General features: G+C 44.0%; 3 protein-coding genes and 1 long non-coding RNA gene across 20 annotated transcripts; 3 read left to right on the top strand and 1 right to left on the bottom strand.

The window, feature by feature from the left end:
• The first annotated feature begins 2,294 nt into the window (after nucleotides 1-2,294).
• On the top strand, nucleotides 2,295-23,346 carry TMEM263 (transmembrane protein 263). Of its 8 annotated transcripts, none has more exons than XR_011809515.1 (6): nucleotides 2,295-2,515; nucleotides 6,138-6,195; nucleotides 6,697-9,114; nucleotides 11,407-11,471; nucleotides 12,520-12,639; nucleotides 20,614-20,752. XR_011809515.1 is itself a non-coding variant. In XM_072038315.1 (6 exons), the coding sequence occupies exons 5-6, from the start codon at nucleotides 16,311-16,313 to the stop codon at nucleotides 20,898-20,900; spliced, it is 351 nt and encodes a 116-aa protein (XP_071894416.1). In that variant the 5' UTR covers nucleotides 8,862-9,110; nucleotides 10,266-10,419; nucleotides 11,407-11,471; nucleotides 12,520-12,639; nucleotides 16,305-16,310; the 3' UTR covers nucleotides 20,901-23,346. The 8 variants fall into 8 exon arrangements, 7 of the variants coding, with proteins under 7 accessions (XP_071894416.1, XP_071894419.1, XP_071894414.1 ...); XM_072038315.1 differs by lacking the exons at nucleotides 2,295-2,515; nucleotides 6,138-6,195 and adding exons at nucleotides 10,266-10,419; nucleotides 16,305-16,374 and having other exon boundaries at nucleotides 8,862-9,110; nucleotides 20,614-23,346; XM_072038318.1 differs by lacking the exons at nucleotides 2,295-2,515; nucleotides 6,138-6,195 and adding exons at nucleotides 10,266-10,419; nucleotides 16,305-16,374 and having other exon boundaries at nucleotides 8,862-9,114; nucleotides 12,523-12,639; nucleotides 20,614-23,346.
• A 1,472-nt stretch (nucleotides 23,347-24,818) lies between these two features.
• Nucleotides 24,819-30,394, bottom strand: MTERF2 (mitochondrial transcription termination factor 2). 9 transcript variants are annotated; one of them, XM_038185550.2, is made up of 4 exons: nucleotides 30,225-30,377; nucleotides 29,897-30,003; nucleotides 27,625-27,786; nucleotides 24,819-26,702 (listed from the first exon to the last, which is right to left on the bottom strand). In XM_038185550.2, the coding sequence occupies exons 3-4, from the start codon at nucleotides 27,674-27,676 to the stop codon at nucleotides 25,495-25,497; spliced, it is 1,260 nt and encodes a 419-aa protein (XP_038041478.2). In that variant the 5' UTR covers nucleotides 27,677-27,786; nucleotides 29,897-30,003; nucleotides 30,225-30,377; the 3' UTR covers nucleotides 24,819-25,494. The 9 variants fall into 9 exon arrangements, 7 of the variants coding, with proteins under 7 accessions (XP_038041478.2, XP_038041476.2, XP_027305622.3 ...); XM_038185548.2 differs by having other exon boundaries at nucleotides 30,174-30,364; XM_038185562.2 differs by having other exon boundaries at nucleotides 24,973-26,702; nucleotides 27,477-27,786; nucleotides 30,174-30,363.
• Nucleotides 30,395-32,436: 2,042 nt separating this feature from the next.
• Nucleotides 32,437-70,196, top strand: CRY1 (cryptochrome circadian regulator 1). The gene is made up of 14 exons (XM_027449814.3): nucleotides 32,437-32,838; nucleotides 52,740-52,848; nucleotides 56,394-56,536; nucleotides 57,789-57,973; nucleotides 59,289-59,377; nucleotides 59,973-60,113; nucleotides 60,219-60,530; nucleotides 62,870-63,021; nucleotides 63,127-63,329; nucleotides 64,080-64,181; nucleotides 66,023-66,118; nucleotides 67,261-67,332; nucleotides 67,429-67,536; nucleotides 69,539-70,196. The coding sequence occupies exons 1-13, from the start codon at nucleotides 32,681-32,683 to the stop codon at nucleotides 67,530-67,532; spliced, it is 1,866 nt and encodes a 621-aa protein (XP_027305615.1). The 5' UTR covers nucleotides 32,437-32,680; the 3' UTR covers nucleotides 67,533-67,536; nucleotides 69,539-70,196.
• A 3,379-nt stretch (nucleotides 70,197-73,575) lies between these two features.
• Nucleotides 73,576-115,650, top strand: LOC106014553 (uncharacterized). 2 transcript variants are annotated; one of them, XR_011809518.1, is made up of 17 exons: nucleotides 73,576-73,880; nucleotides 79,570-79,788; nucleotides 80,267-80,479; nucleotides 85,752-85,813; nucleotides 86,749-86,944; nucleotides 87,390-87,505; nucleotides 94,685-94,867; nucleotides 94,977-99,299; nucleotides 99,826-99,922; nucleotides 100,229-100,433; nucleotides 101,539-101,620; nucleotides 106,621-106,955; nucleotides 107,261-107,326; nucleotides 107,759-107,867; nucleotides 108,873-108,997; nucleotides 109,442-115,168; nucleotides 115,262-115,650. It is a non-coding gene; the product is annotated as an uncharacterized lncRNA (long non-coding RNA). The 2 variants fall into 2 exon arrangements; XR_011809519.1 differs by lacking the exons at nucleotides 73,576-73,880; nucleotides 79,570-79,788; nucleotides 80,267-80,479; ... (1 more) ...; nucleotides 86,749-86,944; nucleotides 87,390-87,505 and adding an exon at nucleotides 88,572-92,714 and having other exon boundaries at nucleotides 99,826-100,433.
• Nucleotides 115,651-116,097: the final 447 nt, after the last annotated feature.

Raw genomic sequence — 116,097 nt, 5'->3', positions numbered from 1 at the left:
GGACTGGAGTAGCGGCCGGAGCTGAAACTGGAGCGACTGCAGGAACTGGGACTGGAGCGGCTGCAGGAGCTGGAGCTGGAGCGGCTGCAGGAACTGGAGCTGGAGCGGCTGCAGGAGCTGGAGCTGGAGCGGCTGCAGGAGCTGGAGCTGGAGCGGCTGCAGGAGCTGGAGCTGGAGCGGCTGCAGGAGCTGGAACTGGAGCGGCTGCAGGAGCTGGAACTGGAGCGGCTGCAGGAGCTGGGACTGGAGCGGCTGCAGGAGCTGGAACTGGAGCGGCTGCAGGAGCTGGAGCTGGGGCAGCTGCAGGAACCGGATCTGGAGCGGCTGCAGGAGCTGGGACTGGAGCGGCTGCAGGAGCTGGGACTGGAGCGGCTGCAGGAACCGGATCTGGAGCGGCTGCAGGAGCTGGGACTGGAGCGGCTGCAGGAGCTGGGACTGGAGCGGCTGCAGGAACCGGATCTGGAGCGGCTGCAGGAACTGGGACTGGAGCGGCTGCAGGAACCGGATCTGGAGCGGCTGCCGAGTCCACCGTAGGGGTCACAGTGGCCGTTGGATCTGTCACAGGGCTTGGAGTGGCCGCAGGGTCTGTCACTAAGTTGATAGCAGTATCAATGGCAGCTCGATAGGCATGAGCCAGGCCCCAGCACGTTACAATGATTTGTGTTACTTTAGAACTGCCAGAATCATGACACCTTTTTTTCAAGCATTCTGCCAGTTTTTGAGGATTTTGCCATTGTTCAGGGGTGAATTTCCAACACACTGGGGGTGCCAACTGCTCTAGATGCCTGCCCATATCCGCCCATACTCCCTGCCACCCACAACTATCCTGCCCCCGGGCAGATCTCCAGAAGAGCTTCCCAAGTAGTTGTTTAACTTTAAGCAGAACCTGAAGTGCATTCATGAGGCAGAACAACAAGACTATGGTACTCTGAGTATTCCAGAAATATTCAATATCTTGGAGAGCTATTGTGACAAGCTCAGGGGATAAGAGGGTGGTGAAGGAGGAAGGCAGAGTGACCCAGGAGGATACAGGGGTGGTGAAGGAGAAAGGGAGAGTAAGCAAGTAAGGAAAAATATCCTCCCCTTTCCCCTCCACAGATTGACTCCTTAATGGAAAAAAACAATAGGTATAATTGCTAATAGTTTCCAAGATACAGTTTCCAAAGTACAGAGTCGACGATGTTACTGAATACAAATAACAAGTTAGAGTCATGACCACATATTTCATCGTCTCATAAGCCATTGCTACAACACACAGCACCATAATGATCTGAAACCAGGGCCCGGAGAGGATAAACAACACGACAGAGAGTAAATACGGAAAATAATGTACTATAATACTCAATTTGGAAAACAGGCGCAGCAAAGTTGAGATTAAAGCAATCAGCATTATGACAAGTGACTATTAAGCAGGTCTAATCCTTACACCAATTTTAGTTTAACACACTCTGGTCAGATCTGCCGTTATCTCAACCTTTCGGGCCCCACGTTGGGCGCCAAAAAGGCTGTTGTGGTTTAACCCGGCCGGCAGCTAAACACCACGCAGCCGTTCGCTCACCCTCCCCCCTCCCTCTCCGGGACGGGGGAGAGAAATGGAAAGTGAAGCCCGTGAGTTGAGATAAAGACAGTTTAATAAGACAGGAAAATAATAATAACAAAATAATAATAAAATAATAACAATAATAATACAATGATGATAATAGGAAAGTAATAATAGTATGTACAAACAAGTGATGCACAATGCAATTGCTCACCACTCGCTGACCGATGCCCAGCCTAACCCCGAGCAGTCCGGCCCCTTCCCCCCCAGCTAGCCACCCCTATATATTGTTTAGCATGACGTCAGATGGTATGGAATACCCCTTTGGCTAGTTTGGGTCACCTGTCCTGGGTCTGTCCCCTCCCAGCTCTTACTGCACCCCCAGCCTGCCCGTTGGCAGGACAGAGCAAAAGGCTGAGATGTCCTTGGCTTAGTATAAGCACTGCTCTGCAACAATTAAAGCATCGGGGTGTTATCAGCACTCTTCTCATCCTAAGCCAAAACACAGCATTCCACCAGCTACTAGGAAGAAAATTAATTCTGTGCTAACTGAAACCAGGACACTGAGACACGGCTTTTGTGATCCTGGAGTCCAAAATACCTGCAGTACTGCGAGGACACAGCCTGACAGAGCAGTGGTTTCATAGCCAAGGGCATTCCCTAAGGTGTGGGATGAAGGCAGCTGAGGATGTGAAGTCTTCTGGGAGAGGATTTAAAACAAAGTTAGTGCAGCTGACACCCTCATCTGTGAGTGCACCCTGTGGTTAACTATCCTGGCAAGTGCACCTGGGAGAAACCAGATCCCTTTTTTTTTTCTTTTCAGGGCAACAAACTGGCTTGCTCCAGAAGGATCCTACAGTGGAGAAGATGCCCAGGAGGGCCTGGGGGTGAAACAGGGCAACCCAATTGGGCATAGAGGAATCATGCCTGCACAGGAGCACGTACAGCTTGTATGGACTACAGGGATCAACCTCTGTGAGTACACCATGGGGTTAAAAGCACAAAGAACGACAGCAGAAGTCTGTGAGGAAACATTAGGCTACACGTGGAGAGAGGGCCCCTTATCTCAGCAGTGCAAGCCCCAGCCTTACAATATTTGACATGGGCCTCCAGATTCAGAGGATATAAAAATACCAAATGTTGAGTGGGTTTAACTTGCCTTTACTTGCCTTCTGTCTCCTGAGCTGTTAGGATCTATAGACAACCCTTTTCCCTCCACAACACTGCTCCAGACACGTGGTATGATGTCAGTGCTGGCCAGCGGAAACGATTTTATCTGTATAGAGACGGGACTGATTTGGGTGCTTTTACTTAGAAATATTAGGGCATGTTTAGAAAGTATGCTTGAAGTTTATAAAGAAAATCATCGTATTTTCATTTTATAATTAGTGAGTAGTCAGAACTTTCCCCTTTTATGTTAGCTACTATGTAGCTAACGATGAGAAGCAGTTAATGACAGGTCAGTGATAGGATACGACTAATGAAGGGAGAAGGACTGCAGAGCTGCAAAGTTTCTGAGTGCACTGGGTGGCAGACAAAGACTCTGTAAATCCTGGGGGCTGCGGTCAGTCCCTGACACTTTGTCTCTGACACCCCTTCATAGTCCCTCCCTGCCCCTGCTCCCCATGGGGTCCCTCCCACAGGATGCCATCCTTCCTGAACTGAGCCTGGGGGGCTGCCCACAGGCAGCATCTCTCCAAGCACCGCTCCCACACGGCTCCGCACCATGGGGTCCATCCCCCAGGAGCAAACTGCTCCAGCACGGGTCCCCCACGGGTGAGCAGCAGCTCCCCCCAGACCCCCTGCTCCTGCGTGGGCTCCTCTCCACGGGCTGCAGCTCCGGCCCGGGGCCTGCTCCTGCGGAGGCTCTCCATGGGCCGCAGCCTCCTCCAGGCCACATCCACCTGCTCCATGTGGGCTCCTCCACGGGCTGCAGCGTGGAGATCTGCAGCACCACAAGAATCTCCGTATCACCCATGGCTGACCCTCGCAAAGCCCCAGCTCCCACCGCACAAGCACAGGGTGACCACATACGCCACCTCCTGCACCCAAGCACTGTCTGCTTCACAGGATGTCAGAGCTGTACTGGGATGTCCCCTAAGGAAGGACAGCAATCCCATCAGTTCTTTCCAGTAAAGGAGTTCTGCATCTCCTACAAACTGTTAACTGCATTACAGGAGAGAATCAGTGCTATGAAATACAAGGGATGCATTGTACTGTCCTCATCATCGCTGTTATTTATACTTCTGTTGAAGAGAAAAAGGCATTGAAGAAAGTGTGGGGTTTGATCAGAAAATGGGGAAAAGGAAGGAAACTGTATTCCACACGGAGAAGAAGAATACAAAACCACTGTGCAGAATTTAGATCTAATCATGTATGAGACTGCATTTGACAGTGTTCACAGGTATGGTTCCAGGAATTTATGAAACCAAGGGACTTCCTTTACTTTTGAGTGTTTCTTTCATTTCAGCACACCAGCTATATGCATGGAGCACTCAAGCAGAGATCAGACACAGAAATCCATAGGGTTGTACAGTGTTCACTTCTTAGCAGGGCCAATATTACCTTATTTCTTATTCGAGGTATGTGGCTTGTAGTTCAAAATTGAAATATTTTTGAGTACTCCCATGCTTGGTGTGTGTGTTTTGTTTGCTTGGTTGTTTTTTGATAGGAATAAACAAAACAACAACAGGTCTCTGGTGTGTTGCTACTGCAATACGCACACCTTGAAGACCAGTGGCAATCAGCGTTGTCTTTCCTGATTAATAGTTAGTGATAACCAGACCATTTACTAGACTTTCAGACAAATCACTGAGTTGTCCACCTCTGTAAAGAACGACCAGACCATGAAGTCACTTGCTTATCAGTGGTAATTAAATAGCTGTAACAAACTGCGGAGACACCCACCTGATCTTCCACGTGCTTGGGTGTCTCATCAGTCCACTGGGATGAATAAGGAAGCAGAACAGGGAGTAAATGTTTAATTAGACTGACAGAAGGTACATGCTGAGCTCTGCACAGACTCCTTGAGAGACAAAAGCAAGAAAAAAAGGTGCTCGGTGCCCTTGCAGGCCTGGGTTTTGTCTTTGCTTCATTTGTAACCTCAAAAGCATGGAAGGCACTCTTGCTGTGTGGGTCTGTAAATCTGGTAACGTTAATGTTTTATTTCATAACAAGAATGGATGCATGCTGGAGAGAGACTTGACAAGCTGACTTCGTGCTTAGCACAGCTTGTTATTTTAAATGTCAGTATTTTGGGAGAGGTTCCCGTGCCAGCAATTTCCTTAGAGGCTCGAAGGTACGAAAGTGGGCGAGCACACACCCAATCCTTAACTCAGACAGCCTTCCGCCTTTATAAAACACAGCAAAAAGCTTATGCATACACACTAATAAGTAGAGCACACAGCTGGGAAACAGCAAGAAAGAGGTCTTATTTAAAACAGGATTAAAAAAAAAAAAAAGTTGTCACAGAAGAGTTGCTGCACGGCTGTGCAGCACACCACACCTAGGAGACTAAACAGCAATGTCACCATCTCGACTTATTTATTCAAGGCAGGGACCTGACCTTTCCAGGCTCATTTGTTTCAGCAAACTTTGCTCATGCTACTCATGACTGCTCATATTCATAAGAGTTGCAAGATTGAAACACCAAATAATTGCTGATAATGTAAAAAATGTGCGATAGGAGGAACAATACTGTTTCCTATTATAATTTTTTTCCTTAAGAGCATAAATTAATTTGTACTTTGAGAAATTACTTCAATTACTTTGATTGTTTTCCTATCAAAGGTACACTTCTAAATTGCCCACTGTGCTTCCATAGATATGAAGCTTTTCTGTGATCTTTGCAAGAAATCTTAATGAACAGATTAAACAGGGTACTATAGTTCTATTAACTGCTATTGAAATTATTTTGTTCCAGGTTTGCCAATGTCCTCCCAAGCATTCTCTCAGTTATACAGAGGAAATGCCACCCTGCAGGTTGAGCAACAGACACAGATTGCTTCAGTCTTGATTGTGTGGCTTCAGTCTTGTCACTTAACCCCAAAATGACACCGTGCCCTGACCTATGAAATGAGACAATTAAATCAATTCACCTTTGTAAACAGTAGGGCACCATAATAGCAGGTTAAATAGCAGTATGTAAATTTAAAATATTAATTAAGTTGACACCAAGCACCAAGTAATCAACTTGAAACAAGCTCATTAAAAGCTCTGTGCTGGAACTAGTTGTTTAATGGCTCAATAATGAGCTGACTGTATGATCTGCAAAATCGTGGTTCTTGATAATTTTTGAAGTATATAATCATATTGTGATAATAGCTTGAACTTGAGTCTACATGTAACAAAAAAAGATACCTCCAAACAGTTTGTCACCTCAGATTCAGAAATGCACTCTTGCTTATTCCCAATTTGTATTAGTATAAAGCTGGAGTCAGATGTGTTATAAAAAGCAATGAGAAGACTTAGGCTTTTATGTTGGTACCCAGCACTGTAGTGGTACTTCAGTATTATGTGTGAGCTGTTACTTTCTGGGCCATCACCAAAACTGTACAAGCAGTGCGTATCTCTGACTTTCTGTCCCTACACATTGCAGTCACCTGGTACTCGTGGCAGACAGTTTCCTTTTCTACGAGACAAAGATGCATCTGCAGGTAAGACATCACACTTAAGTAAGCATGTCTCCTCATATGAAATGAGGGCATTATATATGTTTGAGTGGTGTGTGCTGGTCTTTAGTCCAATCTGTTTCTGTTTGTAAGACAGTGTTGGCTCCTGGCATCACCATTCCCACTGTAACAATTCTTGGATATTCATTGGACCTTCATTCCTCCCTTCCTTCCTTCCATCCATCATAAATCCATCCATACCTATGTTATCTACTCAGGGAACTCATTTTTAAACCTAAAGGTAGATTTATATTTCTAGTCTGCAAAAAGCACAATTCTTGCCTAATCCTTCTCTACACCACAGGCAGGGATCTGCGATAGGGATGTATTCACATCCGTGGCAAACAAATTAGGAACTGGCACCCCATACAGTCCATCTTTGGCCTTCACATATGGCTACTATAGTTGACTGTCTCTAGATGAATCAAAACAGCAGAGGCTGAATCTCATGTGCTTTTTTCTTGTCCTCCTCATTCTGCTCTCCAGCTCAGCAAACAGTCCACCCGGAGTTTGCTAGCCAGACAAATGCCTATGGACATCGCCAGAACTAAAAGACTGACACTCTCTCCACACCTTTGACTTTCCACATTGGCTACCAACAAGTGGAAAAAATGAAACTGCTGGGCACCACCATGAGGCCTAGAAGCTCAGGAAATGTAGTTCCCATTTTAAATTAGCTCTGTACTGAAAGAGAATGATTCTTTCAGGACCGTTTCCTACATCTGCATTGAATCCAGCACAGTGAAATACCAAGCCTGGCTGTAGCTCCCTGCAGACACTTCAGCAGTAGAAGTAACCATAATCATAATAATGAGATGCAAAATGTATATATTTTGACCTTCCTTCATTATTTTTTTTTCTGCATCTGTAATCATGGTGCATTCCTAAAAACCTATAATCTAAGTGAAGAAACCACTCCTCCATGCGGGAAAGACTGAATGTTGCAATTGTTTTTTCCATTTTAAAATAGCTAAGAAGCTGCTTATGTACTATTTCTAGTGAAAGAAGGCTATTTATTTAAAGACCAAATAATACTAAAAAAAGTCATTACTTGAATATATTAGCTGCAGACAATCTTTGAGAGGATTTAGGAAGTTCAACGCATGAAAAAAGAAATGAGAGGAAAAGAGTCACAGTGATGACACCTCTCCAGCCAAAACCTTTTCCTCGGCTTAGATGTTGGTGTAGAAAGTCACAGGGATGCTGCCCGTGTGCTTCCTCTCTTGCAGAGACCTCAGTCTGAAGTGATGGGTGTCAGTTACAGCACCTGCCCGTGAGCCCCCGCTGCCAGCGGCTGCGGTCTGATGGGGAAGTTCACGCCGTCTGCTTGCTCGGCAAAATGCTTCATCTGCTCAAGCTCTTCTGTTCCACCCTCCGTCTGTCAAAATTTGAGGAAGAGATTTTAATCTCCGCAGTCCCTTTCATTTTCAGTTACTAGCAGGCAAAATATAGTTAGATGCTTCATGCTGTAAGGTTTATGGGTGATTTAACTTTTATTACAGAGAAGATATTTGAGCGGCGACACTTTCTCCTGCCACCAGGAAGGCGAAGAGACAGGCCTGCGTTTGAAGCACAGCACCCACAGATAGCACTGCACACACCTGGGCCTTAAGGCAAGGGGTGAGCAGCAGCAGTGAGAAAATCCCCTCCAATGGAGGAACAAAAGGACAAAAGGTGGCAGGCATCCGTCTGTTCCTGCCAGGGAGGTAAACACTGCGTGAGCTTGGAGCTGCTGACCTGCCTCTCAGGTGGAAATCAAGATCATGGGATAGGACTTGGCTGTGTGTGTATGTGTGTGTGTGTGACACCTTCAAAGGACACCAGTGATCTACACATCCTCTGTGCCTCGACCATACTGAGAGACCCAAGGAACAGCCCAGGCCTGCAGCCCCGTTTTCACTTGCTTTCTGCTGTTCTCACACCTTCACCTGCTCTGTGCTGAAATATAGACCAAGGTCTGTGTTCTTTCAGTGGGCTGGGAGTGCTGAGTGCCCCCCAGGTGGGTCACATTGGTACTCCTCCAGCAGTCCAATGAAGTCTGATGAGGTGTATGCCCGTAGACGGCTGATCCTTTCCAGCTCCATCTCATGCCTGCGATGCAACCCTCTGTGCTAAGCCAGAGGTAAAGCAGCAAAGCCAGGAGAGAGTCTGGAAAAGGCCTCTTTACACGGATCTCTATGAAAATAGAGATCTGTGCTCCTCGCTATTTTCTGTTCATGAGCAGAGTCCACGCGGGATGTTATGATTTAGGGTCAGAGGATTACCCTCCACAGGTGCTGCTCTGCGGAGGCGGGTGCAAGAGAAGGGGGCAGCCAGGCATAAAGCGGGGCAGAGGAAGCAGGGGGGCGATTTGACTCCACAAGTCAAGCATCGTAAAGCATTTCTCGGCGTGCTTGGTGTTGCTGTGCTTCTGAGCTCCTAAACTCAACCATCAGAGTACCCAAACTGGGGAGGTTGGGTACCCTCCCTTGGCCACACCACACCCCCTTGTCTAACGAACTAGAAAGTGGCCATTCGTCGCCAAAACACCCTTGGAGAAGGAAAATGGTGGTGGTGTTGGTGAGGAAGCACCACCAGACCACCCTCCCCCCCCACCCCCGGTTCCCCTCACACGGCCATTTTGGCCGGGCGCACCGGGGGCGACCTCCCCGCGCCTCGGTGGTCCCGGGGCCGCTCCAAAGGGCCCGGACCCTCCAATAGGGGAGTGCTTAAACCGGGGGGGAACCGGGCAGCACCGAGCCGTGCCGGGATCGCTACCGGTGGCGCCTGCGCGGCCCCCTGGTCGCTGAGGGGCCGCGCCGGGCGCTGGGGCGGGGTCTGCGGCTGCCGCCGGGGCGGGCGCCACGTCGACAGCGGGGAACGGCGCCGGGGGAAAGGCAGCGGCAGAGCCGGGCCCGTGGGTGGGTGAGTGAGGGACGGAGCTGGGGGTAGCGGGGCTGTGGGGGTGTGGGGAGGCCTCGGCGGCCACGCAGGGTCGAGGAGAGCCGGGGCTGCCCGGAGCCGGCTGCCCCCCGTGTCCCCCTTCAGTGTGTCCCGGTCCTCGGGGGCTGCTGGTGGTGGTTGGGGACCGCCCGGTGTGGGGTGGTGGAGAGAAACGGGGGAGAGGTGGTTGGGTTTGTAGGGTTTGGGGTTGCTTTTTGGGTTGTTTTTAGGGCCGCCAGGCGCGGCTGCCTTCACCCAGCCCCGGGCGTTTACGTGGTGCGGCCTGAAAATATGGGTCCAAAGTGAGTCTGAGCGGTGTGTGTGTGTGCACATTGGCTCAGTGAATCCTGCCTGGACTTTTATTTATTTATTTATTTATTTATTTATTTATAAAGCTCTGTGGAACGGTGTTTGGGTAGTGCTGGTGTTGCCCCGCCAGCCCAGAGATCAATCCCAAAGGGTGGTCCTCGCCTGGCAGCGAGCAGGTCGCGATGTCACGTTTCCAGCAGGCAGACGAGAAACCCTGGGGGAAAACGCTCATTATTCTTCATTAGTGAGAAGTTTCAGTGGCCGCTCTGTTGCTGGCTGTGGGGCAGTGTCCGACCCCAGCTCCTAGGGCAGGGCGCTGAGCTTGTGGGGTGTGAAAGCCCCCCGAGGAGCGGGGACATTTGTGGGGCTGAGCTGGCAGGAGGGCGGCTGCTGCTGGGCCTTGCCCTCTCTGGAGCTGCTCCCCTGCCTTGCTGTAACGTCCTGGGCAGAGTGAAGGTGGTGTGGTTTCATTTCCACCAGTGATGCCTTCTTTTTTTGGCTTTAATTGCGTGGGGGTTTGTATATTGGTCTTTTTTTTTTCTTGGTTCACACCTAGAAACTTCTGATGAACTTGCCCTCATTTTTCCCTGAAAACTGTGTCTTGCTCCTTTGAAATCGGCGTGCTCAGTTTCAAGCCCCTCTTGCTTTGTATTTAGAGCTGAGTTTTGAAACTTGGCTTTTAAACAGAAGGCTTGTTGAAATGTCAGCTATGTTCTTGGGTTTTAACTACACGCTTTCTACAAGCCTGGATTTGTTGTTTTTTTTTTGTTTGTTTGTTTGTTTTTTTTACTCCAGTGCTGTTAGCATCAACTTTCTTCTTTCAGAAACTCAGTCAAGTGTCTCCTTTGCATGAAATAGCTGAAAAACACATTTCCACGAAGGCTGTGCTCTGAGGGTTGCGTCTGAGAGAGCTAACAGCACTTAGCCCTCTGGCTCGTGACATGTTACAAGCACTCCTGCAGGGCGTAAAGCAAGCAGGCAAGTAGTCCGGGGATCACTTGTGCTGCCTGAAGCAGTACCCCAAAGAGCAGTCACTGGTGGGATCACCTTTGTGGCTTTGTGCTTATTTCCCTGTTTAATTTGGAGATCAGAACACGGTTACTCTGTCCAAAATGCGTTTCTTAAAGTATCATCCCTCGAACAAGTTTCTTCGTGTGTGGGGGATACATCAGGCTTGCTTTTAAGTCTACTGCAGCCGGTGAAAGGGGGACAGGGAGCTGCACGCGTGGCGAGGACTGGTGTGTTTCCTTCCAGCTCTGTAGCTCAGCCCTCTGACCGCCCAAGTTGGTGGGCAGAAGGAAGCTGCTTATTCTGCGGTGGACAAAGACGAGGTAGCTGACGTGAACTTGTGCCAGGGGGGTAGATCCAGCGCTGCTTCGGCCGCCTTCTGGAGCGGCGCGGTGCTGCCAAGCTGAATTGGCCTCGTCCTTGGGTAGTTTCGTTGCTGCCCACAAATATCTGAGTGGTGGCATTGAAACAAGCCAGCTCTCACTGGCTGCTGCTCGGGCTGGGTTTGCTGAGCTGAAACAGTAGGGCTTTTTGTGCGGGAGTTCAGAGAGGCAGCACGAGCATCATCTGAAGTTGGGGAAGCTGCACGCGCGTCCGTAGCGGTTAGAGCCCGCTGCTTAGCTGGAGGCTAACGTTTTATACCAGTCGCTGTCCAAGAACCGCGGGCTCGTTAAGGAGAGGTTGCGTCCTGACATCGCCCAATTGCCACATGGTGTAGTAATCCTCGTGATAGCTCACGGATTAAGTAGAATCATCGCTGTTGCTCAGGAACGCAGAAGAAAAACCAATGTGTTGGTGAGATAAATCTCACACAGTTCTGGCTTCTTAAAGCCGTGCTGAGTCTGCTTCTCCCTGCTGCGGGGCTGTGGGTGTGTGGTTCCCACCGTATACACGTGGCAGGATCATGGCAGTAGCACTGTTACGTGAAATGTCATTAATCTACTCCCGTTCTTGCAGGTGTATGCAGAGTGTCTTTGGGGTAGAAGCTGACCAGGCGTCTCCTTCACAAAGGAATATATTTGGTGAGAAATTTTTGTTTGTAACAGCTTGGATGTGAATGTATGCGTGGCTCTGACTTCACCTCTGGAACTTCATAGAGCTTTCATTCAGGGCCCACTAACAGCGTCAGCTCTCAAATTAAAATTTTCTTCTAAACCACTTCTTCCTTTATGGCCATGTAAAAGTCTAAAACTTACAGATATTTCATATTCTGGCAGTATGGAAATAGGGGTTTTCTTCTTCAAAACCAATTGAAAAAGTAAGTTCCAGTTCTTCTACTACGAAGGTTGATACATATTTCCGTGTATTAAAACATGATAAATGATCCCTTACCTCTTGAATGAATAGTACATTCATGAGCGTGGAGGGAAAGAAGCAGAAGGTAGTTTATACATCTTCTTGTTCAAAATCTCCCTTAAGACCTGCGTTTATTTCTACTGCTTCACTAAGAAAACACAAAGCTTATTTACTTACCTGCACAAATGACAAAGGAGACTGGAAAGTGCCACTGGTAGACCAGATGTGTGCTGCCTGATCGTCCATATGAGTTCTGCCAGAACTCAAGGAGATCTAACTCCCTGATTCTGTGTGATCACTGAGTGTGTGTGTGAAATGAAGCATGAGTCTTTTGTCCCGGTGACAGGAGACATTGAATTTGAGATCACAGGATGAAAATACCAAAGAGATCTATTTTGATTGCTTCTCCCCCATCCTTTTTTTTTTTTCTTTTTACCAGTCTTAGCAAAATTTGAAGAAAGTTCTGAAAAATGTATCATAAAAATTCTAAAGTTCAGCTTTGCCTTGTTGCATGTGCTTGCAATACTGCTAATTTTGCTGTTGTATTCTGTGTCTCTGCATGATTCAGCGTACAGGGAACTTTGAATCTGTAGCTTCTGATCTAAGCTCCCAGGGTGCTTTAATCAATGCCATGTATGAATGACCTAATTCTACCCACAAAACCTTATCCTTGCGCCTCCAGATTAGTGCCTTAGGTGTTGGCTGAGAGTTTTAATCTCTTCTGTGTCTCATGAATTTTGTTTTTTCTTTTTTTTTGTGGGGACACACCTTCAGCAGGCAGAGTGAGAAGGAACCTCCCTGAGGATACACTACAGTCTGGTGACAGAGGACTCCCTTGCAAGGTGGGACGTACGAGCCTGGATCTTACTAGACCAAGGAGGCGCTGAATTGTAGGTGAGTGCTTTCACTAGGGTGATGCTATGTAAAAGATTTTAAAAACAAAACAAAACAAAAAGACAGTTTACTAACTCCAATTTTTAAAGAAAAGACACATTCATGCCTTCTTCTTCTGAAGATTACATGGAGTCTTTTGCCACCACGAAGTTATTCCATATCCTTGACCTCCATTCAATAGAAATATGTTAAATCTCTGGACAGGAGCCAGGTTTAGGACATGGTCCTGTGCTCAGAATTTCCTGTTCACCAGATAAGCTACACACTGTAGCACACCGGATTTTGTGTCACATTTCGGAGGCTCGTAAGTCTCCTGACACACAAAACTAGATACAACAATGTGCTCAAACTGTAACCTAGATATCTTAAAATTTCATGCTCAAGCCCTTTGTTGGAGGTAGGTCTTGGTTCTGCGTTTCACTGAAGAGCTATAGAAAAACAAAATGGCTTGTGATTGTGCTTTGTGAGCTCTCCTCCGTGCCAAGTTCTGTTTTGGGTCAAGCTGTACGCCTTTTCTGACAGTGATTTGATTCTGTTTTCCCTACGCTGGGGCAGTAGGACAGCTGTGAAACTCCTCACAAGTTCATTAGGTACACCTCTTGCAGCATCACTGGAGTGCTTCCAGGCACCCACAGAACCATGCATCACATAAAAGCTTTCGACTTTCTGGCCTCAAGATGCCTGTCGGCTCTCTTCTCTGTAGGGTGAAATCAGTCCCATCAAGAGTGCCTTGTTTTTCATTAGCTGCTTTGTTCAGACCAGTGAAGTTCTCTGCTGACTTCTGGGGTCTTAAAACAGCAGTTACTGTAGAGCACCATAGTCCATATAGTTTTACGAGAGTGAAGTATTTCTGTGGTTTAAAAGGAGTTGTAATTGTAATAGGTAGTTAGAAGGTGAGTGATACATTGGGTAAAAATCTGGTGTACCTTTTAAAAAGTAGCTTGTGCTCAGAATTTCCATAACCTTGACCTTCTGGGGAAGGTAGCAAGGGGAGGGAATGCGTCATTGTTTTTATGTAGTGCTGCAATTTTTCACTTTTTTTTTTTTTCTTCTCTAATACTTTGCCACTAAACCAGAAGCTCTGCTGTGAAGGTCTCCTGCCAACACGCTGCTTTCCTCATTTATCTTTGCTAGGAGCTGCACGTAAATCAGACAGTCGCCTAACCTGGATTACAGGGAGCTACGAAGCAGGTTTTCTGTTTGCCAGATTTACTCTAGTTCTTCCCATTGGACAGGGCTTGTCTTTATTAAATACTTGGATACAATGCCTGGCACAATAGATCCTTGATACTTCATTGGGGCCGTATCTCCTGTCAGTGCTGTTGTGCCTAGTACTTCCCTAGTAGTGGAACATACGAAGCCTTACGCAGAGTCTTGGAACACTTCCTACCATTTTGCCATATTCAAAACTAATTTCCATCTGTCCTCTAAACTTGTTTATAATCCCAGTATCTTATCTGTGCCTGTGAAATTATTTTTTTTTCTGAGGCTCTTAGGAAGAATTCTTGACAGAACCTTTGGGGAGTTCAAGCAATGAATTTCATCTGGGGTTATTTTGGGAGCTGCATGCGGGCTAGGTATAGGGGATTTAAATGCATTGTAGAGGTTGTTCTTCATAACGACTAATTATTCTCTGTCCTAATTCATTTGGGTCTCCCTTGAGTCTTTACAATTATTTTTGTCACTTTTCCTGTGTTTGAAGTAAGGCATGGTAGGTTGTAATCTTTCTTTTTTTTTAAGGATTTTTTCTTAATGCAGCAAATTAAAATCTCCTTCCTAATGCTGTAATCATCTTAATGATCAAAATGACCACCTGCTGAGTAGCAGCACAGTTGACTTAGTTGTGCACAGAAGTTCTGATTGAAATGTCAGGCCTGTCAGTTTCTTGCAGTTTCTGCCTTATGTTTCTTACAGTGCTTGCTATGTTTGTTTTGAGATACAAAAACATCCATTTGTCTTACCTCAGTGAAGACGAAATCCTCCTATATGTCCCAGCTCGCAATAATAATGAGAATGAATGCAAAGGAATCGCTTGGCACCGAATCTGGTCCTTTCACAGAGCCCTGGACTGCCTCTGTTTCTCCCTGGGATCTGTCAGGCTCTTAATTTTTTTAACAAGGAATTTTATAACTGCTACATTTTCCAATTGCCTCTTAGCCGTCGTGTATTTAGTCTTCCATAATGATGTGCTGTTAAGCACTTCCCTATTTCTCAGCTTCCACGTTTGCATTTCAGGCTTTTGAAAGGTGTTTGGCCTTGCCATAAAATTAGCCATGGTGGTGGTAGATGTTCTTGCTTGCTTTCCTGTTCAGCTTCTTGTGTATCTAGAGATATGTAGAGTCATAAACTGATGCCCTTAGTGCTGGTTGCGAGGACTTCTTAATATTCAATTTCGGCTTTCTTCTCATCCAAAGATCTATCACTCATCGTGTGGGTGCCGGTTCTTACTGTGATGTTTTGACTTTGTAATTACATTGTGAGGGTTTTAGCTGCTGTTTCCCAGGTGAGTCTTCCTACCCTTGAGTTCTGCTTCTGCCTCCTCATCCCTCTTCCAGATCTCAGCCCCTGCTTCCTTCTCACCCACCTGAACTGCGGAGAGGTCTGGGCATGGCAGGAGGGGCTGGAGTTCTTCTTGTGGTGATCAGTGAGTCCAGGAGGAAATTGAGCGATATAAAGGCCTTGTGCTTGCTCAGGGAGAAGGGAAATAAGAAAGTCAGTGGTGAGGCAGGAAAATTGAAGGATGCTGAGTGGCACAACGCAGCTTGTTTTTTTCTTTCCCCTTTTCCTAACCTCAGTACCTGCTGAGGAGGGAAAACAGGGTTGGCAGGAAGGCTCAGGGGAGGAGGTAGGTCTTGGGGCTGAGGCATGCATTGGTGGGGGAGGTCCTGCACCAGGCATTGCTTTCTTCCCCACAGGAGAGGGAGATGCAGTGAGCAGCGCTGCTGATTTGAGCTTTCTCTTGTGCTTCCCCTTCCCTTTGGGGACTGCTGTGCTAGAACTGCTCTAGGAAACAGCTTTTGGTGTTTTTTCAGTAAATAACAATAATAAAAACCTACCTGTTTCTGAAATGTTTTCATTGGAAAGTTTGTGCATAGCTGAAATACTCCAGTTCCGCTGCTATCGCTGCGTTGTGTAGGCAGTACCGTTACAAGATAACTAGCGTGCTTTTATTGCATTTACTTCAACTCTTTTTTTTCTGGCATTTATTCAAATTCTCCTGCAAGGACTTGTTTCTCTAAGCTACTGCTTTCTAGGTCTGAACAGATCATACAGGCATGCTGTTGTTTTTCTAGCGTTTGCCAGTACGATCGCTAACCTTTTATTTTGTAGTACGTAAGCACAGGCTATCGCATGGCGGTGGCTGTTTTGTTTTCATGCTGTTTTCGCCTGATCACTTCTTAGGTTTGAGATGTGCTTAGCATAGGGTGACCGCTCCCTCCAGGCCTGCTGACCCGATAGGGGCATCGACTCCTCAACTATTGAGTCTGGTAGAATTGTGCAACAGCACAGTCTGATGATAAAAAGTGCAGTAATTGGGCAACAGATGCTAGCTTCTAGTAAGGAAAAATAAGTTCTTATTCTTGAACTACATGAATTTTAGATTCAGGGGTTACATTATTGCTTTGGCAGAAGAGATGTACAGAATATGTGAATTTATCTTTTAGGCAATAATGAATCAAACGGACAAAAATCAACAGGAAGTCCCATCCTACCTTCATGATGAACCACCAGAAGGTATGTACTAGTTTCCATAATACCATGTAAGTTTACAGAAATTCACCTAAAGTGCAATTATTTGAAAGAAAACAACACCCTGCAACCTAAACTCTCTAACTTTTAAGTAACGGTAAATAACCCAGCCCTGGGATAGGATGGGCCTGCAGTTCTTGTTCCCTTCTGCATTATCCTGATAGAAAGCCACTGAATACAATTTAATTAATAATTATACTGATAAATTACAGAGAAGGTGGGCAGATAACTGTAATTTGCAGATAAGTTTCAAGAGATGTGAACTGGTCTGTTGAGCATTTGTTTCTGCTGCCCATATGTGAGATGAAAAGAGCCCAGCTTCACTCTTGGGTGCCTTGCTGAGTTCACAGTACTTGTGACTTTGAAACAAGATGTGCTTGCTGCTACTTCTGCAGAGTTTTTTTCCATAATAAAATTAATTGTGGTTCTAACTGTTGACTTAATCTCGTGTTTCTGTGAAAACAAAGGAACGCTTGACTTTGTTAATGCAGTGGCATCTTGGTCCCATGAACCAAATGAATTTTACATCAGTTATTAGATCTGAAGAGGAAATGAAGTTGTGAATTAGCAATATTCCCATCCAGGCTGCGGACCAGCTGCACTGTGAGGAATGCTGTTTGCATAGCGTGGCTGGGAGCATACTAGATCAAAAACTGTTCTTGGCACAGAAGTTGTCTGGATTTTGTCTTCTTGTACTTTAAGACCAAATGTATCGGGTGTAGAGGTCAGCAAGTCCTGATTCCTCTCGTTTCATTACTCTTCAATTTATAATGGTAATTTAAAGCTCTGTTTGCAGGGTATTCTTTCTCCAGCTTTTATGTGTCATTTAACAGAACAATTTACTTCACTTGAACAACAGTATTGTCCACTCGCTGCAGCGGACTGGGTTCAAGTGGAATAGCTTGCTATTTTCTTAACGACTACTAGATGGGAAGCGCAAGTACAAGGAGATGAGAGGAAAGGGAGAAATAGTTCTTGGTAGCACAGTTCTTAAGCCCTACTATACATGAACTTGTTACAGGGTAATGTTGTTAGAAGAAAATTCTCCTTTTTAAGTCCTTAAGGGGTTGTCAGGATCCTAGAAGCATTTCTGAAAACAAATGCCAGGTTGGAACCTGTGCCCTAGTATGTGTTAACATTTTAGTTTAAGTTCATAGTGTTTTTTTTTTCCTTTTTTTCTTCCCCCTTAAAGATTGAGTTGTGTTTTTAACACATTGAACCTCGCACATACAATTTTGACAGTGGCCTGGTTGGTAAATCATGACCAATTCTTCCATCAGGAAGATGCTGAAGGGATTTTTTTTTTTTTAATCTTTCTAGAATATTGAGTAGTTTCTCCAGATTCAGAACGTAACAGCAGGGCTCTGTCATCACTCACCAGTGCAGGGTTTTGTTTAAAATTTGTGAGTAACTAAGACTTGCTTTCTTCTGCACAGTTTCTTATTTCAATATGAAAATAATCAATTTGGGTATGTAGTTTAAACAGATGGAGAAGGCTGCTGTAGTTAGGAGGAAGAGTGGAATGAAATACAACTCATCTTGATAGAACCACCATCATTGAGAGCTTTCTTTTCCTTTTGCTTCAGCCTTATGGGCAGTCTTCAAGCCCTTTGAGTCCGGTAAAATATTGGAATACCCTAAAGCGTCTGTATTTTAGATGTCACGTGAGGCTGTCATATGTGATATGCTTACAACATTGCAAAAAGATGGCCAGTTGTGGCTGGAAGGCTACCAGAGCGATGCTGGCAAGAAGATTGGCTCTGATCTGGCTGCCAAAGAAAATTCTTAGAGTAAAGGCTCCATTCCAACACCAATTTGCTGTTTTGGTTTGCCTTTTTTTTTTTTTTTTTTTTTGTAAAGATGAAAATATTTCCAGGTTGTCCAAATGACCCTTGACCAGCTTGGTGCCCAAAGACTTTAAGGAAACGAGTATATAGAAGCTTTTCTGCTCTTACTTTCTATGAGTAATGCTTTTCTCATGTTTTACTTTCTTTACTTTTGTGGTCTGTGCTCAAACTGTGGTTCGCTGTCAGTCTCTTTCAGTGGGAAGCTGGTTTCAAGGTACTGTGGCAGAGCCAGCCCCGAACAAGGAATTTGTGTCATTTTCTCCCTAGATCTAGCAACATGCTGTCTTTAGCTTTTTCATACTGATAGGAACGTGGAGACCAGGAATGTATATTCTAGAACAGAAATTGACCACCAATTAAAAAAACAAAACAAAACAAAAAAACTTTTTAAAGGTCTTTTGTATGCAAATGTTAATTCCAATCTCTACTTGCTCGTGTTGGCAGTGCATTTGTGCTGGAGATGTTCAGGCTGAGGGCTACAGGTGTAGAATGAACCAGCAAGGCTATTTATTGCCTGGCTTTAAGTAAAAGGCTGTAATTTTCCTAGTTTCCAGAACCCTTTTTGTTATTCGTACAGATTTCTTAAGAGAGACTAGTATAAGATGGAAGCATTTTTAGTATCTTTGCTTCCTTGAGTGGAACTGTTGCTCTTTAATGACTTTTTTTTCGATATTTAAAAAGTTCTCTCATTTGGACAGCATCTGCTGTTTGAGTTATTTTGGTGGCACACTTAGGAACTCTGATTTCAGCGTTTTTAAAAATAAATTCTGAGTCCTGGGTCACTTGTAGTGTTAACCACAAAGTCATTGCATATCCATGGGAAGCTGTTCACCCCTTAGTTTCCATCTTGTAGTATGTGAGTGCTGGGAGTTGACTCGTGGAAACTCTTCTCAGTGGAAGTTGTCAACAATCAGGAGAGCCTAAGAAGGCGTCATGGGAGACAGAGACATCTTCTGCTGGCTCTCCTATGGCACGTCACAATATGGAGTGAATATGTTGACAGGGGCTGTATAAAGGTCTTTGGATCTAGATCTGATTTTTTTTTTGTATTTTTTGTCTAACCCCTCTAGATTTGTTGTCTTCTTTCAAGCATGTTCTTTCTGCTGCAGACTCCTTCCCCTCTTTTTTTAGTGACTGCTTCTTCCTTAGCTCTGTTCACTGTGGTTCCATTTGCTCTTTCCTTGGCTCCCCCTGCTGTTTTTCCTTAAGAAAGGGAAACATATCCACTAAATCCCATCTATTACCTCCAGGCAGGTAGAAATTACAATAAATTCAGTGACTCTTAACGTTCTTGTTAACTAGCTGTCTCTTGACATTGTTGCTCTGAAACTTGTTTTAAGATAGTATGTGGGATTGGTGAGGAATTAACCAGGCAGGAGCTGAGATGTGCTTACCTATCCAACATGGTTGCAAAGACTGGAGATTTCTCAAGGTTTGCACCAAAAATACTTTGCAGACAAACATGTGTCAGGGCTAAGCTGGTTTATGGGTGTAGTAGGTAATAGATTTTTGTGTGCTTGTGTTAACATACTGCTCATGCAAAACAAACAGCTTCAGAAGCCCTGTTGCTTTCAAGATTAGTTGGAGTTTATGCAGTAGTGGCATGTGGGGTTACAGTCCTAGCTCATTTTAGAGACAAGGTGTGTGTATCTGCAGGGTTTTGAGGCCTACAGTTAAAAACATGGGCTACTTTACTAAACTAGAGGACTAAATTGCTAGTTCTGGGAGTCTTCCTATTACTCTAATATTTTTTGTTAGTTTGAAGCTAAGAAATTTTACCACAAATGTGGAATATGAATCAATATACGGCATACAGCAAAGAACCATGCAAATACAGGTTAAACGTAACATTAAAAAGGAAAAACAGATTTAGACGGTCAACAACGTGCAGAAATCCTATGGCTTGAGTTTTGGTTTTGTGTGTCATTGGGATTTCTGTTGGGAGCTCATCAATACTGCTATTGGGGACAATTTTTTGCATGTAATGAGCTAATTAGAAGTTACTTGGCTGGTTGACTTCTTTTTTCACCTTACCTTTCTGAACTACTGAAAACACCTTTTAGGAAGAAAACTAGGTTTGTGTAGATGTTGAAGAAAGGAAACGATACTGTGAGGGCTTTGCATCAGTTTTGTCCTCGTACTGCTTTTGACTCCTGATGGCTCTTCTGTTCGTAACCTTCTTTGCCTCCTTTGTGCCTCCTGCATGCAACCCCTGTAAATACTTCTTCAAAACAATCATTAGTAAGGAGAGAAACAGCTTTCTCTCAAGGTGAGCTCTTTTCAAAGAATAGCTTTTTTTTTTTTTTTAATTAATAACTCCTCTGAAAATGCTTTCATCACAGCGCTGTGATTGACTCGATGTTGTTTCCTCCCCCAGGTGCGCTGAAGGACCACCCGCAGCAGCAGCCAGGCATGCTTTCCCGTGTGACTGGTGGCATCTTCAGTGTCACGAAGGGAGCTGTTGGTGCCACGATTGGGGGCGTTGCTTGGATTGGAGGGAAGAGCTTGGAAATTACCAAAACAGCGGTCACGTCTGTGCCTTCCATGGGAGTAGGGCTAGTCAAAGGGAGCGTTTCTGCTGTGGCTGGAGGTGTTACGGCTGTAGGATCTGCTGTTGCAAGTAAAGTGCCTTTAACGGGAAAGAAAAAGGATAAGTCTGACTAAAGCCAGAACTGAGAGACATACTTGATTCTCCAGAATATTACATCGGCAGCGTTAAAATCTGCTGAGATTTGGACCATGAGAAGCCATGCGTCTTAGACACTCCATCTTCTACAGAGCTGTGCAAGTAACTTAATTTCATCTGACAAGGACAGAAGCAGCTTGGGTAGCACAGTGTCTGAAGATTTGTTAGAGCGTAGATTCAAGCTTTGTATCTGGTGAAATGTTAACACTTGGTAACTATAGAAGTGAGTACGTGTATCTGAAGGGATTATACATATTTGAATATTCACTTACTGTAAGTCTTGCAGTTTTGGACTAAAATGTGAACATAGAAACTTACCTTGGTGATGTCTGCCGGACCATCTGTTTGATGAGGTGCCGTTTACTGTCCTCAGTGGCATCCACATCCTCCTGCTAAGGATCCTTGAGCTGTGTAATGGCATTATTGGATGTGCCTAAATAGTTACAAAACTGTGTCTGTAGGAAGCCTGGAAACTATCAATGCGTTCTGCCAGAGCGAACTGGCAGCAAACAGAACTGGAGGTGTGCAGAAATTGGAAACGAGTGGGAGATAGGAGGTGACAAAGTTTGTAACGTGGTAGAAGGGATCATAAAAACTAACTTAATGCCTTATTCGAAACAAAAAAAAAAGTCTCTTTACTAGGTGAAGCTGTGTAAGCTGTGTCCTGTTGTTTCTGTACAGTTCACAGAACAAGCTTTAGAGACTCTGACTCCTAGTATCTGAAACTTTTAGTCAGTTTTTACTGAATACAAGACTGCAAAATCTCAGGTGTATTTAATGATATGCATCTATTTCCTGCAAGTGCAAACTTGCTTCTGATCAACTTCTTAAAGACACTAGAAAAAATGAGGGCTTCATGGAAACTGGGCAGGTGTTTGTGGTCATCTAGCACAACTCTGTAACTTGAAAGCAATTACTTGGTGTAGCTGGGAACCACTGAAGAACTAGCGAAACTGTTTCGGCTCCGTGGTGTGCCAGGTTAGTTCCTTGCTCTGTTTAAACAAATGCAAGAATTTTTCACTACATCTTTGTCTCACACTTTGCATTTTGATTTTGAGGAAATGCAATATTTTTATTTAAAAAGAAACCAAAAACAGGCATATGAGGCCTTAAAAAAAAAAAAAATTATATATATATCATCCAAGTAAACTGTATATTGACAGATTCCAAACTTTGACACACCTCAAACGAGAACATCTGTAGGTCCTCTGCAGTATGTGAGGCAAAATGCACTCCTAAGACACAGCTTGAGGTTGCCTTAAAGTAGAAGCTGTTGGTAATTTTTGTTTTTTGTTGTTTTTTTTTCCCCACGTGCTGACTTTGCAAATAAGTAACTTCTTTGGAAGCCTGTAATAGAAGGCTGTGAACATTGTGTATGCAGTATTTTCTTAATCTCATGTTCCTACAAAAAAAAACACACTTCTAAGCATGTAAAAGCTTACTTTTTCAGTGGCTATGGCTGTACAAGAAGGATATATAGGGAGACCTTTTAGAAATTAAAAGAAAATCAAAATACATCACGTGTCTAAAACTCGCTCCTATATTTATGGGTGTTGAAAGTAAACTGCAAATTATGGTACAGTAGTAGCCCAGTCTCTCTGAGCCATTGGTACTTCAACTGCAGTCTGGAACAACTTTATTTGGTGTCATTAATTGCTGGTTATGTTGGTGGCATGGTATTACCACACATAATGACATGGGGAGGTGGGGACAGCAAACCCAGCAGGTAGAATTCTCTGTTCCTGTTGTTAATTGCACCAGCTGCTTAGCTCCAATCTGCTGGAAGCGTGTATGGAGGTAAGTCTATGCAATAAATGCAATATTTAACTATTTTTATACTCAAAAGCTAGCAGTGCAGCGCCCAGTTTGGTTTAAAGATCCCAGTTAGCTACAGAAACGAGCTGGCTTGGCCACAAGAAGCAATCAAACTGCAGCAAGAGATTTAATGTGGTCTGCTCCCCCTGGTTTCTGATGCAGACGTACCCCAGAGTGCTACCAGTGAGCTCCGTGAGCCAGCTGTTTGGGACCACAGTGAGATTTGTGACACTCTACCAAACCTTTCCCAATCATTTTCTGAGGACACAAATGTTGAACTGGTCATACCCTTTTTTTTTTTTTTATGGCATTCTTTAACTTTTATGCTATGAAAGTTGCTGCAAAATGAGTGTGGTCTGAGATGAGCAATGTTAGAGCTGTAAAAAGCTGCCAGCACTTCATTATGTTTTGTTCTTAGCATATCCTGTAGTTATTACTTCTGAATCTTGTAAGTGAAATGCTTTAACGTGGCACATGCTTTGAGTTTTGGAAAAGAGCTTTGTCCTATATTCTGCGTATTTCCCACTTGTTTATGAAAGTCACCTCCTAAAGAACTTGTTCTGATTCTGTCCTGGCACTTGTGAAACATTAAATTCTTGCTGTTTCAGACTTTTTGAAAGCTTCCTTAGTTACTTTGTGGAGAAAGGCAGATCAGTAAAGGCTTAGGTGTGACTCTCCATGCTGTATCATGGCCTAGGGAACCCGGATCTAAATAGCACTGAGCAGCTCTTGGCAAAAACCTCACGTTGCTGTGAGGTTTCTGTGGTGTCTGCGCAGACACAACGCAAAATCCTCTTCACTGCTTGTTTTTTTTTCTCTTGGGAACTAAAGGTTGGGGAGACCCAATTTTAAGATGATAGGAAGTAGAATGGAATGTGGAACCTTATTTAAAAATAATAATTAAAAAAAATTTAAGAACTTATTTTCCTGGCCCCCCATTTCAAAAGGGGAAGTGTTTATGAAGACTACTTGTATGCCTGACTGCTCATTCTATAGCAAAAGGCTGGGCTGTGGGCTTCTATGTGCAAATATTAAATGGTATAAACATATTCACTGTAACAGCCAGAGATTAGGAAGAGGATTTCAGTGCTGTGGTAGTCTCTAAGAAAATGTTTTGGTAACTGGGACTTACCAGAGGCTTCATTATAAATGCATCTGGGAAGAGGCAAAGGGTTATGAATGAAGGATTGAATGAATTTGGGTCTGCTGGTATGGAAAAAAGAGTCTTTCTCTTCCTGCTTTCGTTTCGAAAGGGGAAGGGCGGGGGAATTGAACCATTTGGAAGGGAGAATAAGTTTGGGATAACTCAGGCTGTGGCTCTGTTAAGGAAATATGTCACTTTCCTGTTTTCTCCACTGCCACTGGAAGTACTTGAGATGTTGGGAATAAGCTGTAGCAGGAATTTTAAAAAACAGATACCTGTAGAAATGCTGAGACTTGTTTTTATGGAAAACATTCTCTTACGTCTTGGCCTCCTTCTCATCCCTAAATCACCGATCATTTCTGGGCTTCATCATTACAGTAGATTGCATTACGAGTGCCTTCAGAGAGCTGAAATGCCCCCTTGTGTCTGCGGGGAAGGAAGCTTTCGGCTTCAAATACTGTGCTCTTTGTCCTTCGGTGCTCAGCTTTGACAGTCCTAACGTGACAAAGGCAGTGACCATGATTTTAATACGGCAGCCCTCCCAGCTTCCTCTTATAAAACGATCCTTATAAAAGGAGCTTGTAAAACTCTTTTGGAAGAGTCAGCAGAGAGGTGGCTCATCCAGCCAGATGTTTCCAGCCCTCCCCGAGCTCGTGGCCGTATGAAATCCTCGTCTTTTGCAGCCCACCCTCCGAATACGTAACTCAATACCCGCTTTCCTCTGCAATTCAAAACTCCTCTTCGAGAAGGGAACACCCCTGGCCACGCTGCCAAAACGCCTGCTGAAAAATGACCTTGGGCAATGGCCCAGGGGTGTGTGTGCCTGATTTATGCCCTGCTGTCAGGGGGGAGCAGGTATGGAATAGCTGCTTAGGGCAGCTTGTGGGGTGTTTTGGTGGTGGTGGTTTTTTTTGAGACTTAAAATCACTCATCCTAATTATACCGAGAGGATCTTTAATGGGGCTACGCTTTCATACTATTATCCACAGACCACACATGAAAAGATATAAAAATTCCCCAAGAACTTAAATGCTGTCAGATAGGTACTATTTTAAAAGCCAGCACTCGTCAACAATTATCATCCAGTGATATCTGAGAAGTTGTCGCCCATATATTTAGAAACTGCGGCAGCTGTTTGCAGAGCTGATGGTCATTTTTAATCACCAGTGGTTTACAGGCTGGAGTTTCGTTACACCCATGTAACAGTGGGGCTTCTTCCTTTCCCCAAGCATTTGGGGCCCATCTGAGTCTCTCCCTAACCCCTACCCCAGGCTGGAGTGTGTGGTGATGGCACTAAAAAGCCAAGGATGCTCATGGCCAGTTAGATGAGGAAACGCAACAGAACCAAAAAGCCATGAGATGCTCCCTGGGGGATAAATGAGTCTTTATGTACGTGATGAATCAACCTTTCCCACAGCCAGCTTCTACGATACTACCTGGAAGTATTAGAAGGCTACAATTGTACAATGAAGTTGTGCATGTAAAACCCACACCTGGACAAAGCACAGCTACGACTACAGTCTGGTGAAGATGACTTTTGTTTCAGCTCTTATCAGAGAACCCAGACCTCTTTAATCATTTTCTTCTGCATAACTTAAAATACAGCATTCAAATTAGTCTTGAGTGTTTAGAGGAGCAACAGGATTAAACATTGGTCTCTCCTTCTTTGACTGTATCTTGCCGTAATTGACTTCAAAATCTTTCTTAGTGCCGTTTAAGCTTTCTAGGCTTCCGCTCTTTACATTATATCCCAAAGCAGAGAGTTTTTTAATTCTGTACTGGACAATTTGCGTTGTCAGCTCCAGCACCATTGGTGTCTCTCTAATCTGCGCGATAGAAATTCCTTCCTTCAGCAGTCCTCCGAGTCTTTCTTCCAGAATTGGAACAGAATAGTAGAGAAGGGCCGGGCATTTCAGCACTAGTTCTTTTAATTCTTGATCACTGCACTTAAAGACGTTTTTGGAAAAAAGCATGCTCTTCTGCATAGTGGTCGGAGTAAGCTGAAAAATAAAACCTTTAAGTTTAGACAGCAGCTGTAGTACTTCTTGGTCACTGAAATCACTCTTCTGGAGAAATTCCAAGTTCTCTTGGATTGCAGTGGAGGTATTTAATAAAATAAATGGATTCTGGCTCAGTAACTTCAGTATCCAGACCTTCATGTTGGCATCAGAACCTCCTAAACTTAGATAATTTCTCTGTAATGTCTCTATCACTTTTTTATTTTTTTCAACAGGACTGCAGAAAATATTGGGTGCGCTTGTTAAGAACCGGGTGATTATATTATTCTTAAGTCCTAGCTCTTGAAAGAACAGAATGTTTGCTTTCTGGTTCTCGTGATACCCAGTAGTGAAAAAAGACTCTGGAAACTGCTCTATTAATTTAATCAACTGTTTTTCATTCTGGCACACTAATTGCCATAGAGCTCTCTGAGCGTTTATCTCTGCAGGACTACGGAGAATTGCCTCTGGGCAACGTTCTAAAATATTGGCTACGGCGGGCTCATCTGCTCCCATTTCTTGTAAGATGCCAGCAACTTCCTGAACGTAGGCCACCTCCTGGAGAAGGACCCACTCCTTCAGCCTGCGTATTTTCTTAACGTCAACCGACAACCTGTAGAGACTCTCAATGGTCTTCTTATTTTCCTCTCTCGATTTCGTATCGGCTGTATACGTGGAATGTGTTAAGAAGCTTCTGTTTGGTGCTTCAGTCCGTGAGGACAAAACCTTCAGTCCGGGGTTACAGTACTGAGACCTCGCCAGCAGGAGTGTGAATGTATCTCTTGCACCACGAGCGACTCCTCTCAACATTGTGGAATGCAGCCCTGTGCAGAGAGAGAAACAATTCTTTGAAAACACATTTAAGGCACAAATTATACCTTGTAATGTTCTCGGAGTCATTGATATTTAGACTGAGCTGGCATAAAATCACTCTCAACGGTATCTTTTGTTATTCACACAAAACTCAGCGTTCATGCTATAAGGAAGTGGGGGGAAAAAAGACTTCTTAAAGGTTAATGTTCTGACTGATGCCTCACTGGAACAGTAACTTGCAGATGCAACAGACCTGATACGGGGGCAGCGCTCCGTCCATGTAAATGCTTGCCTGCTTGTCACACCAGAACCAAACTGTCAGCCACTTCCTGCAGCTGACGGTGTCATTACGTTACAGCTCACTTGTACTGCATTAGAAGAATGTTTTATGCAATTTAATTTGACAGTAATTCCACTAAATGAATAGTAATAAGAAAAAACAGCTTAAACACCTTTCTTAGCTCGTCTGAATGTATTTGCTTAACTGCTCAGGCATTGTTTAGAGCATGATTTGTTCCTCCGTGTGTCAGAGACCTCCCTGGTGCTCCTTCAGCAGCAGTTCACAGCATAGCTGCTTTATAAAATCATTCTCCTTGCAATTAAGGCAAAAAAAAATCATCAAAACCATTTGTGTATGTGTGTTTCTCACTAGCTGAGTCTGTTAATTGGGGCTGAATAATCAAACTGGTATTCTGGGGGAGGAAGCAAGTACAGCACATCATCTTCAGGCCTTCCCTTGCCTCTTCCAGTCCCTACTTTGCTACAGCTGCCCGCCGCACGGACACCTTTCTGTCTTCAGGTAATTTCTGTCACTGCCACTGTGTGGCTGAGCTGGGGTCCAAACACCCAGAATGGGGTAGCTGTGGAGAACCTGATCCCCCAGCTCCGCTCGGTCTGAATGCCAGGTGCCACGAATAGCACGTGCAGTGCCACCTGCTCCGCGACGGCCAGAGGAGCTGCTGCAGCAGTCACGCAGAGATGTCATCAAGCGTATCTTTAACTTCCTAGGTGGCGGTTTTGTAACAACCTTCTGGAAGCACCATGTGGAAGCGAGAACTGCTGGTCTCTGAAATGCTTGCGCTGCTTAAAACCACTCTAAGTTAAAAAAAAAAAATAAATGAGCAGAGATACAATTACTTTGTGCGTTTGGCAATCCTATTTATATAGCTGCTTTCTCCCACAGCACAGTGTGCTTCAAAAAGTACCCATGTGAGCATTAAGTAAGACTTATTTTTTTAAGAGAGGAAAGACTGTTATCATCATCCACTCTAAACTCTTGCATAACATATGGTAAGAAGCCTGTTGCAGGAACAGCTCTATGAGACCCCTAGAACCTCATTTATAGCTCGTCTTTCAAGAAAAATACGTGGTTTGTTTCGAGAACCTAAGTGGTAGAGCCTCCACCGAGTTCCCAAGTAGCGTTAAATATTTTCCAGCAGTAAAATACTTTTTCTCAAGAAAATGTATTTGCTTTTAAGTTGATGATTTTCAGTTTCTAAATCCATTCTTATTATGTTACAGCATCGTACACTAACAGATTAAGACTTACAAAAATAATTTACTACGTGCAAGCTTACATTAATAACAAAATGCTGTGGTTTTTTGCTTTTGTAGCTTGGTTTTTAGTGTTGTTTCAAACCTCTGAGGCAAAATCTGATGGTCCAATGAAGCATTATGTGCCGTAACTGCAGTGCTAATAATTTTATCTTCGTAAACTTGGTGACTGGAGAAGTGCTGTCCAGTGAGCTCTAGCACTGAACAAGTGATTTTCACAAGTAGCTGTGTAAGGGCTCTGAGTGGAGGTAAGCTGCAAACTTTTCCTGTGCTGTTTTTTGTATCCTGAAAAAGTGGCTGCTTCACAGGGACTGAAAACTACAGCCTCTCCTCCATAGGAAGAGGCGCACCTGTCTGTGCTTGTGAATTGTGAGTAGGTCTACAGAATTCAATGGGTCCAGCCAAATCAGACCCTGAAGGATCAGGACTTTCTTCATTGCTTCAGCTCAACTGGAAACTGCCAGCGAAATACAGTATTGTTAAAATTGTTGGGGGTGTCAGATGATGCTTCCAAAGTACCAACTGGAAGAGTAACAATGATTTTTATTTCAATGTGTAATCCCGCTATTAAATAAAATTGCCTTGTGAGTAATGCAGTCGCTTAAAATATAGTCATTTTACCAATTAGTTACAGAGCTCTTTAAAAAAAACAAGGCCAAAATCTGACATAGTAAATTGTGCTTTTCTAAAACCTGACATGGAAATTATTAACTTTGCTTAAAAGAAGCTTTATATTGTCTGAAACTGTTTGACATCACAGTCTTTTTTTTTCTTGGTGCTAGCGAGGATCTTCCACGCACAAACACTGAATATGGTAAAAGGAAGAAAACGTTATTTGCTAAACGACCTTTGACCGGGATACTCAGAAGCCCTTCTAAAACATCAAGCAAATTATCGCATATTAAAACAAGATGAATGGATTTTAATGTTATGGTGTACTACAGGAACAGAGAAGATGCTTAGGAGTTATGATTCAGTGTCTAAAATGCATTTCAGAGACTGTAAATGATAATATCACATTTCCTGGCTATTTAACCTGCTCCAAGAGTTCAGAGTTCTCTCAAAGCTCATGCTGACTGCTGTTCCTGTTGAATGCAGGAACCTGTTGCAACATTTTAGATACTGATATTGCTGTGGGGATTTCAAATCATTTGATTTAAAAAAACAAACAAAAAAAAAAAAACAAAAAACAGCCCAGATCAGTGTTTGCTCTCACTGCCAGCAGCACCCCCTTATCAGCAGGTGTCACCTCAGCAGTGAGGAAGTGAACAAATGTGTGCCTGGAAGTTATCACCAGTCCCACTGGCAGCAAACTGTACCCACAGAGTGAAGCAGTACTGTGATTTTCGTTATTTAGTGGGACTCATGCATGTATCTTCTTCTATAGGAAAGGTCTACTTCGAATCAGCTGGGTAATTTACCATTCATTTCACTCAGAAATGTGGGTATATTTTTAAAGAAAAAAACTCTTGTCCATGCTGTATTTTTTCACAATTTTTTTCCACTGAGGGCACAGTGTAACTACTCCTGCATGCTGGTCAGTACCCTGCTCCTTACAGCAAACCGCAGCCAGATTTTAGTAGGTTTGTTGTAAGAAACCACTACATGCTTAGCTTGCCCTTTGCCTTGAGCAGGAAGAATCAGTATCTACCTAGAGGAGCGCAGCGCAGGCTGGATTTGAGCAGCTCGTGAAGAAGGCTGGTTCAGCAGCAGGTAGAGAAACGCTCTGTAGAAGCGGCTCTATTTCATTTTCCACACCTGCTGACAGAAGGAAAGGTTACAAAACCACGCGAGCCCAAGGCCGAGCTTTCCAAAACAGCTACAGAAGAAGCGAGGCGGCCCCGGCAGCTCCACGCAGGGGGCTCCCCCACACGGCTCCATGCCCGCAGCGAGCTCCCCACACACGCAACCCCCTTCCCCGGCCTCACCACGGCCCCACACGGCCGGCAGGGCCCCGGCCCCGCCGCTCATCGCCTCACCGGCCTCCCTCCGCCTCTCTCCGGGCCCTGCCGCCGGGCGGGGCGAGCCGCAGCCGGGGCCGGGCGTACCCGGCAGCCCCGCCGCCATGGCGGCCGCCTCCACAGCCCCGGGGACCCCTCGCGCGGTCCCCGCCGCCATTTCAGGGCCGCGGGGGGGTCCCTGGCATGGAGAATCGCCTCAGGTTAAAATTGGCTTCGTTAGGGTTAGGGGTGTTTAGAGGGGAAGCGCTAGGAAGCGTCTGCATTTGAACAGCTTTCAAGAGAGAATGAGTACAGTAAATGTGGAAAAAAAAATCAAATTCCTTTGAAAATTTGATCGTTTTGGAGTGTTATTACGGTGTCAAAGCAATCAGCGTTTGAAATTTAGGATACTTGAGTGCCTGTGCTCTGATGGGAAGCAAGTGATCCTATTGACTGGCACCCTGCACCGTTAGCATACACATACACCATGCAGGAATCGGCCCTCCTGCTTCCCATAGCGAGGTGTTAATCTCCGCTATTCCACCTATTAGAGGAATTCTATTAGTATTTGTTTATTAGATTTATTACTCTGCTATTCTGTTAGCCTGCTCATAGTCTAAGGACTACTTTACTTTTAGTTTTTCTACTCTTTTTGAAAGCAGCACACTGAAAGATCTCTTCAGGATCAAATCCTAGTGAGAGGCAACATCGATGTGATCACGGGGGTTTCTTTTATCTCTGTATTTTCTTCCATATGATCACTGCACCTATTACAGAATACAATAGTACATGTGAATATGCAGTTGTTGGATTAATAGGAGTTTGCTGGTGGTGCTTTGAAGCGAAATGAGCTGTGATGGTGAGAATCAGCATCCTCTAAGTGTTTTAAGCTGTATCTGCATCAGTTCTCAACTAAACTTAGAGTAATAAGTCATGTGTAGACACATGAATAACTTCCAGAGTAGACTGGTATTCCTAGGCATATTAGCATTTTTTTAAAACTAACTTGAGAACTGCATGTTCATGTCCTTCAGACAGGAAAAACCATTACTTTTCTTTCTGGAAGTGCTTCATTGTCAAATACACTTTCAATTCTCTGATCTAAGCATGAAATAAAACTGCTGCAGAAAGAAACTGCTCTACAAACCCAGTTCACGGTTTGTTTCCTACCTAATTTGGCCTCTTCTTGCAGATAACTAGTGATAGGACTGGGGGGAATGGCCTCAAGTTGTGCCAGGGGAGGTTCAGGTGGGAAATGAGGAGACATTTCTCCTCAGAAAGAGCGGTCAAGCACTGGGAGGGGTTGCCCAGGGAGGTGGTGGAGTCACCGTCCCTGGGGGTGGTCAAGGGAAGGTTGGATGTGGTGCTTGGGGACATGGGTTAGTGGGCGACACTGGTGATAGGGGGATGGTTGGACCAGATGATCTTGGAGGGCTTTTCTGACCCTTAATGATTGTAATTGTGGTTTCAAGAACAGTCCGTGCTTGTGAGTATGAATGACAGAAAGGCATACAGTGATGTTAAGAACAGGGGCCATAAAAAGCACTTTTAATTTTTAACATGATATATTTCATACTCAACTCTTCACATTTGATTCTCATAATTTCACACCTTCACGTTATCTTTTTTTTCCCTTCTAACCCCTCCCCACCCTCTTGAATTTTGCGACCACGGTCTGGGCTAAATTAGTTACCCTAATTAGTTAATCAAGCAACTTCTACCACTCTGACCCTATTTTCTCTTCCTACTAACTCGGAGAGCCTCATTCCCTGGCGGTTCGACATTTTAACTAACGTTTTGCCTAACGTATCCTTCACCTTCCTCACACCCGACCCAACGTGGAAGCCCTGCTCGGCGCCGAGCGGCGCTTTGGCACGGGGGGGCACGCCAGCTGCTATTCAGCCCACAGGGCGATGCTTTATACGTTTATTTATGCGTTTATTTATTTATACGTTTATTTATCCGTTTATTTCTCCGGTTACGAAACCCGGGGCCGGCTGAGGGGCGGTCCCGGGGGCTGCCGGGGGGAGGGGGGGGCACTGAGGGAGCCCCGGGGCCGGGCCGTGACGCAGCCGCTTACATAAACCAAGCCCCGCCCCGTGCGCGCTGAGGCGAGGGGGGGGGAAGCACCGCGCATGCGCAGAGCCCCCGCTCCCCTCCCTCCCGCTCTCCCGCGGCGGCAAACACACTTCAGAAACGTGAGGGCCGGCGGTCACGTGGGGGCGGCGGCAGCCAATGGGCGGCGCGGGGCGGGGCTGGGGCGGCGGCGGCGGCGCACGGGCAGCGGGCGGCGGCTGGCACGAGGAGAGCGCGCGCGCGGCCGCCGCCTCCCGCTCCCGCGTCCCCGCTCCCGCGCGGGAGATGCGGCCCCGCCGGGCGGCCGCCTCCGCTGGGTCCTAGAGCCCGCCTCCCCCGGGACCCTTCCCCGGTGGCCGGGCCATGAGCTCCCGCTGAGCGCCCTCCCGCCCCCCCCCGCCCCGCCGCCCCGGGTCGGGATGGGGGTGAACGCCGTGCACTGGTTCCGCAAGGGGCTGCGGCTCCACGATAACCCGGCGCTGCGGGAGTGCGTGCGGGGAGCCGACACGGTGCGCTGCGTCTACATCCTGGACCCCTGGTTCGCCGGCTCGTCCAACGTGGGCATCAACAGGTGGCGGTGAGTGCCCCGGGGAGACCCCCGTGGGGGTGGCCGGGACCGTATGGGGCAGGCACCGCACCGCCCGGCTGCAGGGTCGGGGTTCCCGTGGCTCTGCTGCCCCTCGGGATCCTTTTTGCCAGGTTTTAGGATCCTCGCTGTCAGGTTTGTGACCCCCCCCCCCCCTCCCAGGGCATCGCTGTACCGGCACGCTGACATCCCCTTGGGTGCTTCTTTGCACCTCCGCTTCTGCTCGCGGTCATGTTTCTGCCCTTCAGAACAGAAATGTTGCAAATTTCAAAAGTTCAGCTTGATGGTTATTCCCTTCTCACCAATAAGACTCATGCAACCAAACAATTTTAAGCTTCCTCCCATACCTGAGGTCCACGATGCACAATTCTTCTGTAGCAACCTTTTATTTTTTAGGTTGTCTTGACAGCAACAATTTGTTTAGAATAACAAGTCCTAAAACTTCAGAGGTCTTTGTGGACAAACTGCTTAAGTTTTAAAAGAATGCAGGCAACTGGAGCAAGCCTAAGCGCTAAGGAAATCGCACGTCTTAAGGATATTTCAGAGGTTTCTGGTGCGTTTTGCAGTGGAAACGCTAACTGGTACTAGACCATTTTTGGTTATATGCTCTGAGCGAGTGAACGATGGACAAATGTGAACTTTGATCCTAGCAAGAGGAAGTTCGTGTCTTCAGTGCTACAACCCCGGTTCTTCAGTGACGACTTGGTGTGATCTCCAGCCAGTGCAATCCTTGAGTGCATTTCTGTCAAATGTTTCATGTGCTTTTGCTGGTTTGTTTACTTTAGTGTAGTTCTTGGTGTTCTCGAAGACGGTCCCAGCACTGCGTTATGCATCTGAAGAACACCATCTTCTTTAGCTGTTGGTTAGAAGGGGTGGGGTTTTTTGGTGGAGTTTTTCTGGTTTTGGCTGTTTGGGTTTTTTTTAGAAGAGGGGCATTTCTCTTTCAGCCCTCTTTATTTGTCCCACCTCCCTGCCACCACTTCTCTCCCTGTATAAATAGAGTTCTCCAGAGGAGGGTAAATTACAACTGTGCTATCCAAAGCACTTCAAACAATCTCCAGGGACCTGAATGCCTTAAGGCACTTGCCGCACATGGATTTGAGTAGAAAATATCATTGCTTTCATAGCCCAGTTTTGTGAGATCATCAATTCCTTCATGTTTAAAAAAAAAATCTTAACTTTTATAGAATAACTGGCTCCTGCAGATTTTTGTTAGTGATTTTATTAAATCTTATCCCTTAAATCCCTTATTAAATTAACAGTTAGTAGTTTGGACTGAATCCATTTTAGGTTCCATTTTAGGTTTTAATGAGCTATTTTTAACCAGCGGTAATACACACACGTTCGTAGTATGCAAGCTCAAGGCTTACAGTGCACTTTTTGGGTTGACTGTCTCATTCAGCACTTGTAATTGATGATCAAACGCTATCTTCTTGCTCACTGGATGACTGTGAGCAAGATACTTGCATACATGCCTGTATGGCAGGGTGGTGAATTGGTTAAAAACATGTACTTTTTGAGATTAAGAGCAGAAGCTCCTCAGCATTTGGGACATGAGTCAAATTTGATCTTCTACCGGAGTTTACCGTGATCTTTCCTTAGTTTGAGTGGGTTTACACTGAGAGTTTATGTTCTGCCGAGTTTGTGGTTCCAGTGACCTGGGAAAAACTCATGTCTGTCGGAGTTCAAAGTATGACTAACAGAATGAATGTGAGAAAAGTGGTGTGAGGATACTAAAACCAGGAGGCTTACCTTGCTAAAAGCAGTGCTGTACCTCTGCGGAGCCACCAATTACGATTCATTTTAAAAATGTGCTTTAAGTCTGGCAAATAGCAACCTTTAATACATAGGTGTTTTCTGATGAACTTTTCTCTTTAAACAGTCATGTAACGCTCATGAGCTAATATTTTTGTGTAATTGTGCTATTGAGCAAGTCTAATTACCAAGCAGTCACATGGCCTTACTGACCTCCTTTCTGCTGGCATTCAGCCTACCTGCTCTAAAATCACGAATGCTACGTAACAAACGCGAGGGCCTTCCTCAGCTTGTTTCATCTTTCTGCCTCTGTTCTGTTTCTTATTGTTCCTTCTCTCAAGCCCTTAAATGAAGGTGACATGCTTTTTCTATAGAATGAGTTTTCCAGTATCATAAAGGATTGCGTGAGAGAATTTGCTCAGTAAAAGTAAGTTGTGATGGAGAAACATGGAGGGGAGATGCTAAATAGAAAATTGCTCATAATTTGTCATTTTCCATTACATTTTTGGCACCAGAAGCATCATGCATCTAACTGTGTCTACAGAATAGGCAAAGAATGTAACTTGCATTCTCTAACAAGTAACCATTACATACTTAAGAAAAAATGTCTGTGAGTACATGTGAAGAGTTCTTCGTATTAAGGAGAACGGGATCTCATGTGAACAGTGTCATGTAGGGGAGGGTTTCCTTTATCCCTGGTTTTAGTACAGAATGGCATTTGATCATAATATATAAAAAGAAATGCAAACATTCCATTAGTTGCTGGATAAGGATTTACTTTGGCTAATTATTTACTTTTTTTAGTTTGTTTTCTTGAGTCTGCATGTATGTTTTTGATACGCCAGTTAAAAGGTTGGCATGCAGCAATGGATTTATCCCGATGGGTAATCTAATCTCTCCAATCCTTGATTTTTCCTTTTTAAATTATTCCTGAAGAGAAGAACTTACATTGCTAAAACGGGAGAAGTAAAATTCATTTCATACCTGGTAGGCTTCCATGAAGATATTGATGTGTTCAACATCCTGCATTTCTGGTCGTTGCTGCTGTTATGGCAGGCAGTTCTGGTGATTTAGGAGATGTGACGCTTGTACCTCAAAGTATAATTAAAACTAAAGACTTGAACAACAGAAAGCATCATCCCCTGCCAAAAAAAAAAAAAAAAAGTTTAATTTCCAGGGCAATCACTACAATTCATGGAAATGGAAGCTTGCTTTAAAAATTTAATACTTGGGTATCCTTCTGAGACATCAGCCAAGTTTTACTATTCTGTGCATCTCGTTTTGAAGATGTGCTTATACTTTCAAGTCACATAGGTCGTGGTTTGCCATATAGAGTTCTGTTTGATGTGGGATTGCTGAAGCAAGTTTGTCAGTGGAATTATTTTTGAGTGATTTCAGCATTAAACAATACTGTCTTTGTAATTGAGGCAGGCAAAATTCGTGTATTATACTTTGTTAGGTTTGGTGACAAATGCTTGGTGTGGAAAAGGGAAGGCACCAAAATAGTTTTGATGGATATACCTGCTAAAACTTTTAGAGAGCATCCGAAGGATGGCTACAAAGGTGGTGAAGGGTCTGAAGGGCAAGATGTATGAGAAGGAGCTGAGGTTCCTTGGTTTGTTCAGCCCCGAGCAGAGCAGGCTGAGGGGAGGCCTCATGGCGGCCTGCAGCTCCCTCATGAGGGGAGCGGAGGGGCAGGCGCTGAGCTCTGCTCTCTGGGGACAGCGACAGGGAAAGGCATGGAGCTGGGACAGGGGAGGGTCAGGCTGGGGGTTAGGGAAAGGCTCTGCAGCCAGAGGGTGGTCGGGCACTGGGACAGGCTCCGCAGGGCAGGGGTCAGGGCACCGAGCCTGCCAGAGGTCAAGAAGTGTTTGGGCAGCGCTCTCAGACACATGGGCTGATTTTCGGGCAGTGCTCTTTGAAGCCAGGAGTTAGAGCCAACAGTCCTTGTGGATCTCTCCCAACATGGGATATTCTGTGATTTTATGAGCATCCCTTCAGTTTCATGTTGTAACGCTCAGGGTGAAAATCTCCTCAATTTATGAAATGTTCAATATCAAGCCAATCACCTAAAGCATTCGCAGAGACGACAAGGCTCATGGTTCTTCAGATATGAAGCTAGACGTGCAGCAGGTTGGGGAGAAACATTAGTCTCACATATGTTCTCTAGGTACTTTGGGGTTTCTTTTATGGGGTAGGTCATCTGTGCTGAGCTCTGAATGCGTAGCAGGTCCTCGAGCGAGCCCGTGTTTCTGTGCCCTGTTGCAGACATACCTGTCGTGCCTGTCAGTGACTTGCGTCAACCCCAGTTCAGTGTGCAACTGGGAGAACTTTTGTCCCGCCAGCCCTCTAAATTAAGGATAATTAATCTGTAAATTTCTAAGTCTGTTATTGAAGAGCAGTAACTTACTTTCAGAGGTCACTTATTTAGGTTAGACTTTTATGGTACATACTGTTAGGTATAGGATGCTGGAGGGCTTCCCCAGTCTAAGTAGCCCACCTGAAAGCCTCATCTACCCTAAAAGTGCCCGAAGTTTGGTGATTCCCTCTGTCATTCTTGGTGTTTTACGATCTTGTCCTGTGATTTGCAAAGTACGTCACTGAGCCACGCTGACGTATGTACTCGCAGCGTTAATCCCGCACTGTTGATGAAAGGGCTGGGTCCACCCTCTCGTGATACCACGAGCACACAGCCCTGTGGCAAGCCAGGTTAGCTCGGCTTGTCCAGAAGGGATGAATCACGGGTTTTGGTGGGATTAGGTTATGCCACGAAAAGGTGGTGGTGGTAGTGGTGAAGGGGCAGGAGGGGAAGGCAGCAGGGTGACTTGGCTCTGGGCTGACGTGACCGGGTAACTGTAGCTTGCCCTGTTGGCGTGTGGAGTAACCACTGGGTGTTTTCTGGCGGGTGATTATTGGTTTCTAATGTGGTTTCTCCATTTGTTGACACCCTTTGAAGTTTTATGGTCAAATAAGTGTTGGCCTTTTTACTGTGTTAGGGAAAGGCCTGATTTATTTTTTTATCGTACTGTCAGAAGGTGAGAAATAACTCTGCTGGCTGAGAAATTACGCTATGCTTGCTGGTTTTCCTTGGTGAAAGGCTTTTATTTCCAGATTCTGTAATGTGTGTGCTATTAAACCGGGCAACAAGTCTGTACTGGCCGGCCAGGGGAGAGCAGGTGGTGCTGTAGACCAAATCTTATATAAAGTGCTCGGTGCAGTGTTTTTTTCCAGGTAGCAGTTGTTACAGGGCAGAACAGTTCCAGTCAGCGCTTACACAATTTGCTTGCTGACCGCAAGAAGGATCTTGAAGGAATCCAATTCCTCAGGTAAAGAAGTTGTGAGGTTTTACAGACCTGGTTTTACACCATGACTCTCCAGGTTTGAGGACCGCAAGAAAAGGTCTGGGTAAAATGTTCGAGGTGTGTGAGAGGAGCGTGTGGACTTTGGGACTGAGGCTGAGGGACAAGTGTCTAGAAGAAAGTCCATAGGCTTACTTCTCTCCCTTCTCTTAGGACCAGAAATGTGTTTTCGTTTTATTTTACAGAAATAACAATAAACCACATTCTTTATTTGAGTGGGGGAAGTAATCTGTCTGCAGCTGGTGCTGTTACCTCCTCTGGTGACAAAAGGGAGGTGGTGACAAACCCCATTGGTAGTTAATGTGAAAACAGCTTTTTTAAGGCAGTCAAGAACACTGATTTTTTTTTTAATTGATCAATACACGGCAGTATCAGTGAATTCTGCATCAGTTCTTGAAAGCAATTTTCTAATCTTTTTGGTCATTTTTATGTAAGAAAGTGTGTTTTCCTCCAGTTTGTGAAAACCTCTTAATTCCTCCAAACGGCAGATACTCTTGAAACATTTCATTATGCAAATGTTGCAGACAAAGCTGTTTGGTATCGTTCTGCCATCTGAACTGTTTGGTTTATAATCTACAAAATGGAAGCGTTTTATTTTCAAGGAAAGTGGTTCTTTTCCATAGCCTCTCAATTCCTGGCAGGCTTTCAGGTCAGTTATATAACAAGTGATATGAGGAAGGTCAAGCTGCCAGTGAAGTCAGCCATTTTTTTCCCTGTAGAAGTTGCACTCAAGTCTGTGATGCATTAATCTGGTATTGAAGGAAACCCCTCACTTTAGGGCATTTTGTTACCTTCCCATAGTGAAATAAAAAGGCAAACGACAGCTTGATTGTGTAAGTAACACGGGAGTATATGGCTTTGTGTTTTGTAGGCTTAGTATGTTGCACATCATGTTTTAGCAGATTTAACAGCAGTGCCTGTGGTTACATCCAGGGAAGGATTTGATTAGTGGGGCAGGAACTTTATGGTATTTTGCTGCAGTACACTTAGGTTTTCACAACTCTAATTTAAATGTGGAGCAAGGTTAGTTTATTTGTTTCTACGTACTTATGGCTTTCAAGTTCTTTGCAATCTAGGACAACAGGTGAACTATAATTGCAGTGTTCTTCTAACCCCGAAGCCTCCATATATTTTTCAGGTCACCTTTAAGCAGTTGCTTCCACTACTTTGGAGTTCAATGTGCATGTGAATGTTGCCTTTTACAGGGATAAAAGTTTAGTGGGTGAAGGATTGCGTGGAAAGGTCTGGGGAAAATAGGGCAATATTGCAGTCTTCTCTTTTGAGTGTGTAAATGGAGGCACACATCAAAAATCTACATGTATATCTGTATTTTTGGAGCAGTTATAAATCTAGGGGGATACTGATTACTAATGGTGAGATGTTAAAAATCAACACTGTGGCTTTGTTAGTGTAGGCAATAGCTGAGCTGCAATGAACCTAGCTTCTTAAAATAAGCACTTTTTTCTTGAACTGTGTACTGGGATTCTTTTTTTTAGTTGTGTTAGTATTCAAAGGGTCTGAAAGGCTATACTGGCTCTATTGAGTAGGAAATAAGGATTTCATAATCTGGCTTCAGAAAGGAATTCAGGTGTCAAAACTGTTGGACGTTAATCTCTTGAAAAGTGCTAACACAACAGGTTTGCTGCAATAGAGTGGAGCCTGGTCAGAGTGCCAGAGACGGAAGGGATTTCTTCAGGTGAACATTGATCCAGACAGTAACTGTGCTGTAAGTCTAATTCTTGAGATAACAAGCGTGTGATGTCGTTTGCATTTGAGCTTTTGCATTATGCGTTGCTTCCTCCTGTGACATAACTGAAGTAACTTTCTGGGCCTCCTGTGGAAACTTTTTTTTTTTTTGCCCTTGTGGTCCTTGATGGGTAGGAGAGCATTGCCTTTCCTGTTCAGTCATGCATCTGTAACACGTGTTTGTAGGTTAGGCTCTTGCACAGCTACAAAAAGTGAAAGCTGCAAAATTCTTACGCCATGAGTTTAAAATGAAAACAAGAAACATTGGGGGGGAAAAAAAATCTTTTTAAGCTCAAACAACGAAGCTATGAAGTATGAATTCAGGTTGTTACTGATTCTTCAGTGATGGAGATGAAATATCTATGGCATGAGCTACTTAGGAACAACTCCTGTCATGAAAACTTAGATTTTTCCATCTGCTATCTTTATCATGTTTGCATTTTAAAAGCTTTGTTAGTACATTTATTGTGATTTGCTCTTTTTCTAGGACATGTGGCATGCTTTATGTCCAGATTAGCTGCTGCAGTTTGGGTTCCATAACCGTTCAGGTGCTGGGAGACAGACCCAAATGTGTGATGTCTCACTCCAAAGTGTGGAATCCATGGCCTGGGACATGTATTCATTTTACAGTAAAGAGCCTGTGCATTTCAGCAGTTTCAGAACTTTGTTTCTTACAGAATCACAGAATTTCTAGGTTGGAAGAGACCTCAAGATCATCGAGTCCAACCTCTGACCTAACACTAACAGTCCCCACTAAACCATATCCCTAAGCTCTACATCTAAATGTCTTTTAAAGACCTCCAGGGATGGTGACTCCACCACTTCCCTGGGCAGCCCATTCCAATGTCTAACAGCCCTTTTGGTAAAGAAGTTCTTCCTAAGATCCAACCTAAAACTCCCCCGGTGCAACTTTAGCCCATTCCCCCTCGTCCTGTCACCAGGCACGTGGGAGAACAGACCAACCCCCACCTCTCTACAGCCTCCTTTAAGGTATCTGTAAAGAGCAATAAGATCACCCCTGAGCCTCCTTTTCTCCAGGCTGAACAAGCCCAGCTCCTTCAGCCGCTCCTCGTAGGACTTGTTCTCCAGGCCCCTCACCAGCTTCGTCGCCCTTCTCTGGACCCGCTCAATCACCTCGATGTCCTTCTTGTAGCGAGGGGCCCAAAACTGAACACAGTACTCGAGGTGCGGCCTCACCAGAGCCGAGTACAGGGGGACGATCACCTCCCTAGCCCTGCTGGTCACAGTGTTTCTGATACAAGCCAGGATGCCGTTGGCCTTCTTGGCCACCTGAGCACACTGCTGGCTGATATTCAGCCGACTGTCCACCATCACTCCCAGGTCCTTCTCTGCCTGGCAGCTCTCCAACCACTCCTCTCCCAGCCTGTAGCTCTGCTTGGGGTTATTGCGCCCCAGGTGCAGGACCCGGCACTTGGCCTTGTTGAACTTCATGCAGTTGACCTCAGCCCATCAGTGCAGCCTATCCAGATCCTCCTGAAGAGCCTTCCTACCCTCAAGCAGATCGACACACGCACCTAGCTTGGTGTCATCTGCAAACTTACTGAGGGTGCACTCGATGCCCTCATCCAGATCATTGATGAAGATGTTAAAGAGGACCGGCCCCAGCACTGAGCCCTGGGGGACGCCACTAGTGACCGGCCTCCAACTGGACTTGACTCCATTCACCACGACTCTTTGGGCCCGGCTATCCAGCCAGTTTCTAACCCAATGAAGCGTGCGCCAGTCCAAGCCAGGAGCAGCCAGTTTCTTCCTTTGTGCAAATGCTAGCAGTCTACTTACACTAGGTAAAGGATAAACTGTGCTGCCTTTGCCTGTCTTGTGGAATACGTCAATGGTGGGAGGAAAATGCAAGTCCTAAGTAAAATGAGGAAGTCAGTTGATTTGCAATGAGTTTGCCCAGTTATTCAGTAAGTCCCAGATAACTGTGAAATTAGCTCCAGATTATGCTTAGCTGTAATTGAGGGAGGGGCAGAAGAATCCTCATGATTCTTGTGGTCATGAAACATGATCACAGTCTGCACAGTCATGATTTTACCATGCACTGAAGATGTGCAACACCATGGCAAGCTTATCTCGGTTTTGCAATCTCTGCACTTCTGAAGTATTGGAGAAGTGCACAGCGAACAGTGGGACTCCAGTTTATAGAGCAGCTGGCATTAAAAATAGTTAATGATTTGTACTCTAATACATTGGATTAACTTAAGAATAGAGAAATTTTATTTGCAGTGTTCTCTTGAGTTTAATCTGAGTTGAAATTTTGACTTTTGCTTATAAATTCAGTGGCATTAAATGATTTTTTTTCCTTTTTATTTTTCATGTACTTGAGAATAAAGTTTTTCTAGGAGCATTTTTTGTGTCTAGTCAGGTTACAGCGACTGTTTCTTAAAATAGCTATCATAAAGTAGAAATATAGAATAACACAGCTTTTAGCATAGATTGTCTGCTGTTGTTTCCCTTATTCCTCTCATGGGAGAGGCATGACCATAAATTTGTAAACTTGAGACGTGCATTTAAATCAAAATACCTTACAGAATAATTTTTACCATCCGCGTTTCAGGGAGGTCTCTGGATGGGGAGGAGACTGCATTTTGGTTGTAGTCTTTGAGTTCACTACTAAGCAAGATTCATAAAAAAGTTGAAACCATCCAAGTTTTACTGAGGGTGATCAAGCTAAAGGATGTTACCTGAAGCATTTATTTTGTACAGGTTGCCTAGGGATGATTCCTGTGACTTTCTGACAGCATTTTTCGGTAGATGGCAGGCTTCATAAGATCTGCTTTACTGTGCTTTATCTGTTTCTTTTTAGATAGTGTAGCTGCTTGCTATTTACTGCTATTATGCATTATATCCCAAACCTCATGAATGCTGTTTCGTGTGACTTTATAGGTCTTCATTTTCTTTTCTCCAGCACATTCTGTAACTGGTATGACCTGGAAACATTTTTTGACGTGTGTTTTCTTTAGTTCATGGCAAAGTTCATGACTGTTATGTTGATAGTTCAGCTTTCATTGTGGTTCATATTTCCTCTTTTATTCCAAGGCTTTCGTAATCTCAGGAGACCCCTGTAAGAGCTAGTTTTGACCATATACTCATGGCATTTCTCAGTGAGCAGATCTCTTGTCATTTCTGTATTTGACTGAAGTTTCCTTTCTGTAATCCAGTTGCCAAGAAATTTACTGTTAAGTATTTTATTTCAGCTGTGTTGTTTTTCCAAACCATGAAGAAATTCAAGGGCTGGTGAGGATGTGGATCCTCTTCTTCATTACATTTTAGATTTTGGCCCCCCACATTTTTTTTTGTTTTCAAATATAACTCCACCAAACATACTTTCTCGCTGCCAGCTCTGAGATTTCGTTAGTTTGCCAGAGAAATGTTCTTCAGTGCTGCATTTACTGAGAGTTTTACCAGAGTTCTTTGCTCCTTCTATAGGAGACAGCACAATAGACCTTGCAGTTTTGGCACTGGAGGTCAGGCTTTCGAACCGAGAAGTGTTACTAGTGATCAGATGCTTCTCTTGCAGCAGCAGCCTTTCTGGGTCTTATGACTTCACTTTTTTTTTTTTTTTTCCTACTTCTGCATCTTTCTTCCAGAATCCTACCTTTGCAGATGCTCTGGCTCCTGTTGTACTTCTTGTCCAGCATGCTGGTAAAGATAAGGAAAAAATCTTTTTTTTTTTTTTTTTTTTTGCTATTCTTTTTGAAGAGAGTGCGATTTGGAGGAGTATGATCACTAGCTATGATTTGTTCCCAAGTGAAAGTGTGGGGGAAACTTGAAAAGCTTTTCTGCTCACAGTGCCGTGTTGTCATCGGTTCCAGTGTTCTTCCATCTCAACTTAGAAATTTTTAAGAAGACTTAAGGTAAAATAGGCTTTGGAGGGATTTGGTGCGTGGGCTTTGTTTTTCTGTTTGTTGTATGAGCTGTGCCATTAAAACTCAAGTTTTAATTCGGATGGGCTACGTGGTAATGCATAGCTTGCCTTTTGTATTTGTTAGTTTCTCGTACTGAACTCCTCCAAATTTAACTTGACTGTCTCTTTTCCTTTGCCATAAGGTTAATGGTCATTAATAGCAACAATAAACAGGAAATTCAGAATTTGTCAGCGTTACTTCCTGGGTTGGGGCTGTGCCTCTCTCTGTTCCTGCTGTGCTGCTTGTGCAGGGTTAAATGTGGCTTAGAAAAGTATCAGCTTTTCCACTCATTAATAGAGGTTTTTTGTCTTTTGGTGCAGATTTAATATTGTCTAGCCCTCTAATTAATGATAACGTTTATTAGCTTTAGCTTGGCAGCAGTGCCGAACCAGCCTGTTTACAGAGAAGACTGCTGCCAGAGATCGGCGCTGGCAGGGGACACACCGTCCACGAGTGGCTGTTCGTTTTGACGGCTTCCCATTCTATTTTTTGTCTGCTCCCGGTTTTGCACATTGGCTTGGTGCTTTTTGAGCTCAGGGCATGGGTTAGATTTCACTTAACCTTTTGGTAGTTTCCCTGCGAACTGCAGCGCCGAGGAACAGAACCGGTCTGCTGCCTGTAAGTGCTCAGAGGCTTTATCTGTCTTTGTTGGGAATAAAGTTCACCGGCGAGTTATAAATCTTCCCTCAGCCCTTCCGAAGTGAACTAGAATTTCAGTTCCTACTACAAGAGTTGCATGTAACTGGAAAAGTAGGTCATTGTGGCAGGGAGTAGTCCAAACAGCGACCGGTTGCTGCAGCAACGACCTACTTTAAGAAACTATTTTTGTTGATTCATATTGAAACCTTCTTACAAACGGTATAAGGAAATGGTCGGGTTGTGAGCAAGGTAATAAGGAAAGCTGCAGAGTCTGAAGACCTCTCTTTTCTTTAACCCCTCCTTGGTCTTGCCCCTTCACCTTGAAGTTTGGGGATTAAAGCAAATGCCGTTTGTTTTCCTGCAGTTTGACCTCTAACGGGGAGGCTCTGCATAGCAGTAATACCTGCCAGTGGGGACTGAGCACGGGGCTAGCTCAGAGGCTGCAAACGCTCCTCTATCACTTTCATCTATAGAAATAGCTTTATAGCAAAAAATATCTATATACTTATAGTTTCTTAAAAAAGAGTATCTATTCTGGAATGCCAGTGCTTTGTCTGCTTGGTGTCCTGCTGCTCCTGTTGTTAACTGCTTTGTCTTCAACCAAGGTTAACCACCCACCTTCAGGAAGGTGGGCTTGAGGTGGCCTGTCCCATGTCCCTCCTATTTTTGTCTTCTAGCTTGCCGTGCTCCCTTCTGCATCTTCTGTGGTGCTGTCAAGTCTGCTTCTGGCACAAGCAAGCTGGAAAAAATGCGCTGATCGTCTGGGGAATGTTGTTTTCCAGCTGCCTACCTTTATTCTTTAAACAGTGAAAGAAAAAAATCTGTGATAGTGGTGGTCTTTGGTAATTCCTTCTGTTCTGAAAGGAATGGGTAGACAGGTAAAACACGTATGTGTATATATATAAGTAGTTCTTAAAGGTTTCATTCTTCAGAAAATCATTTCTGAACTACTCTTACTTCAGAGATGAGTGAGCATCACTTTTTACCATGTAGTACAGTTCAGTGGAACTCTACAATAACTTCATTTGGGTTAATTAAATTTGGTTGCTTTGAGTGAGGTGTTTTATGTTGGTCCTTGACCTTGGTGTTGGCCCTGCCCTTCACTGAACTGCTGCTGTTGTGGCAGATGAAGAGGGCCTGTTTATCTGGAGGTTATTTGATCTGTGTTTTTTTCTCTCCCCAGCTATTATGCCTTGAACCAACTACATTTTAGTTTCTAGACCAGGGCTTCCAGTACTGAGCTCGAGGCATCTTTTCTGTCAGCTTTAGGCTTCAGCCTGGAAGTCCCTGGCAGGGTGAGGCCAGCCACCACCTCCGTTACTGCTCACAGGCTAAGAAAGCTGGGACGAGGAACAGTATTTCTGGACTTACACAGCTTCATAAACAAAGCTGCCTCAGTTATTGGGGGATTTTGATTTTTCTTAAAAACGTGATTCTTTCTAAATGTGTGTTTTCTTAAAAATGTGAGATTTTTCTCTGTTTTTACCTTGTATGCAGATGTAAGTGGCTAATTTCAGTTTTGAAGGACCAGTTCAGAGGCTTTTGGCCTTCTTGGCTCCTGAGACTAGCAGTGGGAGGTTAGGGTGATGCTGAATGTCGGGTCAACGTAAGGCCAGCACCACAGAGATGAAATACAGTCAGTTTTCATGAACACTTTCAGGAATACCTTCAGATATCTTCTCTCCTATGCATGTAACTGATGTTTGGCATCAGAGAAACCAGGGGCCTTGGAATTGTACCACAGGGACCTGCAATTCATACAGCGTACTTGAGAAATGTTTCTTTCACCCAGTGTCTCTTTTCCTGCTAAAGCTTGAAACTGTGTAAAATTTCATTAGCAGTAATTGTAGCCTTAAAAAGATCACTTGAATATAAAGAAAATAAAAACCTTTGGTAAGTAAAGGAGGGGCAGTATAGGAAGTGTCCTTCTGAATCAGACTGCAAGATGGTGTATGGCTAGGGTGTCCTTATCTCCCTTGCTCTTTTGAAACGAGCCATGGCTGTTATTTTCTCATGGACAGCGTGGATTGCGGAGAGTAACGTGGCTGAGCTACTTTATTCAGTGACAGGAATAAAAAGCAGGCCAGCCCTGGTTTAATTACATGAAGCAGCTCATTTAAATAAGAGAACTTGGATACGTTTGGATAAGGAGCTTTAAATGTGTTTAAATGTGAACATGTCTGTACTGTCAAGTAACCGAGCTCTGAAATTTGCTTCTAGGTCATATTTCCCTGGGTCCATGTTGCAAATGCATTTGCTTGCCCTTGAGCTTCCTCTATGGATCCAACAAGTTTCTTTCTGGAACGAGTTAGCAGGAGGAATTGAAAGTCAAGGAATAAGGATGTTCATTTAACAGATTGGAATTAGAGGATTAGAGCAAAATAAAGGCAGAATGCATACATTAAAGAGTGGAAGACTCTGGGGAGGAGGCTTAAGCTGCAAGCCTGTCGGTTTCTTATCACCAGCAGGCTGACCTTTGTAACCAGCAAGTAATTGGAGATGTTTGCTGCCCGTTAAACGGGAATGAGCTTGGATGAGTAATAGTTGTCCTTTGAGTGTGGAGTTCTGGTGCAGATCCTTACCAAGAGCAGGTGTGCTATTTGCAGTGAAGGAGGGCTCGCAAAGTAGGAGCCAAATACAGATTGCTGTTTGGAGAATCTGAATGTCTCCTGTACAGGACAAAAGCCACGTTCTTCCTTATTTTCGGGAGTGCTAGCTTTGAGGTGGAATGAAGTTATTGAGAAACGAATGATATGGAAGGAAATGCTAGTGTTGTGTCCAGCGTAAGCTAGGTTAGTGTCTTAATATAGCGGTACTGCTTGCTGAAGTTGGCATTTACCCCCCTCCATATGGGAGAAGGTCTTTACTGCTTAGCTTCAAAGAAGATCCACTGAAAAAAAGGACTCAGCCTGAAGATGTACTGAGATTAAATTTTAAACATTGCTTTCTCCCGATTATTTTTTGAAGCTTCTTCTTTCGTCCTTTCCCGAAGAGTTCAATTTATCGTGGTGGTGCTGTGTTGTTGTTTTTTTTAAGATCCTCTTTCTCAGCTTTCTTAGAAATCATGAATATTCCAGCTGTACTTGGACTTGGGTGCACTTTGTTGTCTTCCCCTATCACAGCTTTGCTTTGGTTTAAAGATAAGAAGAGTTGTAAATGGCGGAGGAAAAAAGGCAAGCGACGCACTTCTTGGTTTGTTTGTGCACGGATCAGCTCGAACTGAGTTACGAAAGATGCCGAAGTCCCGGATTGCACTCTGAAGGAGCCTTTCTTCCTCCAGTGGCTGCAGAGGAGCCTGCAGGAGGCTTGTTAGATCCCACAGGCAGCTCGCTTCTGGACCTGTTGTTGAATAATGTGAATTTTTTCCTGCTCCCGGGTATAAGCTTGCTATCAAACGTGGTATTGTGTATCTTTTGGGGAACTGGAAGTTGTGTGCGGTATGCACTGCAACACCGTAATGTAATCAGGCATGCCTCTATGTGACCTTGATTTGGTAATAGGAAAATGCTGCTGTGGCCTGCTGCCAAAGGATGCTGTGGAGTGTTCATAACACTTAAATCCTGTCTGAGCTTAATCTTCTTATGGTTTCATAAGAATACACTGCTTGCGCTGTCTAAGACGCGTTGGTTGGTGGCAAACAGGAAAATACATTGATAAAATATTAAATATATCAAATTTGAGGTACTTCTCAGTGTCTTACACGGTTTCAGCATTAGATGAAACCTTCCTTCTGACTCCTGTAGCAGCTTATGAGGAATACGTTTACCCAAGTGATAAGGGACTTCATAACATCCTGACTGAACTTGGGACAAAATATAAGATGTGTATGAGAGAGAGGCTCAGTCGTGCTCTTCCCATGAATGAAGATAAATGTGCCATGAGATATTAATGTGATCAGTGTCTAACGCTGTGAACTGCACTCATTCGAATACAAAAATCTGATGTACAGCGTGTAATATTTTTATTTAATCTAGTCCTTTAATAACTGTGAAAGACAAAGGCGTATCTGACAGCAAAGTTGAAAAAAATTGAGTAGGAAAATAAATCCAGCAGCCATTAGGCTGCTTAAGGTAATTCTGAGAGACAAAGTCTGGGTGGTGATCAAATATCCATAAAGCTGCGAGTCTCTTGTTTGACAGTGCTTCCCTTTGTAGGAGAGATTGAGGTTAAGGGTTTGGCTTGAGGATGGTGGTTAGGTAGGAGACATTTTAAAAGATTGGTTCAACAGAAGTTTGGATTGCTGAAATCTGAGCAGTCACAGGTAAAATATGTAGGAATGAAATGAGTTTTAATGCTGTCCTTTTTCACTCGACTCTTTTTGTAACTTCTTCCATAGAATGAGGGAGCCTAACAAAATCACTTTCTTGTGTTGTGGTTGTGAAGTCCAAAATTCCTGCCTTGTCTGAGGTAAATTCCTGAACCTGAATTAGCTCAGGGAAAATCTGAAACAGAAGTTTCTCAATTCCTAATGGTTTAACACCACTGTTCTTGGATGCGAATGGGACCTGAAAGTGAAGTTGTTGTGTCTCAAGTCCCCTCAATTCCCAGTAACTCTCCTCACTTCATACTGGTGAGGATGGTTTCTATGGGGTTAATAATTTCTGGGGTTTTATTGTTCCTAAAAATACCCCCACCCCCCCCCAAAAAAAAAAAAAAAGATAAAATTGTGGCCTTAAAAAGCATGTCTAAAACTATCCCTCCTGCAAGCGTTGTCCTAAAGGAAAATGCTACCACTGTAACAGACTGCTACTGACTTCCTACAACCTGTTTTATTATCTGTTATTTAATAAATATAAAAATCTAATTAATGTAATTACAGTCTGTATCGTGTGAACCAGCTCCTGTCAGCCCCTCTTCTGATGCAGCCGTCAGCCCCGCATCAGCCTTTGTGTGGTTGGCAGCAGGGAAGTTTGTGAGGTTCCTCGGAGCTAGGATTTCATGTAAGAGCCTTGTCAGGAATACGGTCTTCAGAAGTGTTTGTGAAACTTCTAAATATCCTTTATACCATTGGACAACCTGAGAAAATGTGTGTAATGCCCCTTCAGAGTGGTGTTGAAGATGGGCGTGTTTCTCATGGTTATAACTACTTTGGCACCCTACCTGGGTTACAGTAAGTCGTCTCGTCTCCTTCCGTCACCTGTCACGCACGTACCTTGTACTTCTTGCTAGTGAAATGAACGCTGAGCTTGCCTGATAACATCATCCACGCGTCCTTCTTGTGCCTTTTTAACCAAGTCATGCCGTGCACTTTGTAGTTATTCAAGGTGAAGAAGAAAGGGCTTTCTCATTTTGATTTAGGTTGAGAGAAAAGTTGTTTTAAATTGCAGGCTCAGAAGCATGCCCCTTTACTATAAAGGGAGATCTAAATAGCTCATAATTGGCACACTTTGGGGAAAAAGCGTAACAGAGTTCAAGCCCAGCTGTTACTTCATAGCTACTGTGAAGAAACTTTGCTCCAAGAGTTCATATACCGAAATGAGAATACTTTTAATGAGATGGGCGTTCCTATTTAAGGTCAGCTCACAGACTAATTTTCAAGTGTGTTAAGCTGAGGAGAGTACATGGTTTTGATGGCTTTGGTGAGAAAGCTCAAAAAAATCAGCACTTTAGCCCAGACACAGCAGCTCCTAATTACGTTTTGTTGCCTGCAAGTGGGGAAAACGTCTGCGTGTTCCTGTGAAGCACCCGTGCGCGGAGCTGGTCCTTCAGAGCTATCCTCACTCCAAACCCTGCATTAGCAGTCACGGGGAAACTCTGGAAAGCCAGTTTTATAACACTCTTCTCTTCTGGATTGCATAATAATTCACTGTGACAGGGCGTTGAACTGAGAATTACTGTTTTATCTGTTTTCTATCGGTTTGCTTAATGTGTGTGGGGTGTGTGTGCATGTTGTGGGTATCTTATTACTCCTCCCTTGCCATATACATGTATGTTACAGATGGCTCAGTAACTTGGTAGGATAGGCATTATAATGCCAGGCCCAAACGAGAGAAAGTCCTGGATCCAGAAGCTGTCCCGGGGAGTGAGGATTAAAAATTTCCTTTCACAAAGGCACAGGTTAACGTGTTGGATAAGTGCAGGAATTCTGAAAGGCAGAATTTCCTCAAGTTCGATGTAAATTGTCTGGATATAGCTAAAACTAGCTGGCAATTAGCATGCATCTAACCGAGTTGCTGGACTACTTTTCTATGTTTTAAGGTATTCAAGAGAAAGAGGAGGCAAACACTTTGGTTATGGCAAGGTGCTGATTCAGCCGAATGCCTTGGTGGTGGTTGTGTCTAGAAGTGGTGGTTTAGGAAGGCCCATTTCTAGCTGAGCAAGGCAAATCTGTGTGAAGGATTTTTGGGGGGACAAGTTTTGTTCTCAATTTAATGAGAAAATGCCTTCAGATGTGGTATTGCACAAATCCAGAGAGTTAAAATGAAGCTGAGGAGTTCCATTATTTGCTGCACTTCTTGGTAAGCGCATCTGGCCCAGCTGAAAGGTTCAAATGGGCTTACTAAAGGGCAGGTTTATTCTGAGTAATCACTCGTTGTAAGCTGGATCCGTGGGCTGAAATTCAAAAGCAGTGCTCTTTTGCATTGTTGTTGCTGCAAATGCCACAGGGTCGCTAGGGTTTAATTTGGTTTTTATCTCCGAACAATGTGCTTGCGGTGCCAGTCATTGCCCAGGCAGGGATTTGGGGTTTTGTTCTGGTTTTGTTCGGCTGGGGGGAGATGGTTGGTTTTGTGAAGCTCGTCCCCACGCCCCCTCAGCTCTACCACTCTCTGCCTATGTATATTTAACAATCAGAGTTCAGACCATTGTTTGTTTGTTTTTTTTAAATACATGGAAGAGCTTTATGGTACGAGATAGTTGAGAGGTAACAGGAGGTACGGGAACCAACAAAATAGAGATTAACCAGTATTAAGGGCAAGTTTAGGGTCTTTGGACGTGAATTGAAGACTGGGTCAGTGCATGTAATCTTCTTGAATAGGATTTGGTGCCAGGTCCAGACTAGAAGTTGTATGCTGTGATCAGTTAGCAGGAAAACATTGAGAAAATCAAGGGAACTGAGATGCAGATAGGAAAAAGCTGATCACTTCCTGAGAGGCCAGTTTTTGCTTTGAAATAGTTATGGATATTTCATACGAGCAGTTTCTCTGAATACCTTTTCCCTGTATTCTGTGATTTGAAGCTTAAAATAAAACCAAATCTTTCCTGTATTATTCCGAAGTCATCTGGGATGCTCTTGCAGTTTGTCTTTATAGAGAGAGATTTGTGAAGTCGATGTGAACACACCTGTTCCTTGGGAGCAGGATGGAGGTGGGTGAGAGTAATGAGGAGGACTGTAATTCCGGGTTTAAAAACAAAAATAAATGAAGCTGTGCTTTCCAAAGTTGATGTGGAAGTGACTTAGGGCCCAAATTCTCTTTAATGGAAGCAGATGTGACCGTAGGGTAGTTGTATCACTGAAATGACTACTGCATGGTTTCTAACAGGGTATACACAAGTTTCTTTTTAAACACTGCATAGCTTCCTCCATGGTCTCAATACCTTGCTGTTGTTTCAACCCAAAATTTAGCACAGGGAGAGAATTAGGTGTTTTGGTTTCATCCCAGTCCATAGCCGCCCTAATTAGCTCAGGCTTTGGAGAACACCACCACCATCATAAGCAGGAACGCCCAGCAGAGAGTTTGACCAGCTCCTGATGAGATCTCCTTTTTTATTCTCCACTTTTTTTTGGTCTTCCCCAAAACAACCTGCACCCGCCGTTACCTTTAGTTCCTGACCCCACCAGTAATTCTTTGTGCACGTGGACCTGTCTCAACATCCCTTCTGCAACTGCCTGTTCACCTTGAACCCTTGCAGACTTGCAGCATCCCGTTCCCTCCCTGTTCCTCTTCTCTTTGCTGGCTTGTTTGTTAAAAATCCCGGTGAAGTTATAGCCCACGTGTGTGGCACTCCTCATTATACAGAGGGTTATTTTTAGAAATGAAGGCCAGAGGGTCAGTCATGACCATCTAGTCCTCTGGTAATGCTGTTTTTAGAAACAGTTTGGGGTGCTGTGTTGTAAGGGGGCCTTGGATTAAGTTTCGTAGCAGTATGCCAACAGCTGATTGTCTGCTTTTTTGCTGTGGTGTGCTGCTTTTTTGGGGGTGAAAAGACACTTCTTGCTTTGGTTAAGGCTTGAGTATGTTTTTAGCCAATTCCAGAACTGAATAGCGTTGAAGTAAAAACTTAAATTAGTTTGTTTTTTTTTGAATCACATGAATCACATGCCATTGGGTATATTTAAGCTATTGAACTACTGCAAGCCTAGTGTAATTAGGACGTGAACATGCATGCGTGCGTCACCGAAATCTGCACTAAATACTGAAGATCTGATAATCTTTGTTGGGTTGTTCCTCATAGTTCCCTTCTTCTATTGTAAAATTATCTGGTCTGCCTCAGAAAGTCAATGTTTCTTTACACTTCTTTGCAGGTTTCTGCTTCAGTGTCTTGAGGATCTTGATGCCAATCTACGGAAACTGAATTCACGCTTGTTTGTAATTCGTGGACAGCCAGCAGATGTTTTCCCCAGACTTTTTAAGGTAAACGTTAGAAATGCATACAAATTAACATAGAGGGTTTTTTCACCTTGCAGTTGGTTTGTCTCTAAATATAACTGCTAAACGTGTTTCAGCTAGGAATATTTCTTCTATGAGCATCCCTCAATGCAAGTTGCTATCTATGCAAATACTTAACATACTGCTGCAATTTCTTTTTCAGGTTTCTTTTAATTATTTGGACTTTGCACCCCCCTCTAAGTTCATACCACCAACTAAACTGGGTTCCTCTTAGATCTCACAGTTCTTGTTCTTTTTCTCTCCAGAAATATGACTAATTTCTAATGGATTCCTAACTGTAGGTGCTATATGTTACCAAGTTTTCCTTTCCAAGTTTCCTTTAAAATACAGAAACATAGTTCTGTGCACGTGAATACAGCTTCAAAGCCTGACCTGTAAGAGCTGTGCTTTTACTTAGGCCGGTTCTCTGGTGTGGTAACTTATTGGCAATTAAAAGTGGTTTGATTCTTTTTTTTTTTTGGTAGTAATAGGCTTATTTATTTATTTATTTGTTTTAAAAAAGGCAGGGGGCAGGGTTGTCCAATTTTTAAGTATTATTCTTGCCTAGTTTCTATGTGGCCGAGTTTTATTCTGAAGTGTAGTATATACTTGGTAACCTGCAGTTGTTCTTGATGTAGAGAATGGTAAAGCTGAACTTAAAATTGAAAATTCTCAACTTTTATTTGGTCTGATGCCTGTTATTCACAGACTATTTAATAATATCAAAAGGCAATTTATAATTAATTAAAGTTTTAGGCTTTTGCAGGAAAGGGTCTTATTGAACAAATTAAAACTGAGGGATTGCTACTGATACTAATTCATCTTATCTGGCTGATAGTGTACTGAAGATAACAACACTATAATAGGATAGTAAAAATGAACATTTTGCAAATTGATTTTCAAAGTTTTATGGAATGACTGAGTTGAGGTGATGGAAATGAGAAAGATGGGGGGTAAATAAATCTGTTTTTCCAAAGAGACTGTCTATTTGATAAGTTTAATTCTCAAGTCTGTAACACCAAGCTATTAAAATTAAAAAATAAATAAATGGATTTGGTCTTCACTCTTGTCCTTTAATTGTGGAAGTGCTACTTGGTTGATATTCCAGCTGGTCTTTGCTTGGTTTCCACTCAGTGAAGAACTTCCTGCAGGAGCACTGGGACGTTAGTTGCTGCTTGCAGCAGCACCTGGGTATTCAAGGTGGTCAATACCTTCCTAACACGCTGATTGCATTTATTAGGGACAAAGATCTTGATGCTTTGTGTGTAGCTTCTAGGTTTGAGACACTGATGAGAAGTTTTCCTACATTCTTCAGTGGCCACTTTAACAAGTGCTGGTTTTTCTATTCTTAATGGCATCAGAGTGCTGCACTTTCAGAACATTATTTAACTGCTGAGAAGGAAATGAAGATAACTTGTCATACAAATAGTATTCAAAGAATGTTAACGTCTGTTTGTCTTCTGGTTCCTCAAATTGCCAAGAATTGTCTTTGTTGTATGTCAGTTTCCTCATTGTGCAAAGAACACATACAGATGGTTTTTTGCCTGAAAGAGGATAACTTCAGGCAAATAATGGTAGGACATGGTGGAAATTCTGTAAACCCTTGTGTCAGAATTCCCAGCATAGATACTGGTTCCTGGGTGGGGAATGAATATTTCACAGTTGTTTGATAGATATCTCATTTTCACAGGCTGAAGAACAATTTGTTCAAAAGACAGAGCACTGATCTAATTTTATCTTTGCAAAAGACCTCAAGGACTCCTAGGACGTTTCATAGAGATAAATAATTGTTTGCTTTTTTCTTTCCCACCCACTTAGAATCCCTCAGTGGAGCTTTGCACCCTTTATGTCTCTGAATTCAGTGTTGTGTGTTGTCAGCAGTGCTAGCTAATAGTGCTGCTGATAGCAGCAGCAGCTTGTCATCTTGTGGAGAAGTGCACAGAGACAATATTTTTACCAGTGAATTCTGCAGGTCTTTGCAAAATTATTTTAGATTCATTTTGTTGAAGTAACTTGAGAAAGGTGTTGCCATCTGACTGCAAGGATTCAAATTCCATTAGTAGTGGACATCCATGTCGTACCCATTGGTTAACTTGAACCCATCAAATTTTGGTTGGTTCTTGCTTTATTCTCTTCAATTTATCCCAGCCTGTTCTGTATCTTTGGTACTTTGGGACTGGCTTGATGAAGAAAACAGAATCGGGTCAATCTCTAATTCGTTAAATGCATCGGTGTTGCTAAAAGCATCCATCACACAGAGCAGAGTGACTTGTGTCCTTGGTGTAAGTGCCTGGCTCATGGTAATGTGATCTGGGTGTGATCACATCACACCTGTGTCAAAGTTCCTTGGCTCCTTGTGTGATGTGGCTCTGCTCCTTGGACACAATTTTCATGGCTTCCCTTTCAGTGTGCCAGAAGAAAGAAAGAAAATCGGGGAAAAATGCTGCAAATGGTCGGATAATGGTTTTACACAACAAAAGTTGTTGTGTAAAAAGTTTGTTGGCAGACTTTGGGGTGGAAGGAGCCAAGCACTCCATAGGATGTGTGGATAGACCACCAGGACTCTACCTGGGCCTCATCTAGGTGAGAGCTAGAGGGTCCAGAAGTGAAGCAGCACCCTGGGTGAGCAGCGTTGAGTACCCTTGTCTCTGGTGTAAATCCAGTTGTCTGAAATAGTCTGGCTGGTAGGTTTAAATCACCTGATTATGAGATCTGGGATTAGAAAAGTGTTCCTCTGAGTTTGATTGGCAGGGTGGCTTTCTAGGATCACTTGTGCATTACCACCTTACCAGTATCCTGCTGTTGCACAAAGCGTAGTCCCTAGTGGAGCCTTTCTTCAGTTCTTTTCCCCCATCTGTTACTGCTGGGTTGGTAGCAGCACCTGTGGGTAAAATTAAATGGGCTGTGACATCAAGGATGTTAGACTTGATGGCATCCTCTTCTTAAGAGACAAATTTTTTGACCTTTAATTGGAAGACTTTCTGGTTGGGGATTTGGAACAGGAAGGGAAAAGGTGTGGTGGTGTCTGGTTTTGGAGAGGGAGGAAATAGTTGCTTCTCCGCTGCACTCCCCTTTTTCTGGGAAGAATCCGGTTACCTCTGAATTAGTTTCTCTCCAAAAACTTCAGCTCTGCTGTTAAAGCTGACAGGCACATGTGAAAAGCTTTTCTGCAGGGCAAAGTACTGTTGTGGGAGAATGTCCAGGAGGCAGCCTGTGTCATACTTGCCTTCCATTATGTCTCTTAAGCTACATGGATCCTGAATTGAGAGCTAAGCTTTAAAAACTTTCACAGACATGTAATGGGATGGATAAATAAAGGCTTCTTTGTGCATGATTCCTCTTTAGATGCCAAAGTGTTGGGCTTTATTTTTGGGAGTCTGTACCTAAGTCTGTTTTGCACCTTTGTGTACTTCTGACAGCTATCCCCAGAGGGTAGCTGCGTTGCATCCTGCCCTTCTCGTTCTCCTTGCCCTCCCCCTCCATCAAGCAGCTGACTTGCTGAAGGACCACTTATTTATTTTGTGTTTCAGGAATGGAACATTGCAAAACTTTCAATTGAATATGACTCTGAACCATTTGGGAAGGAGAGAGATGCAGCAATTAAGAAGCTGGCTAGTGAAGCTGGAGTGGAGGTCATTGTTCGAATTTCCCATACGTTATATGACCTAGACAAGTAAGTTACCATTATCTCTGGTCTTATAAAGAAAAAAGGTATGACTTTTTTTATGCAGGATTCGCTTAGAGAGTATGTGTTACTTTCTGTGCAGAGTGCTTTAGAGTTAGCAAGACTACAAATTATTTTCATGTTTTTTATCCATTTGTCTGTCCGTGCAAATTTTATTACGTACTGAGTAGAATTTTGGAACTCCAAAATCGATGCAGAAAACTGAATTATAGCTTTGACTTCTGTGTTCTTTTGAAAATAATGGTTAATTATCTGACTTCATATTGAGGTGGTTCAAACACCTTTAACTTCTTACAACTGCTGTCTGCTTTTGTTAGTTTTGTTAGTTTAGAACTTTTTGCAAATTAGCAAAAAGTTCTTAACTTTTGAAGAGCTGCTTCCTCTCAGTTCTGTATCCAATAACTAATTGGGGATTGTTTGATATCCCTGTGTTGCATTACCTAATGTGTTGTTTATAGTTTGCCAGAGATCTATTTAAATGGATTAGTATTAGCTCCCTATTATAGAAACATAATCTGCAAACTGTTCGAAAGTATGACTGGGCTTCTCTTGACATTGAGTAATTTATTGTGGTAGATGCCAGTTTTCTTCTGTTAGAAGCCACATGTATGAGAGGCAGCTAAACACACGAGAGGACAGGGAATTCTTCCACTGTTTAAGATGAAAAATTCTCTCTCCCCCAATGCCCTCTTCCCCCACACCTGAAGCTTTCTTGTTTCCAAGATTGCAGATGTATTTAAAGATTGACAAAGCAGAATATGGAAACAGCTCTCTTTTCAATACCAGAATAGAAAAACACATTTTTATGCAAATAGCATAATCTTATAAAGATGCACCCAACCCACCTATGTAGCTGTGGTCTTTCATCTGCTTGGTTGATCTGTATCTTTCTTTGCCTCAAGCTGTCTGTGTTCATTACAGGGGGACTTTCCTCAACCCAGGAGCTAAAAATAATTGATTTGGTTATTAAGAGTTTATTTATGTCTCCCTGGTGGAGGGAAAAAGGGCGGTGTAAAGTTAAGGTTGAAACCATCTGAATTACCATGAGTATCTGTTTTTCTTTATAGCATGCTAGAGGCAGATATAAATTTATTGTGCAAATTGTATAAAACATATACACCTATACACATGTGGAAAAGAAATTTTTATAAATTATATATTTTTACAATGCATTGTAATATGCCATTGTCTGACATACCTCTTTTATTTTTTCTTTCCGTTTTGTTTTTTTTAACTCCAGAATCATAGAATTAAATGGAGGACAACCACCTCTTACTTACAAGCGATTCCAGACTCTAATTAGTAGAATGGAACCGCTGGAGATGCCAGTAGAGACCATAACCCCTGAAGTAATGGAAAAATGTACTACTCCGGTTTCTGATGACCATGACGAGAAATACGGTGTCCCATCACTTGAAGAGCTAGGTATGTTCTGAGACTGCTTAGGCATTGTGCAACAAGAAAGATGTAATCTACCACTGGAAGCATAATACTTAAAAAGAAAAAAAAAAAAACCACAGGGGAGAGAGTCTGTTTATGGTTAATTGTTAAACTGATGCCAATTGTGACATACAAATAGAACAAGAAAAGGATAAAGAGCTCTGTACATCTTAAGTGCTGTTTTTTTTTTAATGGTAGGTCAGATAATTTAAACTACCATATGTACTGCTTAGCTTCCTGTAGTGCAGCATAGCTATTCTTATGATACCAAATCATCATCAACATACTAATATAAAGTGAAGTGTTAAAGATTATGAAATGTATTTGGTATCCTCATGCTTCACATCACTGATTTGACCCTTTACAGTTACAGCTCTTGTCTTGTAATGCCAAAAAAGATCACAATAAAGCAAGTAATTATTCTAGAAGATTCTAAAAAATCTCTTGTTTCTGTAAATGTTGAGAAATATTATCAAGCTATAACGTTTTAATTTCCTACCAGCTCCCCACTTGAAAAGCAAACAGATGTGGTATGACTACTAAGTCTTGAACAAAAGAGTCTGGACAGATTTTGGCTGTGCTCTTGCAGCTCTGTCTAGTCTGTTTGAATTCCCTTATAACAGACTTCGCTTTTAAAGCCTTTTTAAGAAAGGAAGGTCTCACTAAACTGTACATGGACATGTTATCTCATGTTCTTGGTGAACAGCATTTTGAAGGTGAAAAGAGCGGAGCGAAGTCTTACCTTCTCTTCTTTCTTCTGCAGCAGAAGTTATTTATCATCAAATTGACCATAATCCCAATTTGTTATTTATGTCAAGGTCAATGAAATGAGTGTATTTGTTCTGAAGATCGCATGCCTGCTTTTAATGCAATGCAAAAAGTTTTCAAGCATTCTGTAAATTATAATAACAATTCTTACTTCTTAGTAGTATTAAAAAAAAATAAATGAAACTTGTGGTTTAGCCCAGATACTGCAGAGCTGGAAATGTGAACATAATTTGGAAAATGAAAGAAAGTGTTCTTTCTTTGTGCCAAAACAAAAGTGCAATTAATAAAGGTAATTCAGTATTAAGCTTGATAATGGAATATAAAAACTGCTGTTTTCTGCAAGTTAGAGGTGTTGAATGGGCTTTGATAAGACTTGATTGTGTACTGTTACAAAACTTGTACTTTGCCACATGTCCAACTTAAGGCTATGCTCAGGGTATAATAAAATGTCACTGACTGTCAATATGCTAGAATTTTATTGCCCTACAGTAGAGGCAAACAAGGAATTTCTTTGTTTTAATTTGTTTTTCAGGTTTTGACACAGATGGTCTGCCTTCTGCAGTATGGCCTGGGGGAGAAACAGAAGCTCTCACACGACTGGAAAGACATTTAGAACGAAAGGTATGTTTCAAATCATTGCAAATATGACATACCTGGAAAACATAGTTGCCCTTTACAATGAAATGTAAAAGGAATTGGGCAAGAAGTTTAAAAAACAAACAAAAGCAAACCTGTACTCAAGGCCTTTATATAATAATGTAAATCAAGTTGCTGTTTCATAGTTTTAAAAGATGAGAGGTTTTCTCTTAATTTAAATTTCAGAGAAAGTCTGTCGTTTTGTACTTCAAAAAACTTAACTATTTTTTCTTTGGAAGTTATTTTACCTGAAACATAGATCTTATAACTTTTGAAAAGGGATTCTTCTGAAATCTAATGTACTGTTAGTTGTCTTGGTTTCCTTTATATTTAAAGAAGGGATAGGTAGTTCTGGGAAAAATGTCTTCTGCATTGGGGTGAATTATCTTCTAGAGGCTCAACTCATTCAGGAGGAACCCCTTGAATGTTTGATTGCTTTATCTTGGATCTAAGATAGTGTGATCACCTGTCTAGTGTCTGGAATCAGTTATAGATAGTGCACAATTTCTCTCTTTATGGTTATTTTTTGCTACCTACTCTGTAGACTGATATTGCTGTGTTTTGGATTTTTTTTTCTAAGGCTTGGGTAGCAAACTTTGAAAGGCCACGAATGAACGCAAATTCCCTTCTGGCAAGCCCTACTGGGCTTAGTCCCTACCTCCGCTTTGGCTGTTTGTCTTGTCGTCTCTTTTATTTCAAGCTAACGGACCTGTACAAAAAGGTATGATTTCTACATGGATAACTACACGTTCATAGATTTATTGATTTTTTTTTTTTTTTTTTCCTTCTCCTAATAAAATGTTTTCCTTTTAATGCTGATCTGCAGGTAAAAAAGAACAGCTCCCCTCCCCTCTCCCTCTATGGCCAGCTGTTATGGCGTGAATTTTTCTACACAGCGGCGACTAACAATCCACGGTTTGATAAAATGGAGGGGAATCCTATCTGTGTTCAAATTCCATGGGATAAAAATCCCGAGGCTTTGGCCAAGTGGGCAGAAGGCAGGACAGGTTTCCCTTGGATTGATGCAATTATGACGCAGCTTCGTCAAGAAGGCTGGATTCACCATTTAGCGCGGCATGCTGTGGCATGCTTTTTGACTCGAGGTGACCTCTGGATTAGTTGGGAAGAAGGAATGAAGGTATTGTTTCTCTTCCTTGAATTTTAACATTGAAGCCTCAGATCCACTACACAGTAATGATATCCACAAAATGACAAAGCTGAACATGAAGCCTTAAACTGTGGACAAAATTAATCAGTTCTGATCAAAACAGTGGCAGAAAAGATTTTGTCGCAGTACACCCTTATATTAGTCTTTTGTGCAGTCAGAATAGGTCTGCAATTCTTTCAAATTTGAGATTTCTTCATAAGTCTTGACAAGTAAGTATGATTTACTCCTGTAACTGGAACTTCTTTCCAGTTGTATTGCATGCACAGTTTCTGTTCACATCTTGTTTGCTTCCCTGCTAAGAAAGAACACATGAATTCAAAGGAAAAAAACCTAATAGTTAAGTGTTTTTTCAGACACTTCTGGCCATTCACCTAATGTTAGCAGTATAAGTATAGGCAAGTGATTTAGCTGTAGTTTCAGTGCAATTAATTCCATGGAAGTGTCCAGGAGATGTTGAAGTTCAAAGTGCAAATGTCAGCCTTCTGAAGAAAAGAATGGAGTAATTTCATCTTAGCATTTGAATCAGTTTTACTTTTTTTTTTTAGAAGGATGGCATTTGTTTTACTAAATGATAATCAATACAAAATAGTTCTTTTTCTGAAGTTTAAAAAATAATTTACTTGCTATCAGGGTTTTAACTTCACATTTAGGTATGTATATAATCTTAGGAAATTTCACCTTGCTCAACAGATCAGCTGCAAATAAACATGTTCCGTTTAAAATAAATAAATAAGTCTCGGTTACACAACAACTAAGCTGTCTTAGGAATTTTCCTCCTGCAGTTCATAGATACAGACATTGAAGATAAACATGCATAGGTAATTCAGCCAAATGAAGAAACTGTATTACAGATGAGTGCCAACTTTTTCCTATTCTTGAAATAACACAGATGTATAGGGGACCAGACTTGTGCAGTGGAAGGATATTTAGTTCGTATGTCCCTAGCTAGCAAAAGTTAATCTGGCTTTCCAAGGAAACGTTTTTTCTGAAGTCTTATGACATGGCAGCATCTAGTGGAATAGTTGTGTGCTAGCATTTAGCATTCTTATGTTATAGGTTGTTTACTTAAAAAAAAAAAAAAAAAAAAAAAAAGTTGTTTTGAATAATAGGGTTTTTCTTACTAGTAGTTGCAGATATACAGGCAATGTTACTTTTGTAATATTCATGGTATACTGTAGTATGAATGCTGTCATGAACATATCTAGAGAGAGAAATCCTTGTTCAACAGTATTGCCTTATTGAGACTATTTTGGAAAAAATACTAGCTCAGTTTGGGTGGCAATACTAACATCTTAAGTTTCAGAGTCTTAGGGTAAAGAAAGTGGCATTTTTTTTTTATTTTTTTTTTGAACTTTTGAAGACAATGCAAGCTTGAAAGGAAAATCAGAACTTGGAAAATAGGTAGTAAGTATCTGTTTTGAAAACTACTCAGTGTGCTGTTTTTATTTAAAAAAAAAAGTATGCAAGTTCTCCTTCAAAGAATAAGGCTTCTTTCTTAGCCTGTATTGTTAGTGGTATGACTATTGAGCAAAGAAGCTTCTTGTTATGCACACTAGGCTTGTCTCTGTTAACAAGTAATAAAGCAAGCAATAAACAGTCAGTGCTAGGAACTTGAATGTTTTGCAAGTGTTGAGTTCCAGATTTAAATCAGCTTCCTCATTTGTTACTTTTAATATAAACATCTCCAAGAATTTAAATGTGTATCCTCAAAACCATGACTTACTAGATTAACTGGTGGCCTTCAAGATCACAGCTTTTGAATGTTTTTACTATCCTGAAACTCTTGATTTTTTACTCTTAGGTCTCCTTGCCTAGTGAAAGCTGCCTATACAAGTTGAGGTGTTTAGACTAACAGTTAGAAGTGTGCCTTGTGTGTTTGTGTTTCCTGCTTCGTGGAAGTTAGCAAAGCTTGAGGAAGTTGTAATGTGCAGTGGCAGCTCTTCCAGAAGCAACAAATACACTTACAAGTAATCAGACTCCTGCCATCCTTTGAGGTTTTATTTTTTAAGGATGTGTTTAAGCAAAAAGGTGCAACTTTTTGGTCTTACCTTTCTGAGATGTCTACAAGGTTTTTTTACAGGTTAAAAGCCAAAATGGGCTATCACTTCTGTTCTTGACTTTGACGCCTAGGTAAGTGTTTGTACTTGTGTTCTCAGCAGTCTGTGAATGTGCCAGTTTAGAAAGAACGTTGCCATGTGGAAGAGCTGGATTTACTCTGCTGAAATCCAAGACTCTGAACAGCTCCTGAAAATGCAGGTGTTTCAGAGATGTGCTGTGTTCACACTAACTTGTTGCTCTGATTTCTCAAGGTCTTTGAAGAGCTCTTACTTGACGCAGACTGGAGTGTGAATGCTGGGAGCTGGATGTGGTTATCCTGTAGCTCCTTCTTTCAGCAGTTTTTCCACTGCTACTGTCCAGTGGGTTTTGGCAGAAGAACGGACCCGAATGGAGATTATATCAGGTAATTCACAGTCCAGAGGTTACAGTAATTTGTAGACGTTGCTTAAACTGTCAAATAGCTTAAATAGCTTGATATTTAAAATGTTGTTCTCTTTTTTTTTTAAAGACGTTACTTGCCTGTACTTAGAGGTTTCCCTGCAAAATACATCTATGATCCTTGGAATGCCCCAGAGAGCATCCAGAAGGCTGCAAAATGTATTATAGGAGTTAATTATCCCAAACCAATGGTAAATCATGCTGAAGCAAGCCGTCTGAATATTGAGAGGATGAAACAAATTTACCAGCAGCTTTCCCGATACAGAGGACTGGGTATGGCTATTGGCTTTATTTATTTGAAAACTTCTCTCTCCTTCTAGCAATTAATAGCTTCATCCCATAGTCATGGTTAGTTAGGTGTGAGGTCTGTGTTGTGACCAGGGTTGTATATCCAAGTACATGAAAATATTAGATGTAACCAAGAAGGGTAAAAAGGGCTTGATTGGACTGTCTGTTTCCAAATCTTTTCCAGAAAACTTTTTATTTAGATTTATGGAAGCTTTTGGGTAAACTGGGTTGAGTGAGTGTTCTGATACTTCTAAGCTAAGTTTTCATAACAGTGATTAGAAAACGCATATGGTTCATAACTTCAGTCATAGCATATATGTGCACGTGCTGTTGCTCAGATGCTGATGCAAGCTGTGATAGCATTCTTCCTAGTTAGCAAAAACCATCCCCTTTGCTCTGAGAAGCAAACCACGTGCATTCACATCGTTCAGAAATGTATAAGCAGTCTGTGTTCTGTTAATAATGGATATTGAATCAGGATGCAATGCAATCTAGTGCAGTATGTTGAATACTTTAATGCATATCGGAAAAATTATACAGAATATTATATGGAAAATGCCCACTAAGTAATTATGAACTAGAATTACTTGGCAAGATCCCAGCAATAGGGGAGATGGAGAGATGCTCTGTTATAGAGGTAAACTGCTCAGGGTGAGGGTGGAGAATTGGCCCTCATGAGGAATAAAGCATGCTATTTTTAATTTTTTTGTCTTTAAATTTTGTTTCATTACTTAGGTCTTCTTGCAACAGTGCCTTCTAATCCAAATGGAAATGGAAGTGGTGGACTAATGGGCTTTTCACCAGGAGAAAGCGTTTCTGGTTGTGGTAGTACAGGAGGTCAGTCAAATTCTTTTTTCATACATGGAAGTACTGGAACTGAACTGCCCAAACATCTTCTGTAAGGCCTTTGGCGTTATGTATAATAAAGAGATGTTCTCACAAGACAGTTCTCAGTGCAAATCACTTACACGTTTTCAGATTTCTTCGCTGTTTGGCAGTATTTATATAAAGACATCTTCAGATCTTTTTTAATATCAAACATAGAAGAAAAATTTGTACTGTTTTTATTCCCCCAAAATTATTTATTAATGTGTGTCAAAGGGTTTGATTTCAAACGCATTAGAATGTGATCTTTTAGAAATCTAAGCATCCTGATATTTGCAACAAGTAGTGATTTTTGAATTTTCAAATCAGAACTGTTAATCTGTAAATTTTCTTCCATCAGCATTAGATTGCTTACTGGAATCTACCATAGCACCAACAACAGTATGATTGACAGTGTCTGTAAGAACTTAATACAGAATTTATCAAATGGTTTTGATGAAAGTGTTTATGCTATTAATATTCCTAATGTAGCACACCAAGATTAACAGGTTACTAAGAAAAAAAAAATACAACATTGGGACTTCATGTTGTGTAATCCAGCAGTGGGAAGGGGGAGACAATTGGAAAAAGGTAAAACCTTTTGTTTGAGGTAAAGACAGTTTGATAGGACAGAAGAAGGAAGGGAAAATAATAATAAATGTGTGTGTATATACATATATATACAAACTAATGATACACGATGCAATTGCTTGCCACCCTCCCAGCCAGCCCCCCAAGTTTTATTTTTCTGTGTGACACCCTATGACATGGGCTATCCCTTGGCTGCTTGGGGTCAGCCGTCCTGTCTGTGGTCCCCTCCCAGCTTCTTGTGCAGCCTCAGCCTCCTCGCTGGCAGGGCAGCACAAGAAGCTGACAGGTACTTGACACACTGATAGCACTGCTCAGCAACAAGTCAAACATCGGTGCTATTAACATTATTTTTCTCCTAAATCCAAAACACAACATCACCCCGGGTCACTATGAGGAAAATTAACTCAATCTCAGCCAAAATAAGGACACTTTTCCTAATATCTAGTCTAACATGTAATAAAATTTCTTTACCGTGAGGGTGTTCAGATGCTGGGAGAGGCATCCTGGCAAAGTGGTTGATGCCCCCGTGCTTGTCAGTGTTCAAGAGGCATTTGGGCAATGCCTTTAAATTAATGTGCTTTAACTTCTGGTTAGCCCTCAAGTGGTCAGGCAGGTCCCTTCCAAGTCAACTATTCCAGTCAATTCTATGATGTTTTTAACTCTGTATAAATCCCTGATGCATCATCATCTTGAATACTATGTATACCTTAGACTCCTCCTTGTTAAAGGCTAGGACAGAATTGAAAATTTACTGTTTTTTATCTTCTCCTGAGGCTTTGGTCAAAGTTAAAAGCAAATTGCAGCAGAAGGTGGACTTTACCATTAGAGAAAGGAAGTCTAGACTTCTTAAACCTGGGTGCTTGGGCTTTTCTTTCTTTTAAGTTGAGGGATTCAGAAAGTAAGAAGGGCTTAGTTAAACAACTAGCGTGTACACTCTTTCAAGTGTGTGTATATATGCATGGTCTACTTTTACTTTTCGTATCAAACTTACACATTTTGTAGGAGGTTACTGTGCATTTATCCAAATTCGCAAGTTTGAATTTGAGAAGTTGAAACCATTTGAACTTTGGACCCGTTCTGAGGTAGTTTAACAAATAAACAGAAAAGACCAAACAAAACAAACCCAAAGCCATGCTCAGTCTACCTCTTGAAGGGGGATATAGTTGGAGGGGTGTCTTTTAAACTCCCAAATTTAATTGTTTGTTTTTTTCTTGCCTCACTAGGAGCTCAACTGGGAACTGGCGACGGTCAGACAGTTGGTGTTCAGACATGTGCCCTGGGAGACTCTCATGCAGGAACAAGTGGGATTCAGCAGCAAGGTATTACGGGAGTGCTTGTCTGTAGAGGATCTCCAGGTTCTCACAACTATGGAAAAAAAGACAAAACATAAATATAAAATGCATGAATTTTTGGTGGCAGCTGCTGTCTATAACTTGGAACTGGCCTTGTTTCTGTTCTTGAAGCATAAAAATTATGTCTTAGAATAAACTTGCTTGTCTTCTCACTTTTATCTTTCAAATACTCATCTAGAATAATATTTCTGTTTTGAAGGGGGGATCACAAGCGTGACTAAACAAAATTATTGAATATTATTCTAGGCTACTTCAAATGCACAATACTGGAAGACAAACTTTCACTTCATGCATTTGATTGCAAAATTTGCATGTTATCTTTTTCCCTGATTTCATTACCACTCTTTCCATGTGTAATCAACTTTCACAATCTTGTGTGGATACTCATTTAATTTGTTTCCATAATTGTTAGTCTCTTTGCACAGTGATTGAAGATGTGGTTTGTAGTAGGTCAGAGTTGCAAGCAAATTTAGCGTAACTGTCTCTTCCTTGCAGTCTTAACAGACGCTGTATGTTTACTGGTCACGAAAGACTAATCTGTTTTGTTTAAATACCCAGAACACCACAACAGAATAAGAAATGTTGCAACTGCTTTTGCTAATTTGCACTACTTAATGTGGGATGCATAATGCATTATGTCAGGGTTGCCAGTGGATAGCTTACACGAGCCAGAAAAAAATTAAAATCTTTTTGTTACTTATGTTTTTTCTACAGCATAATTTTGCTAAGGATTTGCTATTGTTTCTATAAAAGAATAGTTAGATGATGAGAAGATGTGAAAGTACAAATAATAAAAATTCATAGCAACGTAGAATATATTAATGTTTAAACACATTAACTTCTGTTTCCTACAAATACAGTGCATAACTATGCATGCACATACTGTATTTTTCACTGTGCATATTTATTTAATGTTTATTTAATTGCCGTAGATCCTGTTATGAGGATTTTTTTTTTGAGATAAGAGCTCTTTCATTCAGGATGGCTTTTCAGGATTTTTCTTGATGAAGGAAAATAAATCAATTGGCTTCTTTTTTCTTGTTGTAAGGAACTGCACTGATTTGCAGTTCTGGATTTTATTTGTTATAATATCTACTGTATCTGAACAGGTTACTGTCAAGCAAGTAGTATCTTACACTATGCCCATGGAGACAATCAACAATCACACTTATTGCAAGCAGGTAATTTAAAAACAAGACAAAAAAAACCCTGAATATATAAAAGTACAATAGTCTTGATATAAATCCTTGATATAAATACTGGTTTTAAATTATCAGGAAGAACATCCCTTGGTACTGGCATTAGTGCAGGGAAACGCCCAAATCCAGAAGAAGAAACTCAGAGCGTTGGGCCAAAAGTCCAGCGACAGAGCACAAATTGAACTGGTAAGAACTGAGAAGCCTTAAATTTATCCTGTTAATGAATAAATTACTGTACAGATTTACCATGTGTACTATGCTGCAGTGCAAAGATCTTAAATTTTTGCTCCAGATCTTTCAGTTGCAGGTGCTGTACAGACCAAAAACAAACAAAAATCCTTGCTCTGGAAAGCTTATGAGGTATGAGAGCAGAAATAGTTATAAAAATAGAAGTAGGCCAGTGGTTATTGGACACCTTATTTGAGGTATTAAGGAAAGTTAAGGAAAGGGACATGGTTGAACTGTGGTTTCCTACACATTAGCAGAGCTGCTTATGTAGCTTCAGTTACTCTCTGTTCCTGCATCTTGCCTTAAATTGTGTCAGCAACAGTTTGTGTGAGCATACAGTGACCTGAATCAGGAGACTAACACAGCCTAAAAGGATAGTCTCAGAGCTTGGATGAGTTTTAGACATACAAATGGACTAAGGGGAACATGTTTTCGAGAGACACAATAAGAGTGCAAAATGTTGCTGTACTTATTGGATGTGAAGATCTAGGGAGAAGAATGATATGAAGACTCGAGCATTTGTCATTGGTCTGTAACCTGAGCAGGATGCTCAGATGGATAAAGTTTGTCATGAAAGCTGTGATAAAAAAGTATTTGAATCCGGAGAAGGATGTCTTCCTGGATATACACAAACAGGTGTGAAAATTTGTAGAAAGAAGCAGAAATTGTGCAAGGAGTTTGATTAGTGTGTAGTCATCAACAGAGGAGTTAACTAGATTTTGTGTTTTGGATAAAGATACTTCGGAACAGTACAGAGAAAGAAAAACAGACCAAAAATGTTATACCCCTTCTCCTAGTGAGCATGAGTTGAAAGTAACGAGGAAGATTACCTGCAAAACATGTTAGAGTAATGACTTCAGAGGAAATCAAAGAATGGAGGTCTGTCTGAAAGAAGAGGGGACAAGATTCAACAGTAAGAGTGTGGCTGTCTAGATTAAAGGCGGTTGACATGCCATTCCATCCTTATCTTTCATAAAAGAGGTTTAAGAGTTGGTCATTATGGAGTTCGAAGAATACAGAAGAAAAATAATATGTGAGGCACTGGTGAAATTGGAAGGCAGGGATTCCATGCAGCAAGTATAGAAAATGCATTCAGCATCTCTAGAGATAAAAAGGGAAATTCAATCTACTTCATTTGGTTTTGACAGCAAGATCTAATTTTGCTTGTTATGTGGTGTCAGCGCTTTGACAAAGTCATTGCAGTGCATTATGAACAATTGTATTGCGCTGATTCAGTTCAGTGAAGACTCACAGCATTGTTTCCATAATGCCTGTTGCTTGTTTCTAGAAGAAGTGAGCTGAAACCCCAGAAACTGATGGATCTTTTCTCGCAAACATGGAGTGCTGTAAACCGTGCTTCTCTGTTCTCAAATTGTATTTTGGTACTTCAGTGTGCCTGAGTGGAATGCAATTACAAGAGTCCATGTTTCAGTAGATGTCTGATCCTTAGTATGTGTAGATTCATTCAGCATCCATGTTTTGTATTCCAGAATTCCTTAGGTGCTCGTGTCTGTGTAGAAGAGTGAACTGCAGAGTGAACGTCTGGTTCCTGTCTAAGCTCTTTTTCAATTGAGAGACAGGTTGGAGGGGTTCCTAGTTTGGCAGAGAAGACTGACTTTTGTTAGGGGTGTTCAAAGCGTGCTGCGAGAGCATGACAGTCAAATGTAAAGATCAGCCAAGAACATATTCAAAAACACTGCTGGCAAAAGGGTGTGCACATTCTGAATAGTGTTAAGCTACAGAGGCTGTGGGTTGTTTCTTTTTTTTGTTTGTTTGTTTTTTTGTTTTCCCCTTTTGGTCTCTAAAGAGTAAGAAATGAGAACTCAGAGTATTTGAGCCAGTATGAATGGGACAAGGCTTACTGCACAGAGAAGGGGGGAAGAGTTCTTTTCCTTGAATTATTTCTGCCTTTTTTCAAAGCCTGCATGACAAAGTGCTTAAGATATTTTTTTTCTTGCAGCATTACTGGAAGAGAAGATACTACTCAACACCCCGGATGAAGTTTCTGCTACTCTGTATTGGAACTAAAGAGTTGTGAGAGTACTTGTACTAAAATAACATACTTTTTCATAAGTTATTTTAAATTGTTCTCAGTTGTTGTAAACAAGTTCAATTTTTGGAATGCATTGTTTCTAACTGGCATTTCTATGGTTTTTAACTTTTTAATGACTTTCACAAAGGACAAATTGAGTTTTGTATATAAAGTTATTTGGTGAAGTATTTGCTAACTTAATGTAAATACAAACATTCATGATTAGTGATAGACCCATCAATATATTTTTGATAATCTTTCATGTATATGGTTGTAGGAAGAGCTGTAGTGATGTTCTGTAAAATGGATGGACATAGAAAGCTTTGAAGTTTTTAAACTGCTATTATTTTTAGATCCCAGAATTTGATGTCTGTATGATCAACTTCAAATTTTCATAATGTAAGTGCTTAGGACTGTGTTTAATCAAATACAGTAGAATTGTAACCTTCATTAATTGCATCTGTATATAAGTCATATGCCAATTTTTGTCAAATTGTAAAATTTTCATGTATATGTCCAGTCCTTGTATTTCTCAATTGCCTTGTTCAGTAATGACATACATTGTTATTAAAAAATTACATATGGATACATGTCTTCGTGTGTGCTGTTGTTTGAGAACATATTTCCAAGCAAAATGGGAAAAAGGAGGGAAATCTAATTTTTTAGACTTAATCTGGAAGCCACAAACAATGAACTATTAACTTTCACTTTCATGCCACTGAAGCAAAACACTATTCAAATTATATGGGCCTTTGTTGAAATTGTGTGTATCTATTCTGAACATCAGAAGATGTTTTTCACCATTAAGTTATTAGGTGTTTCTTCACAGTCCAGTTTTGTGTTTTTGTGCTATGAATGGAATTTGCTTGATAGCCTGGCAGTCCTTCCTGTACTGCAGCTAATCTGCTGTTCTTTGGGGATGTTGATGTGTAAAACTGCATCAGGTTTATTAGCTACTCAGTCAATACTCTGTATCTGTCTGAAATGTTTAGAGAAGCTGTATCTAAATGTTTTCTTAGGCTATTAAGATCTCCAAAGAAGCAATCTGAGTTACTACATTTTAACATATAAGGCAGTCAGTTACCTATTTGAGTGGATGCTGAAATTATTTTTATGTGGGAGGAGTTAATAATCTGTTCTTAGTATCACAAGATCGATTTCCAGTCATGGGGTACTTCTGTGTGTTGGTTTGGAGATAATTCAGATCAGACTCGTGGGCTGACAACATATTCAGCACTGTGTTTGGTGCAGAATTAGCTGCCGTGATTCTGGATACTCCTGATTTTAGATGATAATTAGATTTCTAATTACGAAATTAGATTGCTATTTGCACAATAAGTTAATGTAAATATCCTTGCATACTGATTTGGAAATAATAACAAAATCAAAAGTAGTACTAAAAAATACAGGCATGCTCTTTGTCTTGAGGCAGAGAATCTTTGACTAATCTTCAAGGAAAAATCTTAACACTGAGAATGGAGAAACAGATGCTAAGTATTTTCCACAGCTCAGTCCAAGTAGAGTGGAGAGGTTTCTTAGTGACACAAGTAACCAGTAAAATAAACAATTCTTCTGTTTGCTTAAGTAGTCTGGAGGGGAGAGAAGAAAAAAAGACTACAGTAGTCCTAAAAGTATGTGTCAGGAAATGACTTATTCTGTCAGACAAGATTCTGTTGGATTTTATTTTTTTTCTGTTAGCTTCTACTGGAAAGAAATCATGCCATTTAAATGAAATATTCCACCTAGCACTTCTGAATGTATGGCCTAAGAATATCCCACAAAGAAACTTAATCAAGGTAAGAAAGTACACTTCAATATCACCTTTCCCCTGAACAGTCTGGAAGTTGAATATGTAAAAAGATTTCCCAAGGAGTTAATTTATGTGGTAAGTTAATTTTCCCCCTCCTCAAATGCTATAAAAAGGATTCTTCTTGATACAGGCAAGTCCAAAGACCTGCGGTGAAGAGGTTTGTCACGTTCTTCTCCTGCCCCTGCTACCCCTTTGTGATTTTTTGGGGGAAGTTGCCTGTGTGTTATTAACCCATACTGGATTAATAACAAAAACAGGACCATGATACTGTTTTTTAATTAAAATTTACAGTACAGAAATGGAACTTCGAATGTTCCTTGAAGTTCTGACCTAGTGGGACGTAGTCACCCCAACCCTGAATTGGTAGGGGATAGGAGAGAGTTTCAGACCAAGGCTTCTTGGAAACTAAACCCCAGGAAAGGATGACTGTAGCTGATATATGATAAAAGATAAACATCAGTGTAAGCATCTTCAGGCCTTCAGGAACCGAGTGTTTTCAGAGGGCCATGGTTGGCTATCTCATAGTGCCGGTGCTAGCTGCTGGCAGAGGCTTGTAAAAGGAGGGGAATGGAAACAGTTAAATCCAGAGCAAACTGTGGATGGCCCTAAAAGGGGGAACTTTGGCTAGTTTAGGTTGAGGAGAAAAACCTGTCAAAAATCAGAAATGCTGGGCTTACTGATACAGTCCGACTGTTTTTTTGTTGAAAATTGGCATTTACACGAGCCTTTCTGTAACTTAGCTCCTGCCATGCAGACGGGATTTCTCATAAAAACAGTAAGACTTTTACCATCTCCCCACCTTGTCAGAAAAGGGCAGTTTGCGATGAAGTCAGGTACCCTCATGGCATCACGGTTTGAAGCCAGACTTCCATCACGGCCGGGTTTGCCGCAGCCACTGCGAGCTCGTCGAAGGCTGTAGCGTGGGATATGTGTAGCTGGGACTATGGAAAGTGATGCAGAACAAAACAAAAACCCTTCAAGTTCTTGATGTGTGTTCTATGCAAAACTCTTGTCATCACCTACTTATTACGTTCTCTGAACTGTGTTAATTTAAGATGATAGTTTTTAACTTTATGGCAAATTAAAACGTTGCGTGCCGTGTATGCGCTTGAAGTTGTTTTTGTTTGCTGAAACTTTAAATTCGGAACAAAGTAATTTTTCTGAGTATGAGATGAAAGGAAAAATCCATCATTTACTGTGTTAAAAGCTAAAGAAGTATAAAAGGCTGCTGGAAATCACGGGTTCTCTCTTTGCAGAGGGCCACGAAGGGTGGCTGCCTCCGGCGAGCTCATGGCATCATACAGCTGTCCCAAACTCGCCTCCTTTCCGCCTGCTTTCACTCTGCTGAGCTGTAGATGGTGCTCTGGGAGCTGCATTGGCACGAAGCCCTGCAGCTTACAAGGCCTTTCCACGGCAGAGGAAGGATTTTGTGAGCAAGGATGGCAATGGGCTTTGGCGCATAGTGGTGCGCTTGGACCCCTGGCACGAAGCTCTCAGCATCGCTCAGGGGGAGCCAGAAGTCAGAAACCAAATCTCTTCTTTTGAAGTTGCTTTTTGGGAAAGCTGCCATGGTTGCTGTACTAAACCAACATATATTCTCTTCTTAAATACATTTAACCTAGAGATTACTTTAAAAACCTGCTTTTGTAAATGTAGTCAAGCTTTTAGCTACCTCGAATGCTTCCCAGGTTGTCTCTGTTCCTTGGGACCGAAACGTGGAGCTGGGCCCCCTGAAATTTGGGTCCCTGCCTCTGCCATAATGTGGTCCTGTTACACAGCCTCAGGTAAGTGCCCATTCCTGGGGGCTTTGTGCACAAACTCCTGCTAGCATAGCCGTGTTGTTCTGTTTTGATTGGGGTTAGGTTAGGTTGAAAGAAGCCAGAGAGAAAGGACCTTCTTTTTCTTGTGCAATTTCCTTTTTTTTCCCTTAAAAGACCAAGCAGACAAGATTCTCACCCTTTATATATTGCCTTAGCTTTCAGCTTGATTATTTACTGCAATTTGTTTCCCAGAAAGTAAAAAAAAAAAAAAAATCAAACACGGTGAAAAAAAAATCTGGTTAGAGGGGAAACTTCTAGCAGACAGATAATTTTAATTCTGCCACCATTGCCAGACATAAGAGATAATGTTCAAGTGATCTAAGCTCCTGAAGTGCAATTGTCTGCACTTCAAATGCAAATTTAATTCAACATTAAATTTAAAAATGCAAGGAGTTCATTTCAATAATTTTTACAAAATCTCAGGCAGAACAGAAAGATGGGAGATGCGGAAAAGAAGATGGTACAGGTACAAAAAAGAAGCCTTTCTCCTCAGACTGACATTGCTTTTTTTGCAACAGGTCACAGGGCAAATGTCACAATCCAAAACTTACAAAAGAGCTGCAAAATGCATAGACTCAGCCAATGTGCAGAATCACAGCCGAGGACCTTGGGTTAGTGGCAGCTTGGGCACCAAATGCAGGTAAGTTATGCTTTTCTCTGATTTTCTTATCTCTGGTAATTACATCTAGCACCAGACGATAATCCTGTTAACTGCGGTTATTCTGACTGGGAGTAGCCAGCAAGCGAGCCCATAAATATTTAATATGAGAGCAATTTATAGTCTCTCAGCAATTACAGAGAAGGAGGATTTTCTTGAGGTCTGGTTTGCTTTCTAAAGCTCCAGACCATGTGGCCGTTGCAAGGTCTTTAATTACCTGTGTTTTGTGTGTTTCTCAAGTGCCTTTCACCCCGTCTGAACTAGCAGTATTTCTACCTAAGGAAAGCCATCTCTGCCCGATGGTAGAAGCAAACAGAGGAGAGGCTTGCCCCAGCAAACTCGATTCATGTTGTATTCAGACCTTGGGGTGACTGCTGTGCACATGGGGTCAGGGGGCTTCAAGGGAACCTGGTGGATGCAGGGAAGAAAAACGTTAAATTTAGGAAAAGTTTTACAGAAACCTTGGAGGAGGAAGAAGGGATGATGTAAGGAAAACAGCCAGCTGAAGAAAAGAAGCAAAGACTCAGATAAGGGAAGTGCATTAGCAAATAAGGGTAAATGAGTAAATTAGTGTCCCTTGTGTGTTGACTAACCTGATAATTGCTCCCTGTGTAATATAGGCCTTTTTTGAGGGGGCTGGAAAGGCAAGAAATGATCCTTTACAAGTAATTTGGGTATTACGCAGAGCTATGATTTCTGAAGCACTTACAGTGCTTGCTGCTTTGGTTTTCTTCTTGGCGCCTGGGGATTTTGTTGGTTGTGGTCCCAGCCTTGCAGTCAGCCCCTCAGGATGGGAGTGAGGTCACCCAACCCTTCCTTCTGTGGGGCTGCTGCCACGCCGGCTGCTTTGCTGTCCCCGCTCTGCTCTCGGTCAGCTCAGCAAAGCCTGGCTGAATGCTGAAGAACATGGACCACCTATTACAAAGTATTTCCACCTGTGTGTTTTCTGGTTATTACCGCAGTCAAGCCTCAATTTTGTTGGTGTCATTAAACGCTGCTACTCGTTAGGGTACTTAATGAGGAGAGGACCCCTCCTGCGCCATGGCTCTTGTTGCTGGACTTCTTCCTGAGCATCCGAAGCTCACAAGAGATTTTTTTTTTTTTTTTTCTGTGTTGCATGCATGGTGAGGCTGAACGAGCTGGGAGGAGGCAGTGGTTGGTTTAGGTGCTCACTGAGGCTGTGGAGCTAGGTGGCACCAAGGGTTTTAGCAAAGTCAGACTTTTACATCATCCATTGCAGCTCCAGGTGAAAACTTCAGTCTGAGGAGCCATGTTACAGACCTCAAGTGCAGGGTGACACAGTTTGTAGCAGGGCAGGAGGCCTGGCAGACCCAGCCTTGGTCCACACCACAGCCAGGTGAGCTCAGGACCGTTGCCTAACTCACTGAGCTCCTGGGGCAGCTGCCATTAGCAAGGCTCTTTGTGGGCTCCTACAAGCTTCAGAGCCTGCAAACAGTCACACTTTGGAAAGCCCTGCTTTATCCTCCGTTTTAAGTGCTGGAGTGTTGAGGAGCCACATAAAAAAATCCACTCACAAGTGGTAAAGGAAAAATTGCCTTGATGCATGTTTGTAGGTAGTACCTGAAAGATTTACTACAGTCTTATGCTCCGTGCCGTAAAACGCTACTTGGAGTAATGATGTCTGTAGATGGAAGAAAGAATTATTGAAATGTTATCTTTACGCCTTGGGTAGCATTTGCGCCATGAGGCATTTTGTCTTGTGCTTGTAGTCCTAATCAAATGTGCATTTGTGAATCCAGATAAAGAGTAATGCAATTTTGGAACCACACCAGTACTTCTCAATGAACCCTTATTTAATTCAAATTTTACCACCACCCGCAGAAAATTCTGGGTTGATTTTTAGGATGTGTGTGCATGTTCCTTTGAATCAGTAAGCAATTAGAGTATGCTGTAGGAGAGCTCACTCTCCTCTTTCTGCTCTCATTAACATACATGAAAATTTGTGACAAAAATGTAGCCATGGGAGAGATGCTTCATGTGCCAAGACTTTCAAACCCAATTGCAGGATCTAAATCCAGTTTTAGACAATCTCTAAATAATTAATGACAGCAAAATGTAGTCAGACTCTCAGGTTTGACCAAATTCCTCCTCATCTGAATCTGACTTCAGTGTGGATTTGCATGGGCACTGACATAAGAGCTGACTTTGGTTAGCTTCCCGTGGAAATCAGGCCTTCGTTACGAATGAAGGCTTTCCTCAGCTGAACCTGAGCCTGCCATCTTTACACACAAGGAGCAACACCTTACTTCTTCATTGTCTGCTGAAAGCAAGCATTTAGTATGCCATCCACAAAGCACTTAGGCATATAGGGTGATTGAGATATTCTGAAGTGCCTAAAGTAACTGCATTTCAAAGAGAAGCATACGATCATACAGGTACCATGGATCCGTAACTCTGTGCCCAAATGCAAACGAGTGCTTCCTTTATCTGGGCATCAGTTTTTAGACACACTGAGAGTGTATAATGTCACCAAAATGAGCTAGGAACAAAATGCAATGGTTTGTGTGTCATTAGTTTCAGAGCTCACCTGATAGGTGGTGTCCCAGCTTTAAGTTCTCCTCCCAGGATCTGAGCAGAGACTTGGCTCTTGCCTCCAGCCATCCCCCCAAATGCTCCAAGTTTAGACACAGCTCTCTGAATGTAGAGTCAAGTCTCAATTTATAGGCATTTTGCATTGTTTGGTGGGTCCTGTTACTAATTAGCATGATTTATGGTTCACTATCGCTCCTGCGAGAGCTGGCATTGTCGCATGGAGCACATTTACAATGGAGAGATTCCTGTGGCTTCACTGAGGTGGTGATGGATTCCATTCCCAATGTATCTTAGCTATTTTTATCGGATTATCTGGGGTGGGTTGCTGTCTCTACAGCTATCATTTTAACATGGCAACAATTACGATCCTTAGGTTTCTTTCAGCCCCAACAAGGAAAATGAGATCCCCCCAGCCCAAAGAAATCTTCCTTGTATGCAAAGGCACTCATTTCCAAAACAGTCTCTTCTCACAAGGCAAGTATATATGAATGAGTCCTTTTTTCTCTGATTATAAGTGCAATTGTGGTGTCCCCACTGGATACAGAAGGCTGGGCAGGGGTGGAATCTCTTCCTGTTGGGATTCCTTCCATGGCATGTGTTGCGACGCGAACGCTCTGGCAGAGTTTCTCTCTGATGACCCTCTTTAATTTCTATCTGGAGCTCTTGTGCCCATCTATGCACAGCAGAGGAGTCTTTGCTTCTTCTAATTAAGAAGAGGATTTTGAAATATCTCCTGAATTCTTGACCTTCAGAATTCCCTCCGCCAACATCCCTCTGATCTGGGGAGAGCTCTCCAGAGGGTTGCCACTGTTCATGTGAAAATAGGTAGGGTGTAATTTGCAAATATTTATAAAGTTCTGCTCTGGGTAATTGAAACTGCTGTTAATTGCTCGTGATTTCAATCCAGACAGCTGGTTTGTTTTTCTGCACCACTCCCACAGGAGAAGCTGCATTACTCAATGCCTCAAACCCCCAAAGGCTTGCTGTTCTGCATAGCATATTGTCTATCTACTGCATTTTCAGCAATACTTGACTGAGTAGTAAAGGCAACTGTGGCTTGTTCCAGGCACTGAGACAGAGAATAGGCAGTATGTAAAGCTTTTGACTTTGGAAATTTGGGAATGATTGCACTGGGAGCAGACTGAGCACATACAAGAGGGAGCAGAGCTGTCTGATGGGGCTCTGGGTAACACAGTGGGCCTAGTTAGGAGGGCAGTCATTGCAAAATCTCCTAAATAGTAATCTGAGGTTAGTTAGAATTCAGCTTTGACTCAGATTAACTCCCCAAAGGTCGAGGTAAATACACGTCACTGCTGCAGAGCGTATCGCACCAGAAAACTATGTATGGGTGGGTAGATCCCATCGGATGACTAACAAGCAGGAGAAAGGACACGACAGGAAAGCTGGTTAATATTCTTTCTGAGAGAAAAGTAGGAGAGTGTTAAGAGCAACCAGGAAAATTCAAGTAGCTGCTACAGAGGAGGACAGATCGTTCAGGGCCCAATAAATCAATAACGTGACTAACAGTCGTGTAATTGCAAGAATGTTACGAACTCGATGTAAACACAGCAAAGAACAAAAAGACAAAAGGAAAGGAACCTACTGCACACACCTATTATATATGTGCACGTGTGTGTATGTGTATAGCCTTGTGTATAAGACAAGGGATTGAACATTAATGAGAGCACTAGCGCTCTTGAAGGGAAAAGATTGATGAGATGGATATTGTTGTGGAGCTGAGTGTCTCGTTAAAGACAGTGAATGAAAAATGGTTTCTGCAAACTGGGAAAAAAATAATAGAAGGGACTGAAGTGAAATCCAGGCAGCAGAAGATTGAAAGCACCTCTGCAGGTGTAGTATAAGATACTACTCCAGTTGTATCCTTGGGATCATCTCGTGCCCCACAGAGGTCTGTGCAGCTGCCTCCAGCTTACAGTGCGTGGGTCAGCTCTGGGACGTGGCCTGCAAGGGTGGCCTCACCCATAGGGCTGAGGCCCGGGCCCAGGAGAGGCATTAAATAGGCAGGGCCCAGTAAATACAGACCCGCTGACTGGCTTGCTTCACCCCCAGACCCTCACTGTGCATCTGAAGGTCTCACAGGGTTTATCTGGAAGCAGACCTGAAGGCCTGTGCAGTGAGCCCTGCCTGCTTGGCCTGGCTCAGCCCTGCGAGTCGGCCTGTGCTGTGTGGTAGTGCTTTGTGCTGCAGGCAGGGAGGGCCGGGAGCACCTGTGCCCCCAGTTTGGGAGCAAAGGACATGTACAGCTCCCATCCAAAGCCCCAGGGAGGCAGGAGAAGATAAGATGCCCAGTGATTTGGGCTTCTGGCTACACTATTCAGTCCTCGTGGCTGCACAAACTCAGTGCTTTGGGGTGTCTTAAGCGCATACCAGGCATGACGTGTGATTTAAACTACCTTTTTTTATTTCTTTGAGGTACTTTTTGAAGAAACTCAGTAGGTTAAACTGAGGGAAAAAAATAACCTACCCCAAAGAGAGCTTGTATCTAAAGGAAGCTGGAAAAAAAAAACAACAGAGGGATCAAAAGTAACATTGGCAGGTTTTAATTGTGACGCACAGAAAAACAATAAAATGAAGAAAAAAACGGAATGAAAGGGGGCCTATTTAGATCATTCTTGTTAATATCCACCCCACATCTGCTTATATTTCGTATATTATACAGGTTGAAATGTCTTTGTTTCATTCTTTTAAAATGGGTGAAATGTCTTCATTTAATTCTTTTAAAATGGCTTTGTGTGCATGAATTGTAACGTCCATTTTTTATTTTTTAAGAAAAGACTTTTGTGGCCAGCAGTTGTATTAATTTGGGAAAGATGGTGGGAGTAGGAAGAGGCAAATGCTCACATCTGCTCTGCATGAAAGCCATTGTATTGTCCATCCCTCATTTATTGCCATCCAACGCTGTCTTTAATGGCAAATGCTAATGACTGCACAGCTAAAGGAGGAGACGGTACACCCAATAAGACCCTCCAGCCAAACTGAAGCTCCCCATAAGATCTCCATTAATTAAAATCCCTACAGATGGGTTCCCTTAATTGTAGGAAATGGAACACAATCCCTGTAATTAACTCTTCACTCAAAGGCCTTTTTTTCCCCCCAGCCTCTGAAGAAAGCGGCAGCGATTGTTCGATAACTCGCTGCTGGAGGCCGCTGCCGACTCCCCAAGGCAACCCAGGGAAAAGAAACCAGCCTGGTTTCTTCGCTCAGACTCCTCCAGCAACTCTACCCCACCGAGAGGTTTTTGTGGATCACCACAGCCGCATCCCCCAGCACAGTGCCCGTTCCTTTTCCCCGTGGAGGGAAACATCGGTTCCTCAAGGTGAAGCCAGCTCCTGTGCCCCCTCAGTGTCCCTGCAGAGCAGATCCTCGCTCCTTTGGTTCACTGGCAAGGCGCTACCTGCCTCACACCCAGCCTAGAGAAGGGGAAGGTGTTTCTTGCTTGCCTGTAACATAAGGATCGTGGCAGGGACAGAGGTTATGCAAGTCAAAGCCTTCAAAGCCAGGCTGAGCTCCTCGCTCCGGTGGGAGGGCAGGCTGGTGGAGGGGAGCAGAGCAGTTTGCAAATCTGCAGGGAGGGCTGCTCCGCAGGGCTGGGGGCAGGCACGCTGTCCCCCCTGCTGCACACAGCCAGAGTGTTCCCTTCATCTCCGTGAGCAGCTTATAAATGCCTTAGCAGATTATTTCCCTTTATCCAAGAAAAGGGATGGAAAGAGTTATATTCACCTGCTCCTTTCTGTTCAGTCCTTTGAAGGTCACACCTGTCACATCTCTTGCTTTTTTCTTCCCTTTTGTTGCAGCATGAGGCTCTGTGGTACAGTGATATCACAGAAGAAATCTTCTCAAGATATGAGACAGAGACACACGAACTAAAATTCCTGTGCTCCTGCCTGAAGACAGAGCAGCTGAGGAAGGGAGCATGCTCCAGGCTGCCCTGCACCCCTGGGCTTCTCAGATGGGGCTGCTGCTGGCAACACCAAGGCATTGGGTGTGGATGGCCCCAATCCTAAAAGGTATGGGAACTGCATGTGGTGGATTTCAGCACTGAAACAGCTCGTTTCTGGCCACTACTGATTGGCCCAAGGAACCTTGCCACATTTTGGGAAAGCTGAGGGACATCATCTGAGAATGGGCACATGGTAGGAGGGCTTTAGGGGACCAATGGGCTGGAAGTAAAGGGAATAAATACTCAAGGTCATCCCACTTTCTAATACTGGTGTATATCTTGGAGGATCCATGGCTTTTAACGTCTCCATCAACACACAGCAGCCCTGACAAGGGGCGGTACATTCAAAAAGGGAAAAATATATGTGGGACAGGGGTGATCTAAAAAAAATCGTCAGCTTTTCCCTTTCTGCCACTCAGTATTTATTTTACAGCAGTATGTGAGTACCCACTCATTGCAAATCTTTGGGTGGTTCTGCTGAAGACATTTCCATGCTGCGCAGCGCAGAACAAGGCAGATGTTTCACTGCTGCCTCCCACGCTTATCGGGAACTAAAGCCAATAATGATTGTCTAATCGCTCATATGCTCCCTCTTTGTTCTGCAACACTATTGTCAGAGTTTTCTATCTATGGCAGTTGTGTTTTTTTCCTGATGTCTAGGATGAGCTAGTTTTAGGAACGAAAATCTGCTTCTAATCAGCATTTTAAAAAATAGTTTTTCCTGGAAATAACTCAAGCAATAGTATCACTGGTGTCACTTTCTCCTTGAGACAAGCTTTCAGCTGCTCTGAAATGCCAGGCTCTGCTGGCTGTTCTGCGAAGTTGCTGTGGATACCCAGCTCACCTCCTTCTGGATGGTAAGCCCTGGTGTCACAGATGCTGTGTCAACTGAAGGGCTTGGACTGCTCAAGGAGCAGGACTCAGGTCAGATTTGCTTCTCATTGACCCAAACAGAGCTGCTGTATGTGCTAAATCAGGAGCTGTTACAAATCTTTTCCCTTCTACCAAGGCTGATTGCTCTGTAGGGGGACACTCAGCAAGTGATTTTCCTCTATAAGGTTTTGCTAGGTATTTCAACAAACTACTTCATGCAAATTGCTACCTCAGTGAACATGCCTTGCAAATCTGCACGATGACTTATTTTACTCTGTGAAACTCACTTGTTCAGAAGTATTTTGTGCTTAAAGATGAGGTATCCACTGTTGCTATCACCCAACAAGTTTGTAAATGACTCTTCTCTTCCTTTTGTTTCCCTGTCTTTGTTGTTGCGCCACCAGAAATTATGATTAGAATACAGAGGGTTTTCTCCCATTGAATGTGTGAAAGTAAAACCATACATGTGAATATCGATTTGATTGTACATTCAACTTGCAAGAGTTCATCTCATAGCCACAGCGGAGTCCTGCTTTTCTACTGCTTACCAAGTAAAAAACAATTCTGTTTTGCTCTTCCCGGCCAGAAAGCATCCTGCTGGCTTTTCACACCGTAGGTTTGTTCCTATGACTCCAGAGTCGATAGGGCTTTCAACACTGTTTCTTGTTGTTGTTGTTGTTTCACTCTTTATCTTGTAAGGTAGATTGTAGCCAGTAAGATGATGTAGACTGATCCTGTCTGCACTAAATTCAATGCACAGTGCTCATGGTTTGTGGTGACACTGGATTAACTCATTAATTGTATCTACAGCGCAGTGATGGCTGTGAAACTTGCCCATATTATACCTGCCCCAGTACAGAATAGACACAGAATCTAGTTTGACATCGTTAGCCATAATTATATGGGAAATCAATAGGAATGGGCTTACCAGCTCCATGAAACTAATGCACAGCCCAGCTGCTCTCACAGTGTCGGGTCCATGCAGTGCTGGAGTCAAAGGTAAAGTTATCCAAATGCATTCACTTCTGATTTGAACAGTGTCAACCTGAACTGCTTTTCATATACCAAACTCATTTCACATATTTAAACCTGCTCTCTGTTTCGCTTTCTACCATTGACAAATTGCAGTAGGTATAAGCGTGACATAGAAATACAAGAAGCAAAAGTCTCCAAGGGGCTGGTGGTTCTGGCTAGTCTGCATGGTTGTCAGTGCTCATCACCTTGAGGGCAGTGGCATTCCCTCATGCCAGCAGTGCCCAATGCCTGGCACATGAAACTTGCTTCTTTTTGCACTCCTGCTAGGGAGAACTGTGTGCTGGGGCACTTTTTTTAGGAGGGCGTGTTTATAAATGCACATGTGCACTAAATTGTCAGTTGTCAAACACCGGGCATTCAGCCTGCAAGGAGAGCTGGGGCTCTGGAAGAAGCACCAGGACCAGAAACTTTGGAGAACAACATTTGGCATCAGCTAAATGTAGCTGGGAAGAGACAATGATGTATTGGAAATACTTCCACTGGTCTTACCTGTTTTATTTTTCCCCTCAAAATTTCTGGTGACAAATTTGGCCCAGTAACATTTTTAATTTTGCCTACTTCTGGTAGAAATACCGATGCACAGGGAAGCCATTAGACTGGCAGCTAATGACTCATCAGTCTTATTTTATGGACTGCCTCTCAGCTCTTCCAATTCAATATTCATTGCTTGGAAATGGCCTCCCCATGTGTCCTTGCTGGTTAATTATAAGCTGCTTCCCTTGGCTCTGAAGCCTCTCCTGGAGACTGAGTGCAGCAAAACGCTGCTCCTTACCCAGGGAAGTGTCCCAGCAGCTCCCTGGGCTGTGAGGGTGCTGTTGTGCCCCTGGGGTCCGGGCACCAGGTCCCGCTCAGGTCCCCTGGTCCGATGTCAGATGAGGAAAGCTATGGCAGCTGCTGCTGGGAGAGGACCCTCTGTCTTCATCGTGATCAGATTCTCTACCAGCAAGCTCAGAGCAAGCTGCTGCAGTCAGGAGAGGACCCCTCTTGATTTGGTATGGACTGGAGTAATGGCATTCAAGGAACAACAAAGGGAAAAAGAAAAGACACACATGGCTTCTCCAGCTTTACTGATACCTTCCCACATGGGTCTGTGTGAAACGTTGCTGAAGTCTGTGCAGGTGAAATCTACCATTTTTCCCTGATCAAGACAAGCAGTTACCCAAACAAGTTTAGTGTGGTGCCAGCTGTCTTTCCTAAAATCACGTTACTTGTCACCTGTTTGTTTCTGCATCTTAATTATTATTTCCTCCAATATCTGTTTTAAAACATCGTACGGGATAGAGGTCCAACTAATGATCTGCACTTTATAAGCGATTTCTTCCCCAACTCAGTATCTACCCTCAGGTCTTCAAATCTCTTTCAGGCTTTTAAGTGTCTGCACAATCTCCACCACTTCTAGTCTTGTTAACAACATTGTAGCTCGCCGGGAAGCTAGGCGTAACCTTGAATTATCTGTATACACAGCTTCTCCGGCTGTTCAACGTCAAATTAAATTTTCAAAGAAGTTGAACATGATGCAGCGTAAGACTCTCTGTTCCCAGCCTCAAATTTGTATATATCACGAAATAGCCTCTGTTCAGTATTGCAGTCGTATCAATAGTTAACAGATGTAGGCAAAAATGTTCATCTGTTTCATTTACTTGAGTCTCTCAGATCAATAGAAAGAGTGTCTCTCTCTTTTTTTTGACTTTCCTATGCAAAAATGTCATCAATTATTAATCAAAGCAGACGAGATCTCATTGAAGATCTGACTTCCTGCAGCAAGATACAGGATCCTTAAATGTTAAAGGTGCATTTAATGCTACGTGTTGGAACAGTTTTTAATTGCAATGTGGAAAGGATTTAATGGTAAAGCCTAAATAAGTGTAACCATGAATATGAGCTTTAATATGGGCACAGAAAGTGTGCAGGGCAGTGTGCCACAGAAATGGTCCTGCAGGATCTCGGGACCCTTTCAGCACCCCTAAAGGTTTCTCTGCACCTCTTGAGGGCAAGGGGGGTGCTCACCTCTGTGCAGAGAGCCAGCAGGCCCCAAGTCCACCTTGCCTGTGACCTAGCCCCACATGAAGACATGGGGGTGCCAGGAGCCAAATGTCAAGGCTGAGGCACTGGGACCTAGACCTTCCTTCAGCGAACAGCTTCCAGTATTTATTTTAAAGCTCTGTCGGCTCAGTTTGAGCCGTGCCTGTCAGGAGCATCGTGTTCAAATGCGAGCTAAAATGACTTAAAGACCTATTTAGAAGGACTGTGAACCCTGTCAGAACCGATAACCGGGGCCTTCTTTGCCGTATTATTTTCCCATGCTCAATTTATTGAATATGTGCAGGGAATGAATTGAGAACAAAGTGTTGTATTTGTGTGACACATTTAAATTATGTATCAGTAGCCCAAGACACTGTGGTTAGCCATTAAACAAATCATTGCAAACAGACCAATTCGGAGTGATCTATTTTTATATTTACTTTGCTGGCCTAAGGGAGGAAACAGAGGCTTTTCACAGGGAAAAGAAGATCCATCCAGCATGGCGTCCTCCATGGCTAAGGTACCAAATACTAGTAAAAATGGTATTTCAAAACATAGCATTGAAGGAGTTTCCAGCTTCTCCCAGGAGGATAAGTCAGTTCAGTCCTGTGCTTTGCTTTCTGTTTTTATGTGATATATGTGTTCATTCTGGGAGAAATGTAAGAACAATGTGTTGGTGGTTTGTGGTTTTTTTTTTAAGCCTTTTTTTCCTGTAATTAGGTGGGAATTCATCCCTTTGAAACTCACCTGTGGCAGAACTCAGCAGGCAGGGGACAGCCCTGGGATGACAGCGATACTGCCATTTATTGCAACGGGGCCAGGAGAAACAGCAGCAGGCACAAGAGTCTCATGGACTGTGTGTGTGTGTGTGCACGTGTTGGTGCTTTCATTTTTACAGCTGCAGCTCCCAGAGTTGTGAGGTTGGTGTTGCATTGCAGTTGCCCTTTTTGCAGGAAAAAGAAAAAGAAAAAAGAAGGAGGGAAAGTTTCTCTCTGCAGTTGTGGATGAAACTGAAAAAGGGAAGCCCAGGGTTCAGACATGAGAAGTGAAGGTGGCTCAGGTGGGCATGGCAAACCCACCTCGTGAGGGCTTTTCTGAGTGACCAGAGGCTGGTTTTGCTGCAGCAGGATCAGGCCCCGCTGCCCAGAGCCAGGAGGCGGCTGGTGTGGGCAGGAGGTGGTGGGGGTGATTTGTCTGCCTTTTGCATCCTTTAATGCAGAGCTATAACAGCAGGAGCAAGCAGTCTGCAGGGGCTGTTGGCACTGGGGTTTACTTTCCTAGTGCAACGCATGCACAGCAAAAACACTTATTACCTGAAAAGATCTCAGCCTGCTGACTTCCATCAAATTCTACCTAATAACCTTACTACGTTTAATTCACAGTAATGCCTAATCCCTCCCCTCTTTCAGGAGCTGATCAGCCTCTTCTGGCATTCCCACTAACCTCTCTGGCTGCAGACACTACATGAAATGTGAGTACTCAGAGTGAGAACTGTCTTTCTATGACTGTGCATTTTTAACCCGACAACAGAAAAAGCTTCCTTCCTACATTTGTATCTTGCTATCTCAAAGAGGCCCAACCACAAAGGCACAAAAATCAACAGCAGAAAACCACCACCGGCTTGCTTTTCCTTTTGTATAAACATGCTGGTTTGCATCAGCTCAGATCTGAGCTTGTGTAAGGAAGCTGAGAAGCTGCATCTAAGCACCAGAAGTAGGTTCTCCTCTATTAATACCTTATAAAAAGAGGAACAAACCATTCTTTAGAAGGAAGAAAAAATGTTCATCTCTGTATGTGTGTGATGTATCCCTTACACTTGCACAAGTTCCCTACATATTCTCCTGGCAAGAAGAATGCACCGGGAAAGCATTCCTTAAAAACCCAGCTCTGCCAATAATGCCCACCATGCAAACAACACCTCCGTGTATGTCACCTGATGTAAACCTGTAGAGCTAAATGTTTAACGGGATATTTCTGCTGTTCCTCTCCCACCCTGAGAGCTGTCGGCATTAGCACACAGAGGCTAATGCCTGTGTCTCTGCCTCCCTCCATCACCTAGCTTTTATTCCAGAGTTAATCTCTCCAGCGATGCCCTGTGGCTGTGATCACTCTGCCAAGCGATCCCGTTCTCAGAGCAGTGGGGCAGCAGGCAGAAGCTGGGTCCCTGTGCTCTGGTGGACGCTAAAATTCTTCCCATCTAAAGCAAATGGCACCACTATGTGCTCCTTGCAGCTGGAGAAGATACCAGAATGGAAAACAGCTCTTGTTCTCTCTCAATATTAACCCATGTAGGAGGGAAATTGTGTTCATGGGAGGAGAAGGAAGAAAAAATACCTCATCTAAGCACTTAGCATCCACACCATGTGGCTCACACCTGTGAGTAGCTGTGCTCATTCCTATTCCCAGGTGGGGAAGCTGGGGCACAGAGGCTTGTGGGAGGTTTGTCCAAGGCAGGGGAGGTTCTGGAGCAGAATGAGGAAGAGAAAAAAGCACATTCTGTCATTGCACTGTCGTGGCTCTGCCCCTGGAGACCAGCATGCGGTGTCGAGGAAACCAACAGGCACTGGCTGAAGCTCCAGCAACTTTGTCCCCTCTCCAGCTGGTAAGTGAATTTAAACAGACTTTCCAGTCACCCTGGGTGTGGTTTAGTGATGGGACGCTGTAGGTCAGGTTGACGATTGGACTTGATGATCTTGAAGATCTTTCCTAACCTAATTAGGTGATCCTATCATCCTCCTCACTGCTCCTAGAAACCACAGCAGCAGAAGTGGCAAGAATTGCCTTCCTCTGCTGTTGAGTGCCTAGGAAACTCTATCTGTTCCCTTGGATTACGGCCCAGCTGCATTGCCTGTAGATTATTTTCCTTGACACCAAGGGGGGCTGCCTCGCTGGGGCTACAATGTGCACCACGTGCACCCTCATGCTTAAATACCCAGCAATGGGCCATGCTTCAAGGCTCTCTGTGGATGGGAGGAGCAGGCTGTATGTATGTGTGAACACCTGTGGAGCATGCCTGCTGTTCCCTGCTGAATCGGGGCCATTTGCAGGGCATGGGAAGGAGCTGCAGCCCTGCTGTCACCCCTCGGCTGGGGAGGTCTGCGTCCTGCCCCTGTCCAGAGCAGAATTTGGGGACTGGAGATAGCAGACAGAGCACAGAGCTGTGGTAAGACAGAGCCCTGTTCTTCCCTCCTTACAAAAGTCCCATTGAAAGCAGGCAGACATTGAGTCCTCTGATCGAAATATATATACATGTACGTATAAAAATTTGATGCTCTACAGTTTCAGCTCTGCTTTCCCTTGATTTTAATTTTCTGTGTGGAGTTCAAACACAGAGTGTTCCTTCATTGCTTATTTTCAAAGCCTTTTTTTTTGTCTTTCATATTTAAACTCATTTAAGGCCCTTTAGATTTTTCTCCCAGCTGTGGAAGGCAAGGACAGAGAGAGGAAAAAAAAAGTCAAAGGCTCTCTTACAGCACTTGGTCCTTTAAAGAGCATCCTTGAAATATAGCATGGAAAAAAGATAAATAAAAAACCCACAACAACAGTAAGTAACACTTTATTTTTTTTAAAGCAAGTTGTCTTTTTGAGAGAGGCCTTTCTCCACTTTCAGAGGAGGAACTAATTAAAGCGCCTGTGTGTATCATCACGCTTTGTCTCTAAACCTGCCAGGATTGTTTTTTTTATCTTCTTTTCCTCACTTTTGCTCTTGTTTGATCTCCTGTATGTTACCAATCGGACGCTGCTTCCAGAGCAGGTGCCCTTGGAAAGGAGAAATGCCTGAGCTTTTGCCAGCACCACTGCCCTGTTTTTTCGGTGAAAGCAGGTTTCCGACACGTGCCCAGCACCGCACGCGCCCTGTCTCTCACGGGTTTGTTTCCATCCTTCACTTGTGCCACAGTTTTGGGGCTCTGCTTTAAGCCCTGAGCTCCTGGGGGCCTGTTTTAGCAGCAGCCTGCCAAATAGCAGCCCCTGGGAGTGCTCAGACCCAAATTGTGCCGTGCAGACCCCAAGGCCTACGTCCAGGAGCATCTTTGGGTCAAGTGCCTCAAGTCCTCAGTGCCTTGGGACCTTTGGGCGGGCCTGGCTTCAGGGGCAATGGCTGAAAACACAAACTTTTTTCTCTTTTCTCCCTTTGAAAAGCAAAGTTAGATTTCTTTATTTTTCCCAGAACACGCTGGAGAGCCGAAGTTGGAGTTTTGGTAGTGCCAAATTGGGTCCATTGTGCCACATTTCTGCTCCACTCTTCTTCCTCCTCCACAGGCCTCCTCGTAGCTCCTCAGAGGAGCTTGGGGACATTGCCAGGGACGTTGTGCTTGTGTGTGCATGCGGCAGGGCACAGGGAAGGGCTCAGGGCTGCCTCTGAGCTCGTGTGCTGGTACCAGGGGCTCCTGGCACGTGCCCTGGTGCGGCACTGGGCAAGAGAAGGGAGCAGACATGAACGCGTGCTCTTGGTTTATGGAGTGGGCTGCGTGTTTGTAAAACACCTCGGCGATATAGCCGGGGAGGGTGATTAGCTAATTTCTTCCTCCTTTATTTTCTCTGGATGAGGCATTTATTTGCGCAGCGTAATTAGTGAGGCTCTGTGCAGGTGTGTGCCATCTGGAGCGCGCCCAATTAAGTCAGAATAATAAAAAAAAAAGGGGCTGGGAGAACGTGAGCGGGAGGGGAGAGCCGGGAACAACCCTGTTGGGGTCCCTGCTGCGGTGCTGCATGTGGCAGCCATCCCCTCGAAGGGGCTGCGTGGGCTGGGTGCACCAGGGACTTGGTGTGGCACCGAGAAGAAGGGTCTGGGACCCCCTAAAAAGGGTCTTTCTCCTCTTCCTTGCCCCAGAAGCTCGCTGGTGTTTTACACCAGGTGGGCAGAAGCAGCGGAGGGACCTGAGAGCAGTGGGTGCTGCAGACAAGTGGTTATTAGGACAAATCCACTAAAGCTACGAAATTAATATTCTTCGGTGCACTAAAGCTCTGGATATTCTTATTCAGAAGTCGCCTTTTTTCTTTTTTTTTTCTTTTTTTTTTTTTTTTCTTCTCTGTCAGGTCTTTGGTTAGATCGTTAAAAAATAATTAGAGGGCCCCAGGGAGTGCTCAGGGTGGCCAGCCGTGTGGATAGGTCTGCACATGGGTGGGAGCTCATCACGTGAATGCTGAAGAAGTACAAGGACAATCTCAGGCAAGTCAAAAGAAAGCTTTTCCTAGAGCCCAGAAAGGGAGAGAAGCTGCATGCTCTGCCTATGAGTGAAATGCTTCTCTACAACTAGATTTTTCAGGGGTTTTACTCTGCAGGGGCTCTGGGGCCTTTATTTCCTGAGCATGTCAGAGAGGATCTTCTAAGACTGCTGATTGTACTCCCATTTCCAGACCCTTTGTGAGAGTTGCGGATTCTCAGCGATGCCTGTTATGAAACCACATACTCAAGTGCCTTAAAAAATAAATGTAGAGCCACACTTACCCATCTCTTCTATGGGGACTTGACAGATTTTCTGCATATGTGATACAACTCTCAGCATCTCATGAGCAGCTGAAGTATTTCTTCTGTTTAAAAATGGCACAAACCCACTTCCTAAATCAGAGTTTCCAGATGTGTCATTGAACGGGTCAATGAAATGTTTATTTTTTTTTCAACAAGCAAACATGCCCTACTCTTGGGAATGCAGCCCATGTAGCTATACCAAGGCTGGAGTGCAGGCTGAGGCGACTCATTTAGCTCTTTGAGGTAGGTATTAAAGTGCCTGGCTGCAAGAGAGTATGGTGCCAGTAGGATAAATGAGTGGGCTGCAGGTCTCTCCCCGCATCACTTCAAATTGGGATCATTGGGATCCATTTGTGTCCCAGCACGTGTGAGCACCACGTGAAGGTGGGCCTACTGGGAGCACTATTGCACCACCACGTGTCCAAGGCCTCTCTGCCTTGGGGAACTTCTCCAGTAAATATAAAAGGCAAGGGATTTGGGGGAGAGGAAGGCAGAGAGAGCAGAAGGGATCAGCTGGTATTTAGGAGAGTGAGCAAAACCTTACCTGGGTGTGGGATCAGAAGTAACATGGCCCTGGAGATGTTTTGATGCTGACTGTAGGCAACAGCCTGCACAAGGCAAAGCAAACCTGTAACGCTGGGAAAAGCTCTGTTGATATAGCATACTTCAGTGCTTCTAGTGGCACAAGCAACAAACCTGTAGCACCTCTGTTCCTCTGGTCTGTAGTTCACTGGCTGCGTGTGTGCTGTCCTTGCTGCATGGCACCATTGTGACCGCTGGCACATCTCCCATTGACTTTGATAAATGACACACTGAAACTGGATTCTGTCATTTTTTTTGTGCGTGCCTTCACAGTAGAAAGCTGTGATTTTCAATTCTCCAGGCTTCCTTCTAGATCCATGCAGGAAAAAATAAATAAAATAATCTGGGGGCTGACTGACCATGCTTTATGAGATGAATCAGGACCATTCCTCCTGGGTGATGTGTAGGAGACTCCCTAGTAAATCTGCTGTAAGACAGCAGGCGGAGTCCCTTGAGCCTTTCTTAGTAATCAATAGCCTGGAGAAATCCCTGCAAGCCATTTATTGCCTCTCAGGTGATGAAGGAGGGTTTAAATGGGACTCATTAAATGTCTCCTTTGCACTTTCGGTTCCAGGCTGGTGCACCTTGTCATGCCGCCTCAACCTCCCTACCCGTTTGTTTCTCCTTTCCCTCATACCCATATCACTGAAGATGTGTGGGCAGTTAGCAATTTGCCATCACCTTTGGTCCTTTTACTTGAAGCTGGGAGTGTTAAACACTGGCAAGTGCTCATGCATTGCTCTTTTTCATCCTTTGCTCTCTCTGGTGGCATTTCTTAGGTTTGGCTCTCACTTGGACCCACCTGATACTTACTACTGGAATCCAGCTAATGAGATGTGTGTTTTGTATCCAAATTATTGGAAGCCATTATTATTTATTTTTAACACTCTTTTTCCTTGCCTTGCCTTGCCTCATGGTGCTGTAGTTATAACTGAGTTCTGCTTTGTGCATAAGGCTGCAATTCACAACATTTTTGCGTGAAAAAATACAACTTGTCTTCTACAAACATTGCAGTGTTTACTGAACAGAAACAAGGATTTATCTATTTATTTTCCCCAGAATTAGAAGTATATCCTAGAGCTGATTAGCTTGGAGGTAAAAACAGTTGTACAGAATTGTGGAATCAGAGAAGTTGGAAGCAGAGGGTTGGGTTGGAAGGGACCTTGACGAGCATCCTGTTCCAACCCCCTGCCATGGGCAGGGACACCTCCCACCAACTCAGGTTGCCCAGAGCCCCATCCAGCCTGGCCTTGAGCACCTCCAGGGATGGGACATCCACAGCTTCTCTGGGCAGCCTGTGCTATATATGTTTGTTTGTTTAACAAAATGATTGTGTATGTCAAACCTCTTACAGGTGGTTATATATTTCACAGCATGGAAACGTGGGCTGGAGCCCATTCCTTCTCTCTCTCTGGGCTGAGGAAGGAGAAGGCATTCTGTGCCAAGGGATGAGGCCTTGGGAGATGATGGAGGAACTTGGCTGGGGAAGGCACGGAGCCCGGCCTGACCCCACCAGAGTGTGCAATGAAGGACAGCAGTGCTGGGTGAAAAGGGAAAGGTGTCATTGCTGCTCTCACAGGGGAGTCCACACACCTTCCCCTGCTGCCTGACAGCTGCCAGAACAAATGCACAAACTGTTGCGCTAAAGTGATTGAAATAGAGTGTAAAGAGATTAGTAAAATTGGCCTGTGAGACAAAATAATGCTGACCTTTGAAGTGATGGGTTGGAACCAGCAGCAAAAATGCAAGGTTCACCAGAGACCGATGTCAACAGGATAAAAACACCACAAGATGAATGAGGATCTGTTTGGAGAGCCCATGCAATGCCTAGGCCAAGGATGACGCTGTCGTGAGGAGATGCTGCTGGCCAACAAGGTGGCTGCTCTATATTAGTGGGTCACTTAGAGTGTCATGGAGTCACCAGGCTTTGTGTGCCTGGGCATGATGTCATTACAGCCATCAAGTGAGCTATGGTTTGTGTAAAATCATGGTAATGTTAATAGTAATAGTTATTGTTTTATGTGATGGAGTGCATAGCTTAATGATCCTTGTGTAGGTCATGACCTGGGTGTGAGAGGAGGGCTGGAGGTATGTGTTTTGTCTTTAGGTATGTTCATCCCAGGCCCTCACATCTGCATGATGAGCTTTCCCTGTCCTCCACACAGCACCCCTGCTGCACCAGCCTCCCAAGCAGAGGGCTGGCTTGTGGGCACGGGCACTACCACGGTGCTCGTGAGCTCTCCTGAGGACAGCAGCAGGAATTAGCCCCGGGTGAATCAGCTCACCTGTTCGTGAACATCTCTGGACCAAGACGGCTCAGGTGGGGCTGATTTGGGGAGCAGGGGTGCTGAGCTTGGTGTGGCCAGGAAGGGGGAGCCCTGCTGCTGCTGCAGGTCCTACTAGAAACGCATCGCAGTGGCTTTCTCATCCCTGCCTCCTCTGTAGCAGCTGTAAGAACTCATTTAAGCTGTTTTCCCAGTTAAACTGAAAATGAAGAATTAATATCAATAGTAATAATCTAGAAGGATTGTAATTACTTCTCCAGCTCTTCCTGGAAATCGGGAGTTATGCCAGCTGTGTTTACCTCACAGCATTCAGATTTCCTTTTGCTGCCCAGTAAGCGTGCACAGACAGCCACGTCTCTATCCTGGCGTGACAATGCAATGAGAAAATTGTATCTTTAAATACCAACTTAATCTAATCTGGGACAAAAACAATAAAGGGCTTTAATCATAATTGCATGGTGCCTGCAGGCTGTCACCAGAGGGCAGAGACAAGGTTGTTCATTGCCACGTGTGGATAGTTCAGAAATTAAATCCCCTTTCCACAGTGGCAATAGATTCTGCTACATCTCGTGTCCTTTCCAAATATTTCAGCTCTGTAACCAGATAGCTCATCTCATCAGCATCTGTCAGAAACTCTGTCTTGCTTCTGTCAAGCGGTGTACAAAGGGGCAAGGAGAAACGTCTTTATAATACTGGACGTGCCTGACTTTGTAACATCACAGCTTACACGAAATACTAGCTCGAAATATAAACAGGAGACTCGCTTTTCCTTCACAAGGCTTTCCCACTGCTTGGTACTTGTCGTGCGTGCACTCCGTGCGTGGTCCCAGCTGGGTACCCGCAGCAAGAACAGAGGGAGCCTGCTGGGAATTTGTCTTTGGTCAGGAGCTGCACTCACACAGTACGCGTGGAAAGCAGTGCTGTGGTTTCAGCTCAGACAAATAAAGGTTTTAAAGCTCAAGCCGGTAAGGTACAACTTGTACGATGCCCATCCTATGTAGGGAAGGCAGATTCTGAGAACTCCTCTATTTTCCATTTCCTAAATTGGAAAGACAGCGAGGGTTTTGAGAGCGCCAGCAGCAGCCTGTGAATTCGTTTCTGTTCTGGTGAATATCAGGAGGTTTTTGGAGGCAGGAAACCAGCTCAGTCTTAGACATGGAAGGCACAGCAACCCTGTGGCACCCCGCCCTGGCAGCCACTGGTAGTCATCGCTTCCAAATGGCTCTGTCACATGGAAAATCCTAGTTGGAGGGGAGCGGGCAGAAGTGCCACAGACTGCCTTACAGAGAAATGCCTCCACCAAGGAGCAGGTGATCTCTAGAGCAAGAGGCAAAAGTAGGTGACCTGGAGTCTCTGGGTTTCCTGCCAGGTTTGTGGGACCTGCTGGCAGCACAGCTACCTGAGGGGACAGAGTTGCAGGCAGGTGGCTGCAAACCTACTTGCTGTAATCTGTGAGCAAATAGCTTTGTTTAGGAAGGTTTGAAAGTCTTTATTGTCCTATTTACTGTCCTACATGGGTAGTAAAACTGCATGGAAACACCTAAGGGCTTCTCATCGTGGGGAGGCTGAAGGTCACGCATCAGATGATGCTGGTCAGAAAAATGTCTGAGAGACCAGGATTATGCACAAGATTGGAACAGTGTCTTCGTGTTTTAGCATAAAACTCCTGTCTGAACAGGGAAAAAAGATTAGATAAATCCATAGGTGGGGAAGGATTTGCCCTGTGGCTGAGCTCCAGGGGTACAGTGATGCAGAAAGATGCTGGTTGCTATTTGCAGTGTACTGGCTCTGCAGCACTTCCAGATCTTAAATTCCACTGCTCTGCAAAATGAAAAGAAGTTAAGCTGAAATTGGACAGCATCCTAAATATGATCTGGAGGTCTCATGGGAGGCTGAGTAGACATGCAGCAGGAAGATTCAGCATCACCAATGTAAACCATGTTGTTACAGATGCACGATCAGCCTTTTTGCCCATCGATTTCCTTCTCTCTCCCTGCTCTATCAGGTTTGGTGACTAGTGAATGTGTCGGGAAGGACAGAAGCTCAGTGCGAGCTGACCTTTGCCTAGAAGGCAAACCCAGCAAGGGAACTGTGCCTCTTCCATCCCATCTGGTTTTAAGGAGCTGCTGCTGCAGGTTGCACTGAAGACCTGGGAAGAAATACTCTTACATGCACTCTTGCAATTCAGGTACCAATGCTTCCCTTGCCTCTCCCTTCCTGTGCTGCTGCTTGCCACGGAGCTAATGCAGCCACAAAGGGCTGCATTTTCTCCTCTCTGCTTCCAACTCCTCGCACAGCTCTGTGCAGGGCTCCCTGCCTCCCTTTGGACGTCTCGGTGAGGAGTAATAGCAAATGCAAAGAGAGACTTCGCATTTTTGCTTGCAGATCCCAAATTGGGATGACAGGCATACACCGGTTGTAACAATGGGTAAGCACACAAAAGCAGGGCTCTCAGTGTTTTTTGCTCTTGACGTAAAATGCAGAGGCTTTGCATCTTTGCTCTCTTCTTTCCACCTATCACATTTTTCATGTTTATGATCTTAAATTTATGATCAAGAACAGAATAAAAGATATAGAGAAGCAGACTTCCTCTTTCACCCATTCCCTTTTTTTGGTCTCCTCAGGTCTTACTCAGAGTCTGATCTCTCCCCACCTTGCACCAGGATATCTTATTCTTTAACTAGAAAAATATTTATACGTTATCTTGGGCAATAGAGGAGAAGACGGGAGGAGGTTTGCCAAAGCTTGTTGCAAATATATTGTAGCGTAATGTTATTTTGTCTTACTGTCTCATGTTCAGATTCTGCATTTATCATTTTTAGACCTTAAAACTTAAATTGTTGTAAGATAACCAGACTACTGCCCTCTGATTGCACTTCCATGCCTGTACTTTTATTATAGTTTTAAGGTTCTGATAATGAATCACCTTAAAGAAAAGGCAAGTTGCTTTGGCTGCAGTATTTATTTCCAAGCTCAGCCAGGCTTGCAGTATTTCTCAGTGCCTCTTTCATTCTGAATGTACAGTGCTTAGTTTTGGGATAGTTGCAACGTCTGTAGTGCTTTACCTCAAAACGCTGTTTTGGACTGTCTCCCTTGGACTACACCTTAGCATAGCTTTGGTCTGGGAGAAGCTGTATTACACAAAAGAGCCCTGCCAGGCTGTGTAATGAACTGCAAGGAGGGCTGCTGCTGCTCCAGTCTCCTTGTGCCATGTACCGCCGGGCAGCCAGACCTGGGGACTGTAAATGACCCCCCTGGGTCTGCTGTTCTTCGCTCTAGTGCCACGGCTCGACTGGAGGATGGATTCGGCAAGTGGGGAAGGAAACACTTCTAATCAGAAGCAGGAACCATCAGGCCAGCTTGCCAAAACAGACTAGGAACAGTTTATACGGCCTTTAGGAGGGCTTAGCGTAAAGCGTCTGGACATGCGAGACGTCAGTACACAAACATGATATGCCCTGAATTTTTAATTATTTTGGCCTGTAAGCGGTGAAAAGCATTTTAAAGGATCGTGATCCTTTGTAGTGCTGAATATTCCGGGCTCCAGTCACACTCCTCGAACCCCGCCACACTCGGCGCCTTCCCACGAGGTGCCTCTGGTGACGGCCCCACGCAGCCTGCCCTCCCGGAGAGCCGCCGCCACCACCCCGGGGAGGGAAATTACGGGAGCAACCTGACTCCATCAAGAGCCACAAGGCATTCCTTGTATGTGAAATTACTGCAGATTCAAGATTTCTACAGAGCTCTGCTGCCGCTTGCTTACAGGAACGTGTTTTCACAGCTTAAATGCATTAACCCCTACCGGGCCTTAGGCTGCCACGCAGGGTTTGACGTGTCTTCAGGAGATCTTCAGGACCTGGACAGGAAACTATGTGAACTAAGTAGCAACATGAAGACAAAAGTCTACTCCTGGAAATTAAAAAATAACCGAGTTTAGATCAAACACTTGGAAAGTATGGCTTTTGGCCTAAAAGGTTAATCAGCGTTAGGAATTTTTTGCCGTAGGACGTTCCTTGTGTAACTACTGAAAGGCAAGATCAAAACCCAGCATCATCTTCTGAGTGCCAATGTCATGTCTGGATAAAAACAAGCTAGATCAACCCTTATGATATTTGCTCCCGGACACACTGCTGAATCCCTGGCTGTGCTTAGGATAGGAAGGAATTTCCTCATGTGGTGAACTGGCAAAGCCTTGGAGCTTGTCTTCTTCTTGTGCATTGCTCAATAACTGTCTTTTGGAATCTAATTTCACATTTTTTGACTTGCTGGAGCCTCGTGATCAGAGCTGAACATGAGCCTTTTCCCAGCATTGGGCCCTATTTTGTTTCTAAAGATTTCTTCTCCTTTACAGGTATGGACTGTTATCGTTATTATTATTATTATTTCATTGCAAAGATACTCTAGTAATCACAAAGGTAATCTAGCTTATTGCCCACCTGGAAATAAGATGCAGGGAAAGGAAGAGGGTTAAGAGAATAATTAGCTATTCAGTCAGATGCAGCCTCCTACTCCACTACCTAGAAAATCAGTGGATTGTAGGATGCTCTGATGTTCTGTAGTCAAAGCACACCTCATGTCGGGGGCAGCAATACCCATAAGCAGCAACCTCTCTGCTTCCATACGTGACTGAATCATTGCCAGGCCTAGTACGAGGTGCACCAAAGTAATTCCTAGATCTCTCAGTTAATGACAAAATTTCTTTATTGTTCCACCACCGTTACGTTTATGAAAACAGTCTGTGTGTGTGATGGATGCTTATGCAGAATGAATTACTCTTCTTATTTCAGGCAAGTTGCTTTCAGATCTTTATGAACAGCCCCAGGGTTTGTTTCCTTTTGGTGTCCTTGTTAACCTGTGTGTAGTTGGCAGTACTCAAAGCCGATGGGAGACTTTGCACTGGACTCAGAAAGCAGGCTTTGCTTTGGGTCGAGGGGAGCAAGCACATGGATCCAGCAACAACTACTTGGTCTGGTGTTTCTCTTGTTGTTTATTCTGCTCTGCAAAAGGTAAGTGGATACAAATATAGACTGTAAGTTGGCATACGCCTCTCTTATGTTCAGCCCCTGTGATTAGAAAACCACCAAGACTAGACATCTACGTGAAGGTTGTCTTGTGAGCATGTGGGCAAGCTGAAAACTACAGCTGAAAGAGAAGGGTAAGTTGTGTCGTTCCTCCAGAAGGGATATTCACTTCAGCACGTTGTAGCTGTGAACAGCATTTGCAGTTTGATAGCTCACCCCATTACTTAAACTGGTTCTCTCTCAGGGCTACTGGGAGAGTTTTCCCAGAGAGGCCACTGCTATCTTCCCTGATTTAATATCTTCCTCGCTGTTCATGGGTTGTCCCCAGATCAGAGGCTGCTCGTGCAAAATGACAACCCCAACTACGTGACCAACAAAGTGCTCATTGCTGCCATCAGCTCTGCCAGCGCACAAAGCTTAAAGGGCTCCTTGTCAGGGCCCAGCCCCTCACACTGAAATCCCTTTCATTTCGGAAATCAATAGCAAATGCTCTTTCGACTTCAGCTGTGTGGGAGTATGTGCCCTGCCTGGACAAAAAGAAAGGATTTGGTCCCACCAGGGGAGCTGGGTGCCTATCACAGACGCTCGCTGCAGTGGTGCATGAAAGGCAGGTGGGCAGGCAGAAGCTCCTGCTCCTTCTACCATTATTTTATCATTGATCACCATTTATCATAATTGTGATTTCATTGTTATTGCTGTGGATCTGAGGAACACATGCTGAGCACGCTGCCTATTTGCACCTGACAGAGAGGGAGCGTCTCAAAATATCCCTGAGGGTTTTTGAGATCACAAGCCTCGGAAAGATAACAAAATTAACACATGAAACTCCCCTTGGTTTTCTTTATGCTTGCTGACAAGGTTAGCAATAACCCTCCTTTGTGAGAGCTTATTTCGTCTCCTCTACCCGTGCATCCAGACTGGCAAGCTTTAGGTGAGATTTATTATAATATATCTTGTTTTTCTTATGGAAAGGGCGGTGAAATTAGAGACAAATTAGATAAAACCATCACAAATTATAAAAGGCTGAATACAAAAGGAAATTAAATAACAAGAACAGCAGCAACAGAACACCATTTTTTTCCTTTGCTAAATTGAAGCATAACCTGAAGACTGTCCCCAGTCGACTCATATTTAATATGTCCCCCTCTAACTTGAGTTGGAGGTGGTTTACGCAGCTCTGTTGGGAAGTGATCGGTGAAGCCCAAGCCCGGTGAAACTGCAGTGATCAGACTGAGTGTGGTCTGTGATGTGGCTGCTGGTGGCGGAGCCAAGCTGGCTGTCCTCAGACGAGTTCCTCTTGAGTTACGGTAACTCAAGCAATTCTGACTTTCTCCTACATGCCAGCCCTCAGCTATTCCTGGAATTGAATCCTAGGCTAGTAGCATGTGTTTTAATAGAAAAACATAAATTTGATCTCCAGTTTTCTCATTCTCGTAAAGAAATGATAATTTTTCTAAATTCTGCTGTTTTTTCCCAAGCACCCCCTTCTTCTCCCACATGTTCTGCCTTGTGACAGAAGCAGTTTATGATGAAAGAAAGTAGGACCTGTTTTTGGGAAAAGGTAGAAGACATGGTCTGGATGCTTCAGAGGATCATCTTGTAAGTAGTTTGTTTTTATTGCCTCGTGGTACAAATGTGAGTTCCGATCCTTGCTAATCTGCTTGACTCAGATTTAGGAATAATGTTCAATGATATTAATGGGCTATGCCTAGGGTCAAAGAGTGAGAATACCCATTGCTTGTGTTTGAAAATCTCAGTTATGTCTCACCAAAACATCCTAATTTTCTCAGGAATTTCTGTGCAGTCAGCACAAAACAATTGTGCAAGGCGCACAGCGACTCCCGCAACGATTGTTTACGCTCTGCCGGCTAATCCCTTCTGTGAGTCAGGCGGTGCCTACTGGGTTGGGCATTGGGCTGGGATTAGAAACTCATGCTGATGCATACGGCTGTGCTGCCCGGGGGCCTCAGCAGGATTATGGCCACATTGTGCCAGGCAGCACGCAAGCCTAGAGCTCGGAGCCTCTTGTTGGAGCACCTTCACTCTAATTCTGGATTTGACCCCGTTTTTCCTTCTGGCCCTTGAGTAAGACATGTAATCCTGTTCTGTTTCCATATCTTTTCAGGGAGGTGATAATTCGTTTCCTACCATCAGTCAATGCCTGCAACCACCTGCTTTTGGAAGAGAATGCCAGGATGATGTTACTCAAAGGCCACAGAGAAGTACTGCAGAGCAAGTGGGAAACTGTGTTTCCTGTTTCCTTTGCTCAAGTGCCTCTGCTATTCAGTGAAATGGCTTGTGCAATGGGAATTTGTGCCTTCCCCATCAGTGCCGCTGCACCCTAACAATAAGCAAGCAGAAAGGCACAGCCACTCTGAAGTTGGTGGCACGGCGTTGCTCACCAAGCAAGGGATGCAGCAAGTGGCTTTAGGCTTTTCCTTCTGCCCTGTTTGCACTGCATATGGCTCCAAGACTAGTTTGGGGTCCATCTGAGGTAACTTTTCCCCTCCCTGTCCTTTATGCTTTAGGTGTTCCCACTGCTGTTGTCCCAGTTTCATGCAAAAGGAAGCTTGCTGGGCCCAGGGACAGTATAGCCTGTTTGAACTCCATCTCTGCACTCCATCTGCTATTAAGGCCAAGCTTCACCTACACATACTGCTCCTGCCCTACAATACTGCTCAGGTGTGAACCTGGACAGGGATGAGCTGTCTTTCCAAGTATTTTGACAGAACGGTGAGTTTGGATTTTACCACCCCATAGAAATGTTTTTCTGTCTGTCCCAAGCATTTTGGTGAAGTAGCTATACTGATAGCTGGGAAAAAAACAGGGCTGAGCCATGTAGAGATGAGCCCTTTGTGGGCTGTCTGCTGCCTGATTTCCCCTATTACCTGGGAAGTACTACTCATGGGGACTGTTCTGTGAGATGCTCCTGAAGAGCAAAGATGTCTGAGATGTGACAGTGACATGTGTAGAGATATTGGTGTGCTTGTATACCAATGGCAAATGGAGTAGAGCTTACTTTCAGTTTAAAATCTCATAGTTTTAATGCTACATCCCACGTTCCTCAAAGACAGTAGAGAGGGTGGTGCTTGCTGAGGAACTAATGGGCAGCTTTGGCTTTATCTCCCTCTTTTCTGAGCCCAGAGTCCCTCTCCACAGGCTGATAACAATGTGCTGGCGTCGTCTCAGCCATCACAGGCTGGGGCTGGCGCACACAGGCCTAAGGCCTTCCTTGTGGACTTCTTTCTCCCGTGAGAGATTTGAGACTGAAACTCTTGCTCGGTCTGCACCTCCTTATTTGAGGCTGACCAAGCTGAATCACATTTGATAAACTCCAAGCAGGAGTCCCAAACATAGCTAAGTTCCTATCAGTTTAATTAAAGTAGATCACTGGATAGAGAAGCACTGTGAAATGCTCCCACAGAGGACAAGGCTGTGCTGGGAGTGCTCCCCTGAGGGACTGTCAGAGAAGGTGCACAGGGCCATCTCTGTTATTGTGGGGCACTAAAAGAGCCTTACTCGAAACTCAGACCTCACCCCATGCCAAGGAATAGTTGAGATAGGAATGACTGTGGAGTAATCACCTCCACGGTGTTGTGAGAGTAGCTAAGAAGAAACAGAGGACCCACCGTAAGATGGTGCAAAGCTAGATCTGTAGGAAACTGGGCTTTGTTAATTTTCTTCAACAAGAGACCTGCTGTTTGATATGGCCGAAGTTTTTAGATACTACCTTATGCTATTGCAGGCACAAGGTCAGTCTGTCTGTAATAATGTTAACTTACACTAAGTTATATTTAAAGACTTTCTTTACCTAAGGCATTCTGGCTTTGTCCTGCAGTAGGTTTTGGAGATGCAGCATCCTGTGGATGAGGCTGGATATGAGAAGCTGGAAAGAAACGCATGGAGAAGAAAGTTTTTAGGTGAGTTACTGGTGCTAGCCACAGTGGTGCACACTATACCAGGTCATGTTTGGGGGACTTAAATTCATTTGAGAGGCAGTTCTATAGCTTTCATTGTGTCTTCTCTCAAATTAGTGTTTGTAGAAGTTAACCACAGATTACAATAGATTAGTGCATTGCTCCCATGGGATGCGGCCTTTAGGGTTTAAGCAATGCTCTGTGGCTAACAAGAGCCAACAAGTTACACCTGAGTCATTCCCCTGGGTGAAACATGCCCTGCTCCAGTGACGACAGGGGCAAACTGAGCATCCTCCCAGGAGACGCCAAATGTTGACACAAGGGCAGTCATCTCCCATCGTGATTAACCAAGCAGTGCTTGCAGTGGAAGAGCCACCGAGGCGATTGATCTTATGCTTATCCTGGCAGTGATACCAGGCTGCCGACGAGATTAGAAGAACTACACTTAATGTAGTCTTTTGGTAGTGGGGGAAGATTTATGTTCTTAGCATAAGCTGCTTAGGAAAAGCTTCTTTTACTTAGCATTTATCATTCGTTATTGACATTTTATTACACTGATAGCCATTGCAAGAAAACATTTTAAAGTCCCTACCTGTTTCACACATAGGCATATTCCCTTTGAAGCCATATTCTGAGAGAACAAGAGTGGCAACAAGCTGAATTAGACCTGCTTAGTTAGATCGAAGCCAACTTAACATAGTTCCCTTTCAGGCAAATGAAACAGGGTCTGATGTGCTTCCCAAGTCACTGTGTTTTCTCCTGCTGACACTGATTGTGTCCAGCTGACGGTCACCTCGGATTTGTTGACCTTACTCAAGAGAAGCTTGTGGTGAGACGAACAGGATCTCTGGCTTGAACAAGAAACGACACGTTTGAGCCTGTAGGGTGAAATGTGCTGTGTTTCCTCTATCATGACTTTGTACCACTTTTCTTTTTCTTTTTTTCTTTTCCCCAAATGAGAAGTATCCAAAGCTAGACATATTTTTTTTGTAGGTGAAATGATCTTTCTGAGTTTTCACAGACTCTCCATATATACCGAAGGATAACGCAGTGCATGTGCGTCATCACCTAACGGTGCCTGTACTGTACACTATGCAGAAGAGTCCCGGGATGTCGTGCAATGAAATCCTACAATAACCTTATTAACAAAGAGCAATTAAGAGCAGCAGTTAACCTATATTTTCTACCCTACTTTAAGTGTCAACACACACCCAGGACTGCAAATACTAGTTGGAAATGCATCGCGCTGTCCAGAGGCGTAATTACAGAAAGCTTGTAGTTGTCTTTATCACAAAGTTTTAATTAGCAGGACACATTAAATAACCAGCTGATACAGATCTTAATGATTCATTTATAGGCCTACATCTAGGATAATTATACGTAGCTGGTCACACAAAATCATTCACATACGCCTGGGCTTATGTGAAATGCAATATGCATCCTCCTCGTGTGAAGCAGGGGTGAAAGATGGGGATGGGATGGAACTGGGACAACAGCATACCTTCACCAAGCAGCTTGCACGTGGAGCGTTGGCAGCAAAATGAGAATGGCTGGCTTCAAAAGCAACCCACCCTGGGGGAAGGCAGGGACTCTAGGCTGGTTTGGTTTGTGGGTGTTCAAACCGAGGCAGCTGTCGCAGGTGGGCACTTCATGTGATGCTGCTCAGGAGCGAGGGGAGGGCAGATATATGACAGGGCTGGGGATGTGGTGTTTGGGGTGAGATGGGGCCCTGGTGTGGGCCAGGCCAGGCACACAAGCACAGCCTGGATGTGCCCCTTTTTCCTCCATGTGAACACATGGATGAACCGTGCATGCACCTCTTCCTCCCTTTGCACAGAAAACGCATTTGGCTGTGAGCAGACTGCCCTGGTTGCCTCGCCGTGGTGACAAAATTCCTTAGAAGAAGTCTGCCATGCTCCGGGATGGCTCATTGGGCTGCTCCCCTTTCTTTCATCAGATCCCATTACGCTGGGCTCCCCGTGTCTCTCGCTTCCCACCTTCGCTCCCTGCTGGCCCATGCGCTGGGGGGTCTCGGCCTCAGGTGCTTTAGTTCAGCTTGTGTAATTGTGTGAGCTGTGGCTTTCATCGAGTAATACTTCAGTGCCTGGTTGCGTGTGCTACTTAATGTGCCAAAAGCCATAATGACCTCCTGCATCAGATGGATGTGTTTGCCCATGATCTTTCTGGCTGTGTCTTATTTGGCTTACCCTGCTCAGCTGGAGCCCCAGAAGGAGCAGAGCCTGTGTTTGTGTCTGATTGTAAGGCAGAAGCGAGGGATAAGCAAGCCATTGTGCGTGTGTATTTGAAAAGATTAGGAGCAAAGTATTACCAACGCAGGCAATATTGTAATCAAAAGTCCTTCAAAAGCGGCGTTGAATAATTTTCTCAATTATCCTCAGAGTCTGCTGTTAACAGGTTTCCCTGGTTGCCCCGCACCAGACAAACTCTGCTGATCCCTGCAAAACTTCTTTCTCTTTATGTACAGAGCTTTGCTTAAAATTACTGGGCTTTTCGGAGTTAATATGTTAATCTTCTGATGCGCCGCAGCAGGCGTCTGGAACAGATCTCACCAGACTGTTTACGCTGTGCTTCCTCCCAGGGTGGTTTGAGGCAAGGGAGCACTTGTGGCAAGAGCTGATGTGGTGCAGAGTTTGACAGCATCTGTCCACACCTAGCTTTTGCTTTTGTCGGGGAGGGAGGAGCGGAGGCTCTGGGTACGGCTTCTCAGCTTCTTCCCATCAGGGGACTGCCACACAGCAGGGCACGAGCCTCTGCTTCATTTCCAGGGCGGCAGAGGTGTCCTTTTCCTAGAAGGAGAGGAGAAAGGTGGTGAAAGAGGTTTATTCTCTCACCCTGAGGGGGAAAATGGTCAGCACATGGTCCAGCCCTGAGCCCAAAGGCGCTTTCTCCAGAGGACCATGCTGCAGGTCCGACAGGGCAGCTGCTGGGAATGCTCCCAGGACCACACGTGCTAGCATCCTGCGTGCTAAAGCTGACAGCCTGCCTGGACTGATGGCTGTAATAACTTCACACGTTGTGGTTGTTGCTGTTTTCTTCCTCCCAGCCCCCTGGGAGGTAAGGAAGTGATTTTCTAGGGAGAAACTGTGACATGATGTGATGAAGCCACACAGGGAGCCTGCGGCAGAGCAGCACAACTGTCGGACAGCCCCTGTTCCTTGGCAGCTCTGCCTGGTGCTTGGGCATAGGTAGGAAATGGGGACGTGGTTGGTGAGTGGCTGTGAAGGGTAGGAAGGATCAGGGAAGGGGAAGAGTGATGTCTGCTCCTGACACCGAAACAGGGTTGTGGGAGCACTCATAGTGTGCTGGGCGGTGGCAGAAGGGCTCCTGCCCCGTGTCTTCAGCGGAGCAGATTTTTCCCAGTTCTCTTGCTAGACTCCCAGTCTTGGTTTCCCAGCCACTGCCAGCACTGTCTGGGCACAGGGCCATGTTTACTCTGGCTCTACAGCCAGAAATATGGTGAGCTCTGCTTCGTGCTAGCGTGTGGTTCAGCTGAATGCACCAACATGCGTCAGCAGGAGTCACCAGCTACATAACGCTGAGACTTGGTGGGGAAACTGGGGGGTATTTAGGACAACACCGAGGAGAGCAGCACAGACTGGCAGACAGACACTTACCCAGAACACTTTTAATTTTCAAATCACTTTATCAGAAGGCCACTTCCCATTGTAAAGCATCTCTTTCACAGTGCCATGGTTTGATTTCCAAGCTGTATCGGGAGTGCAGTTTATTTTTCAAGAGCCAATCTACGACTTACAGGCTCAACCACACATCTTCGATTAATTATCTCTTGGCCACGTTAGCTCTGCAATGATAGCACCACTAATATGTCACAAGCTCATTTTCTGTCATTAAAATCAGCAGATACGACCCTGATCCTTGCTGGGAGCACATCTTCTCAGCAAGAAGATGCTGTTTTATCGCAGACACTCTTCAAAGCAGAGTGCCATTTAAATGCCAGATTGTGCTGGAGCACAGCCCTGCTCCTGCTGTCTCAGACCTCCTGGAGCAGGGGAGAGCGAGGTGCCTGCAACAGTCCCCACATCAGTGCCCAGCCTGGACTAAGCTTGTCTTCACCGACCTCCTTCTCTTCCTCTTGGTCTGACAAAGAAATGATCCAAGTTTCAAAATGCTGATGCATAGGTACTGCTGGTAGCTATTAAAGCATCAGTTGCATATTGCTGGGGTGCAAATAGTTTGGCTGTTGTTGCTTTAATTTCTCGACTCCTTGTTGTATATACTTAAAATGCCTTGGGAGCAAGCACCCTGGATGCCACATCCATCATTTTGGGCTGCGTGGTGAGGCACCTTCTCCCTGTAGGAGGATGTCCTCTGCTGCTGCAACCATGGGCTGGGGCCGGAGTGGTGAACCAGGGGTTGCTGCTGTTGTTCTAGGTTGGAAATTGTTTCAACTTCTGGTGCTCTTCCATCCTGCTATATATGATTTGGGGGCCAAAAGGTATCTCATCCCAGGCTACATCTAGTGCCGAACTCTGTGCATTGAAACCTAGCAATGCACTCACCATTAGCTCAGGCAGCAGCTTGCTCCACCAGCCATTTCACTTTGTATCAGAGAAGAAAAATAACAAAAAAAAGCTCCATTTGGAATGCCCCCATACCATGTGTAATGTTGCCATTTTAAAAAGAAAGGACGGAAAAGCCCAGCCGCTGGCATTGGCCACATCCTTCTTTAACCCTTCGTGATGAGTTGTGCTTCTGCATAGACACGTGCCAGGAAGAGGCAGCTGAACTGAAATCTTGTAGAGAGTACCTGTACCTTTGTGTGGTTCTCCTGGCAGAAACCAGCTGGAGAAGGTGCCCCATGGCTCAGGTGGCTCCTCTTAGGATGCTGTGCTAGTGCAGGAAGGATCTGGTGTGAATTTCCTTCTGGGTCTATCAGTGGATTTATTTTATTTTAATTATTAGGCTTGTAAGATCAGAGATGAGACTGGGTTCCAGCAGCAGCAATCTCGTTTCTGTTGCAGGATTATAGACGTGTCTAGGACCTTGGCATGTGTCTGCATCGCCCAGGGGCTCTGAAGCATCCCTCTGAGTTGCTGCCATGGCCAGGATGATCTGTGTCCATGCACTCAGCCAGAGCTACAGGCACAGAAAACTAACCTCTTGGACTCACAGAACTGCATACAAAGGTGGGCCAAAAGCTCCTGTCTCAAGGCCATCAGGAAAATTCATTACACTTTCCTTCCTCAGTGTGCTACACAGCCTTTCCTGGCAGGGCTCTGGGTCGTGCTGCCACAGGGCAAGGGGCTGATTTCTCACCTGCTGCCACGGCACCAGCAAGGCAGGAAGGTGAGCCCAGGTGAGTAAACGCTGATACTTATTGAGCAAACTAGCACGGGTGAAGAAATAGCTCTTTGGCAGGAATGTTTTAAAGCAACATATATTAAAGGTTATTATGTAGTGAAATACTACAGCGGTGGGAACCGTGTGTGCTCACAACAGGCTGTGTCCTGTGAACCTCACAAGACAGCCAAAATTTCAGGAGCAAGAGGAACCTTTTTTAGCTGATTTCTAATAAAGCCAGGCTTACACAGCCATAGTATCTGTCTCTCTCTGCCGACTTACTGTCTCCCTTGTCTCCTCAACAACTTTTGTCTCCATTAGGGTCAAAGACAGTGATGATCCCTCAAGGCCTGCAAACACTGGAAGCAGAGCTGGGGAGAGACCCAGGTGGGTGGACATCGGCCATGCAGCTCCTGGCTCTGCTAGGGCTGTGGCCATGACCAGCCTCCCTCTGGCTGCTCTGCCTGGCGGCTGATGCAAGCTCCCAGGGAAGGATTTCATCCTTTTCCCATGGGAATGACCTCTGCTCTTCTCCGCTTCCTTGTGGTGCCAAGACTCGTCCTCAAAGTCTACAACATGGGTTTGTTTCACGGGCGACTTCCAGGCTTACTTAAGGTTCTGTTTTAAGCCAGGAGAAATATCAGTGGAGCCTGGCGCTGACGTGCTATCGCCCAGCTCTCGTGCTCTCAGGAAGCTGGTTATCAGACAGAATTTTAATGGCTCTTATGTGCTGTATGAAAGGCTAGCGGTATCAGAGGGAATTCTTAAACAGACTTGTTCTGAGCTTTACGTGATCCTTCTTTTTTTGCCTCGCTGCAGAAACGTAAGCCCACGCTGCACGCCGCAGAGCAGCGCAGCTGACGGGCGCCCTGGGGACGTGGTGGTGGTGGTGGCAGAAGCTGCCCCAGCAGCTGGCTCAGCTCAAGGGGTGAGTTTGCATCCTCTGCTTGCTGCCATAACCTGGCTCGTGGGTTCCTGACAAGGGCCACACATTGCACTGCCCCTTGTCCTCTTGGCTGGAGAAATCTGTGGGGTTGCAGCTCAGCACGCAGCTTGGAGACTGAGTGCAGGGAAAGGCAGAGAAGGGAGATCAATAAATCTCAATAAGGGGATAAGTGAGACAGTGGCTTAAGGGGAAGATCCAGAGAGCTCGTAGTTATCATTAGGAGGGACAAGCAGTGATGTTTTATTGGCATATCTCATTAGAAAGTGCTGGGAGCTACTGGACTGGACAGTTGCTTCAAATGCCAGCGACCTCGGGGGAGCTGGATGTAAATGTTGTAATTGATATAAGGATGGAAGCTGCTGCACTACAAAGTGACATTTCAGATATTGTGGGAACAGGTGATGTGAAACATCCTCAGTGGGCTCTGTTTCCCTCCGTGCTCTTGACTCCTGTCAGAGGTGCGTGTTCAAGCTTTTCACTGGGCAGATGGCTTCTGCAAATAGAACCGGCTTTGAAATACAAAGTTTTGCCGAATTCATTATACGCCTTCTGACTTCAAAGTCTTTGCACTTTCCTCCTTTAGTTTCAAATAGAGTCATGTGGCTGCTTTCAGGCCTGTTAGGTCGGAGACGGATGTCCTGGTGCATGTCACCATGTGCAGCAGCCCTGGGAGCGTCACCACGGCTGGCCCTCACCTCTGCCCACTGCTGGCCAGGAGCCACATGGTCCTGCACTTCCCTAGCTCTTGGGGGCTCTCCTTGGCAGGGACTTCCCTGGTTTGGCCCATTCCTGAGCCAGGGGATGGCCGTGTTAACCTGTCCCACCACCCCGGCCCTGCTAGGCCATGGGGCAGGCTGTGGCCTTCACCACTAGGGCTGCTCTGCCCAGCCGGGCAGCAGTCCTCCTCAGTGAGGTCTTCTCAAAGGGGAGCTTCTTTTCTGAGAGCGAGGAGCTTTATGAACTCATCTTTACATCACTTTATTTCAGATTCACCTGGAGCATGGTGGTATTTCTACCTGCACCTCAGCAAGTGGATGTCAGCAGTCAGAAGTTCCTGCAAGCATAAGGCTGTCTTCATTACTTTACTTTGCCTTATGTGCTTCACTTTGAAGGTTTCACTTTATGGTTTTTTGGATTTTGCTTCTCATTTTTTGCTTTTGAGGATGGGTTGGAGCTGTTCTAAGGAATGTCATTTGGAGAGCTTACTCTTTGTATCTGTTTGCTACACAGAGAAGTGACATTTTTTTGGCCAAAAGTGTTCTTGGAAAGAAAATGTCACTTTGTGAAACCTAAATGTCATTTTAGTCGAATTGTTCATGTAAAAAATAAAAATCAAAAAGAGAGAGAGAAAAAAACAAGCGCCCAAACTTCAAAGCAGCTGAAGCACTCCTTTCAACATCTTCCGATTTGCCACAACTTTATTTCAAAATCCTTCAGGTTCATTTTGGATGTTTTTAAAGGCTCAAAGGCAAAATGTTGCAACCAAACAAAATGTTTGCTCCATTCTCTAACTATTTTTCCTTTTTTTTTTTTTTTAATTTTATTTTTTTTAATAGAACTGGCATCAAACAGAAAATCTATTTTTGCCCTGCTCTGGTTGTCTACAGCATCTGGGAAGTTGGAGACAGTATTTGCTAAACTGAAAAGTATTTAGGGAGAAAAAGTTCTTCGTCTGTACCTTGCCTCTCAGCAGCTGGATCCTTTATGGATGCTCTAAAAGAGCAGTGCATTACGACTTTCAGCATTCCTCCATATACTCTTGCACTGAGAAGCTTTTGTGGGATTTTTGTCTTATCAGCAGTACGTTATAAAAATGTCAACTATTTCCAAGCCTTTAAAGTTTCATTGAAGGGACTCTTCTTAATTTCAGCCCTGGAGTCGATTTATGTGTGGTTTGATCATCTGTTCCTCCTTCCATACAGATGCTATCAACGTGGGCAGCAGAGCAGCCCTGTCACAGCAGATTAATGGCAGAATGTGGCGTTGCTTGTGGAAGCAAAGTAACTAAAGATGAACAGTGATGTTGTACCATATGAATAAACTCTGAAATCAAAATAATTTTTCTAAATGTTTCAGCATCCTAAGTACAAAGTAATAACCCTGTCAGGAACAATACTCGCTGCTGTCTCATCTGGATGTGATGGGAATTAGCTGCAGGTGTGCCAGTGGTGGGAAGCCAGCAGGCAGTTGCATGAAAGAAAAAAGCACACAAGTCCCTTGGTCGCAGTGCGGGGGTAGAAACCTAATCCTGCTTAGAAAACCAGAGCTGCTTCGAGTATAGCGTTTGGTTTGGTTTCCTCTTGAGAAAGATAAGGGAAAAAATGATAAATATATATATTTGAATATCAGACAAAACATGCTGTAGATTTTGATAGCAGATGGAGGCCAGGCTGGATGGGGCTTTGGCCAACCTGATCTAGTGGGTGGCATCCCTGCCTATGGCAGGAGACATGGAGTTAGATGATCTTTAAGGTCCCTTCCAACCTGGGCTGTTCTATGACTCTGTGATGATTCCGTGATTGTACAGAGAACAGCCTGTGAAATCCAGAACTAGAGCAAGCAGGTATTGAATGGTGGATGGTGAGGAAAAGCTTGCTGAGCACTCCCCACCTTAGTACAAAATCAAGGAGGGTCAGAACTTCAGAGAAGGATGACATTTATTGATATTCCTGTTCACCTCTCTGAAACAGAAATAATCCCAAGGCATTGCCAGGTTGGGAAGGTTACTTCTTGGTTTTTCAAATTTGTTGAACTGTTAACTTATAGATTTCCATGTGCATTCATTTTCAGAGGGGCCAGCCAAAAGATGTTTGATGTTGCGGAAATTGTGAAGATCTAGCTCTTCTTGGCTTTCTCAAGGTGTGTGCTCAGAGTATTCAATTTTTGGAAATGCTGTTTGCTGTTTCCCAGTTCTCCTCCAGGCTGGCCATGTCCACCTGCCAGCACTGCACCACAGCTCATGTGGTTTGTTCTCCAATGTGTAACTAAAGGTCTTTTCACCATTCTTTTACATGATGGTTGCTCCACACAGTCTGGGCCACGTAAACAAAACCCAGGAGTCTGGATCTTGCTGTTATGGGTGTTTTGGAACCCCTTCTAAATGCTTCTGCCGGTGTCTGCAGCAAAAGTTTTAATGCAGCAAAAAAGTATTTATTGGGCTTTCTTCCAGAAGCTGTGAGAGGGGCACATTATGTGCTGGTGGATTATTTTACCAACTGAACAAATGTCATCGCTTTTACAAACAAGAAACTTGGACTATGGCAAGAGAAGTATTTCACTTTATAAATGAGTTCTGCACATCCAGAGCAGGAACCGAGTGCCTTTGCTGTGCAGAGATGTTCAGATAGGTGCAGACAAAGCACCCCAGTATTTTTAATATGACAGACTTTAACTGCCCAATACAGTGCCTGTTTTTTTTCCCTTTGGAGGAACTGGCTTTTAAAGCAGCAGTTGAGATCAAGGGGAATATGTGAATACCTAGACTTGAGGGGAAAAAGAAATCTTTACAAAATCTTGTGTGGTTTTGGGCCACACAATTAAAAATTTGAATCCTTGACTTCTATCCCCTGCCCTCTCTTCTTCTTGTTGGTCTGGAGGGTGATTGGGCCGTTCCTGTTCTGTATGAGGTGATGTCTTATTGCAGTAAGAAGCCTGGTCTAGATATCTAGTGTTTCCATCTGCTGGCATGTCACCAGGGTATTTTTCCTTTGCAGAGTGTGAATGTGTTGGGAAGGTGTCTTTAAGAAAGGTGCATTGAGGCTTCAAATTTAGTGTACAAGGAAGGAAGGTTTCACGTTAAAATGGAGTCTTCTGTTTCCATTTAGGAGGTGATCTAAGCGCTGTGCTCTGACACTCTGGAAAAATCTCCTGGAAGCGGGTGAAGCACCCCTGTTGCGTGCCCTTGTTATAAAAATGCACAGGTTGTGGCACGGTGGGAAAGAAATCAAGGCATTTTGGTTTGAGTGTGGTAAGCGTGTTTTGCTTTCGTGGGCAGCTCTTCTAATGATTTAATCGGCATTGCTGCGTGATGACCAGGGTGTCATGCAGGAGCTGGAGACAGGCAGTTTCTCAACTACTAAGTGGCAAGTGGCTTTGGGCTGGCTTTTAGTGCAGGGGGGATTAAGCTGGTTCCTTCTGAAGCTGTCCTAGAAAAAGTTTAAATTATTTCCTAGGTTTGCCTGGTAACCAGACTACAAGAGATGTTAGTCTGAGTTTGCGTGGAGGTAGATTTGGGATTTCTCTTTCCTACTGTCAGCAAACAGGACAGTATTTTTCTTCCCAGACAGTTTTTAATTTTTAAAGCCGATGAGTGCCTCACTTTGACAGGGTGTTAAACATTTACATGCACTGGTAGGGCGCCTCCTTCCTATCAAGCTCAGATGTCTAATCTGCAAAAGTAACCCCTAAAACAAACTGAAAACAATTCTCTTCATATGCAAAAAGCACGGCCAAAAAAACCTTTCTTACTTCTGTGATCAAAGCAGGAAATATGTAGTTTGGTTTGTGCGATGGGGTTAGGTTTTCTTCCTGCCTGTAACATAGCTTCAGTCAGCTGCCAGCCAAGAGATATGTGTGGATTGTTCATCCCCCTGTGGATTTGTGGGAACACACACTAGGAGACCAGAGCAACATTGTCATAGTGCCTGCATTGATCTCACACTGTGTTTATGTGGACTCCAGCCATTATTCCTTTCTTCTCCAGCATCCAGAGGCTATAATGGATTGTTTTATACATAATCATGATAATACTTAGCTGTTGTATTGCATTTGTCAGGCATTTTATAGAGAAGGTCAATGTAATTATCGCCATTTTGCAGCTGGAAAACAAAAGCAGAGAGACTTGAAGTGTTTTGCCCACATCCCTGAGTCTCACAGCAGCGATGGGGCTCAGAAGAGGAGAAACCCAGAGCAAGGCCCTGGCTGCTGTGTCCTGGCTCTGGTGCTCTTTTCCAAGCAGATAGGGCTGTGCAGGGTCCTGTGGCTGTGCCCCCACAGACACATGGTGCTGCTGCACCCCAGGCCCCCAACACGGGTGGCACTTTGTCTCCACAGGAGCACATGAAGGATACAGCACAGGTTAGTTTCCCCAGAAAACCTCCCAGACTAATTGCTTTGGTCCTCACAAGGGCTACACGTCGGTGGGCACAAAAGGCACAGGTCTCCCATCGCTGAGACTTGTCTGCAGCCTCTCAGGTGTCTGGGATGCCTGCTCTGACAGCTTATTTCTCCACTGAATCATCACCTCTTTGCCTCTTTGGCCAGTGCTTCCTCTGGTGGCCCAAGGAACCATGTCCCATCCTTCCCCACCTCTCTCTGCCAGCCCAAAGGGGTTTGGGAACATGGTGGAGCTGCCCTGGACTTCCCCCAGCCTGCCTGCAGCTCTATCAGGAGGTGTGAGAAGACAGCTTCTTCCTAACGCTGAACCAAAAGCATGATGTGACCATGGGTCAAGGCCAGGAGCTGCCACACTTGGCAGGCAAGAGATTTTTGCATGTTCTCAATCCGTGCAAAGCACATCTTGGTGAGTAAAACTCCAATAAAAAAAAAAAAAAGCACAAAATTAGTCTTTAATGGATGCACAGATGTTTTAGGCCCTAATCTGGACTCCGCCTTGAGCTGCTTGCAGTGGAAGCTTCACAGCTACTTATGGTTAATTTCCTGCCTGTCAGCCCTGCCCAGAGGGGACAGGAGCCCAGGATGAGTGTGTCCTTTGGCTTTTCCTTCCACAGCCTTGTACATGATAAAACCATGTGTGTGCAGGCCAGTCCATTGCAGACCCTGCCTCGGGTGCTTGGAGTTGTTGCTTTTTCCCCCGATGTTGACCCCTCTGCAGATGGCATCAGCCTGTGCCCCATGGCGAGGTACAGCAGGGCATCCAGTGGGGATTTGTGGTGGTTTTACCCTGCTGGGCAGCTGAGCTCCACCACAACCCTTCTCTTACTCCCTTTCTCAAAGCAAGAAGGGGAGAGAATACGATGGAAAAAAGGGCTCCTCTCCACGGGCTGCAGCTCCGGCCCGGGGCCTGCTCCTGCGGGGGCTTTCCATGGGCTGCAGCCTCCTCCAGGCCACATCCACCTGCTCCACCAGGGGTTCCTCCACCCATGGGGGGGCTGCAGCGTGGAGATCTGCTCCATGTGGGACCCATGGGCTGCAGGGGGACAGCCTGCTCCACCAGGGGCCTCTCCACAGGCCACAGGGGCACTGCTGCTGCGTGTCTGGAGCACCTCCTGCCCTCCTGCTGCATAACCTTGAGGGCTGCAGGGCTGCTTCTCACTCCTCTCTCCCAGCACTGTTGCACAGCAGTTTTTATTTATTTATTTATTTTCTCCCCTTTCTTAAATCTGCTCTTCCAGAGGCCCAACCAATGTCACTCACTGGCTCGGCTCTGGCCAGCAGCAGGTCCCTTTAGAGCTGTCTGGAGCTGGCTCTGGTCTGCCACGGGGCTGCTGCTGGGCTCTGCTCACAGAGGCCGTCCTTGCTACCAAAACCTTGTGACGTAAATCCAGTACAGGAGCTTTAAAGGTTGCTTGTTGGGAAATGTTCTCTGGCAGGTTTTTAAATGAAATGCGAGCCATCTGAGAGCTTGTGAGGTAAAAAACCACTGCTTTCAGCCCTTCCCCCTGCCTCTGCAGTGCTTGCTTTCTGAGCCTTTAGGCAGCTGCAAATGCAAGAAATACTTGAAATTACAAAAATTGGAAGAGGCAGGTTGGTAGCTCATATTTCTTACAGTACATGAAACCCCAGCAGGTCACTGCCTGGGCAAGGTGGGTAAAACATAATCCCTGCACAGACCGTAAATAGTTTGCCTGATACCAGCAATGGGAGGGAAAGGGGGAGAAGGTGGAAAATGCAGGGATTTTGTGATGACTGGGGGCAGACATTTCCCACAAATATTTTATGGTTTGCTCACACCTTCGCCGTGTGTGAAGCCAGTGGTTAGTAATGACCGTACGACCCCTGAAAGCACAGTGACTCCATTTGGAAACTGCAGGAGGTTTGCAGTGGATGCCTGCTCCCACGTGGAGCCCACTGCCCTCACGGGGCAAGTCCTCGGTTTTATTAAACGCATCGTGACCTTGTGCAACCGCATTCCCCACAAGGGCCGGCTGACCTTTCCCTCCCCATCTCACTGTAGCCTCCATCTCCTTGTCAGCAGGACCATGCAGCATCACATCGGGGCCCACAGAACAGCCGATGCACTTTGTGATGGAGTCGTGTTGCCTGCTGCTCTCTACAACTCATCTTGAAAACAATAACAATATTCAAAAAACAAAGAAGAGGAGGTTTGTATTATATATTACTGTATTTGCTGTTTACATATTTTTTAAATGCAAATTTTTAGCAATAACGATCCCTTGTCTTTTCTTTGTATCTAGACATAATTTGTTGTTGAACCTGATGCGCTACAGTGATGTAATTTCTCTGCGAGGAAAAGCACCAACAGCAATTATGAGTTTTTCTGGGGATAGTTCTTGTTAGTTTTGAGTCTTTTTTGGGGGCTGATTTATTTATAGTCATTTCAGCAGTGCTTTTGGTCAGTCGAGGAATGAGCAGAATGCTGTAACGTTAAAAAAAAAAAAAAAGCTTTAATCTTTTTTTTTTTTTTTTAAAAGAAAAGTACAAGGAAAACATACAAAGACGTTGCAAGTGCTAGAGACAAAGAAAACTGAAAGGCACAATAGTGCTCAGTTCCTAAAACATACTCTCATGCAAAAAATGCCTAGGTTTGGCTTTCTTTCTTTTTTTTTTTTTTTTTTTTTAAGGGATGAGTTACTGGAATAAAAAACCCTCTTCACACTAAAATGACTTCTTTTGTGCACTTTTTCTGCAGTTTGCCTACAAACAGAAAGCTCTCTGGGAATTGTATTAGCCTCTTATCTTAATTGTGCTTTGAAGCCATGCAGGCGGTGGCTCATGAAGGCCTTCCAGAACCATTAAGAGGTGAGGATGGGTTTTCAGATAACTTCTGGAGGCTGTTTTTACCTTCCTTGGTTTATAAGAAAACCCTGGAGTGAGGAAAGTGGAGGACAGGGCTCACTTCCATCTCCCACCCTTCTCTTCATGCATTTGCCAGAGGGAAAGGTTGCTCTTCTCCAAACTGTACCCCTAAAATTGCATTTGCAACTGTGAATGAGCTACATTACCACAAAGAAAGGTATTTTAAACACATACAAAAGTATTGCTTCTAATCAGGACCAGCTCTTAAGTTGCA

This window comes from Anas platyrhynchos, chromosome 1, assembly GCF_047663525.1.
Source record: "Anas platyrhynchos isolate ZD024472 breed Pekin duck chromosome 1, IASCAAS_PekinDuck_T2T, whole genome shotgun sequence".
Lineage (NCBI taxonomy): Eukaryota > Metazoa > Chordata > Aves > Anseriformes > Anatidae > Anas > Anas platyrhynchos.
This window is presented reverse-complemented; position numbering and strand designations above follow the sequence as displayed.

Excerpts from the sequence above, each read along its gene's own strand:
- CRY1 (XM_027449814.3), top strand. The coding sequence starts at position 32,681 with ATGGGGGTGAACGCCGTGCACTGGTTCCGCAAGGGGCTGCGGCTCCAC. Across the intron at positions 52,849-56,393 it reads TTTTCCCCAGACTTTTTAAG|GAATGGAACATTGCAAAACT; the intron begins GTAAACGTTAGA and ends TTTGTGTTTCAG. Across the intron at positions 64,182-66,022 it reads TGGTTGTGGTAGTACAGGAG|GAGCTCAACTGGGAACTGGC; the intron begins GTCAGTCAAATT and ends TTGCCTCACTAG.
- TMEM263 (XM_027449844.3), top strand. The coding sequence starts at position 16,311 with ATGAATCAAACGGACAAAAATCAACAGGAAGTCCCATCCTACCTTCAT. Across the intron at positions 16,375-20,613 it reads TCATGATGAACCACCAGAAG|GTGCGCTGAAGGACCACCCG; the intron begins GTATGTACTAGT and ends TTCCTCCCCCAG.
- MTERF2 (XM_027449821.3), bottom strand. The coding sequence starts at position 30,363 with ATGGCGGCGGGGACCGCGCGAGGGGTCCCCGGGGCTGTGGAGGCGGCC. Across the intron at positions 26,703-30,173 it reads GCCGGCCGTGTGGGGCCGTG|GGCTGCATTCCACAATGTTG; the intron begins GTGAGGCCGGGG and ends CTCTCTGCACAG.